Consider the following 121,896-nt stretch of genomic DNA (forward strand, 5'->3'; position numbering starts at 1 on the left):
AGCTTAGACCAATGATCTTAAGGGAGAAGGTGAACAGAACAATAATTAATATATAAGAGAAATAGGCAAGCAATTAATTAGCATAAGAGCATGTCTAAGTACTGAGATTATACATAATTAGGCCAATCAGTAAATCAAATAGCAACAACTTATATATAATCAAGTCACATTAGGATTAATCTCCATCTAATTTGATTAATTAATCACAATAATCGTGATAAATCATGAGTCAATTAAGCTACAAAAATGACTCCAATTTTTTTTTTTTTTTGACTGGCACCGGTCCTCTATAAGGAGTTTCCCGTAAGTGTATATTGGATAATTCAAATGAAAATCCCTCATAATGATAGCCCTTAGAGACTGTTTGCACTCAATAGAATTTGAACTTTAGACCTAAAGGAAGCATATCCCCCAGCCCAAGGCCTTTGCGGCCACTTGAGCCAACCCTTAGAGGTTTACAAAATGACTCCAAATTAAGCTATGTTATCTACTACTAAGTGCCGAGCATGGACCAATCAACTTACTCATTCACAAACATGATAGCTCATGATCAAGAGACAAGCACTACTAGATATTATGTTCTATTTTTCGCGCATGTTTTTCAAATCCCATTAAAAAAAAGTGGGATTGAACAAGTAAAACATCATGGGAAGTTATAATTAGATGGAAGCTCCCAGCCAAGAGAGAAATGAAGCAATTGGCTTGCTCACAAATACGTGATTACTACATAAATCTCTTTAATTATGATCAGTAGCATATATATGTCAAGTACCTTCAGTGAACAGTTTGACATTACACGGCCAGACATCTTGTACTGATTGGACAAAAAAACAATCAAACCACACGCATGACTAGGATTCATAATCCTTCAAAGAATAATCAGAATCTCTCTGACATCTGCACATTCAATTAAACATCATCAATAGACGTCTTATGAAGTACATTATCATGTATCACGCCAGACTATATATTCAAGAAGTACATCATGACATGGATCCATTGGCCAATTCCTTTCACACACATGATCATGATCAGAGGCCAATTAGAGACTGGTTTTCTACTTTTCTTCTGGAAGAAAACAAAACTTAAGCTGAACGTGCAACCATGAAAAATAGTAAGGTGGAAGGTCCACCAAGAGGCAAAGCAATTGGCTTGCTTGCTCTCAGATACATGATTACACAATGAATCTGCTCAAAGAATGATAAATTATTAACTAATTACACATCATCGATCGAAAATAACCAGCAAGCTAATCCACTAATGACAACAATTGAACCAAATTCCTATAATTCAACAACCTTTTCATGACAATTGAATCATGCAAGTTCCTATAATTCAACAACCTTTGATCATGATGATGATCAATATCTATATCGAATTATATATCATGCATGTATGATAGTGATGACCATAATTATGGGGATGGAGATTTGTTTATGAAAGAGACCGACGGTGTATAGATAAACCAATCATTCATGCTTAAAATAAATACCAGTTTTGAAGAAAGAGGAGGAAGAAGAAGATATTTAAATAGAGACGTCTTTTTCCTGTCTCTCCCAATTGATCACGCAGTCCCCCCTCGAGACCATCCCCAGGGAACCCACATTTCTGCAAAGGACCACCCTCTTACTTAATTCTACTCATATATATATATATATGTATGACATATTTATCAAATATGACATATTTATTATTATTTGATGATAAAAAAATATGTAATAAATAATCATTAATAATAATAAATATATTATATCTTAATCAAATTAGATATAAGTAAAATATTAATATAATATATAAAAAAAATTTTCGGAAAGCTTGACCCTACCACAAGGACGATCTGACGGTCCAAACCGCACCAAAGAGAGGCAGTCAAATCAGCAGCCGTTAAATCGATTTCCCAAAAAAGTCAATCCTCTGCATACCTGTCCTCCACGTAGCCCCCTCTATCCTAAAACTTCCTTTGTCCTTTGTTTGTCCTTTGCCTTCGTTCGCTAATTAAGCGAGGCAAGGCAAGTTGTGACAAAGGCCCATCATTTCGATCTCTTCTGCTTTTTATTTATTTATTTCCTGTTCTCTGGGTGTAACCGGCGGCAACACCGATCAGGGACGGAAAAAGGCAAGGTTTTGCGAGGGTGTGTGTGTGTGTGGAGAGCACAAAGAGAGAATAATGCAAAGAAAGGTCAGAAGAAAGAGAGACTCGAGGTTTTGTTTTGGGTGGTTGGGGATTGGAAAACCCTAATTATTGTTTATCAGTTGGGTTTAACCTCAGAAAAGGGTAAATGGGTATGTGAGTGTTTGATTGCTGATGAGTGTACTTGATGTTTCTTTCAGATCTGACCTATAGTGATGAGCCTTCAAATACCTTTTAGAGTGAGGATTCGTTCGTTGGGTGATTATTATTTGTCTTTTTTCTCGATGAAAAGCAACGAAAAATTCAAAGGAGGAACATGGAAGAGACTGACAGAAGAGAGTGAGCACACGCTGCAAGCAATTGTATGAGGGGCATACCTTTGCGAGTGCGTGCTCACTTCTCTTCTGTCAGCTTGCCATTCAGGCCGTGTCTTCCTCTTCCTCTTCATCTTCTTCTTAGTCTTCCCCTTCATTCTTCTTTGTTAGCCTCTAGCTTCTCTTCCTCTGGGTGTTTCTCTTTCACCCATAAGTCTCTTTGCAGCAGCTTCCTTTTCTTATCATGTTTATCTGGATATTTCTAATTCATTCCAGTCCAGAAGCCACTCCCTCCAATCTGTTCGAGAAAAAAGGGAAAGAAAGGTACAAAAGGCAAAAGAAAAGCCGCACCCAGAAATGACACATCACGCTGTATATTCCTACTTATCCATTCGCTCTCTCTTTCTCTCTCTGTGATGTATTACTCCATTTAATATCCTTCTGTATGCGAAGTTTATCAGAAGTATGCACTCCACCATATTTATTTTAGCCATTTGCTTTCTAGTTTCTACCGCCACTGATTTGTTGTCATTTTTTTTTTTTTTACTCATTCCTTTCCCTAACATCAAATATTTTATTATTATTATTAGTATTATAATTAGTATTATTATTATTATCATTATTAGTGTTGTTAATTCTGATTGAGCTTCAAGAGCGTGACTTTTGATGGTACTCTTTAGTAGCGAGGACGACGGAAGTGCGATCCGAAGGTACGCCAGGTTACTGTTCTTGCTTTAACGGAAACTCATATTGTAAATCACAACATATTAATGCTTCACGTTGCTAGCGTTTCTTCTTCTTCTTCTTCTTCTTCTTCTTCTTCTCGTCTCAGCTGCAGTCGATCATGCAAGGCAAGGCGCATATTTGGATGCGGTAAAACCCTTGTATCTTAATCGGCCTTTGATTTTGGGCTATTGGATTTCATCTTCTCCCTGATTCTCATCCCCAAACGCATGCTTCCCATAAAAACCGCATAAATTTGTGTATGATTCATCTGTTTGGTAATTTTATTTACTATCTAAACTCAGCTGTTGACCATCTTTTTGCCTTGGTCTAAAGAATTTCATACCTTTGTCGACCTAGTCGATTCGTAGAGCCCGGGGTGTCTTTTGGAAGTGGGTCTGAGCTGACGCTGCTAAATATGGCAAGAAATATTTGTTTACGCTTCGGGGCAGATATGCACCTTCCTAGGACCACTATGAGTAAAGCCTTTGAAGAGGGGATTTTCCTTTTACGGGTCAGTGATTGATTCAATTTGCGTAATTTCCTGGATTGTATTTAATGACCTTTATTTTGAAGATCTTTCTTCATGATCATGACCAAGATGCGTGGCTTTGGTTATAATATATATATATATATATATATAATATAAGGTCTTAATTGTTTATTGCAGCTCATCATATTATTATTGCTTGGGGTTCGGTGGCAAACTGCGGCTTCTGCCTGTAGGAGGCTAATCACTCAGGTAATTAACTATTCCTTCAATTAATTTCTTCATTTTTTTTATAATTAGTTTGGTCTGATTTTGTCTCGTTACTAGTCCTCCTGATTTTATGTGTCTTTTTCTCTATTGATATTGTTATTTGTGTTTTGTTAATGACTATTTCTGTTATATATATATGCATGCTGGTTTGATTTATGGATATTTAATTAATATAGGTGGAATTCGTGTCTGGAATGGCATATTATATAGTTTATTTGAAGGCAGTTCATCAGTAATTTAAGTAGGATTTATTGTTAACTTGTTTGGCATAAAGATTATTGCATGAAGCCAATTTCCTGAACTTGTCATGAAAGAAAGTTTAATTGGCCGAGAGTTTCTTTTCTTCTTATGGTTGGAACCACATGAGGAGGTACTGCCAAGCTTTAATCATCTCCTTGCTTGTTTGTGGAAATGGTTATAATATATAGGCAATCACATTCATCTTTCCAAACCTGAACCCGTTAAGGAATTGGACCATATATAGGAGGGAATTGATTTGACGAATCTGTGCTTTGGAGTGATCTTTATCATTTGATGTTGTTGGTATTTCTTTCACAGCCATCGTTGAGATTCATGTTGAAGAAATCGTTTCAGACGCTGCTGTAATTAAGTGATCATGGTTTCAATTAGGGACTTCTCATCTAATTATATCATTTGCCAAGGACTTATCTTAATTTCTCCCAACATAAATTACTAGCTAGCTAGCTAGCCTTTGTTTTATATAACCAGCACATAGTACTCTAGCTATTGAGATTATTTCGGATTAGATGAAGTTTGGCCTAGTAATGAGTGCTTATGCCAAAATTAACGGACGTGTCAATTCTTATCGATTGACCTAGCTAGCTGGTTATAATCTGTCACATCTGCATTAACCTTTGTCATGTGTTGATCATGATTGATGTATCAGTACCTTCACACGTTTTATGTTCAAAGAATGACACCGAGTACTTACTTTCTTCTTCCCAATATCTTTTTACCTACACTTTTTTATTCCAAAGATACTGTCCCCAGTCGTTTTAACCATTACCTTGGTATTTTTTCCACATATGATATCAATTACTATGTGGTTAGTCCTGATTAGAGATATTAGATGAACTCATGTTATCGTACCATTAATGTATCTTTTAAATTTTTAAAAGCACTACGAAGAATTGCAAAGAAAGTTTTGAAAACTATTTTAGTGGTCATTTTGGTTAAGGCACTTAAATAAAATATTTTGGTACCGGTACCATTTTAAGATAGTCTATATATAGATAAATTAATTATATATGTATAAATTATATTTCAAAATTACATTAATACAAGTCGTAAAGATTTAAAATATATATTTATAAAACTCAATAATACTTCTAAATTCTCAATCCAACTATTTAAAAAAAAAAAATCACTCATCTTCATCACGAAAAGGTGAGTATGGATTAAATTTTCAGTCCTCGAGAAAAGGGGATTAAAACAAGTTAAGAAAATAGTCTTCAGATGTGAGAATTGGAGTGAAAATTACGAAGAAGTCAAGATTTCTACATTAATTACAAAAATATGTTAATTTCGGTCGGTACACTGAAAACCGGCCGATATTGACTGAAATACACTGGTACGGCCGGTATTTGACCTAGTACGAAACAAATATATACCTCCCATATGCCGATCATTATTCTAGCATAGTAAATACTAGTTGTACCGGCCGATATGACATTGTATTCAAAACCTTGATTGCTAGAAATAATCATATTGATATATTTTGTCGAGGAAAAATATTTATATTTTTTAAAAGAATTAATTGATGTGCAGGAACTAGGAAGTGCCAAGTTGTTCTTTTGCATGTAAAAGTATTATGGTTTGATACTTTTATAGATTCTTAGAAAGAAATGATCATGTCTCTAAAACTTGCATTAAGAGAATGTTTAGGGAATGAGATGAAAAAAAAAAATCTTGTGTACTTGGACTCTTGTCTTTTATCATTAATACTACCGTTTACTTATAAAAAAAAAAAAAAAAAAAAAAAAAAGAATGAGATGAAAAATCTGTGAATAGTAATGAAACTTTTTGAGTTAACATGTTTTATTGGGTTTTAGAGAAAGTTGAATAAAAATATTATAAAATTAGAATATTATTATAATATAATTATTTAATATTATTTTTGTTTTGAAATTTAAAAAGGTTGTATGGTTTTTTGTGTTTTGTTTGGAAGTTTGTGAAAGTTGTAATGATTAGGTAATGATTAGATAACAAAGTTGATTGTTTGAAATTGAAAAGTGTTTATATCTGAGTGATGTTTGGGAAAAAAATTGAGTGATGTTTGAGAAGAAAATTATGAGAATTTTTAAGATTAGATGAGATGAGATGAGATGGTTTCTCTTCCCAAACAAGCCTTTAGACTTCTCTTTGGGGATCTACTTATTGCATAAGAAATATTAGAGCTAGTTTTTTCCTTAGCTATCTTCATCTCTCAAATTAAGCTTTGCATTAAGTCTTCTCTAGTTCTTTTCTCTTCTCAAAATGACCTTAATGGGTATATAAGGAAGATCATTGAAGTCTTGATCAACTTGCTCCTTGATCCCCATTACTAGAACAATCTTATTTTTGGCTAGACGCTAATTATTTTGAGTGCAAAGTGTAGAGGCTAAAGTGATATGCTTACAAAACTGCACATTTTGGAAATTTAGAAGTAGTTTTTTTTTTTTTTTTTTTTTTTTTAACAAAATCCAAATATGAAGTTTCCAGATTTGTATAATTTGTTTGGATTGTTAATGATGATGGTGATGGTCGTATATATGCTTAAAGATGATCAAGATGATTAATATATAGGATTAATGCAATATTGTATATATTGCTCATCTTTTAGTATATATAGAAGTCAATACCTACAACGCTCTTGTGCTTGTTTGGTTGTTCCCTTGATTTTTCAAACTTTACAAAGTTTATTCTATGAATACTTTTTATTACACATTATTTTTTTAAAAATTGGGCTACATTCCATTTAGATGTGTGTTTGTGCTTTGCACTTTGTGCCTAAATTCTAACGAGGCTATTGCGCTTGAGTATGCATGATGCTTTCATCAACATTGGTCACATTCTGAAGACCCAATTTTTAAGTTTTTATTGCCCAATTTTTTACAATATGAAATGGTTCTGTTAGGAAAACATTCAATAAGTTTTGTGATAACCCATATGATAAGAATAAAGATAGGTGGTGAATGTGATTTCACATTATTTGAGAATTAGAAGTTTTTGCTCTTTATAAGGTTCTAATGGGGCTCCAATTGTATAATTGATTAGTCATTTTGGAGTATAGGACATGTGGTTTGGGCGCCTTCTATTGGGGCATTACAAATGGTATTAGAGCCTATCCCAATCAGGAAATATGGGACTTGAGCCGTGCCACCTACAACGGACAAACCCGATGAGGATGTCAGGAATTTAAGGGGGGTAAATTGTGATACCCTATATGATAAGGATAAGGGTTGGTGGTGAATGTGATTTCACATTACTTGAAAATGAGAAGTTCTCGTTCTCTATAAGGTTCTAATGGGGTTTTAATTGTATCATTAACTACTCATTTTGGAGTATAGGTCATGTGATTTGAACCTTCTATTGGGGCGTTACAATTTTTCCAACTGTTGGCAACATTTTCAAATAAGATACCATACACAAATTTTTATTGGTAGTCAATTTTTAGCAAACATGCGTTAATAATTAGTTATTTAGTCATGTTAGTATTGTCCATTGGGAGTATTTAGTCATTAATTTGGTCTAAAATTGGAATTGGGTAGATCTACTATCAAATAATAGCTTGCTTTTATCTCAAGAAGATTTCAACTATATATTCAATCGTTTGATCTAGCTTGTTGTCATTAATATTATCTTTTCTCGGCTTAGACCAACTCAATCTGCTATGCTTAAACAACTATGTGATTTGCATCTATTATATATGATTGGATCTACAATTTCTCATATGAATTTGAGGCTACAAAATTGAAGTAAGGCTTAGTTGTATGTATTAACTTTCCAATCAACTTCAGTCTTACTTTTCATAAAGTTATGGCCTTGTTTACCCATGTCAAAGCTAAATCTTATTTGAATAGGAGCTTTTATGAACACGATTTTGTGATTCATGGATAATCATCTGGTTAGCCTCAAGCCTTGAGTACAAACCCTACAAATTAATAATTTTTTAAAAAATAAAACAGTTTTTTCTGTTAATTTGGTGTGCACATAATGTTATCTTTCCTTGCATATTCAAATGGAACTTTCCATATTATTATCTAATAACCCCTCATGCTGTAAATTTTGTTGTTGTGTGCATAACTGGTTGCCCCCACTGCCATTGTTATATATATTTTGTATATCTGTATGAACTAATGTACACTTACATTATCCAAAACAGCCCTTTTGGTTTTTATCTTGTTGTTTTGTTCTACTCTTGATTAGATAATCCATATATTTTGCATCCAAAATATTTGTAAAGCATTTTTAGAAGGTAAAATTTGGCCTCTCAAAGTTTGTAAAAGCCAAAAAAATCCTTTAATAAAATATAAGTTGTGTTATATTATGCTATCCTCCCATGAATTCTTTTAGCTCCTTGTCTTATTTGCTTTCTGCTTTGTCCAAGCGCTCACAACTTCAAAGTAAAACACAAAGTTTTCGGTGTACCTAAAACGATCAATCCATAAAACTGGTTGAGTTACATCAAATTTGTTTTGATTTGGTTGTGCTTCGTTTTTTTTTTTTTTTGGTTATGCTTTTCTTATGCTTTAGGGATTCATGAGTTTGTACAATGAGGAGACACTTTATCATACAATAAATGACAGTCTTTAGCAAAAAGATCAAGAAAGAAAAGGTTTGATCTATTTTTGGCAAAACATATGCTAGAAACTTGCTCTATCTTTTCATTGCTTCCCCCCCTTCTCCCCAAAAACTAAAAAACTAAATCAGTAAGTTCCAGCTCCTCTGCTTGATAGTGGTGGGGAATCAAAGTCCTTAACTAAGCCGTGCTTGGAAGGTTGAATAGGGAGCAATTTCTGTTTCATGCACCCACCCGGTGGTAGCCCAAGTGGTAAGGGCGAACTCTTGTGCCTGAGCCCCATGTCACAGGTTCAATTTCCCCTAGGATCAAATTGCGACTAAGTGGGAGGCCATGGCAGTGGGTTGCTGTGCTAGTCTCCCCAAAGGTTTAGGTTCCATGGGAAGTCCTAAGGGCTCTACCGTGGGGTGGTTCCCAACATTAAAAAAAAAAAAAAAAAAATCTGTTTCATGTATACATATTCTCAATCAATGATCACTACTCTCCTTATATTCACGGTATTAACATTAGTGATGGTCTTGCTCGAGATCATATGGTTAATGTATTGGAGGCAAGTAGTGGCTCTAGATCAACCCCTAAGAGAGAGTTAGGTAGAGCTTGATGTTTTTAAAGTGTTGATTAGTTCTGTTGAGATTTTTTGGTGAAGGAACCCCTCGGAAGCAAGTGGTTGTAACCGAAAAATTACAGGGTCTCGTCCTCTTCTGGTAAAAAAGCAATAAACCCCATCTATCTCTCTCTTATTGATGACTTTTCTTTTCCCATTTCCAGTGGTTTATGCTGGGAATGATTCTTAATCTTCTTGTTTGATTCTTCCTTTCTTTGGATTGGTTGTGTTCCTTTATTAGTTAGTTGTTATCTTAGTGATGGACCGGATTTTATGTATAGAAGCTAAGGTGTTTCTCCACTATGTCTGGAAATGCATGGTTTATCAAATACAGAAGAGCATGATGGGGTGGCGTGTGATGATTTGGAGGCAATGCTTTCTCCACTAGGTCGAGAAATGCATGGTTTATCACATTTTGGCCTCCTAATCATCACACGCCACGCCATCATGCTCACCAACCATCAATCTTTAAAACTCATGTGGAACTACTGCCAGTTCATGTGTGAGTTTCACGCACTACCGCACATTGCAGCCCCTATAGACTATGTGCACAGCATGACTGAGTTCGTTGCTTCCAAATCTAGCACTCGCTGCCACACTTCTCTAGCCATGGGCCCCCGAGTCAGCATTGCAACTAGTGTCTTTGGTTGGTCACCATCAATCCAGGCTATTTGATTCTAGCTATTAGACTATATGCTGGTGCTTTTCCTAACTGAGTTTAAAGGAAGAGGATGTGGAGATCTTTGTCAACTATCATTTCTTGGTTGCATCTTCAAACTTCATTTGACTAGTCCATCAATTGGACTACGATTCCTTTTTTTGTTTTTTGGCTATTCCCTCCTTCGAGTCAAGGAACTTGGGCGCAGATTCAATTTGCATGTTAGATCTTTTGCCCTTTTTTATGTTGAATATCTGCACTGCATCTATTGCAATGGTTTTTTGCTGGGGTCTCCCACCATATTTCTCTTGTATTTTTAATTTTAATTTATTGCTTTCCTTGATTAGAAAAGATAAAGAAAAAAGGAAATGCAAAACAAAGGTCAGGGTTTCCAAGGGGATGTATTTTTCTCTTAAAGATTAACTTGGGTTCATCCAAGACCTAACTTAATTAACTCCAACGATGAAGCTGACACTCGTTTACCACCAACAATTTTGGGTTAGAAGGTACGTGTTGAATAGTGTCTCATGGGTTTTGAACAATTCTAGAAAGAATTTTGACTGAGTATAAAATCAGGGTTTAGAAACTAATTTGGCAAGCCATAGCTGAAACCTACTTTCTAAAACACTGATTCTTGTTGGAAGTTTCTTGAGTTCTTATATGAGAAATACTATTCTAAAGCCTCTACACTACGCATCATCCACATGTCATAATTTGATTTGTAAGACTCAAATTTTAAAATTTATCTTCCAAATCAAATTATGTCACGTGGATGGTATGTGATGTAAATGTCTTAAAATAGAGTTATAGATATATATGGAGCTTTTCAATAATTTTTTAATTACTGAGCATAGCAATTTACAGTGTGGGGGTTTTTTTTTTTTTGCGACTTTGGGCAAGTTATTACTTATAATTTATACTTTATTTTTATTTCTTAATGGATCACAAGTCTGCTTGCTTTATCAAAGATTAATAACTGATCATATACAAGCAATGTGTTTTGTATGCATTGATCATGAACAGAAGCATTTGAAACCATAAATGCTTCTTGATGTTTAATGCATCTCTTCATAGGTTGTGCCCTTGCCCTTAAATCTTTCTTCCCCCCTTTTATGTGATTATCGGAGTCACGTATGAGCAATCTGTTACCTACATACACACACACCCTTGTGTTTCTTGTAGCTGGAAAATGCATCCCAACACATGATCTTTTCTAGGTTTGGTGGCTACTAGTTACTCTCATCACTGCTTCAACCTAACAAACCTCACATGAAGTGTTCTTTCTACACCTTTTAACCAATAATAGGCAGCCAAACATCTGAGATAGACCTTTATGAGTTATTTATCCTTACGTACAGATTGATTCAGAGTATGTTGTATAACTTTTTAACCCTCATATAGGAAGATGTCTTTTGATTGTTGTTCTATTTTTGTCATTGATATAAAATTACTTATAAATTACCAACAAAATGTCATCAGATTCAAAACAAAATTACTTATAAATTACCACTTACCCAAATTCAAAACTTTTGAAAATCCCAAAAGAATGTAGCACTTCGATATGGGAAGAACTAGACAAACTAACAAATGTACAGAAAGGCAACTTTTTAAGTTTTTGGGTGAAGAATCTTGTAAGGGATGGGAATATTTGTAATGTACCATTTTAGTTTAACTTGTATATAGGTGTACTCACTTTTATATACATCCTGTGTACTTGGACTATGCATATTTATTTGGAATAAAATCTCTTATTAACTACCAAAAAAAATAAAAAGCAACTTATAAGCTAGCTCTTTTGGGAACATCAGCAAGCACCTGAAATTCACAAGTCAGAAATTTCACCTTAGAAAGACTTCCATACACCAGCGTGTGAAAATTCATGGCCCTGAACTTGGTGAAGTCAAGAGGGATTGTCCTCCTCATGAATAAAAGAGGAAGAATAGCAAGCAGGTAGGGGGAGCCACCAAAGAACTGTTTTGCTACTTCCAACAAATCCTCATTCATAATATCCCAACGCTTTGAGCAAAAAACATCCAAACTCATCTTGCCCCGGATTGCTACCAGTGGAATATGTTCTAAAGCCTCTGTAATCTGCTCCATGGATGGAGCCCTTCAGATTCCCATTAGAACTCAACAAATCTGAAAAATAATTGAAAGCCGCATCATGAATCTCTCCATTGGAGAGCTAAGGGCTGTACCATCATCTAGAGTCATACATGTAACAATCCCTTCCTCCTTTTGAGGTTGAGGACAACAGGAAAATTGGTGCAGTTAAACAAATATCCAGTACACGTATCCTTTGAAAAATTAGTCAAGGGGGATTGGGCGTACTCCATCTTCTTGCCTCGGTTTCTTACATGAGATTGCAAAATTTTCTGTACCGCACCTTTAATCTGTTCCATTTGTTGCCTCATCTTTTCAAGGAAGAGAAAATCTGTTTCATACAAGAACTTTTGCTACTACTAGGATAAATTTCATTTGTTGCAATGCATCTTTTTACTTTGATGTGACATGATAATTCTTTAATTTACTATTACACATATCCAGCATACAAATCTTTTGAAAAATTATTCGAGTCTAGGGCAGTCAAGGGGGGTTGGGACCTTATTGTTCAATTTGTTGTCATTCTCTTCTTGAGGAATAGAAAATCTGTTCCATACAATTAATACGTTTTGCTGCTGATGATGAATTTCATTTGATGCTATGTATCTCTTCACTTTGATATAACATGATAATTCTCTACTGCAATCTACTATTTCTGCAGAAAAGTAATGGATGAGGACATGTTAAGCCTGATATCAAATGACAGAGTGAATGCAACGACAGAAGAGTCTAATTCAAGCAGTGCGACTTATGCACTTCCTCCAAGAAAGTGTGCAAGACGTGGTAGCATTGTCTTTACAAAATTCAAAGGTGTCGTGCCACAGCAAAATGGGCACTGGGGCGCACAAATATATGCTAATCACCAAAGGATTTGGCTGGGGACTTTCAAGTCTGAAAAGGAAGCAGCTATGGCTTATGATAGTGCAGCTATCAAGCTTCGGAGTTTGGATTCCCATAAAAATTTTCCATGGACTGACATCACAGTTGAAGAGCCAAACTTTCAAAATCTATACAGTGCCGAAGCAGTCCTCAACATGATAAAGGATGGTTCCTATCGATCCAAATTTGAAGAATTTCTTAGGACACGTTCACATGCGGAAACACACGATGGTTTGAACTTGGCTAGTCTGCAAAGCAGCGGGGGACTAATGTGTAAGCAACTTTTTCAAAAGGAACTTACACCAAGTGATGTGAGTAAGTTAAATAGACTTGTCATCCCTAGGAAATATGCCATCAAGTACTTCCCACGTACTTCTGAAACTGCTGAAGATAATGCAGAGGGGGGCACCATGGAAGATATGCTGCTGACTTTCTATGACAGATTGATGAGGCCATGGAAGTTTCGCTACTGCTATTGGAAGAGCAGCCAGAGTTTTGTATTTACAAGGGGTTGGAATAGGTTTGTGAAGGAAAACCATCTAAAGTCCAAGGACACCATTACTTTCTATTCGTGCGATTGCAAAGAAGTAGCAAAAGACAATGACTCATTCTACATGATTGATTTTACCCGGGTGGAAAACAGTGGCCCCTTGGTTGAGCAGTCTAGCCAATATGTTGGGATGCAGTTAGAACCAACACTTGAAGTAAACCGTCAAGTTGACCATTATGTTAAGGAGAAGAAACTTGATGAGGTAAAGGAACTGAAGCGACCCAAGGTAACACATGACAAAAAGACAGGCTTTAGGTTATTTGGTGTGCTTATTATCTGAACCTGAGTATGGATTTCGTAGGTTTATTTTTCCCCTTTGTCTGTGGGAATTAGGTCATCACAGATTTCTAACCATATCCCATAATATCTCAAAACGTTTTGCTCGAGGTTTGTTTTGTGGGAAGATTAGGTTTTAGGGTTAAAAAACTATTCTTGAGGAGGATGTCTGAACAGTTCATCCTAATAACTATTTTTGGGCGTTTTCATTAATGGACATTGTACTGATATATCAAACAACTCTTTTGACAGTTAAGAGAGATTTACAGTAATATATATATGTGCCGTTTTGCTCTCGTGCTTATGGAATATAATTCCAGGAAATCAGTCATCATTCTGACCCACAAGGCATACACTTTTTAGCTTCTGTTTTGAATGAGTGCTCTATATACATACATACATATATGTATGTATGTGTGTATATACTATATATTATTCAATTACGGAAAAGGTTAGAGCAGATTTCCAGGAATCAATGTAATACCCAGTGGACAGTTGCTAGCTCTTTGTGCCCAAATCAGTATCTGCAACCTGCTGAGTGCATCTCATGATAAATGTAGAGAGATGATCTTAGATAATCTGTAAATAGTAGTGAAAAAGTAATTAAAAAGTATAAAATAGTAATGAATAGTAGTATAAAGTAGATAAAAAGTAATAATAAAATAATGAATAGTAATAGAGTATTATGAAGACTTTCACCACCTAAACCCAGCTTTAAACCCAGACGGCCAGATTTTTTGAAGTTCTTTAAATTCTAATCCCTTATCATAATCATAAGCTTGGGAATGAATTCATATGTATTATTAGATTGAAAAAATATAGTTGCAAGTACAATTATGCACTAATTTGTGTACTAACATGATGTGATTAGTCAAAAAGTAGATTTTATTGAAAACAGTGTTAATTTAAATTTTAAGTATGAAAGAATCAGTATTGGTATATAAATTAGTTCGTGACTGTGCTTATATATAACAAAACTCTATTAGATTTAGTTAGGAGACCAAAAAAAAAAAAAGAGAGGTTGAATTCATGGGTATTCTTGAATCTTGGACTAGTTTATTACCAAGTCATGATCTTAATGAGGGTAGCTAGGCCTTGAACAGTACTACCAATCACTGAATCACATATCAATATTCAAAGTGATACCTGGCCTGATTGTGAAGCATGTTCTGGGCCTAGAAACTCTTTTCCATGGATGATGGTAGAATGTCTTAATGGTTTCGCTCCTTCATTTTGAATGTATTTATTTTTTTAATATTTTTTTGTTTAATAATTAAGAAATAGATTATTAATTTATTGATATTTTTTCTAAAAATATTTAAAAGAAAAAAAAAGGTACAATTTGCATTGAGAGGCATGCAGTAGCCAGCGATCAAAGCTGGACGGCATAAAAGGAGCATCCATTTGCATACCTCCAAGGCCAGATTTCTATAGTGCCAAAACCATAAAATATCAACACTCTGATCAAACATGGGGGCCCACTGATTCATCATCCTCAACTTCCATCCACAGATTAGTCCTTCCTAGGATCTAATGAGTACAATAATGACCATTGACAAAGGTATGGTTCCCTTTGTCACATGTGATTTAAAGATTAAGAAACATTATTAATTATGGACAATAGACATATATAGTTCATACATGTAATTGGTAGGTAGAAGAGATTATCAAATTAATGTGAAAGCATAGTTTAAACTATATTCCAATACTAATCTAATCTGTACTAGCTTTGGATGGAATTCCTACTTGTACAAACCAACAATATCGTCCATTAATTTTCAGGACCCTCCCAACTCTTTTATTTAAAAAAAGGAAAATTTTTTAGCCATTACATAAAAATAATCCTACAAACTGATGTGATATGATATAATTTGTCAGATTGTAAAGTTGAGTAATGCTATATATAATCGTGGAGTGTGCAAACACCATGCAATCGCTTTGAAAAAAAGTAGATTTTACGATTTAAAAAGTTGGTTTTTTTTATATGGATCTCGTATTAATTTATTTTTTTTAAATAGACTGCGCGGTACTTGTACAATCACGACTGTAAATATCATTTTTCTTGTAAAAGTTATATATTTTTTATTATAAAATAGATCTAATAAATTATATGAAATTAAATCAATTTATGTGATTACTTTCATGTAATCTTTACGTGATTATTGCAGTTCTCTTAAAAAAAATAATGGCATTTCGTACCAAATAATAATAAAGATTAAGGAAAAAAGTGGGCTGTCTGCCACCGCTTCATAATTGGCCTTGAATCTAAAAGCCTCCCCCACATAATTATGAAAGAAAACATTATATAAATATCTATAAAGTATGCATGCGATATACCTATTACCTGCAATTTAATTAATAAACTCACACCATTTTTTAAAATAATTATTTTCTCCAAAAGTACGGTTTCTACCTTATAAATTGTGGAGGATCTTTCGTCCAACTTCCGGATTCATTGACCTTAAATTATTGTGAAAGCATCAATAATAAACATTTATTTGTGATTAGTTATTTGTTATCAAAATTATTTTCTATTAATATGAGCTAATTCTCGTTACAAAAAATTCGTCATAATTATTGATTTTTCTTAGAGTGTATAAAGATAAATAAAAGTAATATTACAGTACGTAAATGTCGTGTAGTCGCTTTGAAAAAGAATGAGGTCTACTATTAAAAAATTAAAAAAAAATTATGTAAGTTCTGTATTTATTCATTTTTTTTAAAATGATTGTAGAGCAGTTATCCACTTACGAGTGTAAGTGTTCTTTCTCGATTGTGAATGTCAAGATAGTCCCTGTTTTGTACATCAACAATTCCTCTCTCTCTCTCTCTCTCTCTCTCTCTCTCTCTCTCTCTCTCTCTCTCTCTCTTAATTTTCATATCTGTATAATTCATCTGTTCTTGTATAGGAATTTCCCCACCATTTATACTTTTCTTTTCCTAATCCAAATCAATACAGTGATATTGTCGAGGCCAAAAACAAAAATAAGATTTGTCATGAGAAAATAATGCAGAAATTATTCACACAGAATAATTATTAATCCTTGATCGATCATCTTTGTAGTAGACATATATCAGTCATGACATGCTGCATGATGGGACGTATAATTCAATTATAAGCTTGATAAATTATTACTCAATTTAATAAAGACGATTGCATAATGTAAACTACAAATTAAGAAGTAGTGCTAGGTTCTGTATTTCTTTCAATTCATGTTCTCTTACTTCATCCATCAGAAATATCTTAGGCTAACCCATAAATTAACTCAAAAAAAAAAAAAAAAACACCACAAAAGCCCGATTTGGATAGTAAAAACGTCCTTCCAACTCACTCAATATCCAAATACCATAAATACGAATACTTTTCAATTTTAAATTTTCAATTTTTTAATCTAATTATTACAACTTTTTCAAACTTCTAAACAAAATACAAAAACCAATTCTAACATTTTCAAATCTGAAAATAAAGATAATATTAAAGGATAATATTTTAATAATATTTTAACTTTATAATATTTTTAGAATAATGCTAGATACAGTCATGAGTTATGTAAGCGACGTGCACTTCTTTTAGAATAGAGTGGTGTCCATTATTATAAAATTAAATTTTTTCATATAAGTTTCATATTTGTTCATTTTTTTCAAAATAAGTGTGCAGTACTTGTGCACTTTGACTGTAAATATCATTTCTCATATTTTTATTTACTTTTTTTTCTCTTATTTCCTAAAATTTCATAAAACATATTAACTCAAATTATTTCACTACTATTTATAAATTATTTTATTATTATTCATAGATGATCTCATTATCTATCTCATTATCCAAACGAGTGGCTGAGGAGGAGGAGCTAGGGTGTATATTCAGCTATCTAAACCCATAAAAACAAGTGGAGGCGGGAAATGCAGAATGAATGCAACGGTCCCATGTGCCTGGCCTGTTAGCAACTACTGTAGAACATGCCACAAACACTGAATTGACGAGCTCCTTATTTTCATGTGAATCGAGCTGACCGATATAAATTGTCTTAGTCTTACCTGACAGGACCACTTGTACAGCAAAAATGTCCAGAATAGGTCCCCTCCATATGTACCCATGCATGCAGCATCCAAAGGCTATAAGGGCATCAGTCCTCTTCTAATCTTCTCAAACACAATACATTCAGGCCGCCATTATGCAGATTGATTGCAGACAGTGATCTGTAGCTTTTTGGCTTTAAAATGCAGTAGTATTTGGCTGGTCTCGACATTGATCTGTACAAGACTAGAAAGCATGAGATCAGAGAAGACAGACCAACCAAAGGTATCTCCAGAGCTACCACATTGCCGGTGGTTCACCATAATGAGGTTTCCTTATTTTCCTAGATTGTTAAAACATAAGTTGAAAAATGTAAACATTTTGGAGACAGGAGTCGAAAATTAGGTCAGGAGTTAATTTTAATTTACCTAGCTTGGAGATCATGATGTACATGCATCCATCTGTACCACATAATTAATTTACCATAAGTAAACACATTAACAACTTTAATTATGACTAAATATTATTGCTTAGAATATGGTGTTCTTTTTGTTGGAATGTACAGAATTATATAGAGGAATTAGAATTGAAGTCCCGAGAAGCCAAACAAAAGGCTTTATCTAAAGAAAGTTAGTTAAGTTAGTTACAAGGGTAGCAAAGTAAAGTTGGCTAAGATATCAAGAATTGTATAGTCGGATATCAAGAATTACATAGTCATTACAGACTTTACAGTCCATCACAAGTCTATAAATAGTCATTTGTACAGATACATCAATTAAGCATTTTTGATAATGAGAATGAATTCAGTTTTACTTTGATCAAATCCTCTGTTTTCATTTACAAATTTTACATGGTATCATCGAGAAAATAAAGAGTCTTCCGCTGCTCTTCTTGATCTTTTCTTGTTTTCCTCTATGGAAAATTCCTCTGCTTCTATGGCAAATTCTTCTCCTACTGTGACAAATCCTTCTGATGATTCATCGAGTCACTATTATCTGCATCCATCTGACAATCCTGGTGCTCTTCTTGTCTCTGAAATCTTCACGGGTGAGAACTACATTGCATGGAGTAGAGCTATTTCCATTGCTCTCACTGTGAAGAACAAGATAGCCTTTATTGATGGAAGCTTGGCTCAACCTAATCCTGATAATCCTAGCCTTCAAGTGGCTTGGCTGAGAGCTAATAATCTGGTGTTATCATGGTTGATGAATTCAATTGCCAAAGAGCTTCGTGGCAGTCTCCTCTACTTCACAAGTGCATTTGATATATGGGAAGAACTCAAAACCCGATATCTTAGAAGTGATGGTCCAAGAGTTTTCACTTTAGAAAAGTCTCTTAGTTCCATTTCTCAAGGCTCAAAATCTGTTACTGAATATTTCAGTGAATTCAAGGCTTTATGGGATGAGTATATTAGCTTTCGACCTATTCCATCCTGCAAATGTGGAAATCTGGTTAGATGTTCATGTAACATTTTAAAGAATCTCACTGACCGTCAACAATCTGATTATGTAATGAAGTTCTTAGTTGGCTTACATGATTCTTACTCAGCCATGAGAAGTCAATTATTGCTTCAATCCCCATTACCTTCCATGAGCAAGGTTTTTTCTTTGTTGCTTCAAGAAGAAAGCCAAAGATCATTGACTAATGCAGTTGGCATCAATCTTGATTCCCATGCTATGATTGCTGCACAACCATCAAGACAAGCATCAACAAATGGAGTTAGATTCACAAAGCCAAAAGGAAAAACAGATGTGACATGCTCTCATTGTGGCTATTCTGGCCACCTTGCAGACAAATGTTTTCAGCTAATTGGTTATCCACCTGGATGGAAGGGTCCACGAGGCAAAAGATCTTTTCTTACATCATCTGGAGGTGCTGTTCCAAGATTGCCCATTGCTAACAATGTTTCTTGTTTGGAGCAGAATCCAAGTATTTCCAACATGATTTTTTCTCAAGAGCAAATTCAAAATTTACTTACACTTGCCAATAGCCTATCAAACTCAAATATTACTCCTACTGCAACAGCTAATGTTGCCTCTACCTCAGGTAATTTTTTCTCTTGCAACACAGTTTCATTATCAAAGAATCATTCCACTTGGATTCTTGATACTGGGGCAACAGATCATATGATCTGCTCCCCTCATCTTTTTGATTCCATTACTATTCCCAGTACACCTTCCACAGTTCATTTACCTAATGGTCAAACTGTTCCTATTATCTTTACTGGAAATGTGAAATTTTCACCCAACATAATTCTGCATAATGCCCTTTATGTTCCTGCTTTCAATATCAATCTTATTTCAGCTTCAAGATTGACTAAAGATAATTCAATTGGATTGTTCTTTCTTCAATCCAAATGTATACTGCAGGATCTCAGCAAATGGAAGATGATTGGGCTTGCTGAAGAGAAATCTGGTCTATACCATCTACAAAACTTCACTGCTGAAACAAACAATACAATGCCTAATTCTGTTATTTCTTCTACTTCTTTAGCTGAAACTTGTAATACCAATTCTGATGTATGGCATTTTCGATTAGGACACATTCCATCTGCAAGAATGCAAATCATTAGTTCATTTGATTCTTCTATAAAAGCTGCTCACAATCATGTCTGTGAGATTTGCCCCTTAGCTAGACAAAAGAAGCTATCATTTCCTGTATCAAACAGTTATTCCAATAAAGCTTTTCAATTAGTTCATTGTGATATTTGGGGTCCCTTCTCCACTACATCATATTCTGGTTATAAATACTTTCTAACCATCATAGATGATTACACAAGGTTTACTTGGTTGTTTCTTATGAAAGCAAAAACAGACACTCGGTTTCTACTCAATAGCTATATTACCTATGTTCATACTCAATTCAACACAAACATTCAAACTCTTAGAACAGATAATGGTCAAGAGTTTAATATGCCTACTTTTTATCAAGAGCATGGCATTATACATCAATTATCATGTGTTGAAACACCTCAGCAAAATGGTAGGGTTGAAAGAAAACACCAACATCTATTGAATGTAGCTAGAGCTCTTTTATTTCAGTCAAAACTACCTTTGCCTTATTGGACAGATTGTGTCTTAACTGCCACACATCTTATTAATCGTACTCCTTCCTCTATACTCAATAACCAGACCCCATATTACCTCTTATTTCAAAAACTACCAGATTATAAGCATCTCAAAGTCTTTGGATGCTTGTGTTTTGCAAGCACAATTACAAGCAATCGAGGCAAGTTTCAACCAAGAGCTTCCAAATGTATATTCCTTGGCTACCCACCTCACATAAAAGGATACAAAGTTCTTGATCTACTCACCCTCAAAACCTTTGTATCTAGAAATGTAGTCTTCCATGAGTCAATCTTTCCTTCTATTCCAAACACCATCCATACATCTTTTGTTTTTCCTGATTTTCCTCAAATCTATGACTCAACAGTCCCAAATACTTCTTCTATAACAAATCCCTCAAATACTTCATCCAATACTTCTGCTAATACTGAGAATAATGCTCTTAGAAGATCTGAAAGAGTTAAGCATCCACCTACATATCTGCAGAATTACTATTGTGGTAACATGACTAAGATTGCTTCAGCAGCTCAAGTATCTCCTAGCTGTTCTCCTGGTAAGCCTCATTCTATTCTCTCTTTTCTTTCTACTTCCAAATTATCTCCTAAACACAAAGCTTTTGTCTCTGCTGTTTCTTCTACCTTTGAGCCCAAAACCTTCAAACAAGCCATTTCATACCCTCAATGGCAAGCTGCTATGGCAGATGAAATAAAAGCTCTTGAACTTAATAAAACTTGGGATCTTGCCATTCTACCTCCAAATAAAACTGCAATAGGTTGCAAATGGGTATATCGTGTGAAATTTAAAGCTAATGGTACAGTTGAAAGATACAAAGCTAGATTAGTAGCAAAGGGGTATACTCAACAAGAAGGCCTAGATTTTTTTGACACTTACTCTCCTGTTGCAAAAATGACAACTGTGCGTGTCTTACTTGCTGTTGCTGCCATCAAACAATGGCATTTACATCAACTTGATGTAAATAATGCCTTCTTGCATGGTGACTTGAATGAAGAAGTGTACATGCAATTACCACCAGGTTTTTCAGCCCCTAATGATCCTCGAGTTTGCAAACTCAGAAAGAGTTTATATGGTCTGAAACAGGCTTCAAGACAGTGGTTTTCTAAACTATCTTCATCCTTACTTCAGTTTGGTTTTACTCAAGGCAAGTCAGATTCAAGCCTTTTCATAAAACAAACTTCAACTAGTTTCATGGCCTTATTGATATATGTGGATGATGTTATAATTGCCTCTGATAATCTTGAGCAAATAGCTACTGTAAAGAAATTTTTACATGATTCCTTTACTATCAAAGACTTGGGTGAGTTGAAATATTTCTTGGGTATTGAGGTGGCTAGATCAGCCAAGGGCATCACTCTTTGTCAAAGAAAGTATGCTCTAGATATCCTCCAAGACAGTGGCTTCTCTGGTTGCAAACCCGTGGCCTTTCCTATGGAATCAACTTTAAAGCTCACTGCAAATGACTCTACTCCTCCTTTATCTGATCCTGCCTCTTACAGAAGACTAATTGGCAGATTACTCTACCTCACAATCACAAGACCTGATCTGGCTTATTCAGTGCAAGCACTCAGTCAGTTCATGTCTAATCCTAGCACCATGCACCTTCAAGCTGCTGAAAGAGTTCTGAGATACATAAAAGCTACACCAGGTCAAGGCATTTTTCTATCTGCAGCATCTATCTTGCACCTAAAGGCCTATTCAGATAGTGACTGGGGGGGCTGTCTAGACACTAGAAGAAGTGTCACTGGATTTACAGTTTTTATAGGTGACTCTCTTATATCTTGGAAGTCAAAGAAACAACCTACTGTTAGTAGATCCTCAGCAGAATCTGAATATAGAGCCCTAGCTTCTACAACTTGTGAACTTCAATGGCTGGTTTATCTTTTGGCTGACTTCAACATAGTTCATTCTCAAGCTGCACTACTTTACACTGACAGCAAACCTGCCTCTGATATTGCCTCAAATCCTGTTCATCATGAAAGAACAAAACATATCCAATTGGATTGCCATTTGGTTCGAGAAAAACTACAAGAAGGCCTCATCAAGATCATCCATATTCCTTCCAAGCACCAGCTAGCAGACATCTTAACCAAACCTCTCGGATCTCTTAACTTTCATCATCTTCTTTGCAAGATGGGAATGATTAACATCCATTCTCATCTTGAGGGGGGGTGTTGGAATGTACAGAATTATATAGAGGAATTAGAATTGAAGTCCCGAGAAGCCAAACAAAAGGCTTTATCTAAAGAAAGTTAGTTAAGTTAGTTACAAGGGTAGCAAAGTAAAGTTGGCTAAGATATCAAGAATTGTATAGTCGGATATCAAGAATTACATAGTCATTACAGACTTTACAGTCCATCACAAGTCTATAAATAGTCATTTGTACAGATACATCAATTAAGCATTTTTGATAATGAGAATGAATTCAGTTTTACTTTGATCAAATCCTCTGTTTTCATTTACAAATTTTACACTTTTCATGATTATGATGCTACATTTCAACAAAAATTTTCTCGTAGATGTGCTGCACAACTCTCGAAAACCAGCCGAAATCAATAATTAGGCAGGCCAACAATGTATATAGATTCTGCACGGTAACTTTTGTGTATTTTTTACGTGCTACATTTATGTAATTGGTTAAACCAGTTATTTTATATTAATAAAAAGTAATATAATTAATTATATTAATATAATATATAAAAAATACATAAAAATAATTATATATAAAATTTTTATATATTATCATATTGTCCCAATACCATTAGTTAGGCTAATATTTTATCATAATTTATAAGACTTTTCATTATCATCATTTCATTCTCCTTGATATATATGAGATTTATCTCCTTGATATCTCCTTCTCCTTCACTGTTCCAGTACTCACTCGAATGCAATATCCAGATTATATGATATATATATATATAAATATATATATATATATATATATATATAATAGAGATCAAAATATGTTTATTACGTTTCCTGAAGGAAAGTCTCAAATATTTCCGTGAAAACAAGTGCTGATATTACAAAGTTTCATAAAATGAATTGACGAATTACTGTAAATTCAAAAAATATTTCGTTTTATCTCATCTTATCATTATAATTTTTTTAAATTTTTTCATAAAATATAATAAAAATTTTAATTCTTTTAAATTTTAATTCAACTTTTTTAAATTTCAAAACAATAATAATATTAAAAAATAATATTCTAATAATATTTTATTTATCTTTCATCTAAAACCATTTTATAAACCATTTTATTTATACAAATCAACCCTAAATATTTTTATTTAGAAAATTGTTATATGATGTAATCTTGTTTTACTATATATATATATATATATATGGTAGATTTATCATTTTCAAAATCATGAGCTCTTCTTATAAAATTGAGATGAATATATGCATACTTCCTTTCTGTTTTAACACAAAGATTGATCAAGGCCAAGAACAATAATTGAGGATCGAGGAGAGGCGATAAGAATATACCTTTGTCTTTTTTACAGATGAATGCCCCTGGATGGCATGCAAGACACCTGTCTTCCTTTATATGGATAAGATGCAATCAAATAAAATGAAGTTTGTTAGATTATAAATTTATTTTTATTATGGGTTAAATCTTCGCATCAAATCATATCAAATTTTGAATACTTCTTTGACTGTCTAATAAATATCTTTCATCTATATCTATGAACAGATCTTGAAGCTTTAATGCAATTAACTTTAAAAGAGTTGAGATTGCACGTTGAGATTACAAAATTCAAAACACTTCATAGATATTTACAGGTACTCTGTAATGCCATTAACTTCAAAAAGCTATGGACACCGATCTCCCGATGGCCTGTAAAGCATGAACTGAATAACTTTCTTAAATGCAGAATGATATATATGATAAGAATTCACTGTAATCACTCTTCATATGATTGTATTTATCAGAAAAGGGAAAAAGAAGAAAGGAAAAGGACAAAAGAAGACTCCAGTCCCATGTGACAAGAAACCAACGCCAATCCAATTGAACAAACTCAAAACAAACATGCAAACATCAGAGCATAGATGAATCGAAAGCAACTCGGATACTATTCACAGGATCACCTTTTCTCGTGATCCAAACCCATCACAACAAACATTAATCAACATATGGATTTAAGTCTTTCGATTTTCTACGCAATTGAAAGCAAAAATAATGTGCAATAGTACCAGCAACATCGTCAACATTAATGGTCTAAACAAGAATCAACCGATCGACATGCATGCATGTCACGTTTATTAATTAATTAAGCGAGTGCAGAGTTTTTTGCAGGAGAGGTCCAGACGATGTCCTTGAGCGCCGGCCGGAGTTCCTTGCTGCAGAACTGGTCGTACTCCAGGGTATCGCCGTTGTCCTTCTTCACATCCACGACCAGAAACGATGGCGTGACGGCGAAGATCTCCGCCGCTATGGTCAGCTTCCCTTTACGCCCGCTCTCGTGGCCTTGTAGCCTGACCCTGGACTCGCTCTTCTTTACGCTGAACTTGCCGTCCTTGGCCGCAACCTCTTCCAGCTTCGATATCACGCTGCTCGCCGGCCTCGTCGTTGCAAACCTAAGCTCTTTCTTCTCCTCCCTCTTCTTCTCCTCGAACAGTGGCGATAAGTCGAACCCTTCTGACAAAGATATGATGTGGAACGCGTTCAGGGACTCGGTTTCTTTGCCTGATTTCTCGCAAATGGTGTCCTCGAATTCCAGTAATTGGTCCTCCTTGTTACTCGTTTTCATGCTCTTGGGGACCGACTTCTTGAACCAGGAACTATCCATGATCTTTGAGATCGTAACTCGGGTACTGGGGTTCGGGTCGAGAAGCTTGGTGACGAGTCTACGCGCTTCTGAGGAAAACCATGGCGGGCACTTGAAGTCTCCGCGGTAAATCTTCCGGTACATGGCTACGATATTGTCGTCCTGGAATGGCAGGAAGCCGGCGAGGAGGACATAGAGAATGACACCGCAGGACCAGATGTCGGCTTTGGAACCGTCGTAGCCTTTCTTACCAATCACCTCCGGTGCGACATAAGCCGGCGTACCGCAAGTGGTGTGCAAGAGCCCATCTTGCTTCAAGTGCTCCGAGAAGGCGCTGAGTCCGAAATCGGTGACTTTGAGACTACCATCCTCGTCCAAAAGCAGGTTTTCCGGCTTGAGATCCCTGTGGTAGACGCCGCGGCTGTGGCAGAAGTCGATGGCGGAGATGAGTTGCTGGAAATATACTCTGGCCAGGTCCTCTTTCAGCCGGCCTTTGGAGATCTTAGAGAAGAGCTCGCCGCCCCGGACGAGCTCCATGGCGAAGTAGATTTTGGATTTGCTGGCCATCACCTCGTGGAGCTCAACTATGTTCGGGTGCTTCACCATTTTCATCACCGAGATCTCCCTCTTGACCTGCTCCATCATCCCCACCTTTATCACTTTCTCTTTCCCCACAACCTTCATAGCGACGCTTTTCCCAGTCTGAAAGTTCTTGGCATGGTAGACTTTGGCGAAAGTACCATGACCCAGAAGCCGACCAAGCTCGTACTTGCCGTGGAGAACCGTCGAATTGCCATCTTTGTTCTTATCACCCATTGCAGCTGGCTACTTTCACTCACTCACACAAAAATTACTAAATCAAACAAACAAACAAATTAAAAATTCCCAAACTTGGGTACGTAAATTTACAGAGGAGCCGCCCGAGATTGCAGCTCTACAATAAAACTGAAGAACATTCAGAGAAGAAGAGGATGACCAGACGATCACCCGTCTTCCACGTGTTTCCGGTGGCAGGTTCTGCCGCCGATGCACCGTTTGCCCCGCAAAGACAACTCAGGCTTTCTCACCGAAGCTCCTACCATCTCTCTGCATTCCCTACCGACCAAGCCAGTCTCCGTGAATCTAAAGTTTTTCAAAATCCCAAAAAGGGTTTGAAAGGATTCTCAGAGCCAGAGCCAGAGCCAGAGCCGCAGCCGCAGTGTTTCGCTTTTCTCTCTCTCTTTTCTCAAGCTCACAGTTTTGCAGGCCCTTATATAGTGGTTTTTGTTTTTGTGGTATCCCAAAGAAACCTTTTACGCCTCTGATCTGACGGTAACAAACCCAGTGATTGTTAAGGACGTGTCAAAATCGAACGGTTGATTACGAAGTTTGTCCTCATTTTTAGACGGCACCTGGTCAGGTTCTTCTCCATGATAATAATACGTGTGGGTCCCAAACTTTGTGTTGAATTTTCGTGGAGTATATTATGAATTTATGATAAGCACTTTTTTAGGTGTGAAGTGATGACGATCAACCCCTGACTAAAGCGATGATATGAACAAGTGGTTATGATAAAAATATGGTGTAGATTTGTTTTTTCGTTTTTCGGTTTTCTGTATATATATATTTATATATATTTTAAAGAAATTAATGAGGATATTGAGATATTCACTATTTAAGTTATCGATGGGTTTGGATAAGTTAAGATAATTTATTTATTTTTAAAAGTAATTATTATTGATGTTTATGAAAATGATGTTGAAAAAAATATATATTTAAAAAAAAATACTTGTAAGGTAGATTTTTTATTTTTTTTTGTTCATTTTGCACTAGGTGTGCTACCCGTTCCATATGAATGCGTAACCACTACTCGTGTACCATGTTATTATGGCTGAGGACAGGTTTGAGGGTAGAGAATTCTCATCTCAAATTTAAAATTTTTATCTCATCATTATAATTTTTTTAAATTTTCACATAAAATATAATAAATAATTTAATTTTTTTAAATCTCAATTCAATTTTTTTAAATCTCAAAATAATAATAATATTAAAAAAAATATATTTTAAACTTTTATTTCAAATTTAAAATTCTTATCTCTACCTCCAACGTATATCTCGTCTCCGCCCATATCTCTAACTGTCCATATTTGTTTGTTAGGATTGATATCGTCATCGTTTGATCATCTCGTCTAACAGTATATTTTTTATACATCAAATAAATCGCAAATAGCTAACAAGAGATCTTGTATTTGTGCAAAAATCTTCTATCGATAGCATAGAAACACAAAACCCGCGATATATGTTGAAGAATATGGATATGAACCTCATACCGCCGCATAAATAAAGGGGTCCTTTTTTCCGCATAACAACATCCAAAATGGTTAAAGATATCAAAGTTTATATTTAAGAGAAGACAAGAAAATTATGTGCCTAATAAAGAAAAAAAAATAATAAGAAACGTGTACTGATTTAGTTTGGATTCTCGCTAAAATAACATATCTACTCGATCAAGTACAAAATATTAAAATCGGTTATAACCTATCATTTTTGTTCATAATTGTATTTTAGAGTTTTCTTTTATCTTGATTAATCCTTGTTATAATTAAAAACTATAAATTGTACAAATAACTCACCAACAAATAGGAGTGGTAAATCGTGTTTTAGATCTTATTCGTATCATATCAAGTCATAAATATTTAATTATATAGATAAATTTAAACACAATTAGTTAAGATGAACGTGTCAAATTTTAAATCTTAATCTAACTTATTTAGATAATGAATCGTATCGTATCACTCATTTTGACTCGATTATCAACAAATTTCAAGTCTTCACTATCTCTTTACAGACTCATTAAAAATGACCCTCATATTAAGAATATTTTTTTAATAAATATCATATAATTTATTTTAGCAATTACTCTTATTTATTAAATAATGATATATATATATATTTATAAATTTCATGCAGTCCTTTTATTAAAAAAAATAGATTCTAAAGTAAAAAAGAGTGAAATTTTATTTTTATATTTTATAATAAAATTCATAATTTTTTAATAAAACATACTGCATAATATTTAAATATTTAGACCTCGCCCTCTCATTACTCCCTGTATATTTTCACCAATCAGTTTACTTGTTTGTTTTGATTTTTTTATTTTAATAGAAGGTAGCACCGAGATTTATGTTTGGTGTAGTGGATAATGTTAATTGGAAAATGATATTATTACTATTTAATTATAATTTTTTTTTTTGTATTTGATTTTTTTTAATTTTTTATTTTACTTAATAATTAAGGAAATGAGTATTAATAAAATTATATTTTTTTAAAATTTTTTAATGATTAAAACTGTTAAAAAAATATTTAAAAAATAAAATAAGAATAAAAAAATTTGAAATGTACTTAAATGATAGATAGATGATAATAGAGTGGTAACTCTACCCTGCCCATGTTAATTTGTCGCATCCAACATGAAAAACGGTCGTAAAAAAGGGCGGCTGGAGTTTTATTTAAATTTCCTTGGTCAGAGAGTTAAGAAAGTGCTTGGAACTGCGAGATTCCTGTTGTGACGGTTGTGGAAGAAGGAAGAAGGCAAGTAGGAGGAAAATGATGTAAGCCAATACAAGACAAGACAGACCCCACGCTTACCTCGTTTTCCACCTCCACTTGCACACACACACAATTTGCCACCCATTCTTTGACTACTTTTAACCCTCTTTTATCTGTAGATGTACTGACATGTATTATTGCTTTAGTTCTACGTTTGAAACACGCATGCGAACAGTGACCCTTTTGCATACAAACTAATCAAAGCGGTTCAATGGCCCCGTTTAGAATTTATATTGAATTAAGTGAAATTTTAATCTGACTCCAAAATTTAAATATTTAATTTTTATATTATTAAATTTATTCTAACCCAAAATTTTTTTACATTCGAAATTTATAATTTTTTTCAATTAACATATTTTTATTCACTAAATTCATATTTTTTTTAACTTTTGATAAATATATTTAAATTCATCTTAACATCTAAATTCATTTTAGATAGACTCTATAAAACTCACTCTACCATCTTAATTTTTTATTATTTATAAAGAACTTAACTCAATTCAACATCCTAACAAAACCTATCTATAGAGAAGTAAACTCATAAATCATATTGTTAATGAGAACAATTATATAACAAGTCAGAATGAAATAAAGAATCGTCCCTAACTTACGATAATGGTTCGATATTAATACAGTACTCTTCATATTTATCCATAAATTAAACAATAAATAAATATACACAAATATTTACATGATTCAAAAAGTTGAAGATTTAGTACCAATCGATTAGGAAGAGTAAATTGATAGCCTCATTTTCAGTGTGATTTCAATATGTTCTTTTAAGAAGAGGAGGAAGAGAAGGGGACATGTTTTTTTTAGAAAAATTCTAAACAGCAGCCTACACTTTTTCACACCATTAAAAAATATGATTTTATTTTTTTACTTTATTTTATTTTACACTTTAAAAATATTGATATATTGAATGTAAGATTGCCGTGTAGTATGTCTCTTATTTTTTTATTTTTTTAAAGTGGGAACCAAAATAACTTCATTTTACTAATTTATTTAAATTAATGAAACGATGTCGTTCTCTACATGGATAATCGTCCACATCATTAGTTTGAACTAGGTTGAATTGGAATCGGCTTATGTCGGTTTTTTTATTTATCTGTCGTCGGCCAATCGATTCTACGCTGATTTCGGCCGATTTCAGACTCCGACGACCAGTTAGCAGTCGATGACGGCCCGTGGTCGATTTTTGCACCTCCCTAAATTAGAGTGAGACTCTCCGTTGGGTCCCAGTGGCATGATTCCACAGAAAAGTGTGATGAGATGGTATTTCCGGTAGCGGTGGATGTCTGTCTGTCGATCTGTTCTCTATTTTTGTGTTGTTGGTTCAGGGTGGCCTACTCTTGGTAGGTAAAGTCAATTTCATTCAGGCCCCACCCATCTCGACACCCTGCACAGTCCACACGCCTTTCCAAGCCAGCCTATTTGACTGCACAGTGCACACTCAACTTTCTCTCCTCTGTATCTGTATGCGGCCACGGCAGTCTACTCACTACATGGCAAATACTCATTTATTAAAAAACAAAAATCAAATTTTATTATATTAATAAAAATAATTTCAGATCGCATTAATTTATAAATTTAATTATACATAATATTTTTATAATTAAAATATTTTTCTAAACATAAATTCTCTTATAAATTCACAAACACACAAATATATTCATGTATATGTAAATTTTTAAGCAAGGAAAAAAGAGATAGATAAAGTTAGATTTGTTAGCTCTTAGAGCATTGTCAATAAATTATATATATGTAAATAACATTTTTATTAAATATAAGATGAATTTAAATTTTAACTATTCCATTAACATAATTGTTTAAATTGCAATAGCTATTTTTTCATTATATAATAATAAAATAATATAAAATAAATTTAACTTTAATTATTTACATCAAATGTTCATATTATATTATTTATTTATTTATTATATAGTAATGAGTAATTAATAATTTAAAAAATATTTAATTTTTTTAATTATTAATTTATTTTATTTTCTCATATTAATTTATTCCATACGAAACTACCGACAAGTTTTTCAGCAGTGTGATTTTGCATGTGTGATCCGAAGCCGTGAAGTGGGCGGAAGAAAGAAGCAAAGATTTTTAGGTTGAATGATTTTTCATCTGGGCGAGAGAGAAGAAAAAATACGTGAATCGTGATGATGAAATTTGGTTTATTTGAAAGGAAAAGAAATTGGCTGAAATTTATGGACGTAGATAGAGAAAAAAGAGAGTGTTATAAAAAAATAATAAAATAAATATTTGATATGTATACCGTATTTATCAAATTTGATTTTAATTTTAGATTTATTGTAACTAAAAATTACTATAACAAAGTTTTGACTAATTCAATATGATGATTTTTTTATATCTTTTTAACTATTTGAAGATGTCTTTTAAGTTTAGATACTTCATTAAAGACGCTCTAATATTCTTAGGTAATGTTTTAGATATGAACGTACAACCAATATTAGTATGTTGCTGACTCAGTTCTGCCTAAAGGGTAAGATCAAAGTTGCATGAAAATCGTGGGGCTGTTGAAAGTTGAAACTGATGAGATGAAGGATAAGATCAATGGAGTTGGTGACTTTTTATTGTACGTAGAACCAATAATTACCTCCAAAACGACGTCACAGCACTGATCAGTAGTACTGTACTAACACACACTCTTGAGTCTTGTCGTTTGCTTATCATTTGTGTTCTTTTGCGTGTTTTGGAAAGTGAAGCACTGCAAAAGTTATCGATTAATATTTTATTTTTTTATTTAATCATTAAGAAAATAATTTTAAATAAATTTGTAAATTTTTTGTTTTAAAAAAAATGTATAAATAAAATGATATAAAAAAAAATATTATATAAAATTATGTCAGTCTATAATTTTATTTTTATAAAAATTTAATTGTGTCTATAATACTTTTTAATCTAAAACGATATTTTTTTAATAATGATTAAACTTAGTTATTTTATTCTAAATTACAGCCTCATCAGCATTGGTACTTTTAGAGTTTCTCGTGTCATTGAACTTGGAAATAATTATACATATGGCATTAAAAAGCTTATCTTAATTTCAAGTTGTAGCCGAAGGGAGGTCCCATAAGAGATGGATGCGGGATAATCATTTCACATGGTTGACAATTAAGATTCTCACAATCCTTGGATCAATTGATCCGATCATCACATAAATAATTAAACATAATACACACAAATATTTAAAAAAAATATATCATGTACTATATATATATATACATACATATATATATTTATACATAACGTTGTGCATGCTGAAAAGGATCAAAAGAAAACACAAGTATGTGGGAAAATATAGTTTTGTAATAAGAATTTGAAACAATTTATTAATATATATCGAAGATCAAGTTGATAGAATAATTCATAGATAAAATATATATATTGAGTTTATCCCTTAATATTTAAAATTGGAGAAAATGGTATCATGCATGCATGGATATTATTCGATATCGCGTACATACGTGCACACATGTATATAAATTATATGTGTATGTATGGTTCATGTATATATGATATAAAAGATGGTTAATGAAGCACATATATAATGTAGAGAATATTACATACACACGCAAATATGAAATATACATATATAAATACATTCATACATACACAATATATAAGAAATGCAACCAAATGTGAGCAAGAATCAAGAGTGTGTGCTGGGCGATGAAAGAAAAAGGTATGGAAGAAAGTTTCTCCTTTTACTTGCTTGATAAAATGTCTATACAAAAGAATGCTTATATAAGCCTACAAAAAAGCATGTGATTTCCATCGTACAGATTCTCCATTATCTCCCTAGCTAACAACCTTGACAGAAAAACAAAAGAAAAGAAAGTGGCTGTACAAGCAGACAAAAAAAATTGTACACTGAAATATTGCTCTGCATTTTCTGTACACTGAAATATTCTCTGCATTTTCTGTACACTGAAATACTGCTCTGCATTTTCCTCTAAGCAACTTCACTAGTTTCCAATAGCCCCCCTCAAGATGGAGAGTAGATATCTACTACTCCCATCTTGAGCATGCATGAGTAGAGACTTTGAGAATCCAAAGCTTTGGTAAGCATGTCTGCAATCTGAGATTTGCTCATGACATGCTTAGTGACAATGCTTCCATCTTGTATTTTGTCTCGGATTAGGTGACAATCAAGCTCTATGTGCTTGGTCCTTTCATGAAAGATGGGATTTGTGGCTATATGCACAGCAGACTTATTGTCACAATATAAAATGGCAGATTGGGGATGTGTTACCTGTAAGTCTTCAAACAAATATCTAAGCCAAGTTAATTCACAACACAAATTTGCCATAGCCCTGTATTCTGCCTCTGAAGAGGACCTAGAAACCACTTGCTGCTTCTTAGACTTCCAAGACACCAATGACTCTCCAATCAAAACACAATATCCTGTCATAGATTTTCTGGTATCAAGACAAGCACCCCAATCTGAATCACTATACCCATGCAACTGCAGCTTTGAATTTATGGGATAAAATAACCCTTGGCCTGGTGCCCTTTTGATGTATCTTAGAATTTTATGTGCTGCATGCAAATGTGGAACCCGAGGACTATCCATGAATTGGCTCAATAACTGAACAGGATATGAAATATCTGGTCTTGTTATTGTTAGATACAGCAAACGACCAACCAATCTTCTGTAAAGTGTTGGTTCTAGAAGTAATTCTCCTTCTTCTTTACTTAACTTCATGTTCTGGTCCATAGGGATCCTAGCAGGTGCAGAACCGATGGTCCCTGAATCACTTAGAATGTCTAGGGCATATTTCCTTTGGCATATGTGAATGCCATGCTCAGACCTGGCCACCTCAATCCCAAGAAAATATTTCAATTTTTCCAAATCCTTGATTCTAAACTTATCATGAAGTGAAGCTTTGAGATGATTGATGGTGTCAATGCAGTCACTAGCCACAATAATATCATCTACATACACTAGAATAGCTGTGAATGAACTGTTGCTTTTCTTGGTGAATAAACTGTAATCAGCTTTAGATTGAGTGTACCCTTGTTCAACAATGAACTTGGACAACTTAGAGTACCACTGTCGTGATGCCTGTTTCAGTCCATATAAACTTTTCTTAAGTTTGCATACCCTCTTGCTATTACTATTAAAATACCCAGGAGGGAGTTCCATGTACACTTCCTCATCTAACTCACCATGCAAGAATGCATTATTCACATCAAATTGGTAAAGATTCCATCCTTTTATTGCTGCTACAGCCAGCAAGGTTCTTATAGTGACTAACTTAGCCACGGGTGAGAAGGTCTCATGGTAATCGAGACATTCTTGTTGGGTATAACCCTTTGCCACTAGTCTTGCTTTAAATCTCTCCACACTCCCATCAACATTGAACTTAACCTTATACACCCACTTGCACCCAATAGCTTTCTTATGAGGAGGTAAATCAACTAAAGACCAAGTGTCATTAAGTTCAAGAGCCTTAATCTCAGCTCTCATGGCTGTGCACCATTCAGGATAATTCTTGGCTTCTTGGTAATCTTTAGGCTCAGATTGTGAGGTAATGGAAACAATAAAAGATTTGTGTGCAGTGGACAGTTTTTCATAGGAAATACTGTTACTAAGAGGAAAGGGGTTACCTGAGGGGTTTTGGCCCTTTTGTTTGTCCAAAACTTGAGATGAGTGAAGAGAGGCAGCTTGTTGGCATATGAAGTCCTGCAAGTAAGGAGGTGCCCTTCGAATTCTCATTGATCTGCGAGGTAAGTGAGTTATAGAGGTGGTATTTGGTGTAGAATCATGGCTAGGAGGATTTTGGAGGTCATTATCAGGTTCACTTTGATCAGAAGTTTCTGAGATTTCTTCTTCAGAAATTTCAATTTGAGTATTTGTCTCTATTCCTTGTGGGACAGGTTGTGTAAAACTGGTAGCAATTTGAGTAAAACTGACATTTCCTTGATCTGGTTGGGTTTGAATATTTGTGAGAATTTCTTTGTAAGGAAAAACATTTTCATAGAAAATAACATTCCTAGAGACAAAAATCTTTTTGGTTTCAAGATCCAACAAAGTGTATCCTTTGATTCCAAAGGAATATCCTATAAACATACATCTTTTTGCTCTAGGGTCAAACTTGTGCCTTCCATTAACAATTGTTGTAGCAAAAGCTAAACAACCAAACACCTTAAGATGGTTGTAATCAGGTTTCTTCTTGAATAAAACTTGATAAGGGCTTTTGTCATTTCATGTGGGTGAAGGTGTTCTGTTTATGAGATGGATAGCAGTTAAAACACAGTGATTCCAATATTTTAGAGGGATGCCACTTTGGAATTTCAATGCCCTAGCAGTGTTTAGAATATGATGATTTTTTTATATCTTTTTAACTATTTGAAGATGTCTTTTAAGTTTAGATACTTCATTAAAGACGCTCTTATATTCTTAGGTAATGTTTTAGATATGAACGTACAACCAATATTACTATGTTGCTGACTCAGTTCTGCCTAAAGGGTAAGATCAAAGTTGCATGAAAATCGTGGCCGGGGCTGTTGAAAGTTGAAACTGATGAGATGAAGGATAAGATCAATGGAGTTGGTGACTTTTTATTGTACGTAGAACCAATAATTACCTCCAAAACGACGTCACAGCACTGATCAGTAGTACTGTACTAACACACACTCTTGAGTCTTGTCGTTTGCTTATCATTTGTGTTCTTTTGCGTGTTTTGGAAAGTGAAGCACTGCAAAAGTTATCGATTAATATTTTATTTTTTTATTTAATCATTAAGAAAATAATTTTAAATAAATTTGTAAATTTTTTGTTTTAAAAAAAATGTATAAATAAAATGATATAAAAAAAAATATTATATAAAATTATGTCAGTCTATAATTTTATTTTTATAAAAATTTAATTGTGTCTATAATACTTTTTAATCTAAAACGATATTTTTTTAATAATGATTAAACTTAGTTATTTTATTCTAAATTACAGCCTCATCAGCATTGGTACTTTTAGAGTTTCTCGTGTCATTGAACTTGGAAATAATTATACATATGGCATTAAAAAGCTTATCTTAATTTCAAGTTGTAGCCGAAGGGAGGTCCCATAAGAGATGGATGCGGGATAATCATTTCACATGGTTGACAATTAAGATTCTCACAATCCTTGGATCAATTGATCCGATCATCACATAAATAATTAAACATAATACACACAAATATTTAAAAAAAATATATCATGTACTATATATATATACATACATATATATATTTATACATAACGTTGTGCATGCTGAAAAGGATCAAAAGGAAACACAAGTATGTGGGAAAATATAGTTTTGTAATAAGAATTTGAAACAATTTATTAATATATATCGAAGATCAAGTTGATACAATAATTCATAGATAATATATATAATATATATTGAGTTTATCCCTTAATTAAAATTGGAGAAAATAGTATCATGCATGCATGGATATTATTCGATATCGCGTACATACGTGCACACGTGTATATAAATTATATGTGTGTATGGTTCATGTATATATGATATAAAAGATGGTTAATGAAGCACATATATAATGTAGAGAATATTACATACACACGCAAATATGAAATATACATATATAAATACATGATTCATACATACACAATACATATATACATATATATATATATATGTATATTATTGGAGCGAATATGAATGCAATTATATGGTACGTGTTTTGTCGTTTTACAACTCTCTCTCTCTCTCTCTCTCTCTCTCTCTCTCTCTCTCTCTCTCTCTCTCTCTCTCCATATATATATATAAGTAGTACTATATATTATATATATTGGAAATAAGATAACGAGGATAGTCACTACAACAAAATTGCCATTTTTCCACGAGTTCTTTTTCCACTATATAAGCTTATGAAAAATACTTCTTATTGTTACAAATCTTGTTTGTGGAAAAAAATATTTGTTTTTATCACTACTTCACGTTCCACGATTTTGAAATAGTGGGTAAAACTACCTTTTGCGGCTACACAATAGCGCCACAAATAAGTTGGAATATTTTTCACTTAAATACGTTTGACGATGCAATTTTATGAGTAAAATTAATTTTTTGCGGCGAGTTTTTGTCGCCGCAAATGACCACTTTAATCTCCACCATTCGATAAGACCCTAATTTCCCTTGTTACTTCTCCTCTCTTCCTCCCGCCCCACGGACGTAGCCTTCCCCTTATTTCCTTCTCTTGTCTCTTCTCTGCCCCATGCCCTTTGTTCTTTCTTTCCCCCACCCCCCGACACACGGCCTTAGGCCCTCACCCAATCACTCTCTTCTCCGTTCTCTACCCCCTGCCCTCGCCCTTTCCTTTGTTCTTTCTCTCCCCCACCCCCCGGCACACGGCCTCAGGCCCTCACCCAGTCACTCTCCTCTCTCTCTCTCTCTCTCTCTCTCTCTCTCTCTCTCTCTCTCTCTCTCTCTCTCTCTCTCTCTCTCTCCCTACGAATCTCGATCTCACCCTGCGACAGTCCCCCCATCTCACCCTGACGGCCTGACCCAGTTCCCTTGACCCTGATCCAGTCCCCCCGACTCTCGTCTCTCTCTTGCCGAGTCGCCGCACGACCTCACGTTGATCCAGTAACCACCCTCGCAGGCCGCGGTCGACACGGTAAGCCTCTCTCTCTCTTCTCCCTTCGTCTTATCTCTTTGTTTAAAATGTAAATCTGTGTAATCTTGCAATGATATCTTGTATAAAATTTGTTTGATTTTGTGATGATATGGTTGTGTAAAATTTGTGTAATGTTGTGATGATATGATTGTGTAAAATCTGTGTGATATTGTGATGATATAGTTGTGTAAAATTTGTGTAATATTGTGATGATATGGTTTTGTAAAATCTATGTAATGTTGCAATAATATGATTTTGTAAAATCTGTGTAATATTGTGATGATATAGTTGTGTAAAATCTATGTAATTTTGTGATGATGAGTTTGTATAAAATATGTGTAATTAAACAGGATTGATGTTGCAGACTTGCACTTGATGAGTTTGAGTTAAGTATGAGGTTCTTTTTGTTGGGATGTTTTGAATTATAAACTGGGATTATACTCTAATTAGAGCCTTGTAAATGGGTAATGCATGAGTAATTAACTTGGTGAAATATTTTTGGTGGTTCGACATTTAATTAGCTTGAAGTAAGATGAAATATTTTGAAGCCCATGAGCTACTTTCTGATTGATCTGGGCGTCAGTTTTATGTCAGTCCCTTTTAGTGATAAGGCATTTACTTAAGTTCATCAAGCTCCATTAAATTATAACAAATTAACTTTGACTTTATTCCTCCATTACGGCTTTGAGCATACAAATTGGTTGTATTGGTTGCTCCGCTTTAGATTGTTTAAACTGGTTACATCAATAACATGCTCTTTCTAAATTACGTTTTACTTTTTATTGGAATTAACTTGGATTTGGTTTTATGCTACCCTCAGGAGCAAAAGGCCATATTGGAGAATGAGGCCCTGCCCTTGCACAAACAGGTTCCAATTAAACTTGATTCAACTATGCATGCGTACACATCAGATTAGTGTTATGTTATGCTTTTGGATGTCAGAAATAAATGGAACCTGATTTGGTGTTAGATTAGTGTTGGATTGGATTTGATTGTATATGGAGGAAGGGTTGTATTAGTCCATTGGGACAATCATGTAGCCATGACAGAAGAGATCAATTCTGATGTGTAGTGTGGGGAGTTTTAGGGGTGAAGTAGTCAACAACATGATGGTTTTGTTATGATCCTATAATTATATAGATGGCTGTATATCTTTTTGGGAAGGTGTTTACAGATGGCCCTCACACATGATGCATATGAATGAAGGGTATGATGGGGTGATAATCCTTAAACTCGGTTTTTGGTCTAGGATCAAGTGATGACTTTCCTAATGCTGGCCATGTGAAATATTCTGGGTATTTTGTCTAAGTTTCTTTGACAGTTGTGATTTTTACTTTTCTAGAGCTTTTATTGATCAAAACCTTTTCTGTGTGAACTGACTACATATTTATTCTATACAGGTTCCACAAATGGATGAGATATCTTCTTCACTTGGTGCACAGTTACTGATGACACACTCTATGATACCACTAGCATGCATTTAGAAGGGCTCAAGATTGGTTCTAGCAATGTTGGTATCAAAGCTAACAAAGTAAGTTACCAACTTTGTTTTAGATCTTGAGTTTGTCATGGTTGAAATGCATCATAGAGTTATGTTAGCTACTTGATAACTGGTTGCTGGATATGAGGTAGGACTTTAATTGGGTTTGGTCATTATATAAATAACTATATATAGTTGGAATGCCTTTGGGTTAGCCAAAGGGTTTGTATTCATAAGGACTTGGCTGGAAAATTGATTGCAGTTTGGTTGATGTAATTAATGAAGCTTGAAGAGCATGCTATGGCTTTAATACAAGTTTGTTTTAAAAAATGCTGGTAAAAAATCAAGGTAGATGCAGGAAAAAAGTATGGCAGATCAAAACAATGCAAATCATGCGTTACAGTGTATGAGTGGGATTGTAAATCCAAATCTGGTTATTATTATGATGTTGAGAGTTTGGTTATTATATAAATAAATATATATCCAATAGTGGTTCGAGTATGATTAACATGTTCTTGATGGTGCCACCTTAGATCTCAGTAAAAGATGGTGGTATTTTACATTTTAGAATTATGTTGTAACGCTGGAGCTAATCAGTAATAGTTTTAGTACACAAATACTATCTGTTCCTAGTCCTTGTATGTTTGATGTGATAAATTCCATTGGAGTCTTTTCTAAAAAAAAAAAAAAAAAAGGGAAAAAAAGAGGAATTCCACTACAGTCATGATATTATGGTTTGTAACACGTGTGGCACAATAGCTCCTAATAAAAAAAAAAAAAAAAAAAAAAAAGAGTGTTCTTATCTGGATGTAGATGGATGTAGTGGGCTTAACAACTAGATGTTTTAGTTAATGTACTAATATGGTTTTGGGCAAACTGGTGGAATGTTAAACTGTTAAAACTGGTATGGTTTTCAGGTACTTAACAGCAGGATGTATGGATGAAGAGCTTTGTTTGCCCAAAGTTATACTGGGGGGATTGCAAACTAGAACTGGATCTTGTGCAGCCTTTTATGTGTGTCTAGAACTGTTGATATTATGTATACATGGATTATATTAAGTAGTGTTGGATTCTATTAGTTGATTAGGCTGCTGTGAGTTGGGAAAATGTATGCTTCCCTCTTGTACTCCCTACTTTACAAACATTGATGTATCTCCATGCATGGGTTGATTTATTTCAATATTGGAATGATGTTTTCCAAAGTGTTATATATCTTCAGTCGGTGCAACCACAGAATTTGGATCCAAGTACTTGCCATTAGTTATGTTATGGATATATATATGTGATGGCATATTCATTAATATTCATATTCAGCCTATATATATAGCATTTTGATATAAGCAGCATATTGTGAGAAAAGACCATTTTGGAAGAGTGAGAAATGGTCAAAAAATGGTCATGCAAAAAATTCTTAACCCACGAGTACATTAGGTGGGAAATGGTATAATTTCACCAGTTATTGACAATGCACCTTGGTTGGGAAAGATCTATTCCCACAAAATGCGTTCATGAAAACTATAAATGCCACCAAATCATTTAGTGTGAAAATTAGTATTTCCCACTAGTTATAGTTGATTTTAGTCACATTTTGCCATGAAATTTATTGTTTTTCTCCACTACCTATTTGGTGAAAAAATGTAAGCATTTTTCACTAGTTCACGAATTAGTGGGAAAAAACACTTAGTGTTATCAACTTTAAATCACTAGTCTCCCACGGATAGATTTAGTGGAAAAAGAGCGTTTCCCACTACGAGTATAGTTTTTCCGAGTAAATACTCTTGCAGCAAAAGCTGACAAATGTTGTAGTGAGTTATTAATAAGAAAATTATAAATAATATGTAGAAGGAATATTTTATTATTAAGTTGATATATAGAACATATATAATAAAATGTTTATTTATCTTACCATTTGAGTGATATTGATTGTGTGCCCTACTAACTTATACACAAAAAAGAGGACGATCAAAATCGCTTTAACTGAGATATGCTACATAGCAGCTAGCCTCACATTCAATATATCAAAAATTTTGAAGTGTAGAATAAAAAAAGATAAAAGAGTAAAATCATATATTTAAATAGTGTAAAAAAATATGAGGCTGCCATGTATAATTTTTCTTGTGAAAATTTACAGTTCAAAATGTTATAAAATTTTTACTATATAAAAATAAAAAGTATTTGTGATCAATTTTTTACAATAAAAATAATCATTTACTATTAAAATATTCATTTTAATTAAAACTACTTATTTTTATTAAAAATAATTAATCGTAAATAAATAATTTTTTATAGTATTTACAGAGTCCCTAATGGATATTGATTAATCCATGGCCTCACAAAGCACTCGAAAAGAGCTTTAGATCAAAGCATGATGTGCTAGCCAGCTGGTTTGCACGATATGGTCGATCGATAAAATGGGCTCCACTTGCCAATTGATTAGGGATTACTTATAGTGTTATCCGTGATGGATGTGTTTGGATTGATTCTGAGTATAACAGCTTAAATTATGATATCATCTGATAATTATTACTAGAATTTTTATTTTTATTTTTTTTAATGATTAACTTTTTAATAAAAAAAAATAGATAAATAATGTTAGATATAATTTTAAGATGTTTAATTTTTGCATACTCATTTTAAGAAAATAAGATTTATTATTAAAAAATAATTTATTTATATAATTTTCATATCTATCAATTTTTAAAGAAAATGTATGAAACTTACACATTTAAAGATTGTAAATATTATTTTTCAAGTTGGATATATGATGGCTAGGATGTATTGGATCAATATATATAAAACAAGAGTACTATAAGAAAAAATGAATATATAATATTCGTCCTAAATATAATCACGTCTGATTAAAATATTGTCAATACGACATATTTTAAGTGACGGAGTCTATTTATATATTAACATATAAAATTATTTAAAATATCTAGCATGAGTGCTACTTCCATTAATATTAATGTGATAGAATCATTCTCTCCACATTATTGTATAAATGTACATATGATGACTTAGGTACGGTTTGAATATAAGTTAGACGATAAGATGATATAATTTTAGATAAAAGTTAAAAGTTGAATAAAATATTGTTAAAATATTATTTTATTAATATTATTATTGTCTTGAGATTAGAAAAAATCAAAATGTTTATTATATTTTGAGTGAAAATTTTAAAAAATTATAATAATTAGATGAGATAAAATATTTTCACTATCTAAACGAAATTTAATTGGGAGCTAAGCATGCACTTAGCTTGAAGATGAAGATCAAAAGCGTGCTATATATTTGCATTGATGCAATTAGCTAGTGTGATTTGATTTTGACTAATATAATATAATATATATAAATATTAGGCCTAATAAGTCCAAAGAAAGGTGTATATATATTTTAATGAAAAAATTTGATTGTAAGCAATTTTGTGCATTAATACGTACACCTATCTAATATGATTGATCAGAAAATGGTGTCAATTTAAATTTTAAATATGAAGGTAGCAATATGGATACGCAGATCAGTACGTGAATTCGTTGGTACATAGCAAAACTCTATTTTAACCACAAGATTTTTCAATATTAAATCAACAAAAATTAGGCAACATGAGTATCCACTAATGACTACAAATTATTGCTAAGCGCATCATCTTATATATACTACTCAATTTTCTTCCATATTAATGCTAGCTTGTGTAACTTTATAATTTATATATATATATATGTGATTATTTCTTTCTTTTGATTTTGTTTGACATTAATTATTAGCTTTATATATATATTATAGTTTAAGCACTATTTAGTTTAATATTGGGACCACGTACAGTTGTACGTAATTAATTCAGGTCAGGTAATTTGGAGAAGATATATATATATATATATATATATATATATATATATATATATCCATAAATGAACAAAGAAAGAAGATCCACATATTAGAGATAGAGAGGATTACATGAGACGTTATATGAACCATCCATTAATAGATTCCAAACGTCAAATTCTTTTATTTATTTTTATTCATTATATATAATTTTATTTATAATAAACAGATGTGGATGGTTCATTTAGTAAAATACTTACATAATATAATTTAATTTGAAAGATAAATTCTAAAATTCAAATCTTACCATTTAAATATTGTAGATGTGTGTTCTACATATCGACTTGTAAATAGAATAACTCATATATATATATATATAGGTTTAGTGGATGACACTTTGTATTGATGATGATATTGTGTCCCTTAGCTCATGATCAGCATCGAAATTATATATTCAAGTTTGTTTCTTAGAGAAGAAAATTAAGTAATTATATATATATATATATACCGAAGTTTAATTTCTGTTGTAGGGAAGAGGAGACAATAGAACATGTGTTATCGTCATGCCTAGCAGAAAGTAATGTGTGTGCAGAAAAGCAAAGTACGTGGTGTATAGAAATGGAGTAGGGTAGAGATCGAATTTTTCTAGCGATGAGAAAGAATGCAGCAATGCTTTCAGCAGACTCAATTAGAAGAATTAGCTGTCATTTTCAAAGAATTATGGACTAGAAGGAATTAAACTGTATTTGAGAATAAATTTGATTGCCCAAGCAAAGTAATATAGGTTGCTTTATCTAACCTTAAAGTTTTCCAAGAAACAAATAAGGCGGGTGTAAAATAGTGTAGCTCAAGAACTTGCTAAGAGAGCTTTGCATACAGAGGGAGAACGCTCCTGAATAGGAGATGGACCTGCTGAGATTAATTCTATTTTAATAAGAGAGATGTCTTGTAATGAATAAGTATCAGTTATGAATGAATGAGAAACAGTACTTGTTGATTCAAAAAATAAAAAAAAATGAGGTAATGGAAATTATAATAAAGGTATATATCTTTGTCGTCAAAGAAATATATAGTAGAATGTTGGGATTAGTCGCTCAAATTAGAGTTGTAAATTAACAAGTTATTTGACAAGAAGCCACTCGATTCGATATGGTTTTATCAAATTAACTCATCTTTAATTTTATTTTTTATTAAATAAATTATGAATGATTATTGAACTATACAGCTCGATCATGTAAGTCTCAACCGAATATCTCATGAATACGCAGTACTTACTATTATTTATGATATTATTTTCAACTTTACAATGATAATTTTTTATGTATTTAAAAAATCATCAAACGAAATCATGTATGTTCCTGTTATATATGTGTTACTTGAAGAATAATTTTATTTAAAATGTTTACACTATACACCATCCACGTGCCATAATTTGATTTGTAAGATTCAACTTTAAAATTATATTTATATGAAGAAATTTATGGGTCTAACTTATCTCATAAAACCAGTTCAACAAGATAGGATTTCTTATTGCTTATAAACATGTCCAAAACCTTGTCCATAGACAATGTGAGATTTATTCCTCAATATTATCTTCCAAATCAAATCATGCTATGTAAATGGTATATGATGTAAATGTATTTATAAGATTGCTTGTCAAAATATATACGTACATAAAACTATAGATATAATGTAAATAATTTAATTTTCCAAAGATATTAATTAAGTAGTTTGAAAATAAATGATATGTTTATGAGCATAAAAAGCACTTGTGATAAAGCTCAAGCTCTAATAGATCGAGCTTAGTCTTGATTCGTTTACACACCCTTAAAACAATTTTGATAAAAAGATAATAATAGTAATAATTAAATAATCAAAAGAAAGGCAACAATGACAATATATAGCCATATCATGAATACTTCCAAGCCATATTTTGTTGGATAAGTACTGATCTTGAAAGGTAGAGTGCATTTTTCTACCACTATATATGTATGCATTGTACTACCTGTCCACATATATGTTTATTTTTTAATCAGAAAAAAGTATAAAAGCAAAAATACAAATTTCCATAAAAGAAAAAAATTAATTATTTTTTTATTGAGTTATTCTATTTTTAAACTGATATGTAGAGTACGTATACTATCATCTATATCACTTAAATGATAAAATTTGATTTATGAAATTCAGATTTTAAAATTTATCTTCTCAGTAAAATATTTATGCCTTGTAAATACTTTATCAGATATGCTCTACATAACTTTATCAGATATTTATGCCTTGTAAACACTTTAAAATTTATCTTCCCAATAAAATATTTGACAAAAAGTACTGCTTCTATATACAGATACGTGTTTTTGTTGTTACTTGATTTGGTCATCAACACGGCCTCAATAAACAAGATGTTCATATATATATATATATATGCATTAATTAATTAATGTCTGATGAATAAGACATTTCTTTGGCAAATTAATCATGTCCGATGAATGAGACATTGTATGTATATACAATGTTGTTGTTATTTTATTTCACAAAATAAGTAGATGGAAATGGACATCTAAGGCTCTCCTCTAATCTCTAATTCAATTGGCACATCTGTATATATAGCTACAAAAGTTTAATTAAAAGTTTCCTAACTAAATACAAACCAACATTTGTCAGTTTGCGATGATTAATTATAAACATGACATTATATGCCTTCAAGAACATGATCATGTACTTATTCCCACAGCTTCTATCAAACAGTCAAACCTAGAAGTAATCTTCTAGCATGATCCTTAATTTCAATATTATATATATTTGAAATATTGAGAGTGGAGACATTTGTACCACTCATCATGCATGGTTTGCCCATATAAACAGTACTTCTGACAGTAAATGCCAGGATCCTCTCCATTTCACTTGAAAGGAATTATATATATCGATTTAATTAGTATGAAACACGAGATGTTTTTATTCTTTTTACACTGTGTCGAGCAATGAAATGACCAAAATAGCTCATGTTTTAACTAATTAAATATATATTTACTATCAATTCACTTGAAATAATGTAACGTGAGGATCTTGTCATGAGAAAGAGCTCGGAATGTCTAAAGGGAGAAGAACAAGAATTTAATTATAAAAATATTTAGCTAGGTTGAATTTATATTATGAGTTGACAATAATATTAAAGATGAAAGCGACACCTTTTTGTTTTTTTTGGGTGAAAATTACTTGTACTAGTGGGTTTGGCAAATAAATATGTGACATATATAGCTAGTAGCTAGCTAGCTAGAGAGGGACTTTACAGAGTCTTTATATGCTTTACGCATGTAATATATATATATATATATATATATACATATCAATCTTCTGATCATCTAAGTTTTAGATAAGCTATCATGAATGCAGCAGCACACCACTCATGGTCACTGAAAAATTCAACTCATATACAATAGGGTCAGTCGCTTCTCGTGAATTTTCAAAATTCGATCTGCTGTGTAAAAATGGGATATGCGTTTGAACTGGGTGTTCTAGTGATTATATATATATCATGAGCGATATGGAAATGGATCGAGTAATCTCTTCTTTTATCTAAGAAAAAAGAGTATTTATAGTTTGCATGTTCCAATCATCTACGTACATTATTGGTATATATTAATTCTTCTATCTCCAAAAATTTCTAAATTAGCATATTTAGGTACAGCCGTTTCTGGATTTTGATAACTTACGTACGTATATCCCATTGTACGTTCGTGGCATGCATCTGATCATCGATCATCATCGATCATATATCGCCCATAATTGGTAAACCTACTTGTCCACGCAGCTGAAATATTTGTTTGTTTAACCTACAGCTAGCTGATATATAGGAATGTACCGTTCTGCAAATTCTTCAATTCATGCATGACTCATGTGTACGTAGCTTCTGCATGCATTAATCCAAAGAAATTAGCTTGATTCTTATATGTGTGTGTGTGTGTGTGTGTATACATGCTTCATGCCATCCATTCTCAAGATAATTTCTCATCAAGATGATCTTTAGAAACCCCTAACAAATGCCAAGCTGCGATCATGTCCGCATTCCATGCTTCAATTATTTCCTGCATGTCATCATCAGGACTTTATCCATGATGATCTGCTTAATTTGAATAATTTGGTCCAAGTTTGATGACTAGCTTCTCCATGCATGTTAACCATAACTAATTGACAAGAAATATAATGCGAAGTGCAGGATTTAGATCAAGTAGAACTAACCCTACAACAACTGCAGAATATTGTCCGTTAATTTGTCACAGTTAGCAATATATAATGTATGTTCGTCTCATACTTTCCACTTTGGCTCGCATTTTATGGAGCAACCCATAATGCTCCTATATTCCCTCCTATATTAAATAGTGAGTTGAAAAATTGTAATGATAAAATGAGATGAGATGGAATACTTCCACCATCCGAACGGAGTCTCCCATTACAAACAACTACTTGTCTGTTTCATGATCATCGTCGTCCATGTGTTGAATGTGCCATGCACTCATTTTAAGTTTTTCAAGTGATCGAAACATCAAGAGAGTCCTACACGCATCTTCTTAGTACATGTTTGTAATATATATAGATATATGTCGACTCCTGATCCATATATGCATGTATGCTTGTCTCTTTAAATAATTGGTGGTGTCTTAGCAGTAACCAGAGGTTTGTTTCGTTGTACCACGCATACTGACCTGATTGGAAGACCTTTATCCTGTACTGATTGAATTAGTGCAGTGAGTACTACTGGTAATGACTTAACTGAGAACCTAACAGTCTTCTTAATTCCCAGCCATGCATTTGATTCTAAGGGACTGTTAGATAAGGGGTTTGCTTGATAAAAGGTAGTGTTCGTGTCAGTTCTTGTCCAAAACCTCATCACTCTTGACTCAATAATTTGCAGACGTGGATCATTTTCTTGGCTATCGTAAATCTCACTAATTATATATGCCAGCTTTGGTATCAATCATGAATCTCTGGTCACTTTACCAAGCAGACAAGCATGTATGCCACTAATAAAGGGAATGTTTCTCTAGTTTAATCGACATTATTGTGAGTTTTACCTGATTAGTCGTTGAGGTTTTTTGTCTTTTTTCTTTTTTTGTCTTTCGAATACACGTAGTCATGAAAATTCTGCCTCTGATGTCCGCATATAATAATTGAACACGATAATTTAAAGGAAAATGTTACTATGCCCTCTCCCCGTGGCTCCTCAAAGTGACCGCTGGTCATATATATTTTTTTAATATTTTTTAATTTAGTGATTAAGAAAGTGATTTTAAGTGTATTCGTATTTTTTCTATATTTTTTAAAAATATTTAAATATATTAAAAAAATCTGAAAAGAAAAATGAAAAAAAAAAAATGACCGTGCGGTCAAAAGGAGTGGTGCACTCTGGGTGGCATAGTAGCACCGTCCTAATTTAAATCATTGCATATATCCAAAAGCTCAATTTGTTTGAAAAGTGAGATGAAATGAGAATTATATATATAAATAGTAGTGAAATTATTTGTGAATAACAGTAAAATGATTTGAGTTAAAATGTTTTAATGGATTTTAGGAAATAAGAAGAAAAAAAGTTAAATAAAAATATTGTAAAGTTAAAAAAATTGTTTAGATATAATTTTTTAAAATTGAAAAAACTGTTATTTTTTATGTATTGTTTGAAAGTTTGAAAAAATTGTAATGATTGAATAATTATTTGATGAAAGATTTAAAGATTTGAAATTAAAAAGTATTTATATTTAAGTGATGTTTATAAATAAAATTATAAAAAATTTTAAGATGAGATATAAAAAACAAAGTGCCTTATTCATCTCATTTTACAAACATGTCCTTATTCAATGCCCTCAATGCCTTTTGTTTAACTATTGGGCCTTTCATCTAATAAGAGAAGTGCTATTTATCACATCTTTAACTATCATCCTCGTCATCAAATGAAATGATTGATTGATAAAAAAAAAAAAAATTTATTATAGTATCAAGTCAGTATATAAAACACATAATCCATATTACTTAAATAATAAAATTTAATTTATAATATTTAAGTTTTATTTTTTTTTAAATTAAATTATATCATGTAAGCATTTTATTAGATATATGTGTTTTATATAGACACCGATTTGAGAATTGAATAACTTTATAAAAAATAAAAAATAATATTTTAATCATTTAATGTTACATTTAAAAATGCGGAGAAGATGATTGTTAATAGAATAATGGATAGCATTACTCTTCTAATAATTTTTACATGCATAGTGTGAGCTAAACTTCGGGCATTGAGTGAGATTGGAGGATTCAGGTTTGGAAGGGATATAAAGCTGAGTGAGCTCCCATCTAAGTAACGTTGCAACATTTTCTGATCCAGTGGCCTCAGATTATCCCCAAAAGATTAGGTGAACATAAATTCTGAAATCCTAAGCTTGAGGAGAACATTCTCTTTTACTTAGAAGCATAGAGTAAATATTCATGGAAAATAAACAGAGACTTCTTGAAGAAATTTCTAACTCATTTTAGAAGTATATGGTAACTGTTCATGAAATTAAAATTTTACGAGTCATATTGACCCGTCACACAAATTACTAGATCAGGATCCAACACTCAGCGTCCACATTTTATATGACCATTATCCTTTTTCTAAGCTTGTAGGTGATTTGAAATGATCAAACCTAGATCCCAACAGTCTATGAAACATAGTTAGGCATTCATAGTTTTTTAAAAGGTCTACATAGCTGGAGAGTAGTCATTACCTCAAACCAATACATCACTACCAAGAGTTAGCATTGACATTGAATGGTTAGTTATTGGTTCTTGGTTTGGTTGACAGTATATTTCTCTTCAGGCTGCTTTTGCCACATATAATTAGCAGCTTCTATCCACCGTGGATGGACCAAAAACTTCATATGTTTCACTGCCCAATGAGATTTCTCTGTTCCAGCATCTGTTGAGATCACATGTGTCACAGACGGATCAATCTCCGTTGAACAAGTAGCTCCCAAATCCTCTGCCAGCTTCCAGAGATGGTGATTATCAGCCTGGAATCTAGTGGGAAATACACGACTAAAGACAAGCTTACACCCCTTCAGGACTTCCTTCTTAATCAATTTCAGCACCTGCAGAAAATTACATATAAAAAACATCTTGATTATTCAAAATCTTTGTAATTAATAACCATGAGATAGTTCTCCTTCTCAAAGTTTATTGGGATGAATTAGTGGGAAGATATTCAACAATCTGCACGAGAAATTAAGGAATCAACAAACATACAATACAAAAGCAATAAAAGGACTGTTTAAAACTGATTCATGGCCACAAAATGGGGACGTGCTGTCCATTCAATAGTTAGAACCATAATCAGGTTGCCTTACGTAGTGTTTTTCCAAGAGTGGATCTTCACCACCAATCTAGCCAAGATGTATGACTCCAGACTAAGTACTGTTCAATAGGTCAGAACTCATGCCAGATTAGATTATGTGGAAACCAGCCAGAAGCAGAAGAGAGGCAGAGACACAGAGCAGGTAGTGGTAGATATCTATCTTACAAACATCTGAGACAACTTATAAGCCAGGTTTAAATAATAATAAAAACACTTTTTGCACTCTTTTTGAAACCCATAATATGGGACTCAATTAAATCATCCTCGTGGAATTGATATTAGATTTTGAAGTATGTGTACAGGTGCTTGCTACCGCTTAGAATAAAATGCCGGCCATGTTTTAGTTGTTGAGAAAATGATCACCTGCCTCACATCTCTGTCAACAAGAGTCTCCTTAAGTTCCTACAAGAAGGTTCCCCTACATTAGAATTTATCACGATAGCAAACTTCAGCAACTATTATCAATTCAAAGTAACAAGAGGGACATACATCAAAGAACATCTTGTGGACTCGCTTAAGAACTTTAAGAACAGCTGCAAGGGCTCCGTCTGTCTCACTTTCATCATTCTTCAACTCAGAAAGAGATTTACAACTGAAGCCAAATTGGTGACAACTTGAAGCAAAGAAATGATATCTTTCCATCAATATCAAATTTTCCTTGTGCTTTGGCCACGCCTGCAATAATGCATGGCAACATTTTAACAGGATGGCTGTCACCCACAAAAACCTAAAAAGAGAAATTGCAGGTTCAAAAGAAACTGAAATGACATAGGTTACAAAACCTAGAAAGAATAATTGCAGGTTCAAAAGAAATAGAAACGATACCCAGTGTATCTGATGGAATATTGGGTACCATTTCCTCTTCAGCAATCTTATGAGTAAACCATATCAAAGAAGCTTACAAAACACAAGGAAACTTCAAGACTGGTTTGCACATGTAACAAGTAACATCAGATTAACATGAAAATAAACTGGTTAAGCAAAATTGCTTAGCTGGTCACAAATGTACCTACATTTTCTGTATCATCAAGAATGAGAGCAGCACTTTCTTGCCCCAGCACAACATCAAGACCCTTTTGATGTTTATGGGTGCCATCATCGCGTGAAATCACCCTAGAGCTGAAGTACTCTCTTTGAGGATCAAGGAGCTTAGCCATTTCCAATGCATAGGGCCGATCGCCCATTGTGTAGATGTACATCTCAAACATTTCACTTGCTTCTTTTAAAAATGTGCGAACAAAAGGCCTTAACTTGGTCATTATATGCATATAGTCCAACATGAAGAGGCTGCCTTTTGAGATATCTGTAAATTTCATAAATTTTAAATATCATGAAGGAATAAGCACATATACTCACTACAACGCTCAGAAAGTCAGAAGATAACCAGCACAACCAAAATAAAAAATATTAAACATTCTCGGTCTTCTTCTGTGGCAGCAGCAAATTGTGATGGAAGCAAAAGCCAATTTATAACCAATCAAATGAATAAGAGCCTCTATGCAGTTTGCTAGGTCAACTTGGGAAAGGGATGCAAAGAGTAAGGTAGGAATTATTCTTCAATAATTCAAAACCATGCAAAATGTAGACCGTCATACAAACTTATAAAAAAAAATGTATACTGTCATAAAAACTTAGCCTGACAGCTATGGTGTGCCTCATGGGAAATAGTATCTTAAGGTGATATAACAATTAAAGGCCAAGTAATTAGGCTTGCCTTTTGCAAAAGAAGACTACTTTGCCAGTCTTTGAAAGAAATGAAAATGAAAACCAAACTATTTCACCCAGAATTATCAACCCCTCTCCCTGGCAACACATGAGCCTTGCTTCGATTAGAACCCACAACATAAACAGACTGCCTCATTGCATTCCAATAAACCTCCCCGTATTGGTGTCTTGTGAAAACACAAGCAACTGATTACATCCTTTCCATTTATTTGAACTATTCTACCTTGCTTCAGACAAAAATCGTATCATACCACTCAGAAACACAAGCATTCAAACTCAGAGTAACTCCTATTTTAAATAGAAAGAATCAGTATAAAAAAGGCATACAAAACTAATGATATGAGAAATGCTAATTTACACTACCAAGGCATAACCACAAAAAAGGGTTAATGAAAATACCCTGCAGTGAATTTGTTTGGCTCTTTAAATATTCCTCTTCTAATGTCATGTGTATAAGCAGTGTAGAGTTTAGCAGTGTATGGTCCAGATCAAGAACCAAGCAAAGCTTCTTATGGCGTAATAAATTCTTCATGTCTGTATTTTGCAATCTGACAACTTCATCATTCTGAAGTCTAAGTCCCTGCAATACAGATGTTCCACAGGCTTAAACCAAATTCCATCTGAGACCAATAAACATAACTACATATTGTAAATGGAATTACATATTTTACATTGGTTACATCGCTCAATTATGATTTTTAAATTCTTTTCGTGTCATGGAATCAGAACTTTGTGAATAATATTTCAACATGTTGAAAGTTTTTTACAAATATTAGAAATTTACTTTTCAATGTGTCGCAAAGTATCTTTTTGGTGTTGATTGGGTGATGCCTCAAAGGGTGGTAGAGTAGTTGGCAGGTTGAAGAGTTCAAAATGTTGGCCATTACAGTGTGGAAGTTTGGCAAATTGTACTGTTATACCTTATGTGGTGCGTCTGGAATGAATGTATGCTCAAAATTTTGAAAATTGTGAGAAGATGGCAGATGAATTTGCATCCATAATGCTAAAAACACTTTTTTTTCTGGATGTCAGCCTTAGAGAGTCCTGGCTATTTTAACTACTATGATTTTATGTATATTTGTTTTCCCCAGCCAGTGTACTTTGGTTGTGATGCTCTACGTTTTTCAATATAATTGCCTTATAAAAAGAAATGATAAGTGGCAAAGTTAACCAAAACTCTTAATTCCGATCAAGTCATCTTGGTGAATTTCTACCTTGTGAATGTACCCAAATGTCACACCAAATTTGTCATCCAGCCTTTGCCCACACAGTATACACATCTCTCCGAAAGAACCAGGATGTGTACAAGCATCCTTCTTTATGGATGCTTCTGCAGGAGATAATGCATTACATATAATTAAATTCGGCCACAATACCTAAACGCCAAATGAAAGAAAATCTAAGTAATGCCATTCACTCTGTCGTATTTTCAGAAAGTTTGCCATATATATGGAAATTGGTGAGCCACACACACAGAGAAGGGTGTAGATGAATACGGCAGAGTGACAAAAAGAAAAAATCATACAAAAAACACTACAGAGCAGTCACTCTTCCCTAATTCACCTTTTTTCTTCAACCATTGGAGTATTCGTTGCAATTTGGATGGCCTCAAACCGTTTGTCTATGTAGTAATTTCAGTTCTAGTAAGGTTTCCACAGAAATATCCCAATCAAAAGATATATGCACAAAAATGGATAAAGATTTTCCAGTTTGGGCTCCACCATGTCAGCAGTTTCAAAAATAGAAAAGAAAAAGAAAAGAAAAAAAATGTAGGAAGCTTTACAGAATAATTATGAAAGTATGCAACTGGAAAGAAGTTTGGTCTAACTAAAGGTGCCGGATGAGCTTTTGATAAGTTGGTTTCGGGCTGTGTTTCCCAAGATTTGGATGGCTAGGTGTGAAAAGGGATTTCACACAACTCAATAGCGAAAGATCTTTTCAACTAAAAGAGAAGAATTTACCTTCGGTCTGTTCTAGGGATGGCGTAAGTGAAGTTGACTCCGAACCTTCCTCTACGTTTTCCATAATCTCCACTTTGCTCCGTTTTATCCTGCAAGTTAATGAACATGGCTGAGTAAGTGGGGCTTACAATATAGAAAAGTTGAGACAATCCAAAAAAAAAACTAACAGAGAATCAGCACCTTTGGGTTTCAAGGTGACTGGAATCTTCAGCTTCTTCGGAAGAATCCGAATCGAGTGATGCATCGAGGAACGTCACGAAGTCGTCGCTACTCGATGAACGTACCGGAGAATCAGTCACGAGGCTCATCTGTATTTATTAACCTCAATTCACGAAATACATCTATCAACTGAAGTAAGAAATTGAAAGCGCAAGTCTCGTTCCAATTACATTCCTTTGTTCGGATCGGAAAGGTCTTTTATCTCAAATACTAAAGCAAAGATGAAGAGAAGGAAGATAGACTATAAAGTTGTTCGAATTTTTTCTTTTCCTTTCTTTCTTGGATCTCTCTCTCTCTGTCTGAGTCTCTCGGAATTCCAGTTGGGGGGAAAACGAGAGGGAGGGAGCGAAAAGGCAGGAAAGCCGAACGGAAAACTACCACAATAATTTTCGTTTCCCCAGTCCAAAACAATCCGAGTGGGCCGTAATTGTAAACTTGAAAAATGAGCCCAAAAACAAAAATCCTGAAACGGCCTAATAGAAAGCCCAAGAAAAAGGCCCAACAGATAATAAGAAGGGTACGGACATAATGTAGGGTGGGGGCAGTGAAGGAGCTGAAACAGCCGCCGTAAGGGCAAGGAGAGGGGTAAACCAAAATCTTCCCATCAAGGCTTTCCCTTATGAAAAATGATAAATACACGTAACTTTTTAGGATATTTTACATAATAATGTTTTGAAAGGAGGGGTATTTTTGTAAACTATCTACCCCAATTGGTTACCAAAAATCAAATAATCCCATCTTATTTATTATTACAATTTTTTCAAATTTTCATATAAAATATAATAAACAATTTAACTTTTTCAAATTTAAATACAAAATTAATATTAAAAAAATTATATTATAATAATATTTTATTTATTACTATTCAAAACATCTCATCTCATCTGAACTACATAACCAAACGAGATTCGTTTACGAAAATACTCTTATTTTACAATATAGTGGAAAATATATTGTAAAATGTGTGATATGAATATCATTACTTCTTCCTTATAGCATGGAGTTTCTGGCACAGGAGAAACAAAATGGTGAGTGAGCAAAGTTGCATTGAACCAAGACAAGTAATAGAAAATGCTCTCTCTTTGCAGCAATTTCACAGAGGAGACAGAGTTGTACCAAGCACAAAGATAAGAAAATATTGCTGTTGGAAGCCTCCTCCTCAAGGGTACTTGAAATTAAATATGGATGGGGCAATGCTTTTTTATCAACACAAGACTGGTATTGGAGCTGTTTTAAGAGAAGAAAATGCGGATATTGTAATGGCAGTAAGTATCGTCGAAAATGAAGTTAGTGAGCCAGAAGATATAGAGCTTCTGGCAATGTTCAGAGGTCTTCAAATATGTGCTAGTATGGGAATACAAAAACTGATTCTTGAGAGCAATAGGATGATGAAGGTTAATGAAGTCTAAGCCATTGGGGATTCTTCTTCTATGTTAGGAAACCTGGTGAGAGAGCTACCAAACCTTCAGAATTTGTATTTGTTTGGAGATTGTGTGGTTCCACATGTGAACAGGTTAGGGAATCAAGTAGCCCATAAATTGGCTAGATATGCACAGAATGTTGAGAGTTTATAAATGTGGTGGGAGAATATTCCTGAGTTTGTATCTCAAGCTGTTTGGCTTGACAAAAACTTGTAATGTTTCCCTCTTTTAATGATATTACTCAACTTCCATCGATCTATGCACATAATGTACGGTTCAATTCCACGTGATGAATGAATTATTAACACAAGCTCATAGATTTAATGGATTAAGGTGGAGCATGTTACACCATAATCTTACATAATACACAAGAAAACCTCAAAAGTATTTATCTCTTACCAACAACATATGATTTTGAAAGCCACTTATCATCTCTCTCAACTAATTTTTACACTGTAATCTTCACGCTAAATGCAACACGCAAGGGTCCCTTTTTTGTTATATTCTTGAATGTAAGTAGCAAGAAAAATTGATTTTTTTTTTTTTTTTTTTGTCTCTTTTCTTTTTCCCCTTCAGACAGTGAACGATTTGGCCATGAATGCGACCTTTATATATATGTACTACGTTTCCATATCTGAATTGGCTTGATCCTCCTGGTCCTTGTCATGAAGTTTCCTCACCTCCTGCCTCATCTTCCACCCAATCATATCTCATTCCAGACTGCTGATAACATCGGAAAGCCACGTACAGCATGAACACTGCATGCAACGTACACAGTTTTCAATATGATAAAGCAAATAAAAAAAAGAAAGCCAAGAACTTTGCTAATGGGGTACCAAAAGCTATTAAACTACTGAAGATTACAAAGGTGTTCTGACCTTCCCAAATGCGTGCAACAGTTGAGGATAGGTTCAAAACCAGAAAAACAGTGGCTGCAGCCACGGCTTTCTTGTGAGAGCACGAGTCCCATATGTCGTGGAAGCGTCGAACCCAAAATTTAGCTGCAATTGGATTTTAGGACATGATGTTAAGTTCTCAACTATTCCAGAGGAAGCACATTGCCTAATTATATTCATTTTCCTCAAGAGATAACAAAAAAGTTGTATTGAACATGTTCAGAATGAACAATTCCGGTTCAAGGTAGTACCCAACGTTTTAAAAATTGTCTTAGAATGCAGTAAAAACTTCATGCTGTTTTATCCAAAAATCTTTTTTCTTTCACAACGTTGAAGACAATAATATCCTGTTGCAAATTTTTCCTCAACTCTCAAACAAAGATTTGATAAACTACTTCCCATATATGGAGTTTTGAATATCCAAGGAGGCACGTTGTCTGTGTGTGTGAAGGAGGGAGAGAGAGAGAGAATGAAATGCAGTTTCTTGAGTTCTCAAGACGATGGGTCCATGCCCCACTGACAAGCCCAAGAAAGATAGATATAGCTTAGATGTAGATTAAGAGCAAAGCAAGCAAAGTTTTGTATCTGAATTTCATGAGGAAAGACTACAATAAGCAGAAGAATTTACCTATTGCGGTTAACTGTGCAGAATACAATGAACAGAGCTTTGGTACAGTGAAAACTCCCAAGAAACCTGAGGCAGTGAGCACAACAATGCGTCAGTATAAATTTTAATGCTTAAAGCCGACACTGCAATTTCAGCAAACACTTACTATTAAACTGAACCACTTACATTTTAATCTGATCCAAAAAAAAAAAAAGAAGCAAAGAAAGAAATAAAGAGATTAAAAAAAAAGGAAACTCAAGGGAAACTCACCCAACTTAATCACAGTCCAAATGGTTATGCAGCTGCCACACCTGGCCAAAACAAAGAGCAGTGCTGCCAGCTGCCATTGTCACAATTTCACTATTTGTCACCTTTTGCATACTCCAAAAACCAAGAGGTAAAAAAGAATCGGCTTTTTGTAGCTCCATTAATGCTAACAATAAGGAAAAGATAAAAAGAGAGAGAAAAATTACCTTCATTGTAGTTGCAGGATGTCCTGAAAAAAGAGCTCTGAGTTTTAACAGCAACTCATTTACGTAAGGAAGAACCAATCTCAGTAACCACATTGCTTCTTGTTCCCCCAGTACACAGCTTGAATCATCGGTATATACAACACCCCTAATTCATTCATTCAGAAAAAGAAGGGAAAAAGCAGAAGAAGAATTAGAAAGTGGTCAAATTGCTAATATCTTTTCTTGTCAATTAACAAGTTTTCAAGGGATTACCTGCATATGAGGGACCTATATATGAATATGGCTGAAAGATACACAAGCCCCATGTAGGAAGTCACAGAAACAAAACTGTAGATACAGTGATTAATAAGATCTTAGTTTTGGGCTCTGTTCTGAATCAGAAGGATAGCAAGCCAAAGAATGTATATAATTCAGGTTAAAAATCAATTTCCTTTACTGCGGATTTCCTAACCTGAGATTGACATCCTTTGTATAAGAAGATGAGAGGATGAAAAATGATCCAATTAGCAGGACAAGTGCCGACCTTGGGACTTCCTTCCACATTACCAAGTCCACTGAAAAGCCAAACGTAGAAAAGAAACTGATGATAATTGCAGGAGTTTTCCTGAAGAATTTGCAAATTTTGCTATGTTTCCAAAATTAGAAGTTACCAAAACTTTGTAATTTGCTGTGGCTTTCAGGAGAAGTTTGAAACTCATACGAACCTGTATCATAAAATCGTCAGAATCAAAAGTCCAACTGATAGATTCACATAGAAAACATCAAATGCAGATCAACTAAAGACTAACTTGGAGTGGGTTTTGAGAAATTCTGGCTCCTTGGAGTGGGTTTTGATAGATTCTGGTACAAGGTACGACGCCTTTCCACCGGAGGAGGCTGCTTCACACTGGCCACTGGTCTTCTACTAACTTGATGCAGCCTTTTCTCTTCATTGGCAATCTTCTTCTCTTCATTGACAGGCTTTTTCTCTTCATTGACAATCTTCCTCTGTTCGTTGACAAGCTTTTTCTCTTCAGTGACAGTCTTCTTCTGTTCATCGACAATCTGTTTCTCGTCATTGACAATCTTCTTCTCTTCATTGACACTCTTCTTCTCGTCATTGGCAATCTTCTTCTCGTCATTGACAATCTTCTTCTCTTCATTGACAATCTTCTTCTCTTCATTGACATTCTTCTTCTCTTCATTGACAAGCTTTTTCTCTTCATTGAAAATCTTCTGCTCATCGACAACCTTCTCCTCTTCATCGACAATCTTCTTGGGTTCTGGAACATTGATTTTCTTAACATCACTATCAGTTTCCTCATCCATGTCCTCTTCGTCTTCTACATCAACAACATCGAGATCATCACCCTCGTCATCGCTCGCCACCACTTCTGGAGCATAATTCACCACACTTCGATCAGTTATGACCTTTTCTTGGCATACACCGAATTCCTTGTAAGTTTCATCAGATCCAGCAGTCCCAGTTTCATCAACTGGAATTTTGTCGGTTCCTCCATTAACAGACCCATCAGCAACTACATCCCCTGGTTCATCCACAGGTCGACTCAACTCTGACTTGGCCTTCCTCAACTGATTTGAACTAGCCTGTTCAGCTCCATTGCCACTTCCTTCGGTACCCTTGACCAAGTCCGACTTCACCTTCCTCAAATGCGCAGAATTGGGTTCCTTGAGTGGTTCAGATCTTGTTTTCCTCATCTGAATTGGGCTCCGCTCAAATTTCTCAACTGAAACACCAACCTCCTTGCTTGCCTCAGATCTCAGTTTCCTGGCCTGAACGGGGCTCTTCTTGATTCCCTCAGCTGAAACAGTCAGCTCCTTGCAATGTTCCTCAGAATTCTTCAGAGGCTCAGGTTTTCGTTTGGATATCTGAAATGTGCTCTTTTCAACCCCATCAAAGCTCTCGGATTTCCATGTCTTTCTCTTCCCACTACTGGCCACTGTGGCACTCTTGAACCTTGAAGTACTGCCACCACCGCTACCACCACCGCCATTATTTGCAGAGGCCCCACTTTCCTCAGAGCTTTCTTCTTCTCCTTTAAAGACCTTAATCCCACCTCTCCCTTCGTCACTCTTCATCCTGCTCTCCCACACAGACCCTGCCACCACGCTTCTCCTTCTATCCACATCCATATCTAGTCACTTCCTTTTTACGCCTTCTCTCTCTCTCTATCTCTTCTCTCTCTGTGGCAATGATTACCGTGGTGGGACGGAGCTGTTGGTGGAAATCTCGTAGAAATGTGCAAATACGCATAACGGTATTACTTCAATCAGGAATCTTCATTTCAGTGGAGGTAGAGAACTCGAAGACATTAGCACTGCATCGACGTCATAAACTTCTATGGCCGAATTTCATTTTATTGTAATTCGTACTTTTATAATTTCTTATTCTTCTTCTTCTTTGTGTTCTATTTCACAACTCGTGGTCTATTTATACTTCACTGAATAATATTTTAAGTCACTAATTTTATCCATACCAAATTTATAAGAACTCCCATTTCATTTTCTGAAGTATTTTGTTTTCATATCTGCAGAAGAATCAACTCTTTCGTTACTTTTGATCTGTATATCATGTTTTTATACTAATCAAAGATCGTCAAATGTTAACAATGTAATCAATCATAATAAGTAATGTTACGTATAGTTATTTTTACGTATTTTTTATACACTCTATTAATATAATTGATTGGATTAATTTTTTAAGTACACAGAAGAATACATAAAAATGACTATATATAAAATTTTTAATAATTAAATCTACGTTTTTCTTTTAGTTTAAATTTTTTGAATAAATAATAATTTGAGATTTTGAGTTTAAATCTCACTTCTACACTTCATTCTATTAATTAAATATTTCAGATGTTAACGATATAATGTGTTGTAAAAAATATATCTTCTGCAACAACTACCAAATCAGAATCAGACAAAAGGACTCCAAAGGTGTAGACGACCAAAGTGAATATGGCAAGTCGTATAGAAGGTGTTAGGTATCGTGGCGGGCACGTTTACTTTTGGTGGGGGCTTTAGGAAGGGGGGTGTGTGTCCAAAACTCAAATGCTGCAGCATGTTCTTGTTGGTGGTAAAAGTCTAAGTTCCTTCAACGGCACAAAATGTGGGGTCAGAAATGGCTTATACGTTTCTGTTCCCTTTTTAAATCAGACACAGTATTCAAATCCCAAGAGACTGACACCTATCTCCATAATTTATGATTCACAAGCTTTGTCTACTGTCTTCTATTTATTTCTTCTTCATGAAACTCCATGGTATTGCCAACTCTACCTTAAAAAATATTGAATTGTCCTCGTGCATTTAGTTTTCTGCACTTTTGAAGTTTTGGTTAAGATTTTGAGGCATTCCTAATTTGGTCTTCACCATTTAGTTGTATTGCTTTTAATTGAAAAGGGAAAACGAAATTCTAATGCACTGCAAAAAAAATGCAGGAAATGTGTGTCGGTGGCCTGCAACTTTAGTTTTGTCGCCATGCAACTCTGTTCAGCCATACATACGATTTAGAGCCACATGCAGAGGCCAAAAAGGAGAACTACTGGGGTTTGTTTGTTGTTTATCCTGTGGGAATGATTCCATCAGTGAGTCATACGCCAAACACTCCCCATACTACATCTTTGACAATCTGACAGGGTTAAAAGTTAAAGTTTCAGGCTTACCAAACACTTACCAGAAAAAAAGTACAGCAAAATTTCACCCTTACCAACTCCATGATTCGTATCAATTATATGCATTTCCATGTCCCTTAAAGTATAAACTTAATATGCGAATTTCACGTGCATGAGATAGGAATATTACTGAAATGTGTTGGGATCTAAGTTTATAGGTTTAGACTTCTGAACTTGCTGTTGTTTCAACATTACTTGTATAACTGTTTAGTATAGACTCAAACCTCAGAATAAACTATATATATTAGGCACGCTATTCCTCCATTGTAGGTGAGAGTCTTTTAATAAATTATGGGATACCGTCCTCTTTGCAAAAAAAAAAAAATTATATATATTAGGCAAGAACGTCTCTATTTTAGCCGAAAATGACAAATTCCTTTCACCAAAGCTTGATCATCTAGGACAGATTTAGATTTGAATCTGTTTTGACACCTTATGCTGCTCAGTATAAACGTTTTGAGTTTCATCTTTTCTGCAGCGTAAGGTTAAATCTTCAGTAAAAACAATGGAATAAACAAAACTTGAGGAGAGCTGGTCAAAATTCATGTGCTCTGAATCATCTGGCTTGGCAGTCTACTTCTTGGTACTTTCTTTTTTAGCTCCAAAAGTACCCTCGTCTCCTAGAAAACATTATAGGTAGTGTCTTTATTTGCATGTGAGAGTTACAACTTTTGAGTGCCTCGGCTATAGTGCTCTCAAAGATTCTTCATCACAAAAGTAATGGGTTATTAAGTACCCCCAAAAAAAGAGATTATCCTTAACGCTCTAATCATTCAACCCCACCAAAGTCGCATTTTACTTTTGAAAAATCATAGATCCAAAGTGAGAAAAAGATGATTAAAAAAGCAAAGAGACCCACATAATCCCTTCAGCCACAATCCTCTCTCTCCCTCTCACTCAAAGGCAGAGGGATCCCAATGTTGCAATCCACCAAGCACCAACTCCTATCTCCTTTACTTAAAAGCTTGATCTCCATTAAAAACCTATGCCCATATACTGTATACATGAGTGCTTGAGAAATCATGAGGCTTTTGTCTTTTATATTTAGGGTATTCGGGACTAAATTCTGTATAATTATTGAATGCAGACAATTTTTCATCTTACTCATACTTGTCATGTGACACATTTTAAGTGATTATTATTTAAGGAGTTGACACCTAAAATCATTTAAGATGTATCGCATCAACAAGTGAGACTAAAAAAACAAATTTAAGATTAATAATATTCCTCTTATTCGAAATATTTGTAACGCAATTTCTCGTCTCAAAAGTATTGGATATCTGAGATGTTTAACGGCGTTCGATTTCTAGAGTTAAACTCCTTCCTCGAATTGCCTTTAGAAGTTTGTTTATAGGCCTTGGTGTAAGTTCTTGACGTGGGTGTTTGTTAATAGATTAGGTAGAGGGATTTGTCCATTATCAGTTCTATAACCATTAAAGCTTATTTTTCAAAAGAATATATTCACGATGACCAACTAGAATGCTTTATGCGTTTCCACTAATGAATTAAATATGAGAATAGAGGCCAAAACAATGGTCATTCAATTAACAAATGCATTGTTTTATATGGGTAGACGAAGATTGGTGAGCAGAAGTTCCAGAACTTGTCTGCTTCCATTTCTTTAATTGGTATTTGCAATTTCATTATTTGGGGGAAAGAGCATGGTCCACTTTCATGGACCTAAATTCTATGAACATGAGAATAAAATATGAAATATAGGGGTGAAGAGAGAAAATTTTGTGGTTCAGGTTAGAAAAATCCTTAATTTTTAGGGATCTACAGAAAGAAGTCTAGTTAGAAAAGCACAACTTGCAAGGTTATAGATTATTGCTTCCTGGAGACAATTTGCACCCTTAAACAACAAAGAGGGAAATATGAATTTGCTAGGAATCAACACAACCAGAGACGTCTATGTTAAAATAATAGATAAGCCATAAAGGAGGATATTCAAATAAAAATGCAGTTTCTAGAAAAACATTTGAAGTGAGAGAAACTTTTTGTATCATGAAAACACTGACTTGCAAGAATGAGTTTTGTTAGTGGATATATATACAGGCTACCTTTCAGGAACAGGATCATGCAAACTCCACCATCTCTGCCCCTGTAAAAATATAGTACTATCAAATCTATGAACACTTGTATAGAAGAGGAAAAGATAGAATACATAAACATGAAATTTAAGAAAATAGGAGAGCGATCAAATTGATGAGGGCAGAGCTTACCTCAAAGTGGAAAAATTCAATTATGGCCTGAATCCTGATCCTTATACTCTGTACCATATACAGATTCAATCTACTGACCAATATACATGCTTCTACAGACACTGACAACTATTTTTTGTACAAAACATACTCTAATGTGGAAGGTTCTTGTCATACTGGAACATTTTTAGACTCCACTAGAGAAGGGCAATACTTCATTTAAGCACTTATAATTTAACATTTCCAATGCGTATTGGAGTATTTAAAAGCTGCTTGGACTCCTCATGCAAGGCACCCGTCTTTGTCTTTTCACTCTGCTCTTTTCTTCTTTTCAAGCTCAAGCTGCCTGCAGTTCTCTTCGTGAGCTTTCTTGAACATTCTTACAAAGCTGAGCAGAGTTGAAATAACTGCAGATGCGATTCAGAAGAGTAACAAGGTAGCATAAATTTCACTGAAAAGAGCTGTACAAGCATGGCCCTTAAACTAGAATATATTGATGATCCTCATTGTTAAAGAAAATGACAACTTTAAGATTAGCAAACTACGGAACCTAGAACTTTTCCATTCATACATCCTTTATAAATAGATAAATAACCAACACATATGGTCTTTAATGATACAGAAAACCATACATCATGGTCACTAGAGTGACAATATGTGAAGCTTTAGCTTGGGGAAACACACTATTATATTAGCATAAAGGAATGATTAGACACACAGCTTCCAATCTGATGAAAAACCCACGAAATAGAAAGATAACCAAAATTCCAGGTTTTATTGAATTTGAAAAAATTAACCTCATAAAATACTTATAAAAAAAAGTAATCTCATAAACTTAGGAACCAGAAATTGTTAAAACAGCCAAGAGATTTCAAAACCAAAACATGAAGCGTGGGAACAGTTTTGAGCTTCATACTTCTGATGACGGATCAGTTAATACAATGTTCAATCTGGAAAGCTTTAGATTCAAGTTAAAATACCTTGTTCAAAGGGGCAGCGAGATGGATCTTCCCCAAAATAAACGATCAGTGCATCCACATTTCTACCCTGTAAACCATCCCAGATGATAAAGAATAGTTTTTTACAGTTATCAACTCTTAAAAACTCCAATTACTTTTCAGAATAAGGCCTACCACGCCAGAATACAATGATGCCAAAGACCTCACTTCGGCCTCAGAAAAAAGAAGGAACTCTTTTAAAGTCTGTAGAAGATAAGGAAAGCGATTACGTTAATGCTTGAACAATATAATTCCTTAGATAAAGTATCAGAAATTTTAGTTTAATGGTATCCCAACCAAAGTGCCATGCTCTGGTCATTTAGTCATTTTGATAATGTAACACAGATATCCTCATAAATTAGCGAGCACTTCATACAATCTTACAGTAGCTAAATTAGATATTCAGGCAATGATAGATCTTGACTATGGTGACAAAAAAACTAATCAACTTAAATACCTTACGGAAATTTTCTGATACAGGGCCATCATTTTCTGAGGCAGACAGTTCCTGTATAACTTTCTCCAATCCTTTGCTTATGGTTTGCATTTCCTCTGCCAAATATTTCAATTGTATCTGGATGGAAATCACACATTTCAATCAAGAAATGCCTGCTCTATTACAAAATTCTTAGGATGACTCTCACCAAAAGCAAATAAGAATACCTTTGAAGCCAGCTCCAAGCTGGCAAGGTCAATGGAAAAATCAAGAACTTCTGGCAGCTTATCGGAGAGTACCTACAACTTAATCAAGCAAACTTAAACTAACCAAGTACTATGCGGGTAAACTTCTCCACTGGAAACCACTAGAAAATCCATGCAGAATATGACCCAAAACCTGACATCTCATAATATGTCAACATAATGCGTCTATAGCAAACCACATTTTAAGGTAGCATAGGTAACCATTGACACTTGATAAGCATACCATATGTTCCAAGAGAATTTTCAAACCACTGGAAAGTCAAGTTATAATATGAACCTACAAGAGATAAGCACCAACTTGTACCTTACAAAGATAATGCATGAGAGTCATCTTGTGGTTCTGTGCACGCGTGTCAGTAAGTTTAAGAAGGCTATCCAAACTAAATCCAATAGCAGATCCTAGAAAAATAAGGAAATAGAAAACCATGAAAGTCAGTTTGAAAATAGAAAACGCAAGGAGCATACGTGAACAGGATGACAGTGATATGTAAGACTTCAAAGCATAAGAGTGCAAGAGATACTGTTTTGGAAAAATATAGAAGAATATAGGGTAGGAACCAGAATGTGAAGTACTTTGATATCGAGCAATGAGCATCAACTGCTAAATGATCTTAGATTAAGAGCTGACCATTCTGGCTACAGCCCAGGTCAAAAAGGATATGCACTTATGTGGATGAGGATCTATAGACCATTACCCAAATCATACATACTCCCAATAAATCAGATGATCATACTTAAATTCATTTTTTCCATACTTCTCCACACAGGTCTACTAAAGAAAACAGCCTAAGTGATTGATTTCATGTTAGTTATACTTCAATACAATAGTTAGATTCCTTCCTTCCATACTTCAAGCAGCTCCTTTACAAAGTTTCAGAAGGCAACTTACATCTTACACTATCCCTCATCTATAACTTTTTCTTCCTTGATTTTCCCTGTAATTGGCCCTAGATTTGTTGCAAAACTTTATAAAACAATATGATTCCAAGATTTATTAGGATTCCACATTCTCCAATCATCTAGAAATTAAGCTCCTCTTTATATCCTTACTATAATTGGTAACAGAAACTCGAAACAATTTACTATATATCAGTGATGGCACTCCATGACCAACTTCTTTTATGAGAATTTTCTTCTTTGACATGCTTCTAAATTATCTAATAAATTCAAAGTAGGGATGCCTTCTAACAGTGATGATAGATTATTTTGCTTCCTAACCTCTGTATATTAATGATCTTAGTGCATTTAGTCAAGTAGCCAGGCCAATGTAATATAAACTTACCCCTAGCAGTTCCCTGGTTCAAAGCATTTCCAAGTGACAGAACTGTCTGCATAATTCTCTTCAGTTTGGATGAGTTCTTGATCTGATGAGAAATCAGGTATAAGATAATAACAAATCAATATTACTAGAAACATTAAATTACTTGCACAAAGAAGTATGAGAATATGAGAAAATAACTTGCCTCTTCTGCTGCTGAGTTCACAACATTTAGACCCTTTCTAAGGTCAAAAACCTAGATGGAACCATAAATGGGTCACATTTATACATGTAAACCATAGCACTTTCAGAAAGCAGGAAGATTATGAGCTTTTTTTTTTCCTTTTTACCTGGGAATGGAACTGTATCTTGAATGAAAAAACTGTAAGCTTACATTCCACACGTGGTACTTGCATCAACTCTAAGAAGAACTGTCATGAACATTTGCACAGCATATATTTTTATCAGGTAGAACGTATTTTCATATTGAGCAGTTACTGCATATTAAGCAGTCACAACAGCTTAACTGAAGAGCTAAAATCAAGGGATTGATAAATGTCATCAAACATTAGAGAACAATAAGGTGAGTTTAACTGAAATGCAACATCTGTGTCAATGTATCGAAAAATATTCGTTATGCTTCTGAAAAGCAAGTATTATACATATACCGAACACACCAATCATTTTTCAAAATTTATTAACAGGTTATTGAATCTAATTAAACAAAGAGTAAAGTGGGATTCCAATGAAAACCAGCACCCTGACAGCATTTTAAAAATCTTTCCAGCATAACTTAAGTCCCAATAAATGTCACAAAAAATAAGAATTTTAAATTCTTGAGACCAAAATAAACACAGATCCATCCACTTGCACCTTAAACATCTTGAGACAGGTATGCACATATATCACACATTTACAGGTTGAAGACAAACATCTTCGGGATAAATGTAGCAACCAAACCCACATAAAAATGCACACACTGAAATTTTCAACTTCTCTTGACAATGATACACATGAAATCACATGTACACATGCATCTGCATGCATTCCCACACATACACAGAGAGAGAGAGAGAGAGAGAGAGAGAGAGAGAGAGAGAAGAAACAGAAGCTTAGCTCTGTTTTTCTTCCTCCACCTCATGGTTCTATCTTTTTCCATTTTGTGTCATAAAAAATCTCTGCCAACAAAGTCTAATCCAAGAAAACACCATTTTCAAATAGTAGTCCATACCAATACACTTCCCTTCGCGAGTGGAATTGATGCAGTATTGTGGATCCTTTTACCACATGTTCACATCAAGAAGTGCACTTCTTACAAACTTAGGTGATCAGAGTTCAGATTCTCAAAAAGTACCCATATGCATGTCATCAAAAGTGAGCTTTGAATGTCAACGTACAAACAGTCCATACGGGAGGCTACATACGGCGCTGCAATAGAGGGAGGCTGGTCAACACTGCTAAATAGAGGGAGGCTACATACGGCGCTGTAATCTAAATCCCCAGGCGTAATTTTAGGGGCTCTTCCCGCTCAAACTAGACAGTCCATAGATATGTAAATATGTTCTATATAAGGGGGATAAATCCTCTGAAAAGGATCATCGAATTGTAATCCATTTTTGACATGGTATCAGAGCTTGAATCTTTTTTGCTCTATCTTGTTTCAGCCTATCTCTAGTATTGTGGTCCTTTGAGGCTGTCGACAGTTCTCTGCAGTATTAGGAAACCCATCCGGTCAAGAGCCAACCCAGCAGATAAACTCAGCAGATAATGGAGCCAACCCCGGCCAACCCACTAAACTCCCACTTGACCCATACTCGGACTTCAGGTCAACACGGGATGCAGGGACTTTAAGTAATTCTCGGTCAACTCTGTTCGCTTCTCTCCCTTGCCCTGTTTTTGCGAGCTGGCTTCAAGCTTTCACAGATCTTCGGTCAATTTCCTTCACGTCTCAGGTTTTAGCTATTCTCGATTTTTTCTCGGTTTTAACTATTCTCGGTTGCTCATCATTTTCGATTGTTATTTTTTTTAGCTATTCTCGGTCTTATCCAATTTTGCTCAAGCATTTGAAACTCACATTGCTTTTCTCGGTCTTATCCAACTTGCAGCAAAATAATTGTTTATTTGTTGTTCTCGGTCCCACGGTTGCTCATCATTTTCGATTGTTTATTTTTTTTTAGCTATTCTCAGTCTTATCCAATTTTGCTCAAGCATTTGAAACTCACATTGCTTTTCTCGGTCTTATCCAGCTTGCAGCAAATAATTATTTTTTTTGCTGTTCTCGGTCCCAATAATTGTTCACATGCTATTATTGAACTCGATTCAATTTCACTTGCTCAGCCATGGGAATATATAGATAAATCCATGCTTGCAAGTTTCAATAAAGTCAGAAACAGTAATAGTCAAAAGTTGAAGATATTTGATTGACTCACACCTCAAAAGTTGATACATCTTGTCCAGAGAATATCAACCTGCGTGAATAAATCTTTTGGGTTGAGGTGAAAAGTTTTTAGAACTTTGTTTTGATCTGATCCCTTGCTAGTTATTCCAAAGCACTTCGTAATTTCTTAGCCTTTTAACCGTGGTCATTTTTTTGTGGGTTTGCCGTGGGATATAATTTATTAGTCTTATCTCGGGTTCCATTTAATTTTCTTCTCGGATTTAATTTTTTAACATGGACTCCGTACCTGTATGTACTAAGTTTTCGGGAAATAATTATTCTACGTGGGCGTTTCAGTTTGAACTTTTTCTTAAAGGAAAAGATCTTTGGGGGCATATTGATGGCACTGATTGTGCATCTAATCCTGATAAATCCAAGGATTGGGATGTGCTTGATGCTCGAATTATGTCTTGGCTTCTTGGCTCAGTTGAGCCACATATTATCACCCACTTACGGCCTCATCGTACTGCTCAATTCATGTGGACTTACTTAAAGAAAGTATATCATCAAGATAATGGTGCTCGTCGTTTTCAGTTAGAGCATACGATTGCCTTGTTTTCTCATGACAGTCGTTCCATTCAAGACTATTATTCGGCCTTTTTGACTCTTTGGAATGAATATTCTGATTTGATTACTGCGGATGTTCCTGTTACCTCTCTTTCCACTATTCAAAGTCTTCACGAGACTCGTCGCCGTGATCAGTTTCTTATGAAACTTCGCCCCGAGTATGAATCTATTCGATCTTCTCTGCTGAATCGCTCGCCTGTTCCTTCTCTTGATGTTTGTTTTGGTGAGTTACTTCGTGAAGAACAAAGGCTCAGTACTCAAGCTTCTCTGGAACACTCTCATGGAAGTTCAGGGTTCCCTCCTATGGCTTATGCTGCTCAACGACGAGGACCGCCTGTTCATTCTCGCACCTTACAGTGTTTCTGCTGCAAGGAATACGGGCATATTGCTGCTAATTGTCCTAAGAAATACTGTTCTTATTGCAAGAAGAAGGGTCACATTATCAAAGACTGTCGTATATGTCCCCAGAATCGTCAGGCTCACGCATTTCAAACTTCTATAGCACATGGCTCTTCCTCAGGTGCTTCCTCCGATTTTGCACCTCCTACAACAAATTACTGTACACCAGAAATGGTGCAACAAATGCTAATTTCGGCATTATCTGCAATGGGGTTTCAAGGTAAAAATACAACTAAACTCTGGTATGTAGACTCGGGTGCTTCTAATCATATGACGAATACTCCTACTGCTCTATGTCATGTTCGGCCCTATGCTGGTCAATCTGCCATTCAGACTGCCAATGGTAGTGCCTTGCCAATAGCTGCTATCGGAGATGCCTCTTCTCAATTTACTGATGTGTTTCTTGCTCCTCAACTTTCCACAAATCTTATTTCTGTTGGTCAATTAGTTGATAACAACTGTGCTGTTCACTTTTCTGGTGATGGATGTGTTGTGCAGGACCAGGTAACGGGGAAGCCGATCGCGAAGGGACCTAAAGTGGGGCGTTTATTTCCACTATTTTTACCTGTTCCACTACTTTCTTCAGTTTCGTCTATTAAGTCCTTTACTTGTCATAATGTTCCAACTCTGAGTATGATGTGGCATCGTCGTTTAGGTCATCCCAATGCTCAGATTTTATCTCATGTATTGCACTCGGGTTTTCTTGATAATGAAGAACGTTCTTCTTTATCTCTTCAATGTGATTCTTGTAAACTTGGTAAAAGTAAAATTCTTCCATTTCCGTTACACGCTAATAGAGCTTCTCACTGCTTTGATCTTATCCATAGTGATGTCTGGGGACCTTCTCCGGTTAGTTCACGTGAAAAATTTAAATATTATGTGACTTTCATTGATGATTATAGCAGATTCACTTGGGTTTATTTTCTTCGCTTTAAATCTGAGGTTTTTCATACTTTCACTGAGTTTTTTGCGTACATTGACAATCAATTCTCTGCGACTATTAAAACATTACGCACAGATTCTGGTGGTGAATATTTATCTACTGAGTTTCAGGCATTCTTGGCTTCTAAAGGTATTATTCATCAACGTTCATGTCCTGCTACTCCCCAACAAAATGGAGTAGCCGAACGCAAAAATCGTCATCTTCTTGATGTGGTACGTACACTCTTGTTAGAATCATTTGTTCCATCCATGTTCTGGGTCGAGGCTCTGAAAATTGCTACTCACTTGATTAATCGTTTACCTTCCCAAGTCTTACACATGGAGTCTCCCTATTTCCGCTTGTTTGCTAAACAACCTGGTTATGATAATCTTCGTATCTTTGGTTGTGTATGTTTTGTCCATTTACCTCCTCATGAGCGACATAAATTATCTGCTCAATCTGTTAGATGTGCATTCTTGGGATATAATGTGTGTCAAAAGGGATTTGTTTACTATGATCCCACTTTACATCGTACGCGCATTTCTCGGAATGTTATTTTCTTTGAAAATCAACATTTCTTTCCTGTGTCTTCTATACCTTCTTCCTCTACTGTGGTCCTCCCATCTTTTGAACAGCAGTTCTCAGATCTTCATCCAGTCAGCTCCCGTTTTAAACCAGGTATTGTGTATACAAGACGCTCCCACTCACAGTCTCTTCCGGTGGCTCAACCAATATCTGATCCTACCATGCTCCAGGATCAATCAGTTGTAGCACCTTCAGAGCACTTGGTACGTTGCTCTTCTCGAGTATCAGTACCTTCGGATAGGTATGGGTGGTTTGCCTCTGCTCTTACTACTACATTATCCAATTTTGATATTCCAACATGCTACTCACAAGCTGTCAAGCATGATTGTTGGCGACAAGCTATGCAGGAAGAAATTGACGCTTTAGAGGTCAACCACACCTGGGACACTGAGCCATGTCCTCCCACCATTGTTCCTCTGGGTTGCAAATGGGTTTATTCAGTCAAAATCCAATCTGATGGAAGTTTAGATCGTTACAAAGCTCGGCTTGTTGCACTAGGGAATAATCAAGAATATGGTGTCAATTTTGAAGAGACCTTTGCTCCTGTGGCTAAAATGACTACTGTTCGTATGATTCTAGCTCTTGCTGCTTCCAGTGATTGGCCACTACATCAGATGGATGTTAAGAATGCTTTCCTTCACGGGGATCTTAAAGAGTGTATTTATATGAAGCCACCCCCGGGATTGTTCAGCTCTCCGACTTCACATGTGTGTAAGCTTCGTCGCTCTCTTTATGGTCTCAAACAGGCTCCGAGAGCTTGGTTTGATAAATTCCGCACAACTTTATTACAATTTTCATTCAAGCAAAGCAAGTATGATACTTCATTGTTTCTTCGGAAATCAGACATGGGTATTGTTGTTCTTTTAGTCTATGTTGATGATATTGTGATCACTGGTTCCGATTCTGTCTTACTTGGCCAGCTCAAGACTCATCTCTCAGAGTCCTTTCATATGAAGGATCTTGGATCTCTCACATATTTTCTTGGTCTTGAAGTGCATCGTAGTCCCTCTGGTATTTCACTCAGTCAACATAAGTATACTAGTGACTTGGTGGCTACAACTGGTCTACAGGAGGCTACTTCTGTGGATACTCCTATGGAATTAAATGTCAAGCTTTGCAAAGAGGAGGGTGACTTACTTTCTGATCCCAGTTTATATCGAAAGTTGGTGGGTAGCCTTGTTTATCTCACTATTACTAGACCCGACATTTCTTTTGCTGTACAGCAAGTCAGCCAGTTTCTTCAGACTCCTCGTCATCTTCATTTGGATGCTGTTCGTCGGATCATACGATATGTTAATGGCACTTCTGCTCGTGGTTTATTCTTCCCAGCCGGCAACTCGACTCGTCTGGCTGCTTATAGCGATGCTGATTGGGCTGGTTGTGCGGATACACGTCGCTCCATCACTGGTTGGTGTGTATTCTTAGGTAATGCATTGGTCTCTTGGAAGAGTAAGAAGCAAGACCGAGTTTCTAAGTCATCTACAGAATCTGAATACCGAGCGATGTCTTTAGCTTGTTCTGAAATTATTTGGCTTCGAGGTATGCTTGCTGAGCTAGATTTTTCTGAGACCGATCCCACACCTCTACATGCCGGTAATACGAGTGCTATTCAGATCACGGCCAATCCTGTCTATCATGAGCGCACGAAGCATATTGAAGTCGATTGTCACTCTATCCGTGAAGCATTTGAAGCTCGTATTATCACTCTTCCACATGTTTCTACTGAACTCCAAATTGCTGATATTTTCACCAAGGCTCTCACTCGTCATCGACATTGCTTTCTAAGTAGCAAATTGATGCTTGTTGATCTACGGGCATCAATTTGAGGGGGGCTGTCAACGTACAAACAGTCCATACGGGAGGCTACATACGGCGCTGCAATAGAGGGAGGCTGGTCAACACTGCTAAATAGAGGGATGCTACATACGGCGCTGTAATCTAAATCCCCAGGCGTAATTTTAGGGGCTCTTCCCGCTCAAACTAGACAGTCCATAGATATGTAAATATGTTCTATATAAGGGGGATAAATCCTCTGAAAAGGATCATCGAATTGTAATCCATTTTTGACATTGAAGACATCCAATAAAAGGCTAGCATCCAAAAGGCACGAATGAAATCCAACAAACCTGTTCGCATTTCCCTAACTTTTCCTTTTCTCCTGTGTATCCCTGAACACAGAAATATAAATGCAATTATAACTTGAAAGGCACTGATGAAAGTATCATCTTGAGGGGCCTGAATCCTCCAAAGGCTATGAAAGATTTGCAGAAGATGTCAACTGATAATATGTCATATTCCAATTAATTGGGTAATTCATTGCCAAACCTTAAGTAGCTCCATTTCCTCTTTCGTAGGACAGAACTTTATGAGATTCTCAACCTGATCCACATCTAAAGCTGAATCTTCAAGGGCAAGCACTGAACTCTGTAAATGTTCCACATGAAATCATAATTCATAAGAAAAACTCATCAGAAAGCAAACCCTTGCTGTACAATGGGATTAAGATCACATATCAAGCAATGAATGGGAAGATTGTATGCAAAGAGAATATGTATGCCAAGGACAAACCCGGAGGGAAAGGATGAGTTCTAGCAAGAGAGAGAGCCTAAATAAAGGAATAAGAATGTTGGAGAGAGAGAGAGAGAGAGAGAGAGAGAGAGAGAGAGAGAGAGAGAGAGAGAGAGAGAGAGAGAGAGAGAGAGAGAGAGCAACGTGTTTTGTTTTTGGATGTATAGTGGACGATGACATTATGATCACCAAAACAATTATAACACGACCTGCTCAAGGCAAATTAAAGACATGACCTACATCCCATATTCGTCAACTGAAGAGTTGACATAAGATAACCACAAGAATGTAATAATATAACTATACTTGTCCCTTTAACAACATGAAACTTTGAGTTCTAAGAAAAGAAAGAACTTTTACGCTGAAAGTTTGACATATCTATGCAGAGACTTTAAAGTCAAACCATTGTAGGCTCATATCAGTTGTAAGCGTTTAGCACACATCACCACTATTATTGTTCTAATAATACTTCAAATGTTAAGTTTGAGCCCAACTGTCCTGGAAATCTTTTATGGAAAAGAATCTGTAGTTCAAGCAACCAATTGGCATCAATGGTCTCTTGACCAAATGGCACCTCCTTCCCTTATAAGGTCAGAGGCTAAGGTCACATAGGTTTATTTACCTATTGAGAAAAAAAAGAGAGATTCTAAAATCAAGTGACACATGTCATAAAACCTGTTACTCTCGGTATCAGTTTGTACTACTTAATACAAAAAAATTTCATATACAAGGACGAGAAGTTAGAAAAAGAAAACCTAGGAATAAGAAACTAAGACTGCCCTATATAAAATGGAATGCAGAACATGTTCATTTATCTGAGCTCCTATAGTTTCGATAAAGATTTGTACTGTTGAGCTCTGGACTACTTGAAGCTTAGGCTAAATTAAACCTTCATTCCAATTACCCGGAGAAGTAGATGTTTGAAGTTCCATCAAACTTACCACTAAGTCATGCAATGATACTTTCACCTTTGAAAGCATGATTTCACAGTTATATGCCCGCCGGTGGTCAACCTGCAGAAGTGATAGCATTACATAAACTCTAGATATTGATCTGCTATTCATAAAAACTGTAATTTGGCCAAACAAGATAAATGTGATAAGAAAGTGATGCTAATAAGAACCACAATACATTACATCTCTGTACTGCAAAGCCTCCCCCATCACAGAGGCAACTGCTAGCACCAAGTCACTGACCAAACCTCTCAATCAAATCGGCTTAACACAGTCCTTTTCGACGGATTCTTCATACCCTCGGGGTGGTGAATCAGAAAGGAAGGTTGCGCTTGTAGGGGGGAGGGAGCTCTTAAGAACACCCCCAAAAAAAAAAAAAAAAAAAAAAACCAAAAGATCATAAAATAGAAGCCTACAAATAAGTACAAGTGTCTTTCTTCTATATGTGATTTTAAGTTTTATTATGTGGAGCCCACAGGATACATATAATGGAGATAAGATTCCTTCATAGTAGTTAAAGGGGGTTCCAAAAATTAAAAATGCAAACAGTTATATCAGTTTTGACTTTCGTTATTTGTTTTGGTAAAAAGCCCATTTGAAGAGTCATGCTTTTCTGCATCAAGCACGAAGTAGTATTTTAAGGGGTGCTCTTGGAATGAAGTTCAGTGTAAGGTTTTCAAATAGCTTCAAAGAATTATTCGTAATCTTGGGTTCTGAAAGGTTACTGGTGCTCTTAAGCCGAGTTTTCTAGTACTAGGGTTTTCTAATAATTTCTAAGAATAATTGAATTCTTGGGTTTTAAAAGCTAGTATATTTGTGTTTTTTAAGGTATGTTATCAAATAGTCTAGGAGTCTATATACTATGCCTTATTTATAATAAATATGATTCAAAAACTTTATAAGGTTTTTGATTAAAAAAGTTTTTTGAATGTTTTGTTCATTGGAAGGCATGAACATTTTCCATTATCCTCTTTAAAATTTGATGCATTCACAGCCATGCTTTCTTACATTTTCCATCACATAAACCTGATTTGGATCTCTTTTATCATTTTTCCCCTTATTTCATCATCTCAACAATCTAAAGTCCTAAAGTTAGTCATTTCCAGAATCACTATCTCAAAATGTTACAACCTTTTCTTCCTCCAACCTTAGCCAAAATCCATTGACAAGGTCTAATACCTTCTGTCACCTATTAGAACCTTAATAATCTCCCTTTCCTTAGCCCTTAGGAAATGCAATCCTAAACAAGTTGTTCTATCCTACATCAGACGGAGTACCATAAGATGAAGAATCTGAAAAAAAAAAATCACTGTAAAATTTTAACCAGAAAAGCAGATGTGTCTCCAAATGAACACAAGTTTGTAGATGGCACATCTCTTACCAAATATTCCAGGAATTATTTCTCAAGACGAAAATAGACAACTTCAAGTAAGAAAAATGAACAGAAACAACTTAATACAGCCTGAGAACCAAAAACTTGATTACCAGTTGCACTTTATCTGATTTAGGTCCAACTGTGCCTCGCATAGACTTCCTAACATGATCTGAACTTGGAATTGATGCTGAGAAAAGATTCTCAAGTTCTGAAATGTCAATGTCTGGAGCCCTACATCGAGAGATAACAAGCGAAATAGCCTATTAGACGTGAAGGAGACTCAAAGCATGATTATGCTTGGACACAAAAGTTCTCCTAGCCAAAAAAAGCATGTACTTTGAAGCTGCACCCAATTTTTGTGCCTCCGCCCAAAGAGTTCCTGATGCTGCTCTTGTTAATTTCAACCAATGCAATGGCTTCAGTTTTTTGTTATGATAATTCTTGCCACTTATAGTACGTGAAAGAATTTGCCCCTTTCCCCTGCTGAGAGAATTAAACGGTGATCCAGAAGATGGAGATACAGAGATACTATTTCCATTTCCATCTAGAGCAAGGGATCCTGGATGACCATCACCAGTCCTAGATGTACCTTTAAGAAAAGGAGCTGGTGGAGGGGGCGGGGATGGGACAGGTGGCGAACTTTGTGATGCAGGGAGTGAGTTCTTGTATGAAAAAATGGGGGCAGGAGGTGGTGGTGGCACTAAAGATGGAACTCTAGGACCTGCAACCTGCTGAGAATGAGGAGGGGGTGGTGGTGGAGGATGTCTTGCTCTAACTGCGATATGTTTCTTCAAAAGAGGTGTTGGAGGAGGTGGCGGTATTGGAGGTGGTGGAGGATTCGGAGGAGGCAGCCTAATTGATGAAGTAACTGCAGGAGCTGAAGGAGGATTAAGAAATAAACTAGTGGCAGGAATTGTAGGACCAGCAGTTTGCACTGTATGAGGGGGTGGAGGCGGAAGCAGAGGCAGCTTAGCTCTAACAGCTAGATTCTCCTTCAAAGGAGGTGCTCGAGGAGGCAGCAGTGTTGGAGGTGGTGGAGGAGTTGGAGAATGAAAAAGTTTCATAGAAACATCAGTTGAGGAAGGCTGTGGTGGTGGAGGTGGAGGTGGAGGTGGAGGTGTAGGGGGTGAAACCAAAACAATTTTGGCATCTAGAGATTCAGATGTGTGTGAAACAGACAAGGTTAGATCTGTAATGACTGGAGATATAGCTGGCAGATGGGTGGTTTCTGCACTTTCAGATAAGGTGTGATAATGTAGCTGACGTTCTATGCCAGAAGTTTGGGCTACAGATGCATCTTCCACAGATTTACAGAAGACTATTGTTGACTGAGAAGATTGAGGTATCCCTTGGCAGCTGATGTCAGATTGTCTGGGTAGTTGAGGTGGAATCTGAACGTCAGGAGTCTCAGCTACGTTTCTACTCAGATAAGTACCAGGAGATTGCTTAGGTGAGGACATGGACATGGACTGAATCTCTGGGGACAAAGACAAGGAGTTCTTAGCCTTACTTTCCAAGACTGTAGGCTTCTTTTTCTCCCAAAGCTTTCTAGGACTTGTCTCCTGCAATAGACCACTAGTTTCCACACTCTCATGAGAACCACTTTCCAACAGTTTGTGGACAATATTTGATGCCCTCATGTGTTGGAGCACATTTAGTGATGCATCGGCCTTGGGATCTAAACAGTCCACATAACTGAAGAACTCTTGAACTTTTGCAAATGCTTCCGCTGGAAGGCCCTCCTCCTCAAAGCTTGAGATATCACCCGCTACTACGGAAGCAGCAGCATCCATCTCAGAGAAGAGAATCTTCATCCAATTGATAACCAATGTATTAATTTCATGTTAAGAAAAACACCAGCAAAAGGCCATGCCTAAACAAATCTAGTATGTGAGATACCTCTGCTCTGAAGTCCTTTGGAAATTGATCCTTAGCATTCCACAATATGTCAATTTCATCCCGGTTTAGGATCAGTATATTAGACCTAATAAAAGCAGTATTAAACATTACTCGGAACATCATCTCTTCACGTGCCATTTCATCATTCAAGCTAACACACTCCACCACAACATCACCTTGAATATGGCAATTGATGTCTATTTTAACTAGTTCGCATTCTCCCTGAAACACAATTCTAAGGTAAACAAACAGTCATATGTACAAAGATTAGACCAAATTGTGGATTCACCTAACATGAAAAAATAAATCCAAACAAAATTTGCTTCCAGTGAGCTTCCACAGCGGATTAAAGCATAGAAAGAAAGGTATCAATCAAGTTTCTAGTCCAGGTAATCTTTAGGAGACTCAACAATACAAACAATGAAGCTCCCAAAACACCGAGGCCACCATATTATAACCCCTTGGGTTTATCCTAATTGGTCATGATATGCCATCCAAATCCATTTTGGATTTCAATTCAGGACCAGAAAGCCATGTTAAACTTTGATCACACCCTTATCATTGCTGAAGTCCCAAATTAAAGAGATATACCAACCTAGATTGACCAGTGTAATTGCTTTTGATAATGTAAATAGTTCCCTCTATAACATTAATTAAAGAAAAGATGAGCTCCTGTTTTTCGAGAATATTTCCATGAGATTACCGATCACGGTGACACAAATGGTTGTGCCAGAGGCTTGATATTCTGTCCAGTTTTTAGGCTATTGAAACTGATTCTAAAATATTCCTTTAAATGAAGGCACTTAACAACGGTGGCTTGAGATCAGCCTCATGAAAACCTTATGTTCCCTGTTAAGAAGAGAGTAGATAGAAAGCCGGGTCTATATTAAACATAAGATCTACCTAATTCAGTATGGGAGAAAAGTTCAACATCACCTGCTTGTAAGCCCGGACAGCTTTGCGTCTTTTTGGTGTTGAGTACAAGACTTTTGGGATCTTATAAGCAACAAGAAAAGGATCCTGTCCATACACTCGAAATATTGGACGACAACCCCCATGTCCATCAAAATCAGGAATGAATCTGAGAATGATGCAGTCCAAGGTGAGGGCTCTATCCAATGGTGGCCATTCTATGGCGACATTCCTCCTTGATACATACTGTAGATACCTCAGTTGAGAAGGCATTGGATTCAGTGGTGACAAAAAGTGCAAAAGTTCAAGAGGAGCCTGTTTGTAAACCATGTCTAAGGTCTTCTGCTCCCCACCGTACTGCTTTCTATAGATCAATAATGCAGCCAACATAAAAGCCAAAACCAACCAACCACCACGTTCACAGTGCATCACCAGCACGTTATGCTGCCCTAGTGCTAGCCAACTTTCACTTGATTTTAGAAAATGGTGGATCACCTCTATTGTCAGCACTGGGCAACCCTCAAAATGCTGAGGGTAGTCCATTACAGTCATATCATACTCGGTCAATATGTTAGCAATCTCGCTTTGTGCTTCTCCCTCACGAAAATTGAATACCAAGAATGAAGCTTCAGGTAAGTGATCTTGAAGTTGACCAACTATCCCACCAATATATACCTTATAGTTCTCTTCATTCCAAGCCTCGGTAGTGAAGCAGCAGTCAAATACTACATATATGTAGATAGAATGAGAAATCACCAGCCACTGAATTGGAAACTTTTTCCACAACTTAATTAGACAAAATAATCCTACTTAGTAGTGGCTATATATTATAACTTTGTTCTATTCGTTGAACTAGAAAAAATTTGTATTCTTCTTCTGCAACCATTATGCAATGAGATACTAATATAGTCCTCTAAAAACAAAATTGGGTTGCCATTTGAACTTTCTAGTATATAATTTAGATAACCACTAAAAAATACTGCCTCGACTTAGATTTTTGCTCCTTTCTACTCTGCTTGGCTCCTCGGAATGTGGAGGCAAAGGAAGGGGATAAACTATAAATTTTTGGGATTTTTTTATTTTTTTATTTTTATAATTTCAAACAAAAGATTTAGGATTTTCTGAATGTAATTCACCGATTCCTATGCTCAGAAAAACACTTGGAATTCAAAAAACACACGCAGATGGTGAAACATCCCACTCTTCCTATTCACAATTTTCCATTTATCCCTTGCAACTTGAAAACATTTTCATCATTTCCCTCAACTTTTTTTTAACAAAGAAATAAAACAGAAAAGGAACGAACCGTAGACTCGCTCAGAGATCTCAAGAAGCCCATCGGGCGGCTTCCGAAAAAAGAACTTGCGCAGCAACGCCATCTCAGTCGTCCAACGACACCTCCAATTGCAGCTATATATTAAACTATATATACACATATACAAATATGTATGTACTATATTTCTGGGTGGGTGTGTCTTAAGGTTTCTGTGTTTCATTGTTGTCAGGTGTTGGGATTGGTGATGTTGGTGTTGTTAACGATGAATTGACGGATGGTTTTGTTTCTGAATAAGATAATACTTTACCTACCAAGTCGCGGGGTGGAGGCCGCATGACGTCACCCGCCGACAAGTGGATAAAGTTGGCTTATCCACACCAGACTGCTATGTTATGTCCGACTATTTGGTAATCTTTCACTGAAAAAATTGAGCTTTCTTGGGTAAATTGGTAGGGACGTACTGATTATAGTTGGCTTAGGCAAGGGCAACTTGCTTGCTTTAGGAACTACGAAGCTTTTTGCGGCACAGAGCTTCAAACAGAGGGGTGGCCCTTTGGGAGGAGGAATTTCGTTCCGAATGGCTTGCAGAGTTGCGGACTCTATGTTCCTTTGCATGGTATATATAAAGACGCAATCCTCTCTCTCTCTCTCTCTGGTTGTACGATAAGTTCTTCTTCAATCTTCTTCCAGTGTCTGATCGGTAAAGTTTCGTTACTTATTCTGGCTAAGCTTTGAACTTAATAAGCTTGTCGCCATGTTTTATGGCCAAAATGGGGGACTTGGTTTTCTTTAATTGGTGCATTTTGGAGTCAGTTGTATTGAGAGTTCAGCAGTGTAGATTGGGTTTCGAACATGGCATAAACTAGAACTTGTTTCATAAAATGCATATCGAACGCTTGCTTCGTTTGCATCCAAGAAAGAAAGAGAGGGAGGGAAAAAAAATCGAAGACAGATAGAACAAACAAAACTTAAAGTAAACAGTAGCAACAGGGAAGTCTTGGGTTATCTATCATTAACTCAATTGCTGTTGAGGACTTTTTCCAGGATCGGCTTCATCCATTTTCTCTTTTTATTTGCTCTCCTTTCATTCTCCTTTCATTCTTATATACCACTTTGGCTCCGCAACTTTTATAGATCGGCACCCACTGAGGATCAGAATCGTTGGGATACAATTCAACTCTCAAATTGTCCAAAACCTTCAGCTCAAAAGATCCTAAATCGGCCTCCAATTCTATGTATTCATATCATTATTAACCAAATCTACGCCTTAAAATTACTGCATGCATCATCTGTTGAGTAATGTGGAGTCTGGTCCACACCGCTCGAGCGGAGGCATTGGCCGCTCGAGCGAAGTCAGGCAGAGTCGAACGCTCGATGTCAGCTCGACAGTGAGCTCGAGCAGGAGGAGTTCGCTCGAGCGGAGGCATTGGCTGCTCGAGCGAAATCAGGCAGAGTCGAACGCTCGACATCAGCTCGACAGTGAGCTCGAGCGGGATGCGGAAGGGAAGTTCGCTCGACGCGCGTTCGACACGCCGTTCGAGCGAACATGCGATTTAGGGATTCCGCCGTTTGAACTACATATACGATTTTTTGCCTTTTATGTTTGGTAACAGTAGACACGAAAAACACTGTGGACGAACAGTGTTGTGACCCATCTTGTAGTGTGATTCCTCAATAATAAAATCCTCTGCAGCTCCCGTGGACGTAGGCAATTTGCCGAACCACGTACATCTTTTGTCGTGTGTGATTGCGTGTGTGATTGTTTTTCTCGTTCGGTGTTATTTCAATTCATTGTCATCGTTTTTTCACAACAATTGGTATCAAGAGCCAAGGTTCGGGTTTGAGGAGAAACGATGGCTGGAGATGAATTGAAGGTATCGGGGATCGAGAAGTTTGATGGCAAGGATTTTGGATACTGGAGGATGCAGATAGAGGACTACCTCTATGGGAAGAAACTTCATCTTCCACTATTGGGGCAGCAACCGGAAAAGATGGATGATGCTAATTGGAACCTGTTGGATCGACAGGTTTTGGGGGTTATTCGATTAACCTTGTCGAGATCCGTTGCACACAACGTCATCAAGGAGAAGACGACTGCGGATCTCATGGCGGCTTTGTCAGGTATGTATGAAAAGCCGTCAGTGAATAACAAGGTACATCTGATGAAAAAGTTATTCAATTTGAAAATGGCAGATAGTACGTCTGTTGCACAACATCTGAATGATTTTAATACTATCACAAATCAATTGTCGTCTGTTGAAATTGAATTTGATGATGAGATACGTGCACTGATACTATTGGCTTCATTGCCAAATTGTTGGGAAGCCATGAGAATGACTGTTAGTAATTCTGCTGGTAAAACTAAACTGAAATATGATGATATTCGTGATTTGATTTTGGCTGAGGAGGTGCGCAGGAAAGATTCAGGCGAGACCTCGGGTTTGAGTTCAGCTCTAAATGTTGACTCTCGAGGGAGATCACATGACAGGAATTCAAACAGAGGAAGATCAAAATCAAAGTACAGGGACAAGAGCAAGTCGAGGCCTGGTCAGCAGGCAACTTGCTGGAATTGTGGCAAAGCTGGCCATATAAAGAAAAACTGCAAAAACCCCAAGAAGACGGAGAATGATAGTGCTAATGTGGTAACTAAAGAAGTACAGGATGCACTATTGCTTGCAGTTTATAGTCCAGTTGATGACTGGATACTGGATTCAGGGGCTTCCTTCCATACATCTTCCCACCGGGAACTAATGCGGAATTATGTTGCAGGTGATTTTGGGAAGGTATATTTGGCTGATGGTGAGGCTTTGAACGTAGTGGGGATGGGAGACATTGACATTGCACTCCCTGACAAGAACAAATGGACCTTGCAAAAGGTCAGGCACATTCCTGAGTTGAAGAAGAACCTCATTTCTGTTGGGCAGCTTGATGAGTGTGGTCATTCAGTGGTGTTCTCAGATAGCACCTGGAAGGTCACAAAAGGGGCATTGGTACTAGCTCGGGGTAAGAAAACTGGTACACTATATATGACTACTGGTTTAATCGACACTATTGCTACTACCGTTGCAGAGAGCACAACAGATTTGTGGCATTGTAGGCTTGGTCATATGAGTCAGAAGGGTATGACGGAACTTCTGTCTAGAGGCAAGCTACCAGAACTGAAGACAGTTGATCTCGGTATGTGTGAGAGTTGTGTTATGGGGAAACAAAAGAAGGTCAGCTTCTTGAAAAGTGGCAGGACGCCAAAGACAGGAAGACTTGATCTTGTGCACACAGATGTGTGGGGTCCTTCTCCAGCTGCATCTCTTGGAGGTTCTCGCTACTATATTACGTTCATTGATGACCATAGTAGGAAGGTATGGATTTATTTTTTGAAACATAAATATGAAGTATTTAATGTTTTCAAAATTTGGAAAGCCATGGTTGAGACAGAGACAGGCTTGAAACTGGAGTGTTTGAGGTCTGACAATGGTGGTGAGTATGTTGATGGCGGGTTCAAGGAGTACTGTGCAGCTCTGGGTATCAGAATGGAGAAGACCATTCCTGGGACACCACAGCAAAATGGAGTTGCTGAGCGTATGAACAGGACTATTAATGAGCGTGCTAGAAGCATGAGGTTGCACGCTGGACTACCACCCACTTTCTGGGCAGATGCAGTCAGCACTGCCGTTTATTTGATAAACAGAGGGCCATCAGTTCCACTGGATTGTGGATTGCCTGAGGAGGTTTGGAGCGGGAAAGAGGTTAAGTTTTCTCACCTTAAAACCTTTGGTTGTCTTTCTTATGTGCTTGTTGATTCTGATGCTCGTAGTAAGCTTGAGGCTAAGTCAAAGAAATGCTATTTCATTGGCTATGGAGACGAGGCATTTGGCTATCATTTCTGGGATGATCAGGGTCGGAAAATCATAAGAAGCAGGAATGTGATTTTCAATGAGAAAATGATGTACAAGGATAAGTCTAGTACATCTTCTGTAGTAGCTCCTCAGGGGTCCGAGTTTGTAGGATTGGATGACCTACCAGAGGTCACAGTGCAGTGCAGAGATGTGAGTGACGGGGAGAGTGGGTCTAGTGCACCCATTCCTATTATTCCGCAGGCAGTTTCAGAACCGTCTACTCCTACAGTTGCAGTTCGCAGGTCAGTTAGGACTATACGTCCTCCACAGCGTTTCTCACCTACTTTGAATTACATTCTGTTGATAGATGGTGGAGAACCGCAGAGTTATGAAGAAACCTTGCAAGATGAGAATTCTAGCAAGTGGGAGCTGGCCATGAAAGACAAGATGGATTCCTTGCTAGGGAATCAGACATGGGAGTTGATAGAACTTCCATCAGGGAAGAAGGCATTACACAACAAGTGGGTGTACCGGGTGAAAACTGAGCATGACGGCAGTAAAAGGTACAAGGCTAGACTTGTTGTAAAAGGCTTCCAGCAAAAGCAGGATATTGATTACTCTGAGATCTTTTCTCCTGTGGTAAAGATCACAACTATCAGGATGGTACTGGCTATGGTTGCCACTGAAGATCTATTTCTTGAGCAGTTAGATGTGAAGACAGCTTTTCTTCATGGAGACCTTGAAGAAGACATCTACATGCACCAGCCTGAGGGGTTTGTGGTACAGGGAAAGGAAGGTTCAGTTTGCAGACTGAAGAAGAGCTTGTATGGCCTGAAGCAAGCTCCTAGACAGTGGTACAAGAAATTTGACAACTTTATGCACAGTGCAGGGTATATTAGATGTCAAGCAGATCACTGTTGCTATGTCAGGCATTTTGACAATTCTTACATTATTTTGCTGTTGTATGTGGATGACATGCTTATTGCAGGGGCTAGTATTGATGAGATCAATAATCTGAAGAAGCAGATGTCAAAGCACTTTGCAATGAAGGATTTGGGAGCTGCAAAGCAAATCCTTGGCATGAGAATTGTCAGAGACAGAGTCAGAGGTACGTTGAGACTCTCACAGGCTGAGTATGTGAAAAAGGTACTCAGCAGGTTCAATATGGACAAGGCCAAACCAGTTGGCACACCCTTGGGAAGTCACTTAAGACTCAGCAAGAATCAGTCACCAGAGTCAGAGGAGGAACGAGATTACATGAGTAAGGTTCCTTATGCCTCAGCCATTGGTTCACTTATGTATGCTATGGTTTGCACAAGACCGGATATTGCCCATGCAGTGGGAGTTGTGAGTAGATACATGAGTAACCCAGGAAAGCAACATTGGGAAGCAGTGAAGTGGATTTTGAGGTACCTAAAGGGTTCCTCAGAAACTTGTTTATGTTTCTCTGGAGAGAGCTTGGAGGTGCAGGGCTATGTTGATGCTGATTTAGCTGGAGATATTGACAGCAGAAAGAGTACCACGGGCTTTGTTTATACACTTGGTGGTACTGCAGTGTCATGGGGTTCTAATCTACAGAAAACAGTTTCTTTGTCTACAACAGAAGCTGAGTATATTGCAGTGTCAGAGGCTGCAAAGGAGATGGTATGGCTACAAGGCTTCTTGGAAGAATTGGGTAAGAAGAATCAGAAAGGCACTCTCTATAGTGACAGTCAGAGTGCCATATTCCTTGCCAAGAATCCAGCATTCCATTCCAGGACCAAGCACATTCAGATCAGGTATCACTTCATACGGTCATTGTTAGATGACGGACAGTTGTTACTTGAGAAGATTTGTGGAAGCAAGAACCCTGCTGATATGTTGACAAAGGGTGCTACGCTTGAGAAACTGAAGTTGTGCGCAACTTCAGTTGGTCTTCTAGAATGAAGACAGGAGCAGTGAGTTGCAGAGGTGGAGGATATCATGTTTGAGAAAGACGGCGATACAGCGAGTGTACCAGTCTCCAAGTGGGAGAATTGTTGAGTACTGTGGAGTCTGGTCCACACCGCTCGAGCGGAGGCATTGACCGCTCGAGCGAAGTCAGGCAGAGTCGAACGCTCGATGTCAGCTCGACAGTGAGCTCGAACAGGATGCGGAAGGGAAGTTCGCTCGACGCGCGCTCGACACGCCGCTCGAGTGAACATGCGATTTAGGGATTCCGCCGTTTGAACTATATATATGATTTTTTGCCTCTTATGTTTGGTAACAGTAGACGCGAAAAACACTGTGGACGAACAGTGTTGTGACCCATCTTGTAGTGTGATTCCTCAATAATAAAATCCTCTGCAGCTCCTGTGGACGTAGGCAATTTGCCGAACCACGTACATCTTTTGTCGTGTGTGATTGCGTGTGTGATTGTTTTTCTCGTTCGGTGTTATTTCAATTCATTGTCATCGTTTTTTCACAACATCATCTGGGTCTTTACTAGTTATCTCAGCATACAAAATAATATTTGTTGCCCTATGAACTTTTTTGAAAAACACAACGGCATATAACACAATTCCACTAATCTCCTCTTAACTATTTTACTTTCTAATAACTCTTCTTGATATTGCCCCTGTTAAACCAACGATGATTCCTCAACGGTTTCAAGTCATGAAAACTGAAAAAAATGGAGTCAACTTGAAAGATGCATACCTTTCTTCCACAATAAAGGACTTGGCACGTGAGAATTCCAGATGTTTACATGCATTTTGGTGCAGCCAGTCAAGTCAATTCTCTAGAGCGATTTGATGTGGCTTCCATTGAATTGTAATAATCTTGATACTAATTCTGGAATTCTTTGTAATGACAATGGATAACAATTTCACTCTCCGAGAGATCTAAGAAATCCGAAGTGGCAGAGGAATTAAACATCATAAAGACATTTGATATTGGGAAGAAATTTAGTTGACTGGAAATAATTCTCAAGATTCAACACTTGTAATACACTGCTCCCATCCTTCATCTCCTTTCCAAGATTTGTATAACCATCAATCTTTTTGCAGCCCGTTAGATTTGAAAAACCGAGTGCAACAAAGTTCCCAAAGGATATTGATGCTTCTTCCCTCGCCCAACTCCTTGATGAAGCTACAACGCATTCTAAAGGCAATGAGTTTCTTTCTATGGAAATTGAGTGGCAAAGATTGTAAAGGATAATTTGACCAATCAAGTAATCTTAATTTGTTGGAGAGGTAATTAGGTACACTTAGAAAATCATGCATTACGGTTTATAAACACTATTGAGTTTTTCATCCATCTAAAAGGCTTTCGAACTCAATCTTATCACGTCCTCGCCTTCGGGCAAATCTATTACTATGCACTTCTATTTTGTTTGTTCCCTAGCAAGAGAAACACATAGAGTGTTAGCAACATTAGTGTAAAGTCCAGCTTACTAAAATCAATAATTAAAACTAGAGTTTTTTCAATGTTATAATTACCGTGCTTTCTTCCAACACATGACGAACGTTTTTGTGAAACCACAATTTACTACGTTTGTCGGTGATTTTAGACGAATAATTTCTCGGTCCACATCTTGTATCAAGTCATGCATCGATAATCTATTAGGCTTATCAATAGTAATAAGAAACTTGTCTACAAGCCTCTTGAAACCATCATCCGGAAAGAAACCACAACCGTCAAGTATTTTAGTGACATAAGCCAAGCATTCTCCTTGAAGAAACATGCAATATCAAGAAACGTATTCTTATCATTCTCATCCGATCCATCATAACTTGCTTGAAGTACTTTTCGAATATTTCCGTTTGGAATTTTTTTAAATTTATCTAATGCACTCTTCTATTGATGTATACTCTTATCTTTTAGATCTGAGCCTAGCAACGTTAAAGCTAATGGAAGGCCCTCAACATATTTTATTACATGTTTAGAGAGTTCCACATTGTCGTCCAATGGTTTGCCTTTATCAAAAGCATGCCAACTAAAAAGCTGAAGGGATTCATTGTCACCCAATATCACCGCCTTGCATTTTGAATCAACTTTAGAATCACTTAATAAATGTTGATTGCTTGTTTTTGTGATGATTTTACTTCCTAAACAAGACCAATCACAATCTCCAGCTAATTTTTCTATTTGAACCATCTCATCCACTTCATCAAGAACTAGGAGAACCCTTCTAGAGCAAAGTCCTTAATCACATGAATTCTTCTGTCAGTATCACGAATATCCAAATTGGTTCCTAAAATCTCATAAAGAAATGTATTTTGTAGCAGGATCAAACCTCTTGATTTTGAAGTCTAACATGTTTCAAGAAATAACTTCCTTCAAATTGATGAGAAATTTTGTTATAGATATCTTTTGAAATAATTTCAAATATCCTCACCATGTATATAACATCATTCATTCTAATAATTAAGTGTCGATAAATGTCTTGTACGCACGATTCTATTTCAATGGTGTACTTGGCATCATTTAGAGATATATGGTTTACTATTCTTGAGTCCAACCGGTGCCAAAAAAAAAAAACTATTCTTGAGTCCACCCATTGAACGATGTCTTGGATAAATTCTAACTCTTTCCTATCAATACAAAAGAGAGAAATTTGAAAGACTTCTCAAAGTATAATTATATATGAATTATATGATTTAGTTAAAAATAAAAAATAAAAAACAGAGAGAGAAGATTTAGATTTGTATTTTTTTCATGTCAATTTCTCTGTTTGTTTTTCCAATGTACATACATTATATGAAATTAATGCGGTAATTAATGCCCTAACAAATCCAAAAAAGATTCCAAATATATTTATGGCTTGCATAAAACTCAATGTCGGAAAGAATGATAAATACCAAACCGTTTTGAATGGCACCATATCTTCACCAATTTGCAGTACCCTCTCATATCCTGTATTTATCCAGATTTTATCCATAAACTTATCTTTTAACATCAAATATAAACATATATATAGGCACAGCTCACAGGAAGTACCTATAAAGCATCAAAGGATCATAGGATTCTCTTCTAAAGCATCAAAGGATTCTCCAAAATCTCATTTTTGATGCCGTACTTCCGATGGTCTATATCGTAAAAAATTAGTAGAACAATTTGTTTCATCGCTTCTTTACAATCAAGGATCTTTAATAGCTCATTCAAGCACCATCTTAATTCTGAATAATTTTTAAAAAGTACAACGATAGAAATCCTTAATCCTTCAATAGCTTTGAAAAGTGTTGGTGAAATTTCCTCTCTCTTCCAAGATCAGTTTCAATGTAAGTGCCAATTCCCCTTTTATCCATACCACGGTATTGATGAGAAACAAACTTTTGGCGAACATCTTCACCTCTAAAAGAAGAAGAAGAGTAAAAGGAAGAGATAGAAGCTCCTTGAAAGGCGTCACCCTCTCTGTAAGAGTAAATACCATTCATCAGAGAGGTTCAATTACAGAGAAGTTGGAGCAAGAAAGAAGAACAATAACCATTCTTAAGCCATGTATCATACACGTGTACATATATAAATTGATTTTTTTAAAACAATAAAGTGAACTTAATTTCAGCATATCGCCTGTGCTGTTTAATGGTTCATCCAGTCCTGACTAAGAACACAAGTTATGGTTTCGTTTGCGCTCCAAATCCTAACTTCAAATTCAGCTCCTTCAGCCAACTGATCAAAAGTAGAATTCACCTGCAAAGCTTTGACAAAAGATATATATTTTTAAACTATTAACATATATACTTCACGCATCATCATTAATTAATTTGGAGTGAATGGAAAAATTGTATCCAATGAAAACATAAGTGGAAATCAGGTCTATACGTGCATTTACTTATAATTTTGTCATCATGAGTTGTGCATTTGGTTGATAGGATTATTAATAGTACTACTAATTAATTAATTAAGGTTTCAGTATAGAGAGATTGAGACTCATCATTTAATTCATCATGTCTGTTTAGAGGAAAGAATAATATAATTTTGTGTAGTGCCAAGAAATACAAGAAAGGCAATTAATTAATCCAAATTAATACCCCAATATCAGAAAATGCCACGATCACCTAACATATTAATTATATATACACATATATATATAACACAGTTTATCATTTTTTTTACAACATTTATGAATGGAATATTGACGGATTCTCTGAACAAGAAATCTTTAATATCATGAATAAGATGTCTTTAGTTGCAAATGCTTATGTCCACAATAATCTCAGTCAAACTGAGACAGTTGAATTATTAACTACTGAATTTTCTGGTATACTTCGATTATATATATATATATATATATATATATATATAAGAACCAATAAACCAACTAATTAAAGCGTATTAATTAAGTTCCATATAATTTTTCCAGTTATGGGAAAAACTGTAGCAGAGTTCTAATCAGAAGAAATAGAAGAAATATTTGTAATATTTGCAGGTATTTGGTCCAGAAGAAATAAAGCAGTTTTTGAAGATAAATTTGATGTTCCATGCATGGTTCTTCACAAGGCTTTAGTAAAGCTGAAAGTCTTTCAAGAAGCTGAGGAGGAGAAAAGAGAGCAACAGATTGAACCTGGCATGAGAAGAAGAGAAACTAACTGGTTACGACCCACTGAGAGCTTCACAAGAATTAACTTTGATGCAGCATTGAATAAGGAAGAGCGAAAAAAGGGTATAGGAGTGGTAGCAAGAAATCATGAAGGGGAGATCATTTTCTCTTTGTGTGTAGATAAGAACTTTCTTGGAAGTGTTGAGTTAGCTAAAGCAAGTGCTACGTGGAAGGCAATGGAAACATGTAGAGATCAGTAGTTTCAGAGAGAGTAACTTTTGAAGGGGATGCACAAAAAATTATCGATGAAGTAAAAAAGGAGGCTGCAAGTGGATGGATGGGGCAACACCGAGCACACAATTACCATGTCACAACAACACCGACCACACAAACAAGTCTAGGGTTCGATCATTTGCGAAACCCTTTTGCACCGGCAGTGCAAAATACTTGTACTCACCATTAATATCATGAAACCAATCCAATAATAAAAAAAAAGCCATACTGGGGAATTTTATCAATGCAAAGACACTGACCTAGTGCCTAGTAAGCCAGCTTCTCTGAATTGGCTTGGCCTTCTTAGGATGCAGATCGAGAGGCAAGTACTTCTTCTTCTTTTAAACTTCCCTCAGAGCCTCCTTCTGCTACTGTGAAATCAGCATCAACATCTGCAAAATCAACAACCACATTTGAATTGCTCAAGTTTTGAGAGCACATCCTGTGTTGTGGATACCCATTGAATTCCAAGTTGCGGTCTTCATCATCTCGGCGTCTCTTACAAAGTTAGATACCATTCGATGAATCTACTGAGCACTCCCCAACAGTTAAACTCTCATTCTCTCCATGCTTATAGATTATGTGAACTCCATAACTTTTAAACATCACTGCAGCTTCTTCATTGCTATCAAATATAAACCTCAGATTGTCTCCTGTTGGGTATCGTAGCCATTGCTCGATACATTCTGGAAATGAGTAATTTAGAAATACATGATTCCAGTCTCCTAATAATTCAAGATTTGCTTCTACAAGCATGTTACCGTTAATTTATAGAAACACGAATACCGGAGGGGGAGTCATCCGTGTTGGATCCAAGAACAGCATAGAAAACAATTCCTATGATTTCATCCAAATAAAAGGGTCCACTAATATCCAATTCGCCCGAATCTCTTTTTGAAGGCTCCTTAGTATGGCTAAACCAATCTAGAATCTTATTCCCTGGAAATATAATACCACATGAATGGTCTTGAATATGTTCCTGTACGGAAAACATATATCGCATATTTTCATAAGCACATGGCAATCCACAAACAAGAAACACCTACAAAAAACACAGAGAGAAATAGAGACATACCTCAACAAATGAAGGATTTGGCGCCTGACTCCCTATATTTGCAACCAATTTATGGCAACCGAACAAATCAATCCATCTTAGCTCTCGCAAGACACATGATGTATAGAATTGAAATTTTGTTGATACTTCTGGATACCACTCGATGAATCTACTGAGCACTCCCCAACTGTTAAACTCTCATTCTCTTCATGCTTATAGATTATGTGAACTCTGCAACTTTTAAACACCACTACAACTTCTTCATTGCTATCAAATATAAACCTCAAATTGTCTCCTGTTGGGTACTGTAGCCATTGCTCGATACATTCAGGAAATGAGTAATTTAGATAAACATGATCGCAGTCTCCTAATAATTCAAAATTTGCTTTTACCAGCATGTTACCATTTATAGAAACACGGATACTGGAGGGGGAGTCATCCGAGTTGGATCCAATAACAGCACAGAAAACAATACCTATGATTTCATCCAAATACAAGGGCCCACAAATATTCAATTCACACGAATCTCTATTTGAAGGCTCCTTAGTATGGCTAAACCAATCTGGAATCTTATGCCCAAGAAATATAATACCACATGAATGGTCCTGAATATGTTCCTGTCAAACATGTATCACATATTTTCACAAGCACAAGGCAATCCGCAAACACAAACACCTATAAAAAATAGAGAGAAATAGAGACATACCTCAACAACTAAAGGATTTGGCACCTAACTCCCTATATTTGCAAGCAATTTATGGCAACCGGACAAATCAATCCATCTTAGGTCTCGCAAGCCACATGATGTATGGAATTGAAATTTTGTTGATACTTCTGGGAATCTTTCCAAGGAGAAACACTCACTAGCATATAGCTCTTGTATATTTGGTGGAAGAAGTAGAATTTCTTGAAGTTTCTCGCAATGCCGCAATTTGAGAATCCTCAATTCTAAATAGATTTCGATGCCCAGAGGAAGGCTGACAATATCACAACAAGATAGATCTAACTCTTGCAAAGTGGATGTGCAATAAAATGAAAAGTCGTCAAGGTACCAATTATAAACCGGCATCGGGAGTAATTCAGCACTTGATTCTGGTTTAGACCTCTTAATCATTCCGGATGTTGTTACGTGGAAATGTTTAGGCTCAGTCCGGTATCTCATGGCTAAACTTATTTCTTCTTTTGCAAGATTTGTATACTTATCGAGAGAAAAACTCTTTGGATGTTGCCAGTGAGGAACGCTAATTGGAAAACGCATGAGGTCCATGCCGCCTTCTATAGATAAACATTCAATCCCAATTAAGCATCCAACACAGTCAGTTTGAAAAACCACCGTTAGATTTTGCAACTGATGAATGCTACTAGGGAGATGCATAAGTTTTGTGCATTGTCGAGGCAGAAATAACTCTTTAAGCGCAGGAGTGAGGTACCCAATGGATGAAGGCAATTCTTTTATTGCACTGCCCAATAATGAGATTAAACATAAATATTCCTCTATAAGCCTTTTGATAAACATAAACATAAAGAGCTTTTAATCTAAGAACTTACTGCATTTTCCTCTAGTACATAGCGAACATCTTCGTAAAACCATAATCTACTACGTGTGCCTGGTTCTTTGCGTGATTCCTTTCGAACAATTTCTTTGCCCATATCTTGTAGCAAGTCATGCATCCACAATGTATTGTGAATAGTAATTGTTATAAGACACTTATCTATAAGCCTTTTGCTACCATTGTCTGGAGAGAAACCACAACTATCTAATATTTTAACGACATAATCCATGTGTTGTCCTTTGAAAAAAAAAGGCAATATCGAGGAAAATCTCCTTCTCATTATCATCCAATCCATCGTAACTTATATAGAGTACTTCTTGAATATTTTTGCTAGGAATTCTTTTATACTTATCCAATACACTTCTCCATTGATTTATACTCTGACCCCTTAGATCTGAGCCTAGCACTGTTAAAGCTAGTGGAAGACCCTCAGCATATGATATTACTTGCTTAGAGAGTTCCACATAATCTTCAATAGGTTTATCTTCCTCAAAAGCATGCCAACTAAAGAGCTCAAGAGCTTCATTTTGGTCCAATCTCTTTACTTCATATTTTGAATCAACCTTATGGTTATTTAATAAATTCTGATCTCTTGTAGTTATGATGATTCTACTTCCTAAACCAAACCAATCACGATCTCCAGCTAATGTTTCTAGCTAGACTAACTTATCCACATCATCAAGAATTAAGAGAACCCTTCTAGAGCAAAGTTTGCACTTTAACTCATAAACTCCTCTATCAACATTACGAACATCAAAACATTTATAGGCTTTTAGAATCTCATTAAGGAGTGTATTTTGCATTTGGACCAGACCACCCACTTGGTTTGAAGTTTCTCTAACATTTGTCAAGAAACAATGAACATCAAATTGTGAAAAAATTGAGTTATAGATCTTTTTGGCAATAGTTGTCTTACCAATTCCTCCAACTCCAAATATTCCCACCATGCGTATGTCATTCATCCTAATACTTAAAAGCAAATCAATGTCTTGCACCCGAGACTCCATCCCAACTAGATATTTTGTGTTGTTTAGATATGAATAATTTACTATTCTAGAGACCTCTTGAACGATTTCTTGGATGAATTTCGATTCATTCCTGCATACAAATAAATTAATGAGCTGGACTCTTCAGATGAAAAACAAGTAACACAATCTAATAAGTTATTTTCTCACAACCAAAAGTAAAATAAAAATTAAGTGGTAGGTTGTAGGGTATAGAATCCCCCCTCCCCAAATCCCAATTCGCACAAGCGTTGACCACAAGTAATGCTCTTTTTTTGGTTAGATTCATATCTTTTACACTTGATTGCATTTACATGCATTCTTAAATTTGTTTCCGTTTTCAAGAGTACTATTTTTTTTTAGAAAAAATATTTGTAGCCGTGAAGTGTGTAAGTACCACGCAATCTCTTTGAAAAAAATAAGTAAATATGATACTTACATGAAACAAAATTAATTTTTTAATAGTAAATCTTACTTTTTTTCAAAAAGATTTCGTAACGCTTGCGCATTCCGTAGCTATATTTTAGTTATATGGTGTAGAAAATAAATAATTTCAATTATTTTTCTCAAGTACTGATGTGTTATAATAATAATAATAATAATAATAATAATAATGATAATAACAATAATAATAATAACAAATCTCCAATGAAAGACACAAGAGTGGTTAGAGTTACCCATTTTCCAACTCGTATCCAGCCAAATTGGCCACTTCTTGTAGGGCTGCCCTCCACCTTTGCACCTTCTTCACATCTTCATTGAATTTTCCTACACATACAGCCAAAGCTTCTCCAAAACTACCTCTTTAATTTCGTACATCTGATGGATTTACATGGTAAAATATAGGTAAAACTATTTGTTGCTTTGTTTCCTTGCAATTGAGAATGTTGAGCAATTCATCTAAGCACCAAATAGATGATGCATAATTTTCTGAGAGCACGATAATTGAAAGTCGGGAATTTTCAATGGCTTGGAGAAGTGCTGGTGAGATTTCGTCACCTCTTCTAAGCTTGTCCTCATCTATGTAGGTGTGGATGCCATTTTGAAGCAAAGCATGGTGAAGATGGGCAGTAAAACTATTGCGAGTATCTTCTCCTCTAAAAATCAAGAATACATCGTAAAACCACAGAGAGCTAACAGTAGAAGAGGAGGAAGAAGAGAGTCCAAGGAAGGACATGGAAGAAGTCATTGTGTTTGCAATGCCTTGAGTTCTACCTATCCTTATCGCATATAAATATTGGACATGGGGCTCTCCTTTAAAAGACAAGTAGCAGCGTTTGTCATTAAAGAGTAGCGTACAAAAGTTAAAGAATTGACTGAACTTTCCTTAATTACATGTCGCAATTGTGTGTTAGGTCTGATTTAATTTGAGGAGTGAAATTAGATAATAATTTTGTGAATAGCAGTAAGATAATTTGTGAATAATAGTGAAATAATTTGAGTTAATTATTTTTTAGAATTTGAGAAATGAGAGATAAAAATTTGAATAAAAAATATTATAAAGTTAAATATTGTAAGAATATAGTTTTAGAATATTATTTTTGTTTGAGAATTTGAAAAGCTTAGAATTGTTTTTTATTTTTTATTTGAAAGTTTGAAAAAGTTGTAATGATTATTTTAAAAATTTTGTATTTGAATTATGTTTGAGAATAAGATGATATGATAATTTTGTGTCTCATCTGAAGTCTCAAACCCCGTCCGTCATCAAACTATCAATGAGCAGTAGGGTAATTAGTTTGTCATTGTACGAAATTATGAAAGTACTTCCAGATTAAAATCTCTTGAAGAAGATTAGGGAAAGGTTGGATTGCTATGTCCTTCATGTGCACACACATGGACATGGTATCCATAATCTCCTAACTGATGCCAATAACGTTTCTGGTTTTACTTATCAAAAAGTAAATAAATAAAGATCAAACTCATGATATTAAGTCCATGCACGCTAGCTCAAGTCCATATATACGTGTTTATATTATAAGTCATGATCAAAGACTCGTACGTTGAATTACTTCCGTGCTTCAACACGTTTTGGGTTCATAATTCTGGTCAGCATTTTAGATAATTTTGGTTCGTAAATCATTGGATGTTTAAAGTCTTCGTGTGATTTTTTATGTCCATATCGTTGAATTTCTGAAGCACAAAAAACTATGCCAAAAGACGGGCTAAACAAACAAAGACATGATACAGATCAGCATGAGTAGATTATGATGGCCGGAGGCCGGTCGTATACGTAGGGTGCGGGCTGTGTTCATCGTTTCACATTAATTAATTTCCTGTGGCTCACGGGAAATAGCTAGCCTGAACCACTCGTTTTGGTACTAGAACTACTCCACCCAATCACATGATGAGTTTGATAAATATATATCATGCCTGAGTTGCCTTGCTGGATGTGACATTAGATAATTCAGATTCTCATCTTCCCATAACGTGAAATTTGATATTTTTTCACTACCAATCCATGGTAAATTGGTCATGAGTAGGAGTTGTTGAAAGTGTTTCTAAATGGACTAACTCATCCACGTTATCAAGAATTTAGAAAACTCTTCTAAAGCAAAGCCTGCGCTTTAACTCATAAACTTCTGTATCAAAATTACCAACATCAAAACATTTTGAGGCTTTAGAATCTCATTAAGAAGTGTATTTTGCATTTGGACCAGACCACCTACTTGGTTTGAAGTTTCTCTAACATTTTTCAAGAAACAATGGCTATCAAATTGTGAAAAAATTGAGTTATAGATGTTTTTGGCAATAGTTGTCTTACCAATTCCTCCAACTCCTAATATTCCCACCATGCGTATGTCATTCAATTCATCTCGATACTTAAAAGCAAATCAATGTCTTGCACCCAAGACTCCATCCCAACTAGATATTTTGCAATGTTTAGATATGAATAATTTACTATTCTAGAGACCTCTTGAACGATTTCTTCGATAACTTTCGATTCATTTTTGCATACAAATAAATTAATGAGCTGGACTCTTCACATGAAAAACAAGCAACATAATCTAATTAGCATTTTTTTTTTAATTTTTATCTTACGACCAAAAGCAAAATAAAAATTAAGTGATATAGGTTGTAGGGTATAGAATCCCCCCTCCCCAAATCCCAATCCGCACAAACCTTGACCACAAGTAATTCTCTCCTTTTTGTTAAATTCATATCTGTAAATTAATGTACAGTATAAAGATATATAGATGAGTTAAAAACTTACATTTGAGCGTTTGGATGCACACATAAGACAAGCCGTACAATTGATTAGCTCAAGTCCATATATACGCGTTTATATTACGAAAGAGAAAAATAATTAATTAGCTGCATGATCAAAGACTCGTACGTTGAATTACTTCCTTGCTTCAACACGTTTTGGGTTCATAATTCTTGTCGATCAGCATTTTAGATAATTTTGTGTTAGGATGCTACGTGTGGAGGAGATCGGGAAAAATGGAAATGGGTATTCTGGTTTCAGGAAGAAGAAGACTAAAGGCAGCATACGTACGGGTTGAAGTGGAAGCTTCGGACTTGTGTTATGTCTTTAAGCTGGAACTCTAAACGGCGTAGCTTCATTGGGTCAAACGACAGCACCTGGATGTTAGAAGGGAAACGACGCAGCTTTAATAGAAGCAGAGGTTCAATTATAATAAGGATCTGTTAGTATAAAACGGTGGCGTTGGGTAGTAATTCCAGAATTTGTTAACAGGGACTTTTATGTATTTTCCTTTTAAGAGTCAGTTAAGTATCATGCCGGGAGGGATGAATATGCATTTTTTCTGGAGCTTTTCTTCTAGTATCTGAGTAGTTTTATGGAGGAATTGGGGACCTCGAATACCCCAAGGCGTATGAACACTTGAGGTATTTTTCATCAATATCCTACTGTCGTCCATTATTCCTGCACTCTATTTCTTATACAATCTGGAAATTCAAGAGTAACGTAACAATTGGTATCAAGTCACCGATCCTATCCAAACAGACCCACTCATTTCCTTACTCATTTCCTTACCGGCCATTCCAAGCACAAAATTACGTTCAGCCTAATTTCATAATACAGATTCATAATTTCCATTCAGCCTTCACTACATAATTTCCAGGCCAAACTTTAACCCAAAACAGACCTATCCACAGCCAAACAGCACCATTACCAAACCAGTAATCAACCAAACAGCACCATCTTCAATGGCGGACAACACCAGATCCAAGCAACAGCAGTTCGAGCATTTACAGCATCACGTGGACCTTCATCAACATGAAATCCTAGAAGTAAAAGCAGATGTTAGTGTTTTGAAAGTTGATGTTGCTACAGTGAAAGTGGATATACAAGCGATTAAAGACATGTTACGCACTTTTTTTGCCCAACCACATAACCAGAACCCCCCTTTACCCCCACTTAACCATGAAATTCCTCCAGACCATGACAATCAAGATCCTAGACGGTTCAATTCCAGGGGGGTCAAACTGGATTTTCCCCACTTTCAAGGGGTTAATCCTGCTGCATGGCTTTTTAAGGCCAACCATTACTTTGACTTCCACCAAACCCAACTACCCCACCGATTATTGATGGCCTCTTATCACATGGAAGGAGACGCGCTTGTGTGGTTCGACAATTCAGCAGCTGCAGGCTTATTCCGAGATTGGGATGCTTTTTCTAGATCCTTACTCCTCCGTTTTGGCCCTACAGCTTATGACGACCCTATGGAAGCTTTGACTAGGCTCAAGCAGACCACCTCAGTGGCTGGTTACATGGTGCAGTTTGAAACATTAACCAACCGTTTAAGAGGACTATCGGATACTCATAAACTGAGTTGTTTTCTCAGCGGGTTGAAGGATGAGATCCGCATTCCGGTTAGGATGCTAAACCCGGTGAATTTAAATGCTGCATATGCATTGGCAAAGATGCAAGAGGAATACCTCCCAAGTATAAGGCGGGTTGCGAAATCTATGGGGGACAGGCCAATCACCGCGGGAGGAGGGACTTTTTCAGCAGGGTCCTTTTCTAGTGATGCTACCAACAAGTGGAAGCGACCTATGGGGGGTGCTAAACACATTTCCTCCGAGCAAATCAATGAAAAGCGTCGCAAAGGATTATGTTTTAATTGTGATGAGAAGTGGAACCTGTTACACAAATGTAAAACTCCTCGCATTTACCTCTTGGATGTGAGTGAGGAATTTAGTGAGGAAGAAGAATCACTGCAGGTGGTAGAAATTGAAGAAAAACCACCACTGGAAATTTCAGCTCCTCCTACCAGCAACAAGGAAGAACTGGAAATTTCCTTGGCAGCTATTGCTGGTACCCCTACCGTAAGAACTATGCGGTTAAGGGGAAGTATCCACGGGGCACAAGTGGTGATTTTGGTGGACTCGGGCAGCTCACACAACTTTATCGATTCAGCCTTGGCCTCTAAGTTGCAGCTACAAGTGGATTATTCAGTTAATTTGAAGGTGCGGGTAGCTAATGGACAAGGCTTAAGCAGTGACGGGTTATGTAGAACTGTACAGCTGAAGGTACAAGGTAACTTACTGCAACCCCCTCTTCATTTACTAGACTTGGCTGGTTGTGATATTGTATTAGGAGTCCAATGGTTAGAAACTTTGGGTCCTATCACGTGGGACTTTGCAAAGTTACTGATGAGTTTTGTATGGGAAGGGAAATCCATTGAGTTGAAAGGGCTGAAACTAAACCCTTCAGTTGTAGAGGAGGGTGAGAAGGTTTGTAAGGCCTCTATAGCAAAAGGGAAAGGAGTTCTTTTACAGATTATGTGTGTTGGGGAGATGGAACATGCAGATGGAAGTGTGGCTGAACCTTTTTCAGAACTTTTAGACGATTTTAAAGAGGTATTTGCTGAACCTCAAGGTTTACCACCACCGCGTTCCCATGACCACCAAATAGTCCTCAAGGAGGGCACTCAACCCGTGGCAATTGCACCATATCGATACCCGTATTACCGGAAAACAGAAATTGAAAAAATGGTGGCTGAGTTATTGAGGTCTGGAGTGATTAGACCTAGTTCTAGTCCTTTTTCAGCCCCTGTTTTACTAGTTCGTAAGGCCGATGGAAGTTGGCGACTGTGTGTGGATTATAGGGCACTTAATAAGGAAACCGTGAAGGCTAAGTTTCCTATTCCAGTCATTGATGAATTACTGGATGAACTCTTTGGAGCAGTGATTTTCTCTAAGCTTGACCTACGGTCGGGCTATCACCAAGTCAGAGTGGTGCCTAGTGACATTCCTAAGACGGCTTTCCGGACCCATGAGGGCCATTACGAGTTTTTGGTGATGCCTTTTGTCCTCACCAACGCTCCAGCCACTTTCCAAGGGTTAATGAATGATATATTCAAACCTTTTTTGAGGAAATTTGTTCTTATTTTTTTGATGACATACTGATCTATAGTAAGTCCCAAGAGGAACACGAAATTCACTTAAGAGAGGTTTTGAAAATGCTGAGACAACATTGCTTGTATGCAAAAAAATCTAAGTGTCGGTTTGCGGTGGAAGAGGTGGATTATTTGGGCCACATTATTTCTAGGCAGGGAGTGAAAGCAGACCCAACAAAAATCCAGTCGATGTTGGATTGGCCAATTCCGAAGACAACTAAGGCTTTGAGGGGGTTCTTGGGGTTGACAGGTTACTACAGAAAATTTATAAAACATTATGGGCTGATAGCAGCCCCACTTACTCAGCTATTGACAAAAAGTGGGTTTGTATGGACCCAAGAAGCAGAGTTGGCCTTCAAGAAGTTAAAGGAAGCAGTGACGAACCCACCTGTCCTTGCACTACCAGATTTCTCAAAGCCCTTCATAATAGAGAGTGATGCCAGTGGGAAGGGAGTAGGTGCTGTCCTTATGCAAGCAGGGCAGCCTATTGCTTTTCTGAGTAAAATGTTGAAGGGGAGGGCTCTACTACTATCTACATATGAGAAGGAATTTTTGGCCATTGTGACAGCAGTGCAAAAATGGCGACCCTACCTTTTGGGGCAGTCATTCATCATTAAAACAGACCAACAAGCGCTGAAATTTCTGCTTGAGCAGAAAATTGGGACGGAAGCTCAACACAAATGGTTGAGCAAGCTTATGGGCTATGATTTCAGGATTGAATATAAAAGAGGAAGAGAGAATGTCGTGGCTGACGCACTGTCAAGAAAAGGGGAAGTTGACAATGAAGAGGTTGGGATGTTTGCCCAGATTTCATTTCCCACTTCAGATTGGGTAGAAGAACTGAAGCTCAGCTATAAGAACAGTACAGAAATGGCCGAGTTAATCGAGAAATTGTTGAGTCAGCAAGAGGTTCCTAAAGGGACAACATTACAGCAAGGAATAATTTTGAGGAAGGGACGCATCTTCATAGTTCCAGACTCACCCTTCAAACTGAAAATACTGCGGTTCATTCATACCGACCCTATGGCAGGACATTCAGGGTACTTAAAGACCTATCAAAGGGCCAAAAGGGACTTCTATTGGCCAGGGATGAAGAAAGACATTAAAAGGTGGGTGAGGGAGTGTGAAATATGTCAAACTTCAAAGTATGAAACGCTGGCTCCAGCGGGTCTCTTACAGCCTCTTCCCATACCCCAACAAGCTTGGGTTGACATTTCAATGGACTTCGTGGAAGGGCTACCAAAGTCTAAAGGATATTCTGTAATTTTTGTTGTAGTGGACCGTTTCACTAAATATGGGCATTTCATGGCCCTCTCACATCCCTACACAGCTCAGCAAGTGGCCAAGGTATTTTTTGGGTCAGTGTTCAAATTGCATGGTTTTCCAAAAACCATAGTATCCGACAGGGACCCGGTGTTCCTGAGTTCCTTCTGGAAGGAGTTATTTGCCCTCCAGGACACGTCCCTAAACTATAGCTCGGCTTATCACCCGCAAAGTGACGGTCAAACGGAAGCAGTGAACAAGGTGGTGGAAGGTTATCTGAGGTGCTACGCGGGTTCTAAACCAACTGGTTGGAGTCAGTGGCTACCACTAGCCGAATGGTGGTACAACAGTACCTACCACAGTTCAACCAAATTGACCCCTTTCGAGGCCCTATACGGATATCCCCCTCCTAAACTACTTGACTATATTCCAGGTACATCAAACAACCCAACAGTTGACCAACTTTTACACAGCAGAAAACAAAATTTGCAGCTCTTAAAAAGTAACCTTACGGCAGCTCAAGGAAGGATGAAACATCAGGCTGACAAAAAGAGAACAGAAAGACAGTTTAATGTGGGAGATTGGGTATACCTTCGTCTACAACCGTACCGACAGAAGACGGTGGCACTACGGCGGAACATGAAACTGGCCCCGCGTTTTTACGGGCCGTTCAAGGTACTCCAGAAGCTCGGATCGGTGGCCTACCGGCTTGAGCTACCTTCCTCCTCTCAAATACATCCCGTTTTCCATGTTTCATGCTTAAAGAGAAAGCTGGGGGAGCGGATCCAGCCACTTGCTACACTTCCACCCACCAACAGCGACGGCGAGGTGATTCCCGAACCAGAAATGGTGAGGGATCGGTGCATTAGGCAGCAGGGAGGAAGGGCAGCAACGGAGGTGCTAATAAAATGGGTAGGGCTCGGGGAGGAAGAAAATTCATGGGAAAACCTTTGGAAGCTTAGGGCTTTATATCCACACCTTGTGGACAAGGTTTTGTAAGGGTGGAGGAATGTTAGGATGCTACGTGTGGAGGAGATCGGGAAAAATGGAAATGGGTATTCTGGTTTCAGGAAGAAGAAGACTAAAGGCAGCATACGTACGGGTTGAAGTGGAAGCTTCGGACTTGTGTTATGTCTTTAAGCTGGAACTCTAAACGGCGTAGCTTCATTGGGTCAAACGACAGCACCTGGATGTTAGAAGGGAAACGACGCAGCTTTAATAGAAGCAGAGGTTCAATTATAATAAGGATCTGTTAGTATAAAACGGTGGCGTTGGGTAGTAATTCCAGAATTTGTTAACAGGGACTTTTATGTATTTTCCTTTTAAGAGTCAGTTAAGTATCATGCCGGGAGGGATGAATATGCATTTTTTCTGGAGCTTTTCTTCTAGTATCTGAGTAGTTTTATGGAGGAATTGGGGACCTCGAATACCCCAAGGCGTATGAACACTTGAGGTATTTTTCATCAATATCCTACTGTCGTCCATTATTCCTGCACTCTATTTCTTATACAATCTGGAAATTCAAGAGTAACGTAACATTTTGGTTCATAAATCATTGGATGTTTGAAGTCTTGTGATTTTTTATGTCCATATCGTTGAATTTCTGAAGCACAAACAAATATCCCAAAAGACGGGCTAAACAAACAAAGACATGATACATATCGTTTCACATCAATTAATTTCCTGTGGCTCAAGGGAACTAGCTAGCCTCAATTACTTGTTTATGCCTGAGTTGCCTTGCCTCGCTGGATTTGACATTAGATAATTTAGATAATTAAAAATTATATTCTCATCATTTTATGACGTAGAATTAGATATTTTTTCACTACCAATCCATGGTATGGTAAATTGGTCCTGGGTCGGACTTATAGCAAATACTTAATGTAACACCCGGTTCGATTCTAGGCCCAGACCCAAGCCCATGTTTTAAAACAAGGCCAACTTGAAAAAAAAAAAGAAAAAAAAGAAGAAGAAAGAAGGTGCTAAACACACTGTTGAGTCCCTTCCATCTCTTCCCCACGTTTTCCTCTCCCCTATGCCGACGTCCGCAAACTTTAGACTTTTGGGATTTCCAGAGCATTGAAAGTCTATCACATTAAAGTAGGCCGTGATCCAACATCTTTTGATGTCCCCACTCTGATAATGTCATTTCAAGCTAGATATGATCCAGACAGCTTCCTTCCATTTTGTGGACTTCACTATTTAGGCTAATTTAATCGAAGATTTAGGAAATTAAAGACCGGTCAATTAATGAATGGAGTGGTATGATTAACCTGTTGGCTACAATGCTGGTTGTTGCCAAGAAGTTGCCGAGAAGTTTGACCCACTTCTCTATTATTATTTATTTGCAATGAGTACTCTATAATTGGACCACTTGGTGATACTAATATCGCATACACATCAGATCGATGAGGATGAGCACTTCTTCCATGGCCTTTCAATTAGGAGCTTCTTCCTCTCGCTCATTCTCTTCTTCTTCCATTCCTAGGTGGACTCAGGATGTATTCTTGAGTTTTATAGGTGAGGATGTTCACCAAAACTTTATTTCTCATCTATATCATGCTTTGCATCAAAGGGGAATCAACACTTACATAGACAACAATCTTGAAAGAGGAGTGGAAATTTCGCCTGAACTTTTCAAAGCAATTGAAGGATCAATGATTTCTATCGTTGTATTCTCTAAAAACTATTCAGATTCCAAATGGTGTTTAGATGAGCTATTGAAGATCCTTGAGTGTAAGGAAATGGTGAAACAAATTGTTTTACCCCTATTTTACGATGTAGATCCGTCGGATGTACGACATCAAAAATGGAGTTTTGGAGAAGCATTTGCTAGAGTTGAATATAAGTTCAAGGCTGATAAATTAAAGCTTACAAAGGGGAAGGCAGCTTTAGAAAAAGTAGCCAATTTGTCCGGATTTGAATTAGGGGACAGGTATTTTTAATGAGCTGTGCTTTTATATATATATATATATATATTTTATATATGTTTATATATGATGTTCAAGAGAAGTTTATGGGGGAAAATTTAGACAAATTCCAAATATGAGAGTTTGCAACTTGATGAAGATCATATGGTGCCATGCAAAACTATCTGATATTTATCAGTTTTTTCAGCATTGAGTTTTATGCATATATACCATACTTAAATTAGAAATCTTTTCTTACTAAGGGATTTAATATCTTACTACCATATTAATTTTACATGATGTTTATAGGAGAAACAGAACAGACGAATGTGAAAAAATACAAATCGAAATCTTCTCAGAATTAAGGGAGGGACAAATTCAAGAATGGAACAAAAAAGTAGTTAAAATGTTTAATAATTCATATAAAGAATGAAAAATGTAAAACTGAGAAGAGCACGAGGAAGAAGAAAGGCTATCTTTAAGATGGTAAACAACTACTGTAATTTTGTAATATATGGAGAGAGAAAAAATGATATTGTTACTAAATCATCTTTCTGTGTGTATTACAATGAAACGTCTTAACTCTTTAAATTTCTTTTTTCTTTTATATTGATAGGGATGAATTAGAGTTTATTCAAGATATCATTAAATGGGTGGACTCAAAAATGGTAGATCGTACACCTCTTAATGTTGCTAAGTGTCCAGTTAGAATAGAGTCTCGTGTACGAGACATTTATGAACAGTTAAATATGGGAAGGAATGATATTATATGCATAGTAGGGATATTTGGAACTGGTGGAATTGGTAAGACAACTATTTCAAAAGAGGTCTATAACAGGATTTCTTATTAATTTGAAGGAAGTTATTTCTTGAAAAACATTAGAGAAACTTCAAAAGTAGGAAGTCTGATCTAGCTACAAAAGACACTTCTTAATGAGACTTTGGGAATAAGTTTGGAATGTCATGATACGGACAAAGGCATAAAAGTAATTAGGCATGGACTTTACTCTAAAAGGGCTCTCCTAATTCTTGATGATGTGGATGACTTGGTCCAACTAGAAACATTAGCTGGAGCTCGTGATTGGTTTGGTCCAAGAAGTAGAATCATCATAACAACAACAGATCAACATTTATTAAATATCTCTATAGTTGATTCAAAATATGAAGTAAAGAGATTGAATCATAATGAAGCTTTTGAGCTCTTTAGTTGGCACGCTTTTGAAGAAGACAAACCTATTGAAGATTATGTGGAACTCTCTAAGCAAGAATGCAATATGCTGACGGCCTTCTACTAGTTTTAAAAGTGCTAGGCTTAGATTTAAGGGGTCAAAATATAAATCATTGGAGAAGCACATTGGATAAGTATAAACGAATTCCTCCCAAAAATATTCAAGAAGTAATTTATATAAGTTACGATGGATTAGATGATAATGAGAAGGAGATTTTCCTTGATATTGCCTTTTTTTTTCAAAGGACTACACCTAGATTATGCGTTAAAATGTGGTTTCTCTCCAGAAAATGGTATCAAAAGGCTTACAGATATGTGTCTCATTACAATTACTATTCACAATACATTGTGGATGCATGACTTGCTACAAGATATGGGTAGAGAAATTATCCGAAAGGAATCACGCAATAAATCAGGTGGACGTAGTAGATTATGGTTTTATGAAGATGCTCGCCATGTACTAGAGGAAAATGTAGTAAGTTCTTAAATTTAAAGCACTTTTAATTGAACACTTTGTACTTACATGAATAGTATTGAATTTCTTTTCATAACAAATGGAAAAGAATTGCATATTAAATAAAATATCATATATGTATCAATAGATAATGTGATCATTTTTTTATATTTCCAAATTAAAGTAATGTATTTAACTAATTAGGGGAATCATTAAATCATCATACTTAAATGTCCTTTAAAGATATATAATCATCCCTTTTCAAAGACAAGAATGAGTTATTTTTAATCATGAGTATATTGCCTTGTCTTATATGAATGAATAGTTAATAATGACACATTTTGAAGGTGATTAAATACTTTTACTGGCACTCTTTTGTATTGTCTCATTAGGGAACAAACAATGTTGAGGGGATAAAAGTGGTTTTGCTTGAGGGCGATGATCATGACGTGATATGCTTGACTCCCAAATCGTTTGCAAAGATGAAAAGACTCAAATTTTTTATAAGCCGTGGTGCACGCTTTTCAGGAAGATCACTTAATTATCTTTCTAATGAATTAAGAGTGCTTGATTGGTCAAACTGTCATTTAGAATCTTTGCCATCCAATTTCCATGGAGAGAAGCTCATTGATTTTCAACCGTAAAGAGGCCACATCAAGGACATTAGCGGCCAATTTAAGGTACAATTATTACTTTCAATATTTCCTTTCTTTAAACCCATGTGATCATGTGAACTTCCTCAGGGTTAATATATATTTGTTGTTTTTCAACAGAACTTGACGATAATGAAATTTTCTGAGTGCAAATTCTTAACCAAAATCTTGAATCTTTCAAGTTGCTCAAATTGACAGGAATTGGATATTGTGGGTTGTGAAACTTTAGTCAAAGTTCATGATTCTATTGGATTCCTGGATAAGCTTGTTCTTTTGCGTCTTTACCAATGCTCCAACCTGAAGATTTTTCCAAGGCGTCTCAAGTTGAGATCTCTAGAAGTCCTTACACTTCATAGTTGCTCAAAACTTCAAAACTTTCCAGAAATTGAGTGTAAAATGGAATATTTATGTTTCATCTCATTATGGGGCACTCAATAAAAGAATTGCCTTCATCCATTGGGTACCTCACTCCTGCGCTTAAAGAGTTACTTCTGGGACAATGCACAAAACTTATGTGTCTGCCTAGTAGCATTCATCAGTTGCAAAATCTAAAGGTGCTTTGTCTTAGTGGCTGTATTGGTGGATGCTTCACTAGGATAGAACATTTTTCTATAGAGGGCTGCAAGGACCTGATGCGTCTCCCAATCAGTGTTTCTCACTCGCAACATCTAAAGAGTCTTTCTTTCCATAATTATACAAATCTAGCAAAAGAAGAAATAAATTTATCCTTTGGGGACGTCACTGGGCTTAAACATTTCCACCTGCTAAAAACATCCAGAACGATTAAGAGGTCTGAACCAGAATCAAGTGTTGAATTACTACCACAACTCTTATCGTCGCTTTATTGGTATCTTGATGACTTCTCATTTTATTGCACATCCACTTTGCAAGAGTTAGATCTATCTGGAATTGTTATTGTCAGCCTTCCTCTGAGCATCAAAAACTTTGTTGAATTGAGGATTCTCATATTGTGGCATTGCAAGAAACTTCAAGAAATTCTACATCTTCCACCAAATATACAAGAGCTATATGCTAGTGAGTGTTTCTCCTTGGAAAGATTCCCCGAGTATCAACAAAATTTCAATTCTATACATCATGTGGCTTGCGAGAGCTAAGTTGGATTGATTTGTCCGGTTGCCATAAATTGGTTGCAAATGAAATCCTTCATTTGTTGAGGTATTTCTCTATTTCTCTCTATGTTTTTTGTAGGTGTTTGTTTTTGCAGATCGCCTTGTCCTAAGGAAAATATGTGATACATTTTTGACAGGAACATATTCAGGACCATTCATGTGGAATTATATTTCTAGGGAATAAGATTCCAAATTGGTTTAGCCATACTAAAGAGCCTTCAAATAGAGATTCATGTGAATTGGATATTAGTGGGCCCTTGTATTTGGATGAAATCATAGGTATTGTTTTTTGTGTTGTTCTTGGATCCGACCCGGATGACTCCCCCTTTGTTTCTATAAACGATAACATGCTTGTAGAAGTAAATTTTGAATTATTAGGAGACTGGGATCATGTATATCTAAATTACTCATTTCTTGAATGTATCGAGCAATGGCTACGGTATCCAATAGGAGACAATCTGAGGTTTATATTTGATAGCAATGAAGAAGCTGCAGTGATGTTTAAAAGTTGTGGAGTTCACATAATCTATAAGCATGAAGAGAATGAGAGTTCAACAGTTGGGGAGTGCTTAGTAGATTCATCAAATGGTATCCAACTTTGTAAGAGACGTTAAGATGATGAAGACAGCAACTTGGAATTCAACGGGTATCCACAACACAAGACGTGCTCTCAAAACTTGAGCACATCAAATGTGGTTGTTGATTGAGCAGGTGTTGACGGTGATTTCGCAGAAGTAGAAGGAGGCTCTGAAGGAAGTTTAAAAGAAGAAGAAGCACTTGCCTCTCGATCTATGTCCCAAGAAGGCCAAGCCAATTCAGAGAAGGCTTACTAGGCACCAGGTTAGTGTCTTTGCATGGATAAATTTCTCCAGTTTGGTTTTTTTATTTATTATTGGATTGGTTTCATGATATTAATGGCATGTAAAAGGATTTTACAATGCTGGTGCAAAAGGGTTTCAAATGATTAGACGCTGGACTTGTTTGTGTGCTCGGTGTTGTTCGTGACATGATAATTGTGTGCTCGGTGTTGCCCCATCCATCCACTTGTAGCCTCCTCCATTTTTACTTCATTGATAATTTTTTATGCATCCCCCTCAAAAATTACTCTCTGTAACTGTAGATCTCTACATGTTTCCATTGCCTTCCACATAGCACTTGCTTAAGCTAGCTCAACACTTCCAAGAAAGTTCTTAGCCGCACACAAAGAGAACATGATCTCCCCTTCACGATTTCTTGCTACCACTCATATACCCATTTTCTGCTCTTCCTTATTCAATGTTGCATCAAAATTAATTTTTCTGAAGCTCTCAGTGCGTGGTAACCACTTAGTTTCTCTTCTTCTTATGCCAGGTTCAATATGTTGCTCTCTTTTATCCTCCTCAACTGCTTGAAAGACTTTCAGGTTTACTAGAGCCTCATGAATAACCATGCATGGACCATCAAATTTATCTTCAAAAATTGATTTATTTCTTCTGGACCAAATATCTATAAGTATTACAGATATTTCTTTTGATTAAAACTCTGTTGCGGTTTTTCCCATACCTAGGAAAATTATATGGAACTTAATTAATATGCTTTAATTAGTTGGTTTATTGGTTCTTTTATAAATATATATATATATATATATATAATAGAAGCATACTAGAAAATCCAATAGTTAATAATTCAACTGTCTTAGTTTGATTGGGATTATTGTTAACATAAGTATTTGTAACCATAGACATCTTACATAGTATTGAGGATTTCTTATTCAAAGAATCCATCGATATTCCATTCATAAATTTTGTCAGAAGAAACGGTGGCAAACTGTGTTATATATATAAATATATATATTTATATATACTTAATATGTTAGGTGATCATGGCATTTTCTGATATTGGGATATCAAAAATGCTAACTGCAGGCGGAAGGGGTAGTTGCCGAGCAGTCGGGTCCTATGTGTCCTTAATAAAACAGTGCGTATCGTTCGAAATCTTCTTCCTCCTTTCATCTCCCCTCTCATCTTTTCCATCTTCTTCCTTCATCTTCTCCATCTTCTTCCTTCCTTCATCTCGGATTATTCGCGAGATCATGGCCATGCACCACCTTTAGGACCACCCTAACATTCTCAAGATTCTTGAGGTCATCGCCACCAAGACCAAAATCTACCTCGCTGTCGAACTTGCCACGGGCGGAGAGCTCTTCTCCAAGATCTCTCGCCGAGGTAAACTTACTAAGTCGTCGGTGCGACGGTACTTCCAGTAGCTAGTCTTGGCACTGCATTTCTACCACCAAAACGGCGTAGCCCATCGCGACTTGAAGCCCCAGAACCTCCTCCTTGACAAAGATGGTAACCTGAAGGTCTCAAACTTTGGACTCTCAACTCTCCCCGAGCAGCTCAAGAACGGGTTGCTACACATGGCATGCGGGACCCCAGCTTACACGACCCCCGAGGTCATCTTTCGGCGCGGATACGATGGTTCCAAAGCCGATGCCTGGTCTTGGGTCATCCTGTACGTGTTCCTTGCCAGTTACCTCCCATTCGACCTCGTACATATGTACAAGAAGATTCACCACCGAGACTATCATTTCCCAGCCTGGTTTTCCAAGTTGGCATGACATGTGATCTTTCAGCTCCTTGATCTGAACCCAGACATGAGAATGAGGATGGAAGGCCTCATGCAAAACGCATGGTTTAAGAAGCCCTTATTTTCTCATCTTCTTCCTCCTTTTGTCTCCCCTCTCATCTTCTCCATCTTCTTCCTTCCTTCATCTTCTTCATCTCCCCTCTCATCTTCTCCTCCCTCTGCTCAAACACTGTTTCCCTTCGATTGAACCCACTGACCTTAGCAAGCTTATTTCCCATTATTTTGAGCTCTGTAATCGAACTGCCCTGGCATGAGATGCTCATCTGTGTAGAAGAAGATAGGCTACAGAAATCTCCAACGTAATTTTCCAAAATTTGTAATGAGGAAGGGTAGCCCAATTGCTTTCTTAGCTGTAGTAAAACTTGGGTTTCAAAATTTTGTAATTCATAAGTGCTTCGAGAGACCCACATGAAGAAGAAACGACCACCACACAAAGAGCTTTGAGTGACTTTATTTCTTATTTTTGTCTTTTTTTTATATATTTTTTAATTTAATTGACGTGGCCTGCACGCTGACCCCGTGTTTGCATGCCTCGACTGACTATAGCAAAATTGTTGGGATATTAATTTGGGTTAATTAATTGCCTTTCTTGTATTTCTTGGCACTACACAAAATTATATTATTCTTTACTCCAAACAGATATGATGGATTAAATGATGAGTCTCTATCTTTCTATACTGAAACCTTAATTAATTAATTAGGAGTACTATTAATAATCCTATCAACCAAATGCACAACTCATGATGACAAAATTATAAGTTAATGCACGTACAGACCTAATTTCCACTTAATGTTTTCATTAGATACAATTTTTCCATTCACTCCGAATTAATTAATGATGATTCGTGAAGCATATATGTTAATAGTTTAAAAATATATATCTTTTGTCAAAGCTTTACAGGTGAATTCTACTTCTGATCAGCTGGCTGAAGGAGCTGAATTGAGGTTAGGATTTGGAGCACAAATGAAACCATAATTACTGGGTCCAAGGACCTGGTAGATCATCTGGAAAACTTTAAAGCTCACATCACGCTTTACTGTTTCCAAGGGAAGATTGCATGCCAAGCTTTCCCTTTGACCCTGAAAGGGACCGCCCGAGGATGGTTTGTGACCTTTAGACCAAAGTCGATAGATAGCTTTGAGGAACTGGCAAAGTAGTTCTTGACTCAGTTCATGCCTAGCAGAAGACGTCGGCGCCCAGCCGCCTACCTGTTAACGGTGAAGCAAAAGGAAGATGAGAATTTAAAAGCCTACTTGGCCCGTTTCAACAAAGAGCGCTTAACAACGAATGACCAAGATGAGAAAATCACTTTGGCCGCCCTCTTAGGAGGAGTATGGCCACGTAGTCCTTTCATGGCAGAGTTGGCTTGGAAGACTCCTTCCACCCTCAGGGAGTTCATGGACAGGGCGGATGATTTTGTCAATGCAAAAGATACTCTATAGGCTTTGGTGGAGCCTTGTAAAGAAGATACTCCAGTTGAACAGAGAAATAGGTAGGTTGATAAGAAGGGTAATCCAAGTAGACGAGAACGAGCGAGGGAAGGGCGGTCAGATCGTAACTTCAGATTGGTGCACAATAATCTGGGCGTACAGGAAAAGGAGAGAGAAAAGGAAAGTCACCGCCCTGTCAAAACAGGCAGTTAGTATTGCAAGTACCATCAGACGAGCTTGTACTGGACTGAGGACTGCACGACCATGAGAAAGAGAGTCACTGAGTTGGCAGGAACTGGCAAGTTAGAGCGGATGGTCGTGGAACTGTCAAAACCTAAAAGGTGTCAGGAGACTAGGCAAAAAGCAAGGCAGAGTTTCAGTCCGGAAAGAATGCGCCATGTCAAAAACCGCCAGGACAGGAGGGCGAGGTCACCCCCAAAAGGTGATCGAAGCAGGGTGCCCATAGGGGAAATAAAGACCATAGCGGGAGGTTTTGCTGGGGGTGGTATTTCCACATCCAACCAAAAGGCGTATGCACAAAAGGCGAGGTATGAAGAGGTGTTCGTAGCGGATAGAGTACACAAACAACCAAAGCTTAGCAATGAGCAAATGGTGATATCCTTCGAAGAGGCAGACAGGGAAGGAATTATATATCCCCATGACGATGCTCTAGTAATAACCCTTGTGATAGCAAATTACACAACTAGGCGAGTACTAGTAGACAATGGGAGCTCGACTGATATACTGTTCTGGGAAGTGTTTACCAAAATGGGGATTGATGTTGGCAAACTTAGACTCTCCCCTATGCCATTGAAGGGTTTCTCAGGGGACACCATCCAGCTTGTAGGGGCAATCACACTACCAGTAACTGCAAGCATGGGGGCGCGTACAACAACCATGATGACAAACTTTTTAGTAGTGAAAGCTCCTTCCTCTTACAATGCCGTATTGGGAAGACCGACCCTCAACCATTTAAGGGCGGTAACATCCACCTACCATCTCAAAATGAAGTTCCCAACAGATGGCAGTGTGGGAGAGGTGAGCAGGCTTTGGCTCGGGAATGTTATGTGCAGGGAATTGAAGAAAGTCAAGAAGGAAGTCTGCACGATGGCAGGGCAAGATGGGGCTTGCCGCCCCTGCCACCACCTGTAGCGATAACTTGCGAGAGAGATATAGAAGTTAGGGATGACCGGGTTCAGCAGCATGCAGAAGTCAACATCTAGAACTCATGGCGTTGCACACTGACCGCCCCGGGACCACTACCTATATCGGGACATACGTCCCACCTATAGATAGAGAAGCCTTGATACAGTTGTTGGTAGAACACAGGGATGTTTTTGCGTGGAGCCATGAAGAGATGCCTGGTATAGACAACGAGGTAATTGAGCATTGCCTGGGCATAGACCCAACGCACAAGGTAGTACGATAGAAGAGGAGATCGTTCAGCGTAGAGAAGTATGCCGCCATTAGTGACGAAGTTGAAAGGTTGCTCGCGGCCGGCTTCATCATAGAGGCCCATTACCCAAAGTGGTTATCCCAATGTTGTCATGGTAAAAAAGGCAAACATGAAGTGGAGGATGTGTGTAGACTTCACTGATTTAAACAAAGCTTGCCCGAAAGATAGCTTCCCCTTACCACGCATCGACGTAATTGTAGATGCTACAGCATGGCATTATATGTTAAGCTTCATGGACGTATATTCAGGTTACAGCCAGATACGGATGAATGCAGCCGATGAAGAAAAAACATCTTTCATCACAGATCGAGGACTATATTGCTACCAAGTTATGCCCTTCGGTCTAAAGAATGCAGGGGTGACTTATCAGAGGCTGGTGAACCAATGTTCAAGGAACAGATTGGGAAATCCATGGAGGTATATGTGGATGACCTGCTGGTAAAGAGCAAAGAACCCGCCCAACACCTTGTGGATTTGCGAACTGCGTTTGAAGTCTTACGCCATTACAAAATGAGGCTGAACCCATGGAAATGTGCTTTCGAGGTCCAATCAAGGAAATTCTTGGGCTTCATTGTATCGGAGAGAGGAATTGAAGCTTCTCTAGATAAGATAGAAGCCATAACCAATATGAAGCCGCCAAAAAATCTAAACAAGACTCAACGACTGGCGGGGAGAGTGGCAGCCCTGGAAGGTTCATAGCCAGGTCAATAGACAAGTGCCTCCCCTTCCAATTATTGCAGAAAATGCATCCTTGGAATGAGCAGTGCGACGAAGCATTCGAAAGATTAAAATAGTATCTGGCCAGTCTGCCCCTTTTAAAGCGACCAGAATAGGGAGACGTGCTCTACACGTATCTAGCAGTCTCCCCGCACGTTGTATCAACCGTCCTTATAAAGGAAGAAGAAGCCGTGCAACATCCGGTGTATTACGTGAGTCGAGCACTCAGAGGAGTAGAGGCAAGATACCCTCGAATTGAGTTGTTGGCATTTGCCTTGGTAGTGGCGGCTAGGAAACTCCGTCCTTATTTCCAGGCCCACGTAGTGAAGGTATTGACGGAGGCTCCATTGGTGAAAATACTGAGGAAGCTAGATTGTACAGGGAGGCTAATAGGTTGGTCAATCAAGCTGAGTGAGTTCGATATAGAGTACGAGCCAATGAAAGCCATTAAAGGTCAAGCAATGGCAGATTTTTTAGTAGAATTCTCAGACTTTCCCCAAGAAGAGGTAATAACGCCATCAGGGAAGCTGTGGATATTGTTCATAGACGGGTTGTCTTGTCGAGTAGGCGGAGGCCTGGGGATACATTTGCTGAGCCCTGATGGCCAGGAATGGTATTACATGGTCACACTAGCGTTCAAGGTAATGAACAATGAAGTTGAGTATGAAGCACTGATAACGGGGTTATCTGTAGCTGCCCAAATCGGGGCAACTGAAGTAGAAGCCAGGTCGGATTCACAAGTGGTAGTAAATCAGGTTTTAGGCCTGTACGCTACTAAGGGCGAAAAGTTAAAGAAATACTTGGGACGAGTTTGGGAGATATGCGATCTTTTCTCATACTTCGCTATAACTCAGATACCAAGGGCGGACAATGAAGTTGCAGACAGAATGGCACGGGCAACATCAGGAGGGGAGGAGGTACCCCTACCATGGCCAGTCGAGAGAAGGGTCATTGATGTCCCAGCTGTGGGCATCGAGGTAGGAGTCCTGGGGTCACGCGCCCCAGATTGGGCGAATAGTATAGTGGACTACTTGGATGAAGGAAGATTGCCGGAAGCAAAAAAAGAGACGAGAAAGATAAAGAAAAGGGTGGCAAGATTCCTACTCATCGACGGAATCCTTTATAAAAGAGGCTTCTCTGTCCCTTTACTACGATGCATCTCCGCACAAGAAGCACAACATGTCTTAGCCGAGACACACGAGGGGATATGTGGAAATCACAATGGGGGAAGAACCTTGGCCAGGAAAGCGGTCCGGGCAGGATACTACTAGCCCAATGCTCTAAAGGATGCACGGGAGTTCGCCAAGAAGTGTGCAAAATGCCAGACTTACACGCCTATACCTCATGCCCTTTCGGAGGAATTAGCATCAATAATAGTGCCATGACCATTCGCCCAGTGGGGGGTAGATCTGGTGAGACCTTACCCGCCAGGAAAGGGTGGTGTTAAATTCATGATAGTCGCCGTCGACTATTTCACAAAGTGGGCAGAAGCAGAGCCGTTAGCAAAGATCATAGGCAAAGCCGTGACAAAATTCTTGTGAAAGAATGTCATCTGTAGGTTTGGAATTTCTCAGAGTATTATAACCGATAATGGGCGCCAGTTCGACTCAGATCACTACTGTGAATGGTGCGCGGAGTTAAGGATCAAGGCAAAGTACTCCTCCCCAGGCCATCCCAAGCAAATGGTCAAGCTGAGGCAAAAAATAAGGCATTACTCTCAATCCTCAAGAAAAAGGTCGTGGAGAAGAAAAGAGATTGGGCGGACGAGCTCCCAGGGGTACTCTGGGTGTACAGAACTTCGGCAAAAACTCCGACAGGGGAATCCCCGTTTACGCTGGCGTACAGATGCGAGGCAGTTACAGTAGTGGAAGTAGGGCTGCCAACCTACAGAACGAGCCATTTCTCGGGTACCCGGAATGACAAAAAGATAGAAGAATACCTTGACTTACTCGAAGAAGAAAGAGAGATAGCTGAGGCTCGGATGTTGTAGAAAAAGAGAAAAGCTGCGCAATACTTCAACAAAAGAGTAAGGCCCAAGACCTTTAAAATGGGCGACCTGGTTTTGAAGAAAAGCGGGGTGACTACCCAAAGCGAATGGAAAATGGGACCCCGATGGGAAGGTCCTTATCTAGCAGTAGCCAACAACCGACTTGGATCGTACAGATTAAAGGACAGTGAGGGCAAGGAACTGCTGCACCCATGGAACGCAGAGCACTTGAAAATTTTTTATCAATAATTCTTGTAGTGTTTATTAATTTAAACATCCCTTATCTTTGTGACATCACTATCTATGAACATCTTGAAGGATGAAAAGAAGCTTTAAGCAGGAGGTCGAAAATCTGCAGAATTGGAGTTCATCAACGATAGAGATTCTTGATCTACATAGAGTTTCTTTCTTAACTCTTTAATCTTCTCTTTGTATAATTCTCATTATGAATTCTAGAATTATTATAGTTTGTTTTGATTAGATTATGAACTAATCTCTATTGCTAAGCCTACAATGTAGCCTCTCCATGACAATCTTGGATCTTATTTCATTGTGATCATAATTTTATCATTCCTTTTGGGTATACATCATTGAGTTTAATGCCTTCAATTATTTGGCCAATAGTTGAATGATTTGTTTTGCATGTTAATTCGAGAGATGATGCATGTAGTTTAGCTTCGTATGATGTATGCATGAATTGAATGAAATAGGAATGTGCCAACGTGATTTGTGCGGCTTTTATGGATAATATTATTAATCTTAATGTGCTCAAATACTTTTAAATTTGCATAGACATATCGCGGGTTATCATAAGTTGAGTAATTCTAATTCTACTCGGGAGAGGGTCTTAGATAAGTTAGAATATTTCGCCGTCAAATTGAATGATAATTGATTGATTGTATGGTTAGGATTTGGGATTGGATTGGTTAGGTGAGTTGGATGCCTTAGTGTTTTCTTCTTGGGTGAAATCATCTTCTTTTCAAGTGTTTGGTCAATTCTTTAGTTGTTGATTTAATTTAATTGGTTGCTGTTTTTCTAATTCAAAATCCATCACTTTTCTTGATTTTCAAATAACTTAGAATTAGAATAATTTTAATAGGTAAATAGTCCTTGTGGGTTCGACATCTTTCTTATCATTATATTACTTGGTACGATTTCATAAACTTGCAAAATTTCACAACAGTACCCTGCAAGGGGTGTAGCTGATGAGTGATCCTTTTGCTTCAGCAAAGTAAGGAGTTGCTGATATTGACCCTTGGTGAGTCCCACTTTCTCCTCATTGTTTTCATTTTGATCTGCTGCAATTGGGGTGTTAGACTGAGCAACGAAAACACTAGGTCCCTTTCCTTTGTTGTATAGCTTATGTCCTAGTGGATACCCATGCAACTTATAGCATTTGTCTACCTTATGTCCACTCATGTGGCAATGATTACACACAGCAACCTCGGCATTCCCAGCCTTAAAACAGGTCTCTAAAACATGTCCTGATATCCTACAATGTGTGCAATAGGGCCTCTCAAGCCTAAAACTAGGTTTGAAGGTGCCAAAATTTTTCTTAGTAAGCATAGGCATAAGGTTAGGAGAAGGAGTGCCATAAATCATCTAGTGTTGCTTCTCCTGCTGTTGAATCATTGAAAAAATTTTGTTCAATGTAGGATGGGATCAATCAACATAATCTGATCTCTTAGTTTCGTAAGAAATTGCATAACACAATCCCTTTGATATTTTTCCTTTAGAATTTTCAATTGACCACAGTTACATTCAGGCATAGGATCATACAAAATGAGTTCATCCCAAATAGTTTTAAGTTTTCCAAAATAAATGCTTACTGATTCATCCCCTTGTGAAAGACTTGCCAAGGCTTTCTTTAATTGAAAAATACGTGGTCCATTTTGCTATGACAATCTGTCTTGCAACTCATTCCAAATGGCATAAGCATCATCAATGAAAGCTAAGCTTGATTTTACTGAGTTACTTACAAAGTTGTGAATCCAGGACACTACCACATCATTGCAGCATTCCCAAGCTTCCATGAGAAGATCATCCAGACTTGTAGGCTTCTTAATGTCTCCATTAATAAAAACAATCTTGTTCTTAGCTCTGAGTGCTCTTCGCATAGCTCTAGGCCAAGTAACATAATTCTCTATGGTTAGAAGATCAGTGACTAGGCTAGCGGCTGTATTCCCCATTTTCCATCCCATGGGGATTATTTTGATCGGAGAAATTGAGGAAACGTGAAACAAGTTTCTCACTATTAGGTGAGGTATTTTTGGTTGGTTCTTTTGCCATGATTGTTCTTAGCTACTGCTATGGTACCATGTAAGAAAACAAGGTGGAGAGTAGCCTTTGGAAAAATAGAAAAAGAAGCCGAGGAAGATGAGAAGGGGAAAACTCTTGAATTTCTCCTTGTGATTTAATGAATGAAACAATGCAATATATAAAGAAAAATACAACAAAGGCACCTCTAACAACTTCTCCCTAAAAGCTTTATAGAATAAAAAGGATGCACACATGCTGCTGTATAGCCAGCTTTGCATGTAAGACAACTCTGTACAAAAAATAACTGACTCCACTACAAAGGAATATAGATAAGAATAACTGACTCCACTACAAAGGAATATACAAAGAAAATGTCCACTACATCAGTACAACCAATACATTCTACTCAAGTACTTTCATTAGCTGAAATCATTCCCTACAATGCTCTAATTTCATTGCAGCTTGTTGTCTTTTCTCCAAAGGTTTCATTTGTTGTAGCTCCATTCTTATTTTCCAATAATGTGTAAAAGAGTTATTCAGACACATAAAAAATTGAGCAACAAATTCTTTTTTATGTTGATCAATTACTGTTTTTAAGGCTCCACAAGAACAACCCAGATTACAATAACAACTAGGGATTGATTTCACAGTATAAAATTCACCCCATATAACTTTCAACTTCGTGTAATAAGAACTGATAGAAGATTAATCTTGAACTAATGAAGCAAGATCTTTCTTGAGTTGAAATAAACTGGGACCATTACCTTGTGTAAATATGATCTTCAGATTCTTCCAAACTTCTTTAGCAATCGAAGTGCTGATAACACTGGCAGCAATTTCCCATGTAAGAGAATTAAAGATCCATGAAAGGACCATGTTGTAGCAACGAAACCTTAAAATGTACAATGGATCAGATTGATTTTTAGGCTGAGAAAACGTTCCATCCATGAAACCCATCTTGTTCTTGATATTGAGACCTGTCAACATTGATATGCTCCACGTATAGTAGTTCTCATCATTCAAAGGATGAGAGACCAAGATCAAACTAGGGCTTTCTCCATGATGAAGAAAATAAGGGTTGGAAAAATCTTCCCAATCACTTGAAGACTTTTGATGTCTTTAATGTGAAGCACCTAAGTCCTTGTTTTGTGGATTCTGAGGACACTACTCTGAACTCGAGGACGAGTTCTTTCCAACTCGGGGTGACTGATGCAGGGGGATCTGAGATAGATGATGCTAAGCTGTCAGATTGCACCTTGATGGCTCTGAGATACCATGAGTTGGCATATTAGCGCAAAGGCAGGAATTGATTGTGATATGTTCCTAATTGGGGCCGTTTTGAGTGCATTTCAGTCTTTTGGCCATAACTTTGGCTATGGGCGTCGGAATCACGCATAAGACCCCAATTTGGAAAGCTATTTTCGGCACGCATGCTATCCACATTGAGCACAACGCCATGTGCCTTTTTTTCGACCTCAAATTCTGCTTTTTTCCCCTCCGAATCACTAGTTTTAGTTATTTTTTACTATTTATATTTCGCTTGTCAGTTAGGAAGTCAATTTAAACCCGATTTGAGGCTAGATTTCTTGTAGATTGCTTATTTTATTTTGAATTTCAATTTGGAGTGATTTTTGGGATTTTGCTATTTTTGGCAAAATTCAGATAAATACAACTTTTGGCTATAACAGTCCAGCTTGTGGACTGATATTGATGATTGCTTGATTTGATAATATTCAATTAAACCCTAGAGATTTTTCTCTCTATGTTTTTTGGCGATTTTCTCCTCTTTTTCCCTATGAATCTTCTGCTGGAACTAGCCTGTAGGATAATCGCTATTCTGTCTGGCGTCGCACTTCCATGTCAACAAAGAGAATTGGAACAAGCTCTAGAGAATCAAGGTTACTAATGCTGAAAGATTATTTCAATGGAAAGCCTGTCATAACAGTTTACCAACAAAACATAACCTGTTCAAGAGAAAGGTTCTCACAGATCTTTGGCGTCCAATTTGTAATCAGCATGAAGAATCCGTGGAACATGTATTGTGGGAATGTTTGGAAGCAAGGGATGTGTGGTGTCTTAGCTCCACTAAGTTGCAGAAACAAAGTGTGCATCAATTCAGCTTCAGAAACTTTCCGTTACAAATGCGAGGACCTCGATGATAAAGCTTTAATTGAACTGGCTTTGGTGGCATGGAAATTATGGAGGAGAATGAATGATTTGGTTTTTAACCAAAGATTTTCTAGTCCTCATCTTCTAATGAGACAGGCTACTCAAAAAATAGAGGACCTTGCTGTCCTTTCCTCTCAGCATCCTACTAATCCTCCTACTTCTACATCTCATATCCACTAGTGGCTGGCCCCACCTTCTGATGTGTACAAGATCAACTGGGACTCTGCTATGGATAAAGTGCATTGCAAAGTGGGTGTTGGGGCTATAATTCAAGATTGGGAAGGAATAGTCATAGCCTGTATGAGGTTGTGCAGGCCTCTATTTCTTGATCCTTATATGGCAGAGGCGTTTGGTGCTTTGCATTCAGCAAGTCTGGCTGCTGATATTGGACTGAAACATATTACC

General features: G+C 36.4%; 8 protein-coding genes, 1 long non-coding RNA gene and 2 pseudogenes across 17 annotated transcripts; 4 read left to right on the forward strand and 7 right to left on the reverse strand.

Annotated features, from left to right (window-relative positions):
* Nucleotides 1-717: 717 nt before the first annotated feature.
* On the reverse strand, nucleotides 718-1,965 carry LOC122296177. Its single transcript, XR_006238415.1, has 2 exons — nucleotides 1,826-1,965; nucleotides 718-897 (listed from the first exon to the last, which is right to left on the reverse strand). It is a non-coding gene; the product is annotated as an uncharacterized LOC122296177 (long non-coding RNA).
* A 72-nt stretch (nucleotides 1,966-2,037) lies between these two features.
* Nucleotides 2,038-14,095, forward strand: LOC122296175 (AP2/ERF and B3 domain-containing transcription factor At1g50680-like). Of its 8 annotated transcripts, none has more exons than XM_043105646.1 (5): nucleotides 2,068-3,155; nucleotides 3,278-3,318; nucleotides 3,529-3,682; nucleotides 3,839-3,910; nucleotides 12,756-14,095. In XM_043105646.1, the coding sequence occupies exon 5, from the start codon at nucleotides 12,763-12,765 to the stop codon at nucleotides 13,801-13,803; it is 1,041 nt and encodes a 346-aa protein (XP_042961580.1). In that variant the 5' UTR covers nucleotides 2,068-3,155; nucleotides 3,278-3,318; nucleotides 3,529-3,682; nucleotides 3,839-3,910; nucleotides 12,756-12,762; the 3' UTR covers nucleotides 13,804-14,095. The 8 variants fall into 8 exon arrangements, with proteins under 8 accessions (XP_042961577.1, XP_042961580.1, XP_042961582.1 ...); XM_043105648.1 differs by having other exon boundaries at nucleotides 3,540-3,682; XM_043105643.1 differs by having other exon boundaries at nucleotides 2,038-2,202; nucleotides 2,332-3,682.
* Nucleotides 14,096-24,884: 10,789 nt separating this feature from the next.
* LOC122296293 (CBL-interacting serine/threonine-protein kinase 6-like) lies at nucleotides 24,885-26,903 on the reverse strand. The gene has a single exon (XM_043105865.1). It carries the CDS (start codon nucleotides 26,483-26,485, stop codon nucleotides 25,172-25,174), a length of 1,314 nt encoding a protein of 437 aa, XP_042961799.1. The 5' UTR covers nucleotides 26,486-26,903; the 3' UTR covers nucleotides 24,885-25,171.
* Nucleotides 26,904-49,820: 22,917 nt separating this feature from the next.
* LOC122297594 (RNA polymerase II C-terminal domain phosphatase-like 4) lies at nucleotides 49,821-54,902 on the reverse strand. Of its 2 annotated transcripts, none has more exons than XM_043107703.1 (8): nucleotides 54,462-54,901; nucleotides 54,282-54,370; nucleotides 53,535-53,650; nucleotides 52,720-52,900; nucleotides 51,609-51,898; nucleotides 51,085-51,270; nucleotides 50,959-50,997; nucleotides 49,821-50,332 (listed from the first exon to the last, which is right to left on the reverse strand). In XM_043107703.1, the coding sequence occupies exons 1-8, from the start codon at nucleotides 54,587-54,589 to the stop codon at nucleotides 50,021-50,023; spliced, it is 1,341 nt and encodes a 446-aa protein (XP_042963637.1). In that variant the 5' UTR covers nucleotides 54,590-54,901; the 3' UTR covers nucleotides 49,821-50,020. The 2 variants fall into 2 exon arrangements, with proteins under 2 accessions (XP_042963637.1, XP_042963638.1); XM_043107704.1 differs by having other exon boundaries at nucleotides 50,189-50,332; nucleotides 50,963-50,997; nucleotides 54,462-54,902.
* Nucleotides 54,903-56,191: 1,289 nt separating this feature from the next.
* Nucleotides 56,192-60,314, reverse strand: LOC122297136 (reticulon-like protein B21). Its single transcript, XM_043107040.1, has 9 exons — nucleotides 58,686-60,314; nucleotides 58,548-58,601; nucleotides 58,349-58,451; nucleotides 58,150-58,224; nucleotides 57,898-58,042; nucleotides 57,695-57,764; nucleotides 57,446-57,511; nucleotides 56,800-56,922; nucleotides 56,192-56,679 (listed from the first exon to the last, which is right to left on the reverse strand). Exons 1-9 carry the CDS (start codon nucleotides 60,028-60,030, stop codon nucleotides 56,585-56,587), a joined length of 2,076 nt encoding a protein of 691 aa, XP_042962974.1. The 5' UTR covers nucleotides 60,031-60,314; the 3' UTR covers nucleotides 56,192-56,584.
* A 3,167-nt stretch (nucleotides 60,315-63,481) lies between these two features.
* Nucleotides 63,482-81,691, reverse strand: LOC122295573 (annotated as a pseudogene).
* Nucleotides 81,692-89,604: 7,913 nt separating this feature from the next.
* Nucleotides 89,605-95,490, reverse strand: LOC122295739 (annotated as a pseudogene).
* A 157-nt stretch (nucleotides 95,491-95,647) lies between these two features.
* On the reverse strand, nucleotides 95,648-96,031 carry LOC122296999 (disease resistance protein RML1A-like). The gene has a single exon (XM_043106789.1). The coding sequence runs from the start codon at nucleotides 96,029-96,031 to the stop codon at nucleotides 95,648-95,650; it is 384 nt and encodes a 127-aa protein (XP_042962723.1).
* Nucleotides 96,032-99,012: 2,981 nt separating this feature from the next.
* On the forward strand, nucleotides 99,013-101,217 carry LOC122297000. Its single transcript, XM_043106790.1, has one exon. It carries the CDS (start codon nucleotides 99,013-99,015, stop codon nucleotides 101,215-101,217), a length of 2,205 nt encoding a protein of 734 aa, XP_042962724.1.
* Nucleotides 101,218-104,878: 3,661 nt separating this feature from the next.
* On the forward strand, nucleotides 104,879-107,705 carry LOC122297002 (TMV resistance protein N-like). The gene is made up of 4 exons (XM_043106791.1): nucleotides 104,879-105,405; nucleotides 105,996-106,183; nucleotides 106,895-107,082; nucleotides 107,454-107,705. The coding sequence occupies exons 1-4, from the start codon at nucleotides 104,879-104,881 to the stop codon at nucleotides 107,703-107,705; spliced, it is 1,155 nt and encodes a 384-aa protein (XP_042962725.1).
* A 6,864-nt stretch (nucleotides 107,706-114,569) lies between these two features.
* Nucleotides 114,570-116,347, forward strand: LOC122297003. Its single transcript, XM_043106792.1, has 3 exons — nucleotides 114,570-114,607; nucleotides 114,716-115,050; nucleotides 115,359-116,347. Exons 1-3 carry the CDS (start codon nucleotides 114,570-114,572, stop codon nucleotides 116,345-116,347), a joined length of 1,362 nt encoding a protein of 453 aa, XP_042962726.1.
* Nucleotides 116,348-121,896: the final 5,549 nt, after the last annotated feature.

The sequence above is a fragment of the Carya illinoinensis genome, chromosome 15, assembly GCF_018687715.1.
Source record: "Carya illinoinensis cultivar Pawnee chromosome 15, C.illinoinensisPawnee_v1, whole genome shotgun sequence".
NCBI lineage: Eukaryota > Viridiplantae > Streptophyta > Magnoliopsida > Fagales > Juglandaceae > Carya > Carya illinoinensis.

Coding starts and splice junctions, on each gene's coding strand:
- LOC122296175 (XM_043105643.1), top strand. CDS start 12,763: ATGGATGAGGACATGTTAAGCCTGATATCAAATGACAGAGTGAATGCA.
- LOC122296293 (XM_043105865.1), bottom strand. CDS start 26,485: ATGGGTGATAAGAACAAAGATGGCAATTCGACGGTTCTCCACGGCAAG.
- LOC122297594 (XM_043107703.1), bottom strand. CDS start 54,589: ATGAGCCTCGTGACTGATTCTCCGGTACGTTCATCGAGTAGCGACGAC. Junction 54,371..54,461: donor AGTCACCTTGAAACCCAAAG/GTGCTGATTCTC, acceptor ATTAACTTGCAG/GATAAAACGGAGCAAAGTGG. Junction 53,651..54,281: donor ATCCCTAGAACAGACCGAAG/GTAAATTCTTCT, acceptor TATCTCCTGCAG/AAGCATCCATAAAGAAGGAT.
- LOC122297136 (XM_043107040.1), bottom strand. CDS start 60,030: ATGGATGTGGATAGAAGGAGAAGCGTGGTGGCAGGGTCTGTGTGGGAG. Junction 58,452..58,547: donor CAGCAAATTACAAAGTTTTG/GTAACTTCTAAT, acceptor TTGGCTTTTCAG/TGGACTTGGTAATGTGGAAG. Junction 58,043..58,149: donor TATAGGTCCCTCATATGCAG/GTAATCCCTTGA, acceptor TGAATGAATTAG/GGGTGTTGTATATACCGATG.
- LOC122296999 (XM_043106789.1), bottom strand. CDS start 96,031: ATGACTTCTTCCATGTCCTTCCTTGGACTCTCTTCTTCCTCCTCTTCT.
- LOC122297000 (XM_043106790.1), top strand. CDS start 99,013: ATGGCGGACAACACCAGATCCAAGCAACAGCAGTTCGAGCATTTACAG.
- LOC122297002 (XM_043106791.1), top strand. CDS start 104,879: ATGAGGATGAGCACTTCTTCCATGGCCTTTCAATTAGGAGCTTCTTCC. Junction 105,406..105,995: donor GGATTTGAATTAGGGGACAG/GTATTTTTAATG, acceptor TTATATTGATAG/GGATGAATTAGAGTTTATTC. Junction 106,184..106,894: donor ATTTGGAACTGGTGGAATTG/GTAAGACAACTA, acceptor GTTTCTCTCCAG/AAAATGGTATCAAAAGGCTT.
- LOC122297003 (XM_043106792.1), top strand. CDS start 114,570: ATGGCATTATATGTTAAGCTTCATGGACGTATATTCAG. Junction 114,608..114,715: donor CTTCATGGACGTATATTCAG/GTTACAGCCAGA, acceptor TAAAGAATGCAG/GGGTGACTTATCAGAGGCTG. Junction 115,051..115,358: donor GAGAGTGGCAGCCCTGGAAG/GTTCATAGCCAG, acceptor TTGCCTTGGTAG/TGGCGGCTAGGAAACTCCGT.